This window comes from Pinus tabuliformis, chromosome 3_1 (assembly GCF_031772625.1).
Source record: "Pinus tabuliformis cultivar Carrire ecotype Pingquan chromosome 3_1, CPIR1, whole genome shotgun sequence".
NCBI lineage: Eukaryota > Viridiplantae > Streptophyta > Pinopsida > Pinales > Pinaceae > Pinus > Pinus tabuliformis.
The window spans coordinates 854,742,025-854,886,203 of NC_142301.1; the positions used below are offsets into that span (position 1 = coordinate 854,742,025).

The window sequence follows — 144,179 nt, forward strand, 5'->3', positions numbered from 1 at the left end:
CTATTACAGCAACTAGAATTAATTCTTCTAAATGTTAATTAATTTAACAATTTATTTTCTATGACAAATATCGAATAAATCACATTGCAATCTTCACAAATAAAACTGCGAAGAATAATAGCATTTGGAACTGAGAAATATGCTACCACACACACACAAAATTGACACACTTATTTTTGAACAAAAGTCCCCGAAAAAACCCAACTTTGGAAAATTGGTGCAACAGGTGAGGGTTTTAATTATTAAGCAGCAGTGAAATAATCTGAGTACAATCTAGATGCCAAATATTGGCTATCCTGTAGAGAAATTACTGGAAAAAATTATCTGAGGGAAATTACCCTCACTCCAAGCAATCAAGACACTTTCTGAGGTCTAAAAGGCTAGCCGCTCAACTTCGCTTGTGCAGGCTCTGCGTCAACCTGATGTTACCTACCACATGTTCTGCTTGAATCCACTACCATTCTAGCCATTTTGCCTGCTGTTGACTAGGAAAATGCTTCTCTGGAACTCTGGGACCCTTTACCGGCCTTTGGTACTAAAGAAGTATTTTCCTCAGCAGAATTGAATTTCCCTTTGAGGGTCTGCGCTGCCTCTACGCAACCTCCTGGAGCAATTTCGACCTCTTAGAAAAGTACTTACCGGATCTGGAAAAATCCTCCTCCGGCTTCACTATCCCTACCTCTCTTTATCTCTACTTTCCTTCTGAAGCTCGAACTCTTCCGGCAACATCTTCTCTCTGGAAAAATCAAACTCTACATGGAAATCAATTTGTGTGTGTGTTCTCCACCTATCCATCGACTTCTTATTATAATCTTTTGTTAGACCTCCAACGGCCAAGATCATATCGGAGTTGATCTGTGTGAGTTTCTAGATGATTCACATCTTATCTCAATTAATTCTAACTAATTAACCCCTTTTCCTAAGTTTAGAGTTAGGAAATATTTAAAAATAAGCTAATAATATAATTGAGACACTACTAGGTGGAATTTCCAGAAACGATTTTTGGGTTATGGAGAATTCATGTGTTTTAGCCTTTCCACAAAGTTTTGAGACTAGAACACCTTCGATGCTACAAAAACTAACACTCCATCTTAGCGAAGAAGGTGTTCTAGTGTTGCACCACTGCTGCTACAACACCCTGTCTTTGTATCACTTCTTTGTCACGTTGTTGATGTCTGACCACTACACGCCAACCACTACACAACTCTGATGTTGCATCTGTGTTGCTATTGATACTGCCATACTGCTTCCAACTTTGCATCTACACTGCAACGCCCTCTCATCTATTGTTGTTGTAACTGCAAAGCATCCTAAATACTGAATCAATTGTGTTTGTGTTGCATCTGTCTCCTAAGCATCTGACTACTACTAGCCTTTTTGCTGTCCACTGGGGAATTTGTGCTACTGCTAACTCTGCACTGAGCCACCTGCTCTGTCGTCAACACTGCACTGCGCTCCTTAGCACCTGACTGCAACTAGTCTACAACTGTCACTCTGGAATCTGACTCCATTAACTGACATTGATCCATCCTACTACTCAATATTGTGGGCCCCTGTAGCAAGGTAATGATCCATGAGGACACCTCAATGGAATCTTCCTCCAACCTGGAGGACAACTTGTCTATCTCTACGGACGTTGCCGCCTGGTCCTGCTTCTTCTGCTTGTCCTTCTTCCCGAGAGGACACTAAGTACTGGAGTGACCAAACTCACCACATCTAAAGCACTTGACCTTTGACAGGTCCTTCTTCTTCGCTTTCCCCCTACCGCTAACTAGGACCCTTAGATGCTAGGGCCATATTTTCCTCTTCCTTCTCACCCTTCACACCCTTGTTGTTGTTGTTGTTGATGGTACTCTTTACTAGAGCCCGCCTCAACTCCCCTGCTGTAGATCAGATCACTTCATGTCCCATTTAGGCAACATGTCTCTACCCAAGATACTTTGTTCAAACACCTGCCAGTCATCTGAGACACTATTAAGTGCCAACCATATAAGCTCTGTGGTTTGGGGTGTCTCCACAGCTACTATAAGTTGATCTCGGACTTCCTGAATCTTGATGAGGAAGCCATCTATGCTTTTGCCCTTTTGCATCCTGATGCTCCTCAGCTTCTCTTGGAGAAACATCTTCCATTGCTCGGAAGAACTCTAAAATAGCTTGGAGAGAGCATCCCACATCTCTTTGGCCATACCCTTGCCTGCCACATGTGAGGCTAAATGATCTCAGACTCCATCCAAAATCATCGCTTCGCCTTCGCCATTTCTTTTTTGTACTGCTTAAGCTGATCTGGACCCTGGGGAACTGTTATCACATTTTCCACATAGGATTTTAGGTCATATTCATCCAGAGGGAAGGACATCCTAGCCTTCCAAATGACATAGTTGGAGGCTCCCTCCAACCTATCCGGATCTCTAAGCCTCGTTGTGGCCATCTCTAAATTTGGTCGAAAATCTCCCTCTTTCCCTTTGCTCGGTTGTTGTATCTACTACACGCACTCCCTTCTGGAGTGAGGAATTATGCGCACAGCTCCTACCAATCTGCAACAAGAAAATTGGATTTCTACAACTCAAAATCCCCTGAGAGAAATTCCCTCAGTGTGTGCTATTTCTCTTCCTCCCGGCATTGATTTTGCTTCTGCAAACTGCTGCAAAACCCTCTGCACCCAAACAAGGAATCTCCTTAGCGAAATTTAAAAAGAAAAAGAAGAGAGAGTAAGATAGAAGAAAAAAAAAAAAAACTGAGTTGCTACTACCCTCTGCCTATCGGAATCACTCAACTAGCAAGCCGAACTTTTCTTCAAACCTACACTGAAAAATCGAACTTCCCCAAGCAATTCAATCTGCCTGGCCTAGGCTCTGCGCAACCCCAAAAAAATCGTCCTGCTACTCCCTTTGAACCGTGAATTCCTCTGTCTTTGCTTATGAGCTTCCTCGTCTGAACAATCACGCTTTGATACCATGTGAAATATCCAAGTCTGAAATCCTATTTCAGCAACTGGAATTAATTCTTCTAATTGTTAATTAATTTAACAATTTATTTGCTACGACAAATATCGAATAAATCACACTACAGCCTTCAAAAATAAAATTGCAGACAATAATAGCGTTGAAAACTGAGAAATATGATAGCACACACACACAAAATTGACACGCTAATTTTTGGAAAAAAAGTCCTCGGAAAAACCCAACTTGGAAAAATCGATGCAGCAACTGAGTGTTTTATATTATTATACAACAGCGAAATAATCTGAGTACAATCTGGATGCTGAATATTGGTTGTCATGCAGAGAAATACTGGAAAAAATAATCTCAGGGAAATTACCCTCACTCCGAGCAATCCTGACACTCTCTGAGCTCTAAAAAGCTAGCCGTCCAACTTGGCCTGTGCAGGCTCTGCGTCAACTTGATGTTGTCTGCCACATGTGCTACTTGAATCGACTACCAGTCTAGCCGTCCTGCCTAATGCTGACTAGGAAAACGCTTCTCCAGCACTTTGGGACCCCTTTTTGGCCTCCGGAACAGAAGACGTATTCTCCTCAACAAAACTTGAACTGCCCTTTGACGGTCTGCGCTGCCTCTATGCAACCTCTTGGAGAAATTTTGGCATCTCTACAAAGTACTCTCCAAATCTAGAAAAGTCTTCCTCTGGCTTCATTGTCCCTGCCCCTCTCTGTCTCTGCTTCCTTTCTAAAGCTCAAACTCTTATGGCAATAGTTTCTCTGGAAAAATCGAACTCTCCAAGGAAATCGATCTTTGTGTGTGTATTCTCCATCTACCCATCAACTTTTTATAATATTATGTTGGACCTCCAACGACCAATATTAAAACTTAATCAAGGGCCAAGATCATATCAGAGTCTATCCATGTGAGTTTCTAGATGATTCACACCTTATCTCAATCAATTCTCATTAATTAACCCCTTTTCCTAAGTTTAGACTTAGGAAATATTTTAAAATAGGCTACTAATCTAATTGAGACAATTCTAGGTGGAATTTCCAGAAACAATTTATGTCTGTGTGTTCTCCATCTACACATCGAATTCTTCTTATAATCTTATGTTGGACCTCCAACGGCTAATATTAAAACTTAATCAAGGGCCAAGATCATATCGGAGTCGATCCATGTGAGTTTCTAGATGATTCGCACCTTATCTCAATTAATTCTACTTGATTAACCCCTTTTAATATTTAAAAATAGGCTAATAATCTAATTGAGACACTTCTAGGTGGAATTTCCAAGAAAATAAATAAAAATTATGGGTTATGGAGAATTCATGTGTTTTATCCTCTCCACAAAGTTTCGAGACCTGAACACCTCCATGCTACAAAAACCAACAATAAAAACACTTCATTTATTCCTGATGATAATTGCAGCATCCACTTGAAACATCAGGCATTTCATACGCATTCCACAGTTTTTCTAGAAGCAACAATATTGAATTAATTATGATTCTTATCAACAATTTCTCATATCTTAGGGTGTCTCTTAGCAAAAAACCATTCCTTACATTACACAACAAAATGAAGAAGCAAAACAAATGAATAGGGCTATCATGGAGATGGCTCATTACATGCTTAACTCCAAGAAATGAAGCTTCCATTCTAAGGAGATGCAATTGTTGCACAACCCATATCACCAATAAAACACCTACTTGTGCCATCAGAGGTATCACTGCCTATGAGAAATGGTATAGCAATAAATCTAAAGACAAGGTGCATAATCAAATCTCTTGTGGATATCAAAGCAAGATGAAAATTAAGTGTCCAAGAAGTAATGGCATAGGTGAATATATTAGCAATGCTTACCAATCATTTCTCATATCTCATGGCATCTCTTGGCAAAGGACCATTCTCTACAGTCCACAACAAAATGGAGTAGCAAAAGAAATGAATATGGTTGGAGATGACTCGTTGCATGCTTAACTCCAAGAAAATGAAGCTATCATTCTAGGGATATGCGATACAAATCCTATGATCAATAGAACACCAACCTGTGTTATCAAAGGTATGAGTAATTATGAAAAATTGTATGGCACTAAAACCTTCTCTTCCATATTTTAGAATATTTGGATCTAATGCATGGACCCATGTTCATAATGAAAATTACCCCACCCCACGCCACCCCGGCGGCCCGCCGGCTCGCAGGGTGGCGGGCGATTCCCTAAGTACAATAGCATCTCCAAACCCCTGCTACAATCTAGTTGGCTATAGTGACCTTTATCAAGGATACCACCATTATGATCCCACCATTAGCAAGGTGGTTGAATATAAAGAGGTTATTTTGGATGACTCGAGGTTTGCCAAGATCACATGCATTAGTTCTTTTAGAAAACTCTTTAGATGGATCTAAACATGCTTCCATGGATCATTCCTCCTCTCATCACCATGTAGGTCCGCTTCTAGATTATTCATGACATGTTTTAATGGTCCCTCTTCCTTGACAATATGATGGTGGTTCTCTCTCTACTTATACAACTCTCTTAAGTACTCTTCCTATAGTATCTAGGCAAACTCCTTTTGATGACTCACCTAGTGTTCCTATTACAAATGTCTTCACTTCTTCAAGATACTCTTATGTGTGGCTCATCCAATTATCATGTTGCCATTTGCAATGCTTCTATTAGTGACTCATCCAACCCTCACATTGCATATGACATTTCACCCACACATAATGCTCCTAATAATTCAACTCTATTATTTATTGATTAATATACCTTGCATGATTCTCCTACACAGGTTACTATTCCTTTGGATAGGTCAAGGTCTATTACCTAAGTGGGTTGTCTCCGCACTTGTTGATACAACAAAGTTTTTCTCTTCCACCTCAAACCCTTCTTGCTCTTGTTGATGAATTCATAATTAATCTCATGCAGTTGAGTTTTTTGTTGTCCCATTTGACCACTATCAATAGGAATCTTCTCCACCATGGGACATTACTCAGTTTTCTAATGTCGTTAATGAACTACAACATATTCCACCCTAAATCTCTCTAGAGATTCATCTCAATTATTGATGATCTTTATGGCTTTATGAAGGAGTGATATGGAGTTCAAAGGGGGTGATCTATCCATCTATCTAACATTAAGAGAGGTGAGTAAATATTATAATCTTGTATTCTAATGACTTCTATATATGTCCCCCTGTTCAACTCGGGTGGTGGTTTGAAACTTTCAATTATTGATGTAATATGTGCATGTGGCTATGGCTCATTCATATGTCTCATTATATACTTGTAATTATGGCTAGAGACACATTTTATTTCATTTATTGTATATTAAGTTTGTTGTTAAGGCCAAGCTAGTCAAATTTGACATGTAGGCCCAATAACCAACTTGCAGTGTGTGCCCTTGTTATGTTGGCCACTAGGCCTATAACCGCTCTTAGGCAAATGCCTTACTTGAGTTGTGTATAAATATAGAACTTAAGCTCCCATTTGTATCATCTTATTTTTGAGATCTTCTTGATCTATTATACAAAGTGTGACAAGCCTAAGGGCACTTATATTTGGCAATTTTTTCTCTTGGGCATGCTTGTCCATTTCTATTTTCCACACAAGTGTGCATGGGTTTTGCACTCTCTGGTGTACTCATGAGGACAATATTTCAAAATTTGGATGAAATTTGTTTCAATTTATTCTCTTGTTGACCCTTGTGAATCTCAAGATAGAAAGGTGGACTTCTTTGGCTATAGACAACAACACAAAGTCATGGATAAGGGTTCTCAATAAAGTGCTTAATATCAGCTTAGAATATCAACTCAAAATCAATGGATAAAGATCTAGGTAAAGTGCCTTAACGCAAGTCCAATAGTAGGAAAAATAAAAGACTCTCCTTATAATAAATCACTAATACCAAGACAAACAAGGTAGACTACTTCATCGTAGATATAGCATGCTAGATACCTCTAATCATAGACAAATCCTCAAGACATGACAAGCGGAGAAAGAACACAAAAATCATAGGATAATGCTAAGTCATAGGACATGTCCCTCAGGGTCTTATGTCCCGTATTTCACGTTTGGGACACGAAACGTGTCGAAAACGTTTTGTCTCGTGTCCTCCAATTGAGACACATGTTTTAGACATGGTGAAAACATGCCCTAACGTTTTTGGCAGTTAGGACACATGTCCCACAAAAAGTGACATTTATAACTCGTGACATGGTTTACTTTTGGGTTTTTTTTGTCATTGTTCACAGTCGAAGTCGAGTTTGCTCGCCGCCGAAATCAAATTTTCTATGCATTGTGAGGAATTTCGTTGTATTTGAGCGCAATGTTCACAACATCACACTAAGAGCGCAGTTCACAACTTCACATTGAGAGTGCAATGCACAACTTCTAAATTTCTAGTTTTATTTTATCAATCATGATATTTCTAGATTTCTAGTTAGTAGTTCCTTATGTGCTTGAACAATTGTTAATAACACGAACAATGAACATTGAACTGTGAACATCATTTTAACAAACTCACTAGTAAATTACTCAATAGTAAATAGTAAATAGATATATTCGTGATTCATATATGTAGATGTTCTAATTTCTAAAAAATATGGATCAGGAACTATATTTCAGTATTTATATATATATATATATATATATATATATATCCCTCGTGCCCTGTTTCCGGGCTCGTTGTGTCTCGTGTTGAATACTCGTATTTATGTGTCCTTCGTGTCTCGTGTCCTCGTGTCATGTGACTAAGGGGCTATTTTTTTTTAGTATTTGATTGTTTTGGTGGCATCGGACAAGTGTTCTAGTCTCGATTTGTGTCTTAAGAGGCTTAGGAACATGAGATCTCCAAAATGCAGAAAATATTTTGCAAGATAAGCTTCTGAAACGCCTTAATTAAATTAATTAGCCATCATTTATATATTTCCTAAGTATAACTTAGGAAAAGTGGTTAATTAAAGTGAATTAATTAAGGACTCAACTTATGCTCTAGAGGCTTCTAGAAAATCACACGGATCAAGTTTGAGATGATCTTATTCGTTGATGAGAATTTAATCATGGTTGTTGGTGCTCTAGTGAGAGATTATAAGACCAAGTCGATGGGATGGAGATAGACACAAGAGGTGAGCGAGTTACCTTGGCAGATCAAACTATACAGTTGTCGTGATTCAGCAAGGAAGAGAGTTTGAGCCAAAAGGAGAGCATCAGTGATTGAGGGAGCAACAAAGGAGAATTCTCGAAAGTTTCCCGATAGTTTTCTAGTGTCGGAGAGGCAGGAAAAGGGAGGCCGAAATTATTCTGCAGAGAGGTCGAGCAACCAGAAACCCCAGCGCAAGTTGCTGGAGAGAGGTCGTTTCAATTTCCGGAGGCCGAGAAAGTCATGTAGAAGGAAAAGCGAATTTTTCCAGAAGCAGCGGAAGGCAGGACAACTAACCAGGAGCCAGCTAGAAGGCAGTGTGAATTGTTTCCTGGACAACAACGTGCAATTACAAAAGGCAGTGGGAGCACGCTAGTGGGAGGCCAGTTAAATTGCAGAGGGAGAAAATTATCTCCCAGATCTTTGGTCAGATATTTGTCGGAGGATTGCCAGCGAGGCATCTAAATTATTGTACTCTCCATTTTTGCTGCATAATAATAAAATAAACCCTCATCTGTTGCACCAGTTTTCCCTTCGGGGTTTTTCCAGGGACTTTTTAGTCCAAAAATATTGGTGTCAATTTTTATGTGTGTGCATCTACTTCTCAATCCCTGATCTTATTTGCTGCAATGTATTTTATGGTGAAGATTGTAGTTGTGAGTTATTCGTTAATTGTTGTAAACAATTAAACTGCTAACAGTTAGGAGAATAATATCCAGTAATTGCAATCAAGGAATTTTCACAATGTTCCATTGTTCCCTCTCATTATCACCATTGAAAGGCTTCAAACAAGATAGCTCAAAACTTGAAAATCACATACATACATATCTAGGTAAATTGTTTGGTCATGCAAGCCTCCTTAAGCTCAAGTTGTAAAGCTTCACGAAATTTTTTGTGTTTACTATGAGTACTAGTCACAAAGGCATGGATGCCTTTTAAAAGTGTGGTCCAACCTTCTTCAACCAACTCATCCAACCTAACTTGCAGGTCAATCCAAGTCCAAAATACGTTGATATAATGTGAAAATCCTTTGATTATGTTCATTGATTCAAGGGTTAACAAGGGCCTGAACTCAATTTCTGGTAGAACCTAATGAAATATAGAATTTTGGACTTGGAAGTGTCAATGTACATATTTCTTAAACATTTGGTCAACAACCTACACATTATGCTAAACTTTTAAGCCAAACAATTGTCTAGAAGTTTGATTCAACCAAAAGTCACTATTTAAAGGGAATTTCATTAGCTTAAAAAATAGTTTTGAGTGCCTCACAATGGGATTATATGAATTTTGTATATTTTACAACTAGCTAACCTATATTTAGCATTAAAAGGAAATAACTGCATATTTTCAAATTCAATTGATCTGGAGTCAAACACTAAAACACTTGAAGTAAAGCATCTTGCATTGCAACTTCCTTCAATTTTCTTAGTTTGGTGATTAAACTCAAACCCATGCATGGTTGTGAAAATATTGATTATATTACATGACAATTATATTTATGCACACACTATCTAATACCATCGCTATGGATTTGTTATACACAAACTATCATGACCTATAGGTGAAATGCCCTAGGGCTGATACTGATCTAGAAAGCAATGTGGAGGGGGAAAACCTAGCAAGATCCAATCTAGTTACATATGCTACTTCACTAGTAGAAATGAATTATGATAGCTACCATAAAAGGCTCATATTTCACTTTCGTCATCAAAAGGAAGAGTGAAGAAATAGGAAGTACTAAAGATAGTCATTATGTACACATAGCCTTTTCGTGGGGAAAAGACTCATCTCAACTTACTTCTTGAATGGGAGTAATGTCGAAGAAAGCACAAAAGTGTTTGATAGATGGATATGCAATAACCATGGGGAGATTTACAAGTTGGTAATATGACATTTCCTAGTAATGTAGGATTGCCACTATGCAAGCAATGCTTTGACTTGATAGCCACAAGTCCACAAGAACAATGTATAATGTATTACGGGAGAAAGAAAAACAACCCAAACAAATATTAACCATTAAGTATGTTTTATGTATTGTTTGGACAAAATACTTCTCTAACAATAGTTGTTATTGTGATTCTTAATGTATTGACAATTGCCCTAAGAGAAATGTTTCATGGGAAAGCATTAAATTCGAAGGGTTCCTACGCAATGTTGGCAATGCCAATGCCAAACTCCTAGATGAATTGCAATTCAAGAACGATTTTGGATTCACCCAAACCAAATGTCAATTTCTTTGGATACGTCTTGCATTCAAAGTTCCACTTAAAGCACAATGAGAGGTGATGATCCAATCAGTTAAAAAGATGATATAAAAGGCTTGAACACAAGCAAGGTACCTTTATGTAAAGTATACCATCATTGTTTAAACGGATTTTTGCAGCATTTCGTGATTTTTTTACCTTGACAACAATTTTACATTTGCTAGTAATTTTTATCTACAAAATACATTCAAGTTTCAACATAAACCCACACTTACTTAAGCATAACTTCTCAAGTTTAGGCTTGATTGTGATCGAAAAAGACAGTGCTTCCTTTGCCAATTTCACTGAGCAGATTGGAGGCATCAGTTTTCCCGTGGTATACATGTGATATGATAGTCATTTCAGGGTACAAGCTTGCAAAACAAGGATAGAAACAACATGGATAATCACTTCATTAGATCATCAAGCGGAGTGTTATTTTGAGGATTGATTTAGTCTAGTTAAGGGATTGCTTGCAAAGCAAGTGAAGCTATTCTAACCAAAGTCTTGTTTGAAGAAAGGACTATATGATTATTTTCCCATTTCAGAGATTTCTTGAAAAGCATGTAATCTAGTTCTTAGATCAATAAGGGCACCCTGGATAAGTTATATTGATTTTGGTTTTGTGAAGAATTAATTATCTAATGGGATCATTGATATGGAAGACAAAGATAAACAACAATGAAGTGCCATCTTAGAGTGCAACCAACCTACTTTTAGACTCTAGTAACCTAGTTGTATGCTAAATTCAAACTATGGAAGGGCACTCTCATAGGAGTTAATGCTGTGAAACCAACCTACTTTTAGACTCTAGTAACCTAGTTGTATGCTAAATTCAGACTGTGGAAGGGCACTCTCATAGGAGTTAATGCTATTGGGATGAAGCACAACTTTATAAAAAAAGAAAAGCACATCAGACTAGAAGGTGTTTTATGATATTTGTTTCTTGCATAATTTTGTGGTGTTTAGGACGTCTTCATTTGAACAAAGTTAAGGTGCTCCACAAGAGCTTGAACTGGGTGCTGCAAGAGAGCTTTTTTCAGCTGGATTCAAGTGCTGAGAGGGGCCCTTTTCAAGAGGTTATTCTTAGCTTCTCTCTGCAAATCTGTCTTCTTATCATCTTCAATGCCTAAATCAGAGTCTTTATCCAATCTTTATGAAGGTTATTTTCAATCATTTAAAGCAATTCAAGGACAATCTACTAGTTAATAATATGTTGTTCTAATGATCTTCAGATATGGCTATCTTAACGTTGTTTGTGGGTCATATCTTGGGAAGTTTCATGATTAAGTCATCTTCCTCTTCATGAATAATGAGTGATCTTTCCAGATTTGGAAAATGCCATATTTGTGCACAAGTTTGTATTTCGGTCAGCAGGAGACGGACACTTCCTTCAAGACCAATTTACACATCGATCCTCCCAAGATCAATGTGTTGATCTTGCATGTACATGGCATCACTTGATTAATTCTCGGTGCACAGATAGGGTAATGTTCTATGGAGATAATGCTAAGGAAAAACGCCTAATGTGAAATTTTTGTCCTTAGTATTCTTGAACCTATTACTAGCATGTTTGAATGTCTTGGATGAGCAATCTATTTTAGATGAGCTGTTTTTGAGCTGTTTTGTGGATTTAGATGTAAGGCATTTTTTTGATGGAGATTATGTATGAGTAAATGAGGATAAGAACATCCACCCAAGCGCCTATCCTTGGACTATTTGGGGATTGCTTTTGTGTTTACCTTGGAGTTCAATGATGTGGTCACTATTTTGGATTTCAATGTTCTTTGTCTGTCTTGACCCTTACGAGATTTTTAATCAGATATTTGCAGATCAATGGTCTTTTGTTCAAGACTTGAAGTTCTTCTATTACAATTTTTTGAGAAAAAAGAAACTTCAAGTCATTAGGGAAAGCCCCCCTCAGATTAGCATGCTCTATTCTGGAAGTGAGAGAGAGTATTGGTGACATACGTACTTTCTCTAACTAATCATTAGATAACTCCTTTCAAAAGATTATTTCTGGTAGTAAAAATAGGTCTTGTAGGCAATTATTCAAATACTTAATGAAAACTATTGACTAGGAAAATGTATGTTGATTGTTACCCGCCAAAATGGGTAAAACCCTATAGGAGAAAAAAAAATTCCTATTCTCTTCACATCCAACTGGCCAACCCTGCAACCCCTAACATACACCACTAGTTGATGATATGCCATTATGTCTCCACCACCTGCACCAGTGATATGCTTCTCACCCTTCCAAGAAGAGCACATGAATGAAAGTGGGCTTCTGATCAAAAGGCACTTTATTCATTTGGCAATCGTGTGCTTATGCTTGTTTGTATTTGGGCATTTGATATGGAGTATGGGGTGAACTGGAAGAAGGAGGTGTTTTGACCATGATCTTCTTCCCTCACCTTAAATGGGAGGTGAATGTTCGATCCTAGTCCAATGGGACCTACCCTAATGTCCCAATCGGTATAGGAGGGACACTACTTGGGAATCCTTGATTGAGATAGCATAGTTCCATCTATCCCTACTCCATACTTACCACCTTCCATCATACATTATAAGCCCTTGTCTCACCACCATTCTTCAGGTTCAACTATCCATTGGTTCTCTAGGATTTGGCACCTAAACATCCACATATCTGGAAGGAGGAGGTGTTTTGACCATGATCTTCTTCCCTCACCTTAAGTGGGAGGTTAATGTTCGATCCTAGTCTAGTGGTACCTCCCCTAATGTCCTAATCGATATAAGAGGGACACTACTTGGGAATCCTTGATTGAGATAGCATAGTTCCATCTATCCCTACTCCATACTTACCACCTTCCATCATACATTATAAGCCCTTATCTCACCTCCATTCTTCGGGTTCAACTAACCATTGGTTCTCTAGGATTTGGCCCGGAGCTTCGCACTGAGAGGTTGATGCAGCTAAAAGAAAAGAGGCATATCATAGCCACAAAATAAAATAAAAGGAATATCAAAATGCAAAGGTTGGTCGAGACATACACATTAGCATGTGGGAAAAATCCTAGCATGAGCTCTATCTCACTCATTATTGCCATCAGCCACTTCTTGAGCACATGTTACTCCATTATGTAATGTTGATTTGGGGTAGCATTGGATGTGCTCTAGCCACGAAATTTGGTGAAGAGATTGGGGCACATGAGATAGATAGAATCAGTGATCGAAGAGCAACTAAGGGGCATTGAGTACAGAGAGACAGAGAGGCAAAGATAGTGCCGGGAGAGCAGCAGAGCAGCCAAAGAGAGTGACGCATGAGTAGCCAGTGCTCACACAGAAGCAGCTAAGTGCTACACAAAGCACCAGAGAGGCCAGCGTAACTGACACAGAGGGTCAGAGAGCTGATGCAAGGCCTACTGGGGCTGACGCAGGCCAAGATAGGCTGACGCAGGCCCAACGCTGGGCTAGGAGAGGCTGACGCAGTTCAGATTGGGCAGATGCTAGGGTTTCTGTGGCAGATTGGTGCTGAGTAGCAGCTGGAAGGATTATCTGGAGTTTCAGCCAGTAGATTTGTCAGAAACTGTGAGGTATTACTGCCAAGGAAATTCTCTGTTGGGTAGACTAGCTTCGGCACCCAGATTGTACTCTGATATTTCTTAATAAGAAAACCCTCAGATCGCTGCATCGGTTTTCCCACGTTGGGTTTTTCCAGGGACATTAGTCCAAAAATAATGGTGCCATATCGTGTGTTTGTTTCTGTTTCTTTTAGTTGCTGATCTGTAATATGTTGAGCATGCACTAGTGTTTATTTTCAGTATTTACATTGTAAATAACTTGTTAAGGAAAATAACAAGTAGGTAGGAATAAATCAGATAAAGTGCATGGAGGGTTTCTAACTAAGTAAAATTAGAAACTTCAACATGGTATCAGAGGGTGATTGCAGATCACAGGAGGACTAAAGGACATCAGCCGAGCGGAGCAATAGCAACAGAAAACAGTTGTCCCGAGGTGACAGAAGTTGTTTCGAGCAACACAGTAGTTGGGGAGTGTGACGCAGAGCCAGCCAAGGCTCACGCAGGGCCACGCAGAGGCAGCCAGGAGCTGCACAGAGCCTCAGAGAGGCTAGCGCTGCTGACGTAGGGCATCCCAAGGCTGACACAGACCCATCCGGGGTGACGCAGGGCCAGCGTGAGGTAGAGAGGGGTTGCGCAGTCCACAGAGAGGTAGTTGTTGGGGTCTAGAAGGCTGCAAGAATATTGCAGAGTGGAGTTCGTAAGGTACTGTAGCCAGAAGAGTACCTGATAGAGCAGGGCCAGAGGAGTTGTTGCCGAGGGTTTCTAGCCGAGGAACCCGGATCAGCAATGCAGTTGGACAAGACGATCAGAGTAGGGGGCATCTCCACAAGCGGCAAAAGGATTTCCAAGAGGGAAATCAGGACTCAGAGGGAGTCCAAAAGAGAACTTCCAAACAAGAAGTAGAGACTCACAGGAGTCGATCAGAGAACTTCCAAGAGGGAAGTAAAGGAGCATCATGGCACTACACGGGGTAAGAGACCAAGATAGACTGGACGGAGCATCGAAGTTCGCAATCTGGAAGGCCAGAATCTTATCCGTGCTTGACAGGAATCGTGTCAAGAACTTCGCCTTGAAGGTAATAATTGTCCCAGTTGACCCCAGTGAAAATGACAAGTATGAGGAATCGATGGCGAGGGCCAAGAGCATCATCCTTGACGGGGTCAAGGATCATGTAGTATCACACATAGCCGAGAAAGAAACGGCATTTGAGATGTGGGAGGCTCTCAAGAAGCTGTACCAGCATACTTCTGTGCAAAGAAGGATGCTACTTGAGAATTAGATGAGGTCGTATCAGATGAAGAAGGGACAATCGGTTAACACCTTCCTCGGAGGATTGAATGAGATCAGAGACCAGTTGATTGCTATAGGGGCAACACCGGATCAGGAGCTTATGGTGAGGACAACCCTGAATGCTATCTCAGAAGATTGGGAAGTATTTTTCCAGAGTATCCTAGGCAGAGGGACTCTCTTGCCTTGGGACAAGATGTGGGCAACTCTTCACCAGGAAGAGATTAGACGGCAGTCGAAGACGGGTAGCAGCAGCAAGGGGATCAAAGTCAAGCAGGTGGAGGAAGATGTGGCCTAGCATCTGAGGGAAAGCAGGAGAAGCGCAAAAAGAAATATCTCTCCAAGATCTAGTGCTTCTACTATGGGGCGCTGGGTAATTATGCGACCCAATGTCCAAGGAAGAAGAGTAAGGGAGAGTCTTCTGAGACTAAGGCAGCACCAGCACGGGCGGAGAAAGAATTTTGATAGAAGATGACTGTGCCATGAGTGCACATGCACCACTTGAGTGCATACGTACTTTCTCTAACTAATCATCAGGCTACACTGTCTACCCAAGACCATAGTCAATGATAGGGATAGCAGATTTATGGGAGGATTTTAGCAGGAGTTATTTTGATTGGTGGGCACAAAACTCAACCATAAGTACGAGCTACCACCCATAGACGGATGGACAAACAGAGATAGTAAATAAATGGCTTGAGGGGTGCTTATGGAATTATGTATCAAGACAGCAAAGATTGTGGGTGAAGTGGCTACATTTGGAATTGCTACAACACTTCATACCACATGTCGATTGAGATGTCACCATTTAGAGCATTGTATGGCTATGATGCATTATCCTTTGCTAACATGGTGTTCAGTGATAGTCAGGCCCCAAGGCTAGAGATTGGGTCTAGGAGTGTCAAGATATCATTAACGAACTCAAGGGCAACCTTTGCACAACTCAAAACCAACAGAAGCTATATGAAGATCGTCACCAAATAGAGAGGAGATTCAAGGTGGGAGACACAATTTACTTGCACTTGCAGCCATATAGGCAATATTCCCTCAAGCAGAAGGGCGCAGAGAAGATTAAGATGTGGTTTTATGGACCTTACCGGATTATCAGGAGAGTAGGAGAAGTGGCCTATGAGTTGGAGCTTCCAGAAGGAAGCAAGATACACAATGTATTCCATGTGTCTTGCTTGAAGAAGGAAGTTGGACAGCAAATTGTTACTTCATCCGAGCTACCTCCCTTGGATGAGGAGGGACATTTGGTATTGATTCCTGAGGAGATTATGGAGGTAAGAGAGAGAAGGTTGAGGAGCAAAATAATCAAAGAATATCTTATATGGTGGAAAGATTTGCCTTCAGAAGATGCTACATGGGAGGGAGAACAGATATTGCAGCGTCCTAGACTCAAATTGCTTGAGGACAAGCAATTTTGGGAGGGGAGGACTGTAATGTCCCCTATTTTTTAAGCTAGGAGCCATTGTTTCCACTTGCCTAATTGTCTCCTTTAGGCTAGCGAGAAGGAAAATTATCTAGGAGACCCAAAGAAATTTACCCAATTTTGATATTATTAAATAAAAAGGGTAAATTGTGATTAATAATAAGGGGCAAAAAGTATTTTTATTAGAAGGGGGCAAAAAGTCACTTAGGAGAAAAAGTGACTTCTTCAATAAAATAATATTAAAAGGAGTTCTAGAAGCTTGGAGAAAACTCAATGAAAAATTTTAAAAGGAGGGTGGAGCTCATTTTCTAATCATTCTATCTTTTGATTTGTCATTTCTATTGAAGAAAAGCTCAAGCGAGTTTCAAATTGAGGGTTTCAAGCGAGATCCTCACTAGTTTCGATGAATCTCATTGCCACCCTAGCTAGCCCCTATCCAATTTTGATGGACTCACTCTGCCACCCTAGTTGGAAATTTTATGTTGGGTTTATTGCTAATCATTTTTGTAAAGGTTCGGAAGAATTTATTTTTGCAAAAGGATGAAATTCAAGTGATCAAGTTGCACCAAGAAGGCAAAATTTCCCTTCCAGAAGCCAGGTCAAATTTGCGTAGTTTTTGTGCCATGTTCTAAACCCCATGAATCAAATTGCTGGTCGAAGGGCGCCAAGCTAGATTTCTTTCCTTGTACCAAAACGCCCAGATCATTGATTTTATTTCCAAATTTTTCTTGCCAAGAAAGAAGATGATTTCCTTCAGCAATTGTGGTCAAGAATTACCAGTGGAGAGGGTTGAATTATTTATAAAGACAATACTGAATTCTTCACAAGATTTTGGCAAGTCAAATTCTCAAAGGCCAAGTTGTTTATTTTTGTTTCATTTGCTCAGATTGGAGGTTGAATTGTTTGTGCATTTCAAGAAATTATTTGTGCCAAGTGAAGAGCTTGAATTCTCTAGTATTGTGGCTGAGTTTACCAATGAAAAAGGGGGCCAAATTTGTCATTATCTGGGAGGGCCAAATTATTCTTATTTCTCCAATAGAAGGGACCCGAGTGTAAACGTATTATTCCAAGGAAAGGACAAATTTTCCTTGCATCTTCAGGGGTTTCACATCAGCACTGAGCAAAGGTCGAATTCCTTTATTCAAGGATTGATTTTTATCTCCATAGGCAGTGAAAGAGAAGGCCGAATTCCCTCTTGTTGAAGGGCCAATCTCTTGGGGATTTAAGAACTCATATTGGCTAGAATTTGTTGTTGTTCCTCCAACATATCAGTCATTCCAGGAAAAGATTTAGCAGAGGTCGATTTCCTGAAATTACCAATCATTCTCTTGGTATATCAGTGTTGTAGCAAATTCTTTGTGGGAGGCTGAATTTATTGTACAAGTTTGAGTTATTCTGGGATGTGTTTAAGCTTGGTTCCAGGGAATTCTGGGAGTTTTCCCTCTTACCAGCTAGAGGGAATTCCAGGTTCTACATTGTAATCATTGAAAATCAAACTCAATAAAGTTCAGATTTGCCTAAGGTTTTTTTTGGTTGATGTTATTTCTCTTATTATGCTCATGAAATGTTTGACGAAAGTCTAAGTCATCTTTGCAGAAAATGTTTTCCACAATTTGCATGCTACTTGTTTGTAGGAAGGTGTCAAAGAGAAAGTTCAATATTGTGAAAAAATTTGCTTGAATTTTTGCTTGGGTATATTACATGCTCTCTTGTCAACCACCTTCTGAGGCCCTCTCGGCTCTCAAGGGGTTTAATGACTCGGCTTTCTCCTTCACAAGATGCTCTCTTGTCATCTACCATCCGTAGGCCCTCTTAGCCCTTAAAGATTTGAGGCCTACTCAACGTTCTCCTACAAGATGCTCTCTTGTCAAGCCAGGAGAATGAATTACTCACCCTTGTACTTGTATTTTTCCAAATGGTGCAATACCATGGGTTTAAACTTTATACCATGGGTCATCAAAATACCATGGGCCATTTTTAGGCCTTGAATGACATTTTTGGGTGGTTAAAACATTCCAACTTAAGTGTTAGACCCTAAGAAGCTATTCTACACTCAAAAACCTTTCCATCATTGTAAGAATTGTGTCAATTGAAGTTCATAGGCAAAAGTTATGCCTCCTGAAAGTTGACCTATTGATGATTCAAGAGGATCCCATGTTAACCCCTATTACTCATGCAAAAAGGGATAGCCATGTGGAGACCTAGAAGGAGCTTCTAAAAGAGTCAAATATGTAAATTTAGTTCAGAGTTGAAGGAGTCAAATTTGACCCCTAGATGTTATAATCAAGCCACTAAGAGGAAAAGGGGTTCCATTTATTTTGATTGTATCGCGTTCCACAGTAGAACAAAACAATGGGGAGTAAAAATGCGAGAAGTTAGAACATAAAAAAGATAATTAGTGCTTTTGTAGTGGCCTGATTATCCATAGGTCTAAGGTGACTCCATAGAGAGTGCCTTCCCCTTTGTACTTGCCTTATTTCCACTCTATAAAAGAAAGATCAGAGCAGTCTCACTTGTGGGTGTTGTGTGATTATATTTTATTTTTCTCTATTTTATGTATTTTTATCTATTACATGCATAACCTGAAAATAATAATTAATAAATCTGGAATCTAAGTTCCATTAATTTTTATCAGATCTTTTGTGACAAACCATCCAGTGGAATATCCATGGCAGTTTACAGATCAAAATGGATTCCTTTTGAATCATTTTATGATAATGGTGCATATATCAAGCCTCATGAAGAAGACCAAGGAAATGTGTCAAGCATGGAAGAAAATTATTATGATTTTTCAATTGATATGCCAAACGCAAATAATAAAATTGTTGTCAAGAAAGACATAGAAGATGCCACTCAAGATACTTTGTGCCCATAATTTGAAGAAGACAGCAATGCCAACCACATAGATGAAGCCACCAGTGAGGTGACCGAGACTTGAGTAGAAAGGAATTTGAAATTTTTCTACAGCCAAATTTTAGGTCATGTATCGCAAATTTTTAAGGAAATCCCCTTTATGACAGTTATGATCATGGGTAAATAAAAGAGGAGCAATCCATTTTGCTGATAACAATGATCCTTTTCCATATCTTGAAGAAAATGTCCCAGATGTTAATCTACATAGTGGTAATGCAATTTTTGCAAAGGAAAGCATTGAAGAAGAAGAAATTCAAATTGTGGTATGTGAAGAAGATGAAGCATGTAGCATTACTCATGCTATCCCTGAAGAACATCTGTATGGAGGATATTCTAGGGAGAATTCTGAAAGAATTCAAGAAGATTTTTCAGATTTGGAAGGACAGGTTTTTGTTTCAAATTGTAGGGATGCCCTATATGTGGAGGAAAGTGATCTGCACAGCTATATGTCTAGCAGAGAAAAGATAAATGATGAGGTTTCCAGTAGAAAAGAGGACCTAGATATGGATGTGCACGAAGAATATTGCAACATAGAGCGGAGTGTGATTTTGAAAGTTTTGGACAATGATATCCTTGCTGCCCCAGATTGCAATGATAAAGGAATTGATGGAAAAAAGCAATTTTTTGAACTATCACCAAGCAATTTGGATGAATTCATTTTATCCAATTCAAGAAGAGGCCTCTTCTTCGTCTCATTCCATAATGACCCTGATTTTGATGAGGGAAGGGATACACTTGGTTTTATTTTAGAATATGATAATACTTTAGCTGTTCAGGATGATGACAAGGACAAGTTTTTGGAAATGCCTTGTGATAACACCTATGTTCGTGCTGAAAGGATACAAATTGATGACTATGTTTTCCTGGGTAATGAGGCCACTAGTAAAAGGTGCATATCAGATCAGCCTCTTGATGATGAGCTGAACTCCATCTTTAAATTTTGTGATGGTGACCTTGAGATTGAATTGCTCCATGAACCTGAGCCTGAATCTGATAGGAAGGATACAGAACTTGTTGTTAATAACTGTGGTACAGATGATGATATTCCTGAGTCCAAATGGATTGGTGCTATTGCACAATTTTTTAGTTTTCCATATGTTGTCCACCCTCTACCAAATGAGATCTGCATTCAGCGGACTAATATAGTTAATTTTCAGGCTCGAATGCAGGCAATAACCAAGCTAGCATGCATATTGATAGTTGAGCATGAAGGCAAACCAGCTCTATTGTTTGCTCTACCTCGGAAACATGGACAACTAAATTCTATCGATATGGTCGTAAAGGATATTTTTAAAATTTTGACAAGATCATTAATAGATGTGTCAATCAGCTAATGAGCTATCGGAACTTTGAAGACAAACCTTGCTTATAGGAAATTTAGAAGAGGCACAAAAGGAGAGGTTGATGATGTTTTACAGAAGAAGAAAAAATGAAAATACAATAAGGATCCCATGTTAATTATCTGTTTTACAAGAACATCCTAGAGAGCTTATCCTTTCTCAAGTGTTCCCAAGAAGAACACTAGTCCCCATATTGGAGCCAAATGTTACCCACAATCTTACTGGGAGACCATGAGGATGTCGCAGGGATATTTTGTAGATATAAGGCATTCATTATGACACCAGCTGGGGATTGGAGCTGAATAGGATAATAGTACAACAAGGAAGGTAACTATATTAAAAAATGTTGTAATTATTAATGACGGAGGTGCTATGGCTGCTCAAATTCGTGGTAAACAGAGATGATGAAAATGCGTATATACTGGATGTTTGAAGGACCTGGGCTCATATATTTGAGTAACCAAAAGTTTACTTTGAAAACAGATAAATGTGGATGATTTCCTTGACAATTGCACCTATCAAACAGTCCTGTAGCACGCCTCCTTTATATAAGCAACAGTTTTAGGGGTCAAAGCATGATATAGGGGTCAAATTTAGAACTAAAGGAAGATTCAAGAAGGCCCAAACCAGAGAAATCTGGCAGATTAATACAGCAAAGTTCAAATGGTGGCCTGAATATTCCTGAGGATTACACACTCATAGCAGGTGCTTTCGTTGAACTAGGGCATGGAATGTAGCACATGGTTCAAGGAATGATTGTGATTAGATATCAGTCAGTGAATGGTACTATGATAGTCTGGTATCTCTCAATTATAAACATGAATGAACAAAAACAAAGGATTCGGCTTTTTCTCACTAACTAGTAAGAACAAGAGGTACAGATCTGCAAAGGAGGGCATTCACCATGACAAATTTTTTAAAGAAATGAATGCTACATATTTTGAAATCCTGTAGCAAAAGCCAGCACAGTAGATATGTGAGCTTGGTCCCTTATAAAATTGATTTTATAACAGAAAACGTAGTTATCAGATGTTATAAAACTCCAGAGTTGTTGTACAATGTATAGTAATAAAGCCCAGGACTGTTGCATTATCGTTCAATTTTCATGAAAGACAAACCATGAAAATTGCAGAAGGGTGCAGCCTAGTTATTGAGGAAGTATCCAGCAAGTTTTATTGAAGAACAATGAAAAAATCAATGGATACTTGTACATATATGTAAGGTAAAAGTCTGGACAGGGCCGACATATGTTTATTTTGAAGAAACTGGGCCGATTTTTAAAGGTAAAAGAAAATGCATTCAAACAATATTGGAGAGGACCGACTCACACTGGAATTAAAATTAATTCATATTTGAAGTTAATTCAATATTGAAATATGAAGTACAGGGCCGACTGGCATTTCGGTCAAAGACAGAAATACAAGTCTAGGGCTGACTTTTAGCAAGGGGGCTCATTTAGAAATGGTTTTTTGAGTTATATTTTGGAAAATGCTACATTGAAGGTTCAGTTGTCCACATTGTGTGATGAAAACCAGCCCTCTGGGAGTTTGTAAAGGCCCGACAATGCATTATGAAGCCCTTATTTGTCATCACCTTGGGGATGTTTTTGATCTTGAGAACCTCATTGCCCATATTTGAAGATGGTCTTGCTGACTTTTTTTTTGGAAGAGAAGGAGATGTTGAAGGGCCTTTGAAAGCCAGATGTGGTACCAGAAACCTCTAATTTGTGAAGTTAGATCACCTTTGAGGGCTTCTACCCCTTAGAACTTGTAAAGTGGCATAAATGGCCCTTAATTTGTGTAATTTAGATTAATTCATGGCAAAGAGGGCTTTTTTCCTCTCCTTAGGCTAGATTAGGGGCTTGTAACCTTAAATATTACAATTTTAATATAAGAGAAGTTGAGCACCTCCTCTATAAATAGAGGTGCACTTCCTCTCATTTTCTCATCATTGGATTTGAGGAGAAATCCCTTAGCAAGTTTAAAATTTCTGAAATTTTCTCTTAATTCTTAATTGTGGCTATGGAGGAATAAGTAGGACAACTTTTTGGAGGATTTTGTTGACGTCGATAGTTACCTCTTCTTAATGGGTATTGGTAGACCTTCATGAAAAGGCCTTGTTGATGTGCTATTCAATGTGAGTTATCTTCTTTCAATCTTGTTTATTGTTTATGGATAAGGGTTATTAAATATTCACTATGGTTTTGCTAGTATTTTTATCTCTTTATTTTCCTTGGTTATCTTGAGGTGACCAAGTTAAGCTCCCTCCCTTATTTATCCTTGAAAATTGTAATGCAACTAGCCCAAGCCAATAGGATACACAATTTAGTCTAAGGCTAAATATACTCCAAGCCTTTTTGAATCTCTCATCAAGCTCTTTTGAGATTACCTAATCTAAGCTCGCTCCCCTAGCCCATCCTTGAAGATTGAAGGACACTAAGGTTGGAAGTTTAAGTGACACAGGTTAGTCTCCCTTGGTTCCTTGCACCCACATCCATCTCCCTTCTCTCCCCAATTGTGTTACTCCTTGACTCCATATGCTTCTAAAAACATATTGGCAGCCAAGGCACTGATTTTCTATCCTCCATCACCCGTTTTCTTTTGTAAGTCATATAAACTATTTTGTTAGGGCTTCTCTCTCCTAGTGATTCCTTGGTTGTGTGTGTAGGGGGCTCTTGACTCAGTTTGATCGATCCATTAAATCCCTATGATCTACTACAAAGAAACCCCCTTGAGCCAAAGGAGAGTTGGCAAGAAGCAAGAGGGTTGGTGAAGTAATAGTGACCCCCTCTTGAGTGCATAGGGTTTCGCACTTGAGATTTTTGGACTTTATCCCAACAAGTGCAAGATTTTATTGTAACAAGTCTCTTAGGGAAAAAAAAGATAAAAAGAAATTTTAGAATTGTATTGTAAAACAACAAGAATGGAAGTAAGTGCTCATAAAAATCCATTGTTATTTAATAATTTGAATGAAGAGCGAAAAAGACAGTTCCCTCACACTTCATCATTATCCATCCAAAGCATTGATGGTGGATTACAATAATTAGGATTTTGTCTTAAACCTAATGATTATAGGGTGAAGGATTAAAATTGGCTTTATGAAATAATAGAAGTGCAAGTGACTAATCACTGCTACATGTGGTTATCCAAAGGAGCAAACTTAATAAAGTTGGTATTGAAGGGGATCACAATGTATTAGCATTCATTAGCTTACATTCTGAAATGAATGTTGGGATAAGGAAGAAATGTTTTAGTTTTTTGTGGATAGGGAAAACGGGAAATGAAGGAATCCCTAGGGTGAAATGGAAGAACTAGAAAAAAGCTAAAAATGAGGTTTGGCTTAAAAAATATTCAGTTGTTTGGACAATCCATAACAAGAAAAAGCTTATGGAGAATATTTGAGGGAGAAATATTATAGTGGGGAGGATTACTGGGGAAAGTAATGATTGAAAAATGTATAGTTCCTTAAACAATAGAGGAATAAATAAGAAGTGAAGAAAAAACTATGCATGTAGATCAGTGATTTGAAGGACCTTAGTCAAGGCCTTTCCTTTGATAAACAGATGGCTAGTTTGGAAGGTGTACAGGGGTCATAGAACAAAGATAGGTGAAGATCCTCAGATAAAGAATATTGGAAATTGTAAGCTATCTAAAAATTTTATATATGAACTGGCAAATATGAAAATCCTTCAGTTAGGAGAGGCAGTAAATCTTGAGACAACAGTATGGAATCAAGGGTAGCGATCAATGACCAAATTGGGGTTTCATGAAGAGAAAGCAAAGGAATGGACGTGATATATTTAATCTAAAAAATACGGCTATCAAATTATGTACAATGTAAGCTGAAATTATATGATCTAAAAATAAATCCATAACAAAATTAGGTAATGAGGCCATCATGAAAGAAAAAGAAGAAGAAGAAAAGCCACAGCGTATGTAAGCTGCATGGAAACTTAATTATCTATTAAAATCTAGAACTTCTTATGGTTGACCTTACCCAATAAGGTTCTTTCCTAGGATAATTATAAAAGGAGGACATGACAGGTTCTAAGATGATGTATTTTGTGTAAAAAGAATGATGATTCCATATATTATCGCTTGTGCATTGCCCATATTCAAAAGAATTCCAAGGGGAGGGTTTCAAATTGTCTAATGGCACAAGGAACAGTAGGGTTGAGGATAGTTTATTAAGAAACCACAAATCTTACCTTGTATAGTTGTGTGGGAAATTTGGCTGGGCCAAAAAGGAAATGATATTTAAAAATAAAGAAATTCTACCAATTCAAATCTGCAAGAGGTTAAATGTGTTTGTGGAGATATTTCTCAATCTTTCAAGACAAAGATTTAAAGAAATTTAAAGATTTCATAGATAGATAAATTAAAGGCTTAGAGTTACTTTGAAGGAGGATGCCAAGGAGCTCCAAGTAAATATAGAGCAGGAGGTACATATTCTTAAGGGGCAATCACATGATTAGCTTTAGAGCAGTAGTAGGTTTGGTTGATTCAAAATAAATAGAGTTGAAGCATATGTTCTTTGGTTGATTCAAAATTGCCATGGATAGAGGCCTAAACTTTTTGAAAGTAAATTAGGGATTCAAAACTCTTTGTAGACTAGACAAATGAAATTTTAAGATGAGAAATTTAATTCTAGCTTACAATGGATATAATTATAATTAAGGAAATCAGAACTCAATTATTTTTCTCTCTTTCTCATATGTTTATAGGGAGTTCAATGGTAAAGTTAATATGCTATCAAAAAAAGTCTATGAATATAAGATAACAAGCAGAAAATTACAAGGAAAAAAAACATATCTTTCCAATTTATTAAGGAGAAAATAACAGAGAAGTGTTCTGGAAAAACTTGTGAATGTCTTTCTTCTCTAAATATAAAATATTTTAAAAAATAAAAAACAAAAATGTATTAAATTTTACTTTTAAAATATTGAAATGATATCTCCTTAGATTTAAATGTAAATTAGTTTTGTAAATCATATAAACTAAGATAATCATAAACATAAATTCAATTTAAACCTAAATTGCCACATTTCACAAGCAGTGGACACTTTGAAAATATCATATTACCATTTATAAAGACGTATTTTTGTCCCATTAACCTTTTCAGTTTATTAAATGTAACCTTGGCCAATAATGTTGAGGTAGGCACCTAGAGAGATCTCTCATTGAAGAGCTGAAGAGTGGCCGGCGGGGGTGCCGCAGTGGGCTGGCTATCTCCCTACCGCATGGGAATCCGTCGGAAGACCTTGGCCTGTTCACCGCTTCATGATCGAAATCAATTGCATGGGTTTTTAATTTTGAAATGTCTGTATCCAACAGGCATCTCGATTCAGCCCACGTATTTGATGGGTATCGGAGTTTTGGGGGGATTCTTACACTGCTGTTTACGCTTAGGATGCCAATCGATGCCACTGCAGCAGTAGTTTTAGCCTTCAAGAAGGACACATAATATTATGATAGAGGGAAACTTAAAGGACGACGCGCTGAGCTCCATCAGAGTAATGTAAAAAGTAGAAAGAAAGCTATGGGGAAAGGATGTGAAATCATCATGTAATGCTCTCTCCTAGTGGCAGTGGTGCCTCTAAATGCCAATGAATCCGAATTCGATGTGACAGTGACATTAATGGCAAAGTGCAGTAGACATGAGTAATTGTAGGCATTAAATGCCCGTCAAATTTGGTAGGTCCCTTATACTACCCCAGGACCCCTACTGGATGACAGTAGGGCTTAAGGCTTGGTAGGTATCCGTGCACGGAAACCTTACACCCAATGTTGGGTAGGTTTTCTTGTTCTAATTAGGTTGCCGAGATAAGCTTGTTGACAGCGAAATGGCGAGAGAGGGCGTTTAATACGGGGCAGTCAAATCGCCAGAATCCGCCGAGAGTGCTTGCAGCGATTTGATAACCCCGTATCCCATGCTGGCGACGAAAGATATTTCAGACAGCTGGCCACGTTCTTGGCACAGAAATCGGCTTCCCAAGCACGTCAGTGACATACGCCTTTTACACACCGATTCTCCCACGGTATCTAAGTTTCTAACACAATAAAATTTACCATAGACGGTATTCGAACAAAAGACCAACGATTGAGCCCGGTTTCGTTTCAATTTGGAAAATCTCCAAACATTTGCAGGTTAAAAGGCAGATATAAACTATAAAATTGAACCATTAATGAGATGCAACAGTGAGTCAGAAATACATACCAAACAAGCATACACAAACAATAAAAAAAAATAGAACGATTGATGAGCTGTTATGTTTTGATAAAACAAAAATTAGAAGATAGACAATCGTGCGTTCCATAAAATCGTATAATTAGAATCATCAAATTTAAACAGAACAATTTTAGTTTTCTCTCCTATTTCCGTAGTTTACAGGTCAATTTAGTTTTTCTGTACTGCAATAAATTAGTTTTTTTTTTTTTCAGAAGGAAAAAATCGGCATGTTATATATTGAGTATAATATATTGATCATGTTACATTTTGAGAACCATGTTCTTGGAAAAATATATGGATGAAAGATCCGAGTGAGCGCACATGAAGTTGCGACTGATACTTAACAGAATGAGTGCCTGATAGAGAGAAAGACGGAGCATGAGACGACATGGGAGTATAAGTGGAAGAGAGCAGTTGCTGTGCATAAAGCAAATGAGTCGGCCCGTTATCAAAGAGAGATAGAGCGTCTGCAGCAGCAGATCAATGGAAAAACATGAGAAGAACAAGCATGTAACAGCCATATAGATATATGCAGAAACCTGAGCGCCAAGGCGCATGGATATGAAGCATCTTCAGTCAGCCTGAGGGGGCATGGATCAAAAAGATATAGAGCATCTGCAGCAGCAGATCAATGGAAAAACATGAGAATAACAAGCATGTAACAGCCGAATAGATATATGCAGAAACCTGAGCGCCAAGGCGCATGGATATGAAGCATCTTCAGTCAGCCTGAGGGGGCATGGATCCCATGATAAGAGGCAGAATAGAGAGCAATGGCAGGCAGGAGGCCTGAAAAATGCGTCGATTCCGCCACGTCCAAATATTCCAGTAGTTAGCAATGTACTTATAAAATATTTTTGAATGTAATGAAAAAAAAAAAAACTATATTATATCTCACAAAACATAGTATATTTAGATATGATTTACAAACCACCGTCTGGACGATACACTTAAGAATAATGAGAGTTTAATGCCGCTCAATTCCTAAAATAACGGAGATAATAATTTCTGCGAGCAGAGGAGGAATAGCTGGATGGACAACAGTAGAACTCTATAGAAACCATCCATTAAGCAAACGACATACCTGTAAAAAGGTCCCGAAGCATAATTTCTTAATTGCTCTTTGCGGTCTGTACATCCATGAAATGAAAGAAGTTCAGCCCTCCCACAGCAACTTGTGTAGCGGATTCATGAATCCCTCGTGTAGGTTTCGATTCTCTTCTTCGTACGCCTTTTTCCTCCTATTTCTGCTGCCATTGTTTATACGTTCAAATAAATTAATGAGCAATACCGCATGTAATTTGAGTTTAATGACGATTATTGGCTTAAAATAACAAATATAATAATGTTGTATCAAGATATTTTCCATGTAGCTGAGGAAATTGAGTGTAATGGCCATTAATTCCCAATAGTAACTGAAATAATAAGGTTTTATTCAGATTACTTGTGCGTACATGGGAATATCCGACAACACAGAGAAAAAAAAATAACAAATGACAGTTAAGCGGAAACAGGATGGACAACAACATAATTTTATGGTAACCCGGATTTATGATGGAGAACAAATCTACGACCATCTATTAACCTAAGAAGCAAATCCTACCTGTAGGAGGTCGAAGCATAATTCCTTAATTCCTCTCTGCTGTCTGTGCATCCTTGAAATGAAAGATTCATCAAACCCTCCCGCAGTAAATTGTGCAGCCGATTCATCAAACCCTTTTCAGCAAGGAAATTTATAATTTCATAGATTTCCCTTCTCTTCTCTTCCTCATCATAAACAATAACATATTCACAAATAAACAGTGATATCGTCGTACACAATGACATATTCACAAATAAACAGATATACAAGACAGGGACGTAACTGAACATCAACAAACAAGCAATTGCAAGGACAATTCATCCACACATATAACAGAGCAAAAACGCAAACACGGCAACATAAATATACACACCAACACCAAAACACACGAACAGACTGACAAGAAAGAGAGAATTATGTCGATGGGCAGGCAAAGGCAATATTTATAAAACTGCGGACATGCTTTTATGCTTTTCTTGCTTTAAAGCAACGGTCCATTTTCTGGGTGGATTTGTGAATGAAATTAGGAAATATTTTACCCTACTCCAGTTAGTGGTCAGTTCTGATCATTGTCAGAAAAAGATTCCATTCCATTCCAGTTACTCCTCCAAGTCGTAATCAACCGTTATATTTGATTGGTGGTGAAGATCCACCCCTGCACTTCCACAAGTGGTATAGTTTTCGGGAAATCCACTGCTGTAAAGGATAGATAGATCTCACAACTAGGGTGGTGAGGGAATTGGACGGAAGAGAGGATAATCTTTTGGAGGGTTGCGTTGCGTAGCTCTTAAATAGTTAATAAGTTGGTGAGCAACCGTGGAAGTATAGTTAATAGTTATGAAGTGGTACATATATAGGTCTAACATAATTTTAATTTTATTAATTTTATAGTTAACAGTTATGAAGTGGTATATATACGTCTAACCTAATTATAATTTTATTAATTTTATTGTCAATTCAAGGTAAACAAAGTTATTATTTAAAGTTAAGAAACTACTTATTAATGGTAGAAGATATGATTGAATTTCATAATAGCCAATATAAGTCACACATATTATAGTGTAATGAATGATATAGCCTTTGCATGAAGTCGCAACAAGGTTGATAAGACCTATACGTGCCAACATTTTGTTCCACGCATATCATAGTGTAATGAATGGCATAGCCCTTGCATGAAGTCACAATAAGGTCCATAAGACCCACAAGTGCCAATATTGTGTTCCACTTCTAGTCTTCCTCTTCTTGTGATTGTTCATGCTCAAAGGAAGGATAATTCCTCTCCCACATGAAAGGAGGGATAATTCCTCTCCCACATGAGAAGTCAGATCTACCATCATCTTGCTTCTTACGGTAGATTAAGGTCATCACTCAATCAAATTTTGGCTACTTGATAGCAGTTCCTCTCCCTCTTTGTGGCTTATTAGTGCTCCTCTTATCAATTATGGTGCAATTGGATATTCAAAGACTTTCCTTCATTCAAACATCTCCAAAAGCCAATATTTCTCATCTTTGGAATTAGTCTTAAAGTATTTTTTCAGTGTTCTTTTTCTTTGTGTCACAAGATGCCTCGGGATTTTTTGTTTAAGCCACCCAATTCATCAAAGTCTCTCTTTGTCAATTAGATTCTCTATCCATCGAAACAGAATTCATGGACTTCCAAGAGCTTTGTGAGACAAGGCATTCTCTCCATCATCATTAGGTCGCCATCAAGCACTTGAAATTCTCTTCAATCTCATTTGAATGATTCTAGGGAGCATGACCCCAAGTAGTCAATTCGATATCAAATCCAAGATTTGGAAGTTGAGTTTACAAGGATCAGTAAAGGAAGATTAAAAACTTGAGTAATCTTCAGCCACGAACTCTACAATGCTCCCTCAATCCCATTTGCAATTATCACTCACACAAGTTGGCAACCAACACTAGCCAATCTCAGGGTTCCTAGTGTCAAGAGGAGATTCAATTATGCTTCTCTGACTTCAAAAGCCTTAGTCCCTTCCACATACATATTCATATATGCTATACTCTATTTAGTTCATATCATCTTCAATAGTTTTTCTCCTTTTGACATATGTAAAACACATTATTATTGTTTACATTTTAATTATATTTTCAAGATAACTTTTAAGACCAAATAATTTATTTTGCATGAATGCAATCTCTAACTCTAATAAAAAGCTTTATAATTTTTGTCACTCATTAAGGACAATCATATTGATGTGTCAGTGAATATTTTTAACTAATACAAATTTTCATATACAAATCAATTAATAACTTTTAAAATTTATATTATTATTAAAAAATTAGCTTAAATGTATAACAATAAATTTTTAAAAATTAAGATATAATAATTATGTTATTTATTTAGTGAAGGGTTTGTCGAGAAGCTGGGAGTGTTTATTGTGAGGCTTCACGAGAAAAAGACCAAATACATCAACATCAACGAGATGAAGAAGCAATTTATCTCATAGGGTAACTTTAGCCTCGTAAACTTTAAAATAATTTTCTTTTTTCTTTCTTTCATACTCTTGTATTCAATACTCTACTCCCAAAATTAACTACAAATCCTAAACCATGAACCATATTTTTAAGTTAAATATTAAATAATAAAAAAACAACATTACAATCATTTATTTGTATGATAAATATTAAAAAAAAACAACATTACAATGATTTAGCACTTGCTCCAAATCCTAAACCATAGTTTAAATTTTAGATTCTTACAAAAACAACATTGAAATGATTTAGCATCGTCAATAATGGTAAGGAGTTGAAATAGGTTTAAAATTAGACACACGGGGAGAGTTGGAGTTACTTTTGTAATTACAATAACTTCACCTTTGCCACCCATCTATGTAACATTAATACTTATCATTCACGTTAATATACCACTAATATAAAATGATATTAAAAACATTTTATTTTATTCTTAAACACTCATATAAACATTTTATTTTATTCTTAAATACTTGTGTTGTAATTTATTTCAATGTGTAATTATAAATATCATTTTAACTTTGTAACCCATCTATGTGACACTAATACTTATCATTCACGTTAATATAGCATTAATATAAAATGATATTAAAAACATTTTATTTTTATTCTTAAACACTCGTGTAAACATTTTATTTTAGGCTTGAATACTCGTGTTGAAATTTATTTTAATGTGTATTTATAAATATCATTTTATTTATATTAATGTAGGTATATTAATGTTGATTTCTTTTTTCTTTTTTTCTTTCTTTTTCTTTTTTTTTTTTTCTTTTTTTTTTTTCGCTGGCTGCGAGAGCGTGACCTAGCCGACTCCCGCTCCTGGTTCTCCCTCAACGCTCGAGGCCGCAGGCCGTCTCGGCCCTCTGGCAGCTCCGGAGGGCAGCGTTTCTCAATCCTCGGGTTGTTGGGTGCCCCTTCGCGTGCCCTTGTGGTTGTTGCGCCCCTGCGCTCAGCCCTGAGGCGCCCTTAACATGGAATCCACCGGGGGCTCCTCCAATCCGCCTTCTGAGGTGTGCAATGATCGATGCTGGTCCGAAGAGAGCCCCATCGGCGATTCAGCAGAAGTTCATCAAGAAGATGGAAAAGATCCCTTCAGTGGCCCTTCCTGAAGAAGAAACGTGCAAGGCAGCTTTGAATCTGGCAGAGAGAGGCCTCATTGGCCAGTTCACAGGCCTCTAGCCTTCTCCTAAATTAGTAGAAGACTGGACTCAAAGAAACTGGAACCCACTGATCAAAGAGGGCGTCAAAAGCTACTTTGTAGGAAAAGGATTCTTTGTCTTTATGTTCGAAAGCTCGGAAGACAGAAGCTTAATATTCAGGAATGGCCCATACTTCATGGGACCGCAGGGATTGTATTTGAATAAATGGTCCCCAGACTTTGACCCTTCCCAGGATGTCCCTTCTGTTGTTCCGGTCTGGGTGAGACTCCCCCATCTGCCTCTCCACTGCTGGAACCAAAAATCCCTTGAGAACATCGGAAATGCGCTGGGTAAATACATAGACAAAGCCGCAAGAAAAGATCAGTACTCATGTGCTCGCATATGCGTTGAAGTTGACCTAGAGGAGGGGTTACCGGAAGCAATCAAGCTCACAGTAGCCGGATGGACGCACATCCAGGAACTGGACTACGAACAACTACCCTTCAAATGTAGACACTGTCATGAGCACGGACACTTCGCCAAGCACTGCAAGAAAAGGGTCGAAGAGCAACCAGACAAACAAAATGGGGAACAATGGACTCTAGTTCAGAAAACAACACACCCAAAAAAAGGTGCCGGCAAAGGAAACACAACAGGGATTCCAAGCAGTTCTAAGCCCATCCAGGAAGATGAAGCAAACGCAAAAGGGACAACAAGCACTCAGACCAACCCTACAGCTACAGAGCAGGAAAATCTGGGGCAGGTAGAAAGCACCCCACCAAGCAAAGAAGGAGAGAAAGCAAAGCAGACCGAAGTCACCCAAGGCAGCCCATCCAATCCCTCTTATGCAGAAGTTACAAGGAAAAAAGCAACAGAAAGCTCAGGATCATCGGAGGATGAAACCTATGAGCGCCCCTCTAAAAGAGTTGGAAGGAAATCCCACAAAGAAATGAGAGAAGAAGAGGCCGAAAGACTCAAAACCCAAGGAAGTCAGGCCACAATAGAAATGTCCATCGGACAAAATACTAGACCGAGACCTTCCAAGGGAGGTCCCATCCCTCCTCTCAGTAAATAATGAAGCTCGTCTCTTGGAATTGCAGAGGATTGGGGAACCCCTCTAAACTAGAAGCAGTCAAAGACCTATTAAAAACAGAACCCTCAGACATCCTCATGCTCCAAGAGACCAAGATTGAAGGGCAAGCCCTTCTAGATATCAGTAAGTCAAAGTGGAATAAAAATACAGGTAAGGCAGTCAGCGCCAGGGGCACTTCTGGAGGACTGGCTACTCTTTGGTCAGAGTGCACCTTCCAGCTTCACAACTTTAAAGAAACTCAGCACTGGATCTTCACAGAACTCATGCATAAAGCTAGTAAGTTGAACATTTCCCTCTTCAATCTGTATGTTCCTGTAAACTACTCTGAAAAAAGAGAATGTTGGAATTCGCTTTCACTTTTTCTTGAGCAGCACTCCCCAAGTAACATTATCATAGCGGGAGACCTTAACATAGTATTGAAACCAAAAGAGAAGAAGGGTGGCTCCTGCACCAGAGACTCCATGTTGGCCTTTGTGGAGGAGCTCTCCCAGAGCTGGGACCTCTTAGACTTCAATCCAGTCCGTGGGCTTTACACTTGGTCTAATAATCGTGTTGGGTCGGATCACATCTCTGCTCGTCTGGACAGGTTCCTGGTTCAAAGCACCATTATGATGAATAAAAAGATCATCATCACAAAAATTCTGCCTAAATTGACCTCAGATCACAAGCCAATTCAACTCCTTCTAGAAGATGAGGAAGATCTGGGGCCCATTCCTTTTCGCTTCAGCCCTCTTTGGATCGAGAAAGCGGGCTTCATGGAAACTGTTAAAGCTGCTTGGGATAAATCCTTCTCAGGCTCCTCCAGCTATATCTGGGAACAGAAGTTGAAGGCCACAAAACAAGCGTTGAAGGAATGGATAAAAAAGCCAGACCCCACTCCAACCAACCAAAGAAAAGAGGTAGTTCAGATGTTGCACTCCTTGCAAACAGAAATGGAAAAAAAAGACATTACAGAAGAGCTCTTGGACAAGGAAGTAAAAGCCCAATGATCCACTTATCAATCCTTCCAGGCTGAAGAAGAATACTGGATGTTAAAATCCAGAAGTCTTTGGTTAAAGGCTGGTGATCGGAACACCTCTTTTTTCCATAGACAATACAGAGCCAGACTGTCCCGAAATCATATAGCTGAAATCAAAACTATGGAGGGCCAAGTCTGCAAAGGCTTCAACAAGGTTAAAGACGCTGTTGAAACTCATTTCAGGAATGTATACAACGATGGAATCCAAGGTAACGCTGAGGAAACTGCTGACTTCCTCTCTAATATCCCTCTTCTCGTTAACCCTGAAGATAATATAGCGCTTTGCAGACCCATTTCTGAGGAGGAAATTATCAACGTAATTTGGTCCATGGAAGCTGACAAGGCCCCTGGGCCTGATGGATTTACAATCCATTTTTACAAATCCTGCTGGGAAGTTATCAAAGCTGATCTATTTAAAATGATAAGAGGTTTCATGAAAAAAGCTAAGATAGGAGGAGGAACCAACTCCACCTATCTAGCTCTAATCCCTAAAGAAACCAACCCTGAATCTTTTGCAAGATTTAGACCTATTTCGTTGTGTAATGCATCTTATAAAATTATAGCCAAACTCTTAGCTAACCGAATCAAGCCCCTGCTCAAAAGATTGATCTCTAGTTCTCAAGGCGGATTTGTGGAAGGCAGGTACATCATGGATAATGTTATTCAAGTACAGGAGACCATCCACACAAGCAAACAGTGAGGGGAGAAAGGTATGTTGATTAAACTTGATATGGCAAACGCATTTGATAGAGTTAACCGTTTGTTCCTTTGCAAAGTTCTGCTCTCTTTTGGTTTCTCACAGCAATTTGTTCAGCTCATAAAAGCATGTATCGATTCCCCGTGGATAGCTCCCCTTATCAATGGCCACCCATCTAACTTCTTCCAAGCTCGGAGAGGCATTCGGCAGGGATGCCCTCTCTCTCCCTTTCTGTACATCCTCATGGCGGATTCCCTCAGTAGAAAACTATCAGTTGAAAGAATTGTTGGCTCCCTCCCAGGTCTCAAACCTTCCAACGGATCAGCCCCCCTGAACCACTCTCTCTTTGCGGATGACTCCCTGCTCCTTGGAGGAGCTTCCTCCAGAATTGTGAAAGCCTTTGACTCTGTTCTGAGAAGTTATTGCAGGGTATCTGGCGCACTTGTTAATGAGAGAAAAAGTGAAATCTTCAGTTGGAACACTGATCAACAAGAGATCAATTACATTTCTAAGATCTTGGGGTTCAAAGGACATGCTCAATGGGATAGGATCAGGTATCTTGGTCTCCCTATAACCTCAGGAGTGAATAAGAGGTCCCTCTGGAATGATATCATCAGCAAAATCAGCTAAAATCGCAACATGGGGAGGCCACTGGTTAACAAAAGGTGGCAAAACCATCCTAATCAAATCTTAGTTGTCAGCTTTTCCCATCTATCAAGCAACTTTCCTCTTGGCTCCCAAAAATGTAATGGACCAGATCTCTACACTTCTCAGGGACTTCTTATGGCAAGGAGGGAAAGGCAACGAGAAAAAAATGCATTTAGTTAACTGGGACTTGGTCAAGAGGCCGATTGCTGAGGTCGGACTGCAAATTTGTGACCCCTCCCTAGTTAATTCTGCGTTAGGAAGCAAGCTTCTGTGGAAAATGATTCACGACCCCACTCATCCTGTCAGCGTCAATCTTCAGTCAAAATACGCAGATAATGCTGCCCTCAGGAATATGCAATTCGACAACTCTGTATCTTACACGCAGGTCTGGAGGCTCTGCTGCAAAAGTAGTAAATTTTTCAAAAAACACTTGTACAGAATCCCTGGGAATGGCAAGCGCACGCATTTGTGGAAAGATCGCATAATGGGGTGCAATCCTCTGGCAGAAAACGAAGAAATTGCTGAGCTTAGAGACTGGTTAGAAAGAGCAAGTATAAACAACATTTACGATTTGTCAAACTGGGACAGTCGTGGTGATTGGGTAGGCTGGGATCTACACGGCGTCCCTGCGCGTCTAAGCGACCAACAGAACCTGCTTGAGGAACTGCTTGAAGAAGCCGCGCCGGTCAACAGATACATGAGGGACAGTTGGGGCTGGGGCCTGACAGGAACTTACACTGCAGCTGAGGGATATAGAGCTCTACAGGGCTATAAGAACAGTAATCACCCACCCTCCTTTTGGAAACAGGTTTGGGAGCCGCTAGCCCTTCCAAAAGTTAATTTTTTCTTCTGGACTTTGGCTCACAATAAACTCTTAACGGGAGACAACCTTGTAAAAAGGAAGATCGAAGGGCCTCATAGATGCGTGCTTTGTAGAAGTAATCTAGAAACTGCCCAACACCTTTTTCTGGATTGTCTCTTCGCCAAAGAGGTGTGGGGACTTATACTTCAAGATTTTCAGATCTCCCTCCCTTCTCAGATCTCTGTCCCGGACCTCTTTGCTTCATGGAGTGCCTGCTACCCTCATCGCATCCCTCATAAGTCTTTCTGGCGCAAAGTATGGACAACGCTCCCCAAATTTGTTTACTGGAAACTTTGGCTGGCATTTAATCAGCAGATTTTCAAAGATATACAACATTCTCCGATTCAAGTTGTTGTAAAAGCTAAGTCTCTGCTCTTGGAAGTGGCCCAGCAGCAGTACCACAAAGAAGACCCTCTACTCGCGCCAGAAGAAAAGAGGTGGCAGGCCCTAGAGCCACATCCCCGAAAGTACCTTTTGCCCCCTCAGAAAGCCAATCCAGACTGGCGAAAAAGAAAGCCAAATGACATCTTCCAAAACTGGTGGAGGGCCCAAAAAACAACTACTATATCCTTCGATGGGGCGTCCAAAGGGAACCCCGGAGCAGCAGGTGTTGTGGGGTCATCTACTCCACGGATGGGTCTTCTAGAGATACATTTGCATGGGGCCTGGGCCTGAAAACGAACAATCAAGCTAAGATCCTTGGGCTGCTCAAAGCCTGTCTTATTGTCAGAGAGAAAGGTGCTAAAGATCTCCAAGTCTTCGGAGATTCAGAAATTTTAATAAAAAATTTAATCAAGGGGGAACTCTTCAACAACGTAGGTCTTAACAAACTTTTGGGCAGATTGAAGAGAGTCTTACAAGACTTCGACTCACACAAGTTCTATCATATCCTAAGAACCTCCAACAGTGAAGCAGATCGGATGGCGAAAATTGGATGCACTCTCATGAAAGGGAGTCTAATTGTAAACGGGGAAAGATCCTTCCAAAAGCTGTGAAATTGTTGTATCTCAAAGGCAGTAAAAAAGGATAACATCCATGTAATAGGGGTCGCTACGGCAAAGACCCATTTTTCTTTTTGCAATATATAAAAACCACAACCGTTGCAGTTAAAAAAAAATGTAGATTTATTTTAATTTTAGATTTATTGAGGTTTGAGAGAGATCAAACATTTTTTATAGTGAAAAGAGATTTGATCTTTCTGGGTGCTTAGTAGATCCACAATTAAGATTTAGTTTGATTTCCTCTTTTAAATATGCTACATTCAATATGTCAATACTATTTTTATTATTATTTTACATTCAACATGTCAATATTATGGGCCATTTTTATTTTTATTTTTATTTTATTTTGACAGAGTTAAAATGCTTACATTACATTAATCTTTTTATTTAATTTTATTTTTAAAATTTAATTTAATTTTTATTTTTATGTAATTTGACTTAGTCGAAATGTTAAACATTGCATTACAACATCTCTACCATATTGGGTTAGAGAGTGTCTCAAGTGTGGATTACAAGATAATATTTAGAAATCTTATGCTAAGATTGGACCAAAGCCAAAACAATTCTCTTGGTTGAGAGGTAAGAGATCACTGAGTACTAAGATAAACAAAATCATCATATAAGAACTGAAAAGTTGGCCTAACCAGCTGTGGAAATATACTATAGGAGCAAAATACTAGTAAAGCATAATCATGACATAAACTAGGTAGAAGAATCAGAGTGCAAAAGAATGAAAGTTTGTGGTTGCAACCTAGATGTGTTCTTTGTTGTCTCCAGGAGTGTCTCAAGTCGAAGGTGGGATGCCAATATGCTCTTCAATGTGCTCCATCCGTCAGTCCATGACCTTCATATGACAATGTAGATGTTCAAGGGAATGGAGGATATCTAGTCAATGCTCGTGTCAGTTCAATAAGGTTATGCCCAAGAGGAACTTCATGTGCCAATAAAGATCAATTGTGTGCATATACTAATTAAATCATCCACGAGTGTGCCCAGTTTTTGGGACCCAATTTTCCATCTCAGTAAGAACCTTTGTGTCTGAGTTAGAATATCTTTGACCACGGCATTTGGGACATAAGCTATTATATGAAAGTATAAGATGTAAACTCTGAAATCCTTGATAGCCTTTACAAGGGCATAAGCTTGTTTTTCCATGATTTGATATTTGAGTGGTGCATCTCTAAGTGCTCTGCTGAAGAAAGCAATGGGTTTCTCACATCCTTGATCATCCTTTTGTAATAGGACAGGAGCAATAGCATGCTCAGATGCAAAGGAAAAGATTATGAAGTCTCTGTCAAACTTTGGGCTTCTGAGGACCGGTGTTTTAGTTAAAGTTGTTTTGATATCTTCAAAGGCTTGTTTAGCTTCTACTGTCCATTTGACTTTGGAATCTTTCTTCATCATGTTATTCAACAGTCTTATTAATTCAGCCAAGTTGGGTATGAATCTTCTTAGGAAATTGATCATCCTAGAAAAGCTTGCAATTCTTTGATATTTCTTGGGTGAGGCACTTGGAGGATAGCTTGTATTCTATCAGGGTCAATTCTTATGCCATCTTTTGAAATTATGCGACCTAAGAGTTTGCCCTGTTCTAGGCCAAACAATGATTTCCTTGGGTTCAATGATATGCCATATTTTCTGCAAATTAGGAACACTTGTCTAAGATGTTCTAAATGTTCTTGATCTGATTTGGAAAAAGCAGTGAGGTCATCAAGATATATGACTAAAAAATCATGAATCTCTTTTGCAAAGGCTATGTCCATTGCTCTTTGGAATGTGGCCCCTGCATTTTTAAGTCCAAAAGGAATTTTCACATATTTGAAGGTTCCCCAAGGTGTTGTAAAGGTAATTTTATCTTGATCATCTGGGTGAACTAAGATCCGATTAAATCTTGAGAATCCATCTAACAGTGAGATCCTAGAAGCTCCCACTACTCTTTGTAGAATGTGATCCATTTTGGGTAAGGGGTAGCGGTCTTTTAAAGAGACTTTATTCAGGTTTCTTAAGTCAACACACAGCCTTATCTCTCCAGTCTTCTTCCTAGTGGGCACTAGATTTGAAATCCATTCTGAAAATCTGATGGGTGCAATTATTCCAGCTTGGTACATTCTTTTGACCTCTTTCTCAATGAGAGGAAGGAGGACTGGATTAACCCTTCTAAGTTTTTGTTTAAAAGGATTTTGATTTTCTTTTAAAGGTATTGTGTGTTGGATGACAGAAGTATCATAGGACTTGAGGTCCTCATAGCTCCATGCAAAGACATCTTGAAACTCTTTAAACAATTCAATGTACTTCAGTTTTTGGTTGGGAGGCAAGGCTTTGGACAATTTTATCATTTTAGGGTCATCTGCAGTTCCTATATTACAGTCCTCAATTTCCGCATTTAAAGGTTGCATTTTTGGCTTTCTTGGTATATCATTTGAATCAAATATATCTTCCAAAGGAGTCAAGCCTGTGGGCAGAAAATTATCTTTCAACTCAATTACTTCAGATTCTCCCTCAGCAATTTCATCAAGGTCCATTTGTTTCAGCTGTTGTAAATTTTTGCTGGTAAAGATTGTTGGATGCAAAATGTGATTTGTTGTTTCAGCTGATATATTTTTCTCAATTTTGTCTATTTGTTGTTGGTCACAAAGGGTGCTTGTGTCTATGTTTGTACTTGAGAATTCCTCTTTCAAGGTCAAGAAATTATTGATTTGTGTATCATTTTCAAACACTTACCAATTTTTTACATTATTTGGAACAACAGGTCTGTGTTTAATCTCAGCAGTAAAGTGGTGATTAGGCTCAAATGGCAGCTTGCAGGTGCTGGCAAAAGTTGCCAAACTATGAGCATGTAGATTGTGGTTTCTCGGAATTTTAGTGAGCTGAAATTCTAAGAAGGTGTTAAGTATTTCAATTGTTGCCCCTCTGTAAGCTCTCAGCCTAAGATCATTTGTAACAAAGTTTCCCTTCATCTGTTGGATAATCAAATCTGAGTCTCCTAGAATTGAAATCTTAGTCGCCCCTAGACTTCTAATCAGTTTGAGTCCCAACAAAAGGGCTTCATATTCGGCCATATTGTTTGTACATCTAAAATTCAGCCTATATGCATGTCCTTCAGCATGGTCATTTTGCATATTGTGTATCCAAATCCCTGCCCCTGCTCCTAGTTTATTCACTGACCCATCAAACTCTAAGTACCATAAGATTTCTTGATTGTAACTAGCCTTAGGAGTTTTGGAAACTGTCTTAATGGGCAGATTTGGATTTTGTAACTGATATGGTATGTCTTGTTTGTTTGTTGCATCAATTATTTCAACAATTTTTTGATCTTGAGCAGTAGATTCTTCATTTATGCTTCTTGCTTGTGCCAATTCTAGCAACTTGCCATCAGTTTTGGGGCACATCTCAACGTTGTATAAGATAAACAAATCCATATCTGAATGCATGGAGTAAATGGGAAAGTTTTGGGGCTTTTCTTGACTGCTAACCACGTACTTCATCAATGTTTCCCGGTACAATCTCTTTGGCTGGCCAAAGACTGAAATGGTGGCATATGACATATCTAGCTCCAAAGATCCTTGGAGTTTTGCACCCCTAGATCTGGACAAAAGCATTTCATACTTTGGTGGGATATCAGCTACCACCACATCCATTAAAATAGTATTGGCAGGGTATTGTACTAGAGATACACACAAATCTTTGATTAGGCCTAGACACCTGACCTGGCTGGAATCGAATGAGAACAAGTCCTTGTATGGCCTTGTGATATCTAGGTCCAATCTTTCCATCACAGACTTAGGCATTAGATTATGGGAAGCTCCCGAATCAAACATTGCATTATGCAACACTTTTTCATGAACGTTTAAGCTAACATAGAATGGAGGGACTCCTCCATCTACTGTTTTACCATTTACCTCAGGACCAAAAATCAATTCTGGTTGGTCATCTAAAACATTGACTGCATCTCTATTCTCTGATATTTGAAGTGACCTGCTGATTTGTTCTTTGTAGACCTTATATTTAGCCAATTCGAACAGTGGAATGGCTATTTTTAACTTGCCAATTTCTGTTTCTAGGTTGAAAGGTTTTTCCATTTGAATCTTTGTATTCCGGGCAGCAAGGTTTTCCTTTTCTGCTGTGTTTTCAGTGGTTTTTTCTTCATCATGAGTGTTGTTGTGACCTAAATCTGCTTTGAAATTGTTTTCAGGAAAGCTGTTTATATTTTCTTTTGGAGGAAAGGAGGTGGATGGGTGATTTTTTGAGGACTGTCAGTCTGTTATGTCCTCAACCGTGGGTTCTTTTAGGTTGAGGTCTGTTTTAGGAGGCAGTTCTGTGAGGACAATTTTATTTTTTGCTTTCTTAGGCTGCTTAGTATCTTTCATCTTGCTAGGTTCAGGCACATTTACCGTTCTGCTTCTCAATTTGTATTGTTTATGTACTTCATAGACAGCTGCGTCATATCCTTCTCTGAAATCAAATGATTCTCCCGATTTGGTTTGAAATTTATTGAAATTATGAGCCTCTTGGTCATCTTGTGTTAAGAAGATTTGTTGTTCACTGTTTAGACCCATTAGGTTGATTTGAGTATCCTCTGTTGGTTCACTAGAGGTTGAAGCTTCGGCATAATTTTCTTGAAATGGAGGTCTGATATTCTGGTCAGGGCCAGCCTTCCCGGTGTTAGGATTTTGATTTTTTCTAAAGTTTGGATTTCTAGTGGTGTTGCTTGGTTGACCTTCCCAAGAGGATTTTCTTTCAATGGTTTCTACTCTATCACCTAATCTATCCATTCCTTTGATGATTGCATCAAGTTTTTGCTCAAATGCAGAAGGCTCTTCTTTGAAGGTAGTCCTTCTTTCAACTCTAGCTCGAGCTCTTTTAGAGATCAGATTTGCCTCTACACTAACAGCTATGCTCTGCATGTATTCTAAGCTGGCAGGAGCTCTTTCCCTTAGCTGATATGCCATATCAGAGTCAAATCCATCAGGGAATTTGATCAAGGCTAATTCTGGTGGAGGTCTAAGGTTTTGAGAAATGGCATTGTACACATTGTTGAGTCTAGCACAATAGTCTTGGACAGTTTCTTGTGGGCCTCTTTTTAAACTCTCATATTCGGACAAGATATGCAATGGGTCCTTCTTCTTTTCCCATCTGTTCAAAAAGGTTTGGTACAGGGCATCCGGATCAGCAATTGTGTTTGCAGCAAGTGCCCTAAACCAGGTCCTTACATCACCGGTTAAACTTTGAACAAAAATTTTCATCCTGACATCGTTGTCATCAATTTCATAGTTCTCAAAGTAGTCCATCATTTTCTTAGTGTGTTGTTGGGCTGTGTAGGAGCCAGTACCATCAAAGTATGTGATTTTACTCTGATAATCCTGAGGCATAGCCCCTGGATTTGCAGGCAGCTGCAGAGGAGCATAACGGTTTGCCATATTTACAGGTATGAATGGGACAGCTGGAAGCACAGGGATAACAACTGAGATAAACGGAGTGGATGGAGGAGTGGAAGAGGTGCTTTGAAGTGATGATGGTGAACTGGAAGAAGCTGCAGCAACAGTGGGAAGGACTGCTGCCTTTCCAGGAGGAGATTGGGTAAGGTTTTGCTGAAGTATACCAAGATTTAAATCAGCAGAATTTTCTAAACTTTCTTGTCTTTTAAGGCTTTTAGAGATCAAATTAGGGTTTTCCAAAATAGCTGGAGGATTGGGATCTGGGTTTGATCTAGTGTACCGAGTTTTCTTCTTTGGAGCCAGCTTCTAAATGTGTTTTTGGTATTTTATAGAGATATTTAAAGGATGATGCTTTTGACAATATTTCTCTAGGAAAGTATGAATTATGAAGGTCTTGAATTTTCCTAAAGATTTTTTGAAAATAGCAGGAAACTGATTGAATTTTTGAGACAGCTGTATAAATCCTAATGCTAGGCTGGAGATTGACTGAAGCAGCTTTTATTTACTCCTGTAAATGCATAGCAAAAACAGTTTCAAAGGCTACCTGGCTAACTTCAGGCTCCATCTGTAGCTTTAAAAAATAGACAACAGTAACAAACACAGTCATTCAGTTCCCCAGTGGAGTCGCCAATGATGTTATCACTCAGGTTGTTCCCCAGGAAAATTCTAAGGAGGGAATACGGCCGAGGTAACCACTAACCAGTCTTTTAGCTGCAGATTCTAGCCAATCTGCAACCAGAGAGGGCTCTCTCTTTGTGATTTAGCTTTGTTTTGCTATATGTTAGGCTAGTTATGAAGTGCAAGTATTTGTTTGATGTTTGGAAGGTGACATTCAATAGAACAGGGCTGCAAAATAAGAGAAGTTCAGACCATTGGGTTAATGGAGTCAGTGAAAATGAATTTCTGGGTATGGTTTCTTAGGCAAAAGGAGGAACTACAGAGCAAGATAATTAAACATAGAACAATTTTCAAGCTGGAATGAGATGAAATGAAGTCAGGGAATGAAAGGCAATTAAGAATCTTTCATTATGCTAACAGAGGGAAAATGAATAAATATTACCAAGGAGCAGTTAAGAATTCCTTAATTATATTTAGAGTGTGAGAACCAGGGAGACAGGAGCAGTCAAGAATTCCTGCCTATGCTAGTCCTGAAGAAAACATAAAAATTGACAGGAATTGAACACAGAGTACAGTCAAGTAAATTCTGGGTTATTTTTTTTCTGCAATTAGAACATGATATATAGATGATATATAAACACAGGAACAGTAAAACAAAGGTTAAAAGACTTATTGATCCATGAGGTAACACGAGAATTCTGCAACATATTCTTTTGCCATTAATTCCACAACCAGCAAGTTCATCAGCAAAGCATTCCAGCAGTCTTTATTCTGAAGAGTTCTCAAAATTTACAACGCAGGTCCAGAATGATATTCACCAACCAACAACAACACATACTTTGAGGAGGTCTGTATAAAAAGAGTTACAAAATATCTCATAGAGAAAATATCAAGCATTAACTTCATCCATCTACTTCTTCAAAGGCAGTAAATGACATTGAAAACAGAGCGCAATGAATGCAGGAGTAACTTGCGTTGTGCTGGCTGCCTTAGGTGGTCTGATATATTTGACTTTTTGACTCAACCAGTTGGCTGGTAGCTGTCTCTTTATTCCGTGTTCCTGCATTGCTGTCCCGGCCCTTCCATCTGTGCCCAATTTCTCTTTAATGCGTTTTGGCATGCACTCCTTGCTCGCTGTTTTCATTTTTATGATATGTGGCACGCGCATTAAATTTGATTAAATGCAGACAATCAAAAAAGAATTAGCGCCAACACTACCTTGGTAAAACCTCCAACATGCTCTGCCACCATTGGTCTGTTGGCAACTGGTGTCTTTGTAGTTTTATTAATGTTTCATCAGCTTCAGTATACCTGTAGTAATTGGGTTGGACTTCAAAAAGATGTGGCATCTCATGTTCAATGTAGAAAAAATTTTCCAATTTGTCATATAAGCTCTGTCCAGAGGGAGGTACTGTGTCTTCTGAAATGCTTGATGATGTTGTAATTTGATTGGTAACATAGGTATTTACCCTGTGAGCATATTGTTCATGTGTCAACAGTCTTTGATTGCTGGTCAATAAGTTGGGTAACCCTTTGCTCTACAAGACTGTGAACTTCTCTGTAAAGGCATTTATTTCTGTCTGCATTTCTTGGCACTTTCTTTCCAGATTTTGTACAAAATTCCTCATGGTCAGCACCTTTTTCACTGTCAAAATGGTGCCTGTTCTGTCCTTGATATTCAGAGCTGCTAGTTGTTCCCTGGTATGAGTGTTCAAAAAATGAATTAGTCTATTGGCCTGTTCGGGCTTGTTTGCTAATAATGCTCTGGCCTTTTGAATCTCAGTTTGAGCTATTTCTATCAATTCAATTTGTTCATAGATAGTCTGTATTGATCTCCATTGATCAGTGATGGACTGGCCAATTTTGGTCCACAAAATTGTTTTGATTTCTGTCAGAGTTTTATGAAGAGTAAGGTCTTTCTCCAAGGATTTTACCTTACTTTCCAAGGCCTTTACCTCTCTTGTTTTCTCAGCCACAGTCATTTTTTATTTATCATAATTCACCTCTAACTTGGCTAGTTTTTCTTTAGCTTCCTTTAGCTCTGCCATTTGGAGTTCTAAGGCCTTTATTTCCTTCATCATGTCTTCCATGCTCAGGCGGGTATCTGGTACTGTTGTTGCTGAAGCTGAGGTACCTGCTGTTGATGCTAGGACAGCAGGAGGGACTGCTACTGTAGTTGTAGGAGGAGCTGTTGTGCTTATTGGAGCTGTGTCTCATGGCTGGGAGGTCGATACTCCCTGCTTTCCTTGTAGTGCTTCCTCCAATGCCTTCTCTGTTTCTGCTAATCTCTCATTCATCCTCATCAGTAAACCCATCACGTCCTCCTCTTCTTTTTGCTGTGCAACCTCTGTGGTTTGAGGGTGCATTGTAATGGGCAGCTTCAATTGCTTTCTGAGGGCTGTAATATCTTCTTCTTTCTTCTTTATTAATGCCTGGATACCCTTGGGATCCTTGGGATCATGTCCCAGCTCAATAATAATTTCCTCCAAAGATTTGATCCTGTTATCCTTGGCTAATGAGGAGGCCTTCTCCAACTCTAATTGGGCAGAGGTATTGTGCAATGAATTCTGCAATTTGTGGGCTAATAATGCTTTGTCTGCCAGGGTGGAGTACACCATTTCTCCGGTTTGTTTATGTAATTCAATTTGGTCCATTGGATGGATGTCTTTAGAGAGAACTTCCAGATTGGTCCTGATATAATCAGCAGCTGACTGAGGCTGCTGCATTGTGGGCCTGAAGTGACTAAGGGTCATTTTCCCTTCTTGAATATCATAGGCTGCCATTAGCCTTTGTTGATTTGTGGGGGTTGTTCTCAGCAACTGATTATAAAGTTGGATCCTTATTGGGTCATTTCTAGCCTTTATTTCAGTAAAGGCTTTCTTGATATCCGAGCTTTGCTTGCTCTGTTGTTTTCTCGGTGGCCTGGTGGATGTGACCTCCTCACTAGCTCTTGCTGATATGAGCTAGTTGATGTTTCCAAAATTGGAGGGATCTGCTGTTCAGTTCTTTCCTCACCTCTTAGGCTGCCTGTTGACTCGCCCAAGAATTCCTCTTCAGAGTAAGGATTTAACCTTTTCCTCTTTTCCCCTTGCTATTCCGCTGATCCACTTAAAGGTGTGTCTTCCTGTCTTTCTCTTTTCTTGGCTCTTTCCTCATTGAGAGGGGCTTGTAACACTGGGACTTCAGGTACCTTTGTCTGTGTTGAAGGACCTTGCCCTTGGCTTTGTTCCTTTGATGTATCTGGCTGATCTACCATTGTTTCCTGTTCCCCACCTATTACCTCCTTGCCTTTAGCTGATGTTGTGCTAGCCTTTTGTAATGGTTGTTGAGAAGTCCCGGAAAAAGATATGTCACCTCCTATGTGCTGGGGCAACTTGAAGGATACTTGCCCAAAAGAGTCCAGGTCAAGCGTTTTTTCAAGCCCTTTCATTGCTTTTTCTAATTTCTCTTCTTCAGTAATCTCTTCAACTAATGTGCCTTCTACCCATTCTTGTTGATTAGCATATTGTTCAATTTCAGGGATTTTGTGGTGAACATATCCTGTAAGCTTGTTTTTGACTCTTCTAAAACTTATGAAATGTTTAGGGTCATATGGTGACCAATGAAAACTTTGTTTCAGCATAAGTTGATCCCTCAAAATCTTATCTGCTTCTTCCCAGGCTTCTTCCCTTTTATTGAAGATAAAAGGGCCCAATTGATTTCTTATCTTGAGCTGTGCCTTTTTCCTAGCACCATAGAAATGAGTCAAATCTGAACTACTAAATTGCCGGAAGTATTCCAGGGCAAAGAGTCTCATAGGGACATACTTTGGCAGCTTGTAGGGGGATAATTCACAGCCATAAATCCTGATCACTATGTGATTTTGGTAAAAATACCAGTCACCAATACTGTAGTCCTTTGAGAGATGTAGAATTTTCTGCATTTCAGCAGAGAGTCTGGCAGGAGGAGTTATCAATAATAGAGAAGTAGCTGGATATATGAACAGGTCAACAAACTCACAATATGTATAAGGGGAGTTATGGACTTAATGAAATACCGAGGTCCAGAAAATTACAGATCTCCTTTCTCCTTTGAGGTACAATATTCTAAGAGAAATTTGGAAACTATCAGGTTGATAGTACAGCAGCAAATGATATATGTAGGATGTGTATTTGAACACTCTTTCTCTGTCCAAGTTCATGAATTTCTCATGGATTTTATTAGCTATGAAGGAAGCATAATCATACTTGACAGCAGGGGGTTTTCTGGGAGTAAATATGGACATCAACACTAAGATAGTTTCATCAATATGCTCACTGGTTTTGAAACCCAAGATATATGAAATCATATCAGTAATGAATACACCAGCTTCATTGAACCAGACTTGGTTAAAAGGAGGTGGCTGCCTGGGCTGGCGGTCTGGTTTCATGAATAATTGAGCTATTCTGGCTATCTCTGAACTGGGCAGTTTGGCACCTTGTTCAAGTAAGAATCCCATGGTGAGAGGAGCCAGAGGCTGAGTTGGCTTAAAGTTCAGCATCTCATTTATGGATTGAGGAGTAATATGGAAGAGGACAGTCCCAGATGGAGCCATAACTGCTCTTTGTGTGGGGTCATAATTTGCACAGCATAAATGGATAAAATCAGGCAACACATTTACTGAAGGAAGGTAGTAGATAGGCATGTTGGACTCCCAAATTCCAAAGACATCAGTATTGCTTCTGTAGCTATTCCTAATTTCACAAAAGGCTTGAAGATGAGGCTTCTCTCCAATCATATCAGTAATTTGGAAATCTCTGTCAGCAAGGGGCATCCATTCCAATTCCTTATGTGGTGCATTTAGGGGGGCAACATTCAAGGCCATTGGAGCCTCCATGCTTCAACTGTCTGTGTTTTAGTTGGAATGTGGGTCTATGCAGCAATAGAAAACAAAATACTGGCTCTGAGGTTTTTCTTAGGAAATTGCAGACTGAGTTTTAATTAGAAATCGCCTCACTGGGTAAAACTCATAGAAAAAACAAAGTTTGCAGAGTTTAGTAGGACAACTGGATAAAACAGTGGTAATGGTGCTCCTTTTGCAGGTGTTTTGACAAATTTGACTCAATATTTGGGTGTTTTTTGGAGATTTTGCAGAGGAAAGTTAAAAACAGGTGGCTTGGAAAGAAGACTTTGGTAAATTCCTGTTTTTATCAGCTCACTGTGTTTCTAGCTGGGGTTATAGACTGAATTTGTTGGATTTATTGGTTCTTCGAGTGGAATGCAGAGAAAATAAGCTTAAATTCAGCTCGACGGGCGAATTTGCAGAGGGAAAGACAGTTCACAGGATTTCTTTGGAAAAAATGGGTAAAATGGTGACTATAGTGCAGAGGTGCAGTGGTAGCACTGTGATTTTAACTCGAATGCTGGTTATCCGGAGGATTTTTACAGAAAAATTTGGAAAAACAGGGTTTATGAGCGAATTACGGGTAAATACCTGTTCTATGGACGCCTGGTGCAAAATGTAGGTACAAGACTGAGCTGAGGGGCCGAGCTTGCGGAGTGAATTCCCCTAGGTGGCAGACTGGAGCTTTGGTGGCAAATTCGTCGTAATTTGCATGCACAGGTTCCGCAAATCAACGAATAGAAATAAATGAAAACAACCACTTTCACGGGCTTTTAACAAAATTTGGGCTTTTTCGAGCTTTTTGGTGCTTTTTGTGATGACGTCATCATGACGTAAATTTGTCATGTAGTGGGGCATGGAAGGTGACGTGTCGGATGATGTGGCGGACACGACAGATGAAATAGTGACAGGGTGGCAGCTGACGTGGTTAACGACGTCAGCAGTGGAAAACGAGAGCGGTTTATGGTTTTTATTGCACCGCTTTATGTACCCTGGAGATTTTGGCCCAAACGGACGCGATAAACTGTGGGAGCGACACGCGTCCCACAGTACGACGGGAAAACTGCTTTTTATCGTGCAATATTTGTCGGACATCAAAGGGGTTCCGATATGGATGAGAGCCGTCCGATCTGTGGGATCGGATCCGACGGTGGATGGGACACTGAGTTGATAGGGAGATACGGCGCGGGTCCCGCCCGATTTATTTATTGTTTTATATGTGTTACAGGGTATGACAATGTATTGCAACTTTAGGTTAGTGGGTGCGGTTATTCAATCAACCAGATGTTAATTAAATTCTGGGGTTTATATGAGCAAGGAGGGGTTATTATAAGGTTCCAGGTGAACCAATAATCCCCGAAACATTATGGTATATGGCTATATTGAGCCGGGGGTGGGAATATTATAAAGTTTGGGGCTTTTGTAATATTTTATGTATAATAGGGGCGGGGAAAACTTTAAATAGGAGCTATATAATAGAGTTAGGGTGTTAGTATGGTTTTGTAGATAGAAAACGCTAAGTTTATAAGGTAATAACTTAGGTTTTTAGGGAAATGGAAGTGAAATGAAACGATTATTTTTACACAAGAAATGTGGCTTGTTTTGGCTAAGTAAACACAAAGTTCCACTTAGTATTTCTTATAAAATGAAATGAACTAGGACCATTGAGCGGATCTCACCGTCCTTGAGGGGATGCTAGTAAGTGTTGTTGGGGAAATGAGAGGGGAAATTAGTCATGCTCCACCTGAACTGTAACCACCTTGCTATGGTATTTGTGATACTCATGAGATGGATCATTTTCAACAAGACAAAACTAATCACCAACCTGCTTCTGCAACATCAAACTACTTACCCAACCTAATTCAACTAACATTTTTTCTTCTTTTTCCAGGGTGCATTTGAACTAGCAAACCCTTTCTCTTTTGTTTTTCTTTTGACTGCCCTCCTATCTAAGTCTGCCCTTATCTCTTCCAGGGGCTCAGATTTAGCTATTGAGCACCCTTTGCTTCTCTACCTACCTACTGATCTGCCAAGCTTGAACTGTTGGAACAGATCTTTATTCTCTAATGCTAAAATAGGAAATTTAAACATGTACTGGCCAAGATTGAGCTGTTGGGCCATCCATGAAGTGTGACAGAAGTCACTGATTGCATATTCTGAACTTATTTGCAAAAATAGGATAGTAGTGGCATTTTGACTAGCCACTTTCTTGGTCCTTTCTTTGGGGTTCATTTTCTTTGTCTTCTTGACCAATTTATTCTTTTTTCCCTTTGATTTTCCTTTTAGGGCATACCCTCTTTACATTTTTTAAATTTTTTGATCTTTTTGGAGAATATGGAACCTTTGCAGCATGGAAAGGATGATCATATTTGGCATTTCCACAGTCAATCATGAAATATGACACCTATTGGTATAGGAACCTAACAAAGGGTAGAGAGGAAGGCTGGAGAGAAGCCTAGATTGCCTGTGAGCATCTGTGACGATTGTACTGAGAGCTGGCTATCTGTGAGAGCTAAGGCTTTGTATAATTCCTATGTATTTCCACCTTGTATGATAATACAGATAGTGGGGTTTTTAGCTGAGGCTTTCCCTAAAGTATTTTCATGTGTATTGTGTGATTGATTCTTATTCTTCTAGCTATATTGTTCAGCTCGATATTTAAGCTTCCACAAATTGATAGTAGAAGTAGGTTATAGTACTCTGCTTTGATTTATATTGCATTATCGAGTTAACCTACATCAGATTTTCTGCATGGTATCAGAGATGGATTTGTAGAAATTTTCTACACAGTAACAGAGCTGTGAACAGTATGCTCAGAAGAGAATTTGAAGTTTGTAGTTCAGGGTTGCAACTGGAAATCGAATTCATATCCTACTTCAAGGTTGACCAATGGCGTTCTATGGCTTGAGACTCGAGTATGCCTTGGAAGGTAGCTCGAATTACATAGCATGGAAAGATAGAATGGAGGTTGTATTAGAAGACAATGGCTTGAAGGAATTCATTGATCAAGAAATCCCAAAGCCAACTTCAACTAATGCAAACAGTTGGCTAAGTGGAAGAAGTGTGTGGCGAAGGCGAGACGGATCATCCTTGAGGGAGTTCGAGACCATGTTGTCTCGAGTCTCCATGGGAAGGATACTCCATTTTCAATGTGGAAGACATTGAAGGACCTCTACCAGAATAGTAGCAACTAGAGGAAATTGGCGCTCAAGGATAAGCTTCGAAGAATCAAGATGGAGAAGGGCGATACTATTTCCACATATCTGAACAAGCTCACCACCTGCATTGATGAGCTTGGCAGTGTGGGAATAACTACTGCCAATGATGATATGGTGAGCCTTGCTCTCCTTGGCCTTCCAAAGAGTTGGAATAGCTACCAGAACTCTATGAATGGAAGGGAGAAACTACCGAATTGGGAATGACTGTGGTCGGATCTTATGCAGGAGGAGATAAGGACGAGCACACGAGATGGTTCTTCATCCAAGAATGATGATGAAAAAAATCTGGCCTTCACAAGTAAGGCAAGGAAAGGGAAGGGGAAGGCTTCCCATTCCAAATCGAATTCTTCTCATGGAGGGAAGAAGGGTGACATGTCTAAAGTGAGATTCTTTAATTGTCACGAGATGGAACATTATGCGACTAATTTCCCATTGAAGAAGTCCAAGAAGGGATCCTTGGTAGGATAGGAAGGTGAGGCATTAGCCTTTCATGTCGAAATGGAATTTACCCCCATCGCATGCATGGTATCATCGATGATGGGTTGTGTCTAGTATCTTGACAGTGGAGCCTCATTCCACATGACTGGTGATAAAAGCTTATTCAGTGCCTTGGAGGAGAAAGACCTCAAGATGCGCATAGAGATGGGTTACGACGGAAGGTATAGTGTTTCATGAGTGGGCACGGTTGCTTTTTAGAGGGAGCTTGAAGCTCCTATCTTCTTGACAGATGTGAAGTATGTGCCTGGATTGAAGAAGAACTTGGTATCGGTCGCGATGTTGGAGGAAAAAGGCTATGATGTTGTCTTTAGTAAAGGAAAGGCATTCCTAAGACACATAGCCACGGGTCAGACCAAGAGGATAGTGATTCAGTTGAAGAATCTCTATAAAATAGAGGTAGATGATTGTGCAGCATTGAGTACGAAAGCAGAATTGGTGCAAAGCCAAGACATTGGCGAGTTGTGGCATAGGGGTTTGGGCCATTTGCATCATGGGGCTTTGAAAATAATGCAGTAGATATCTATAGGACTTCCCAAAGTTAAACTTGAGCAAGTTGACGCATGAAAAGGTTGTACCTTGGGAAAGTACACCAGGTCTTCCTTTCATGATCGAGATAGTTGAGCAGAGGTTATCTTAGAGCGAGTTCATACTGACGTGTGTGGACCATTCTCAATGACATCCACAATGAAGAAAAGGTATTATGTGATTTTCATTTATGATTATTCTTGTAAATGCTGGATTTATTTCATGCAGAAGAAGGACCAAACTTTCACAAAGTTTTGTGAGTTCAAAGCTTTGGTCGAGAAAGAGTCAGGGAAGAAGATCAAGGCCTTGAGAAGCAACAACAGTGGAGAATATGTCTCTTAAGAGTTTAAGGACTTCTGTGTAGCGAAAGGAATTATCGAGAGTTGACGACACCTCATAACCCACAACAGAATGGGGTGGCCAAGAGGAAGAACAAAACTATTGTAGGGGCAGCATGGGTAATGTTGCATGACCAAGGCCTAGCACTTCACTTGTGGGTTGAGGCATGCAACGCAACGGCCTATTTGCACAATAGAAGCTCGCATCGCATACTTAGGATGAATACACCAGTGGAATATTTCTCCGGTAAGAGACTAGATGTGGGTCACTTTAGGATTTTTGGCTCATTGGTATATTGTCGTGGGACAAAGGATGCACAGAAGAATCTTGAGCTAATAGTAGAGTTGGGGATACTTGTGGGGTAGACTAATACACCTCACAACTATCAAGTGTACTTGCCTACCAGTGGGAGGACAGTGGTTCGCAGAGATCTCAAGATTGATGAGCAGAAGGCCATGCGAGATTCCCTTGAGAGGGAGCTCCAACTACAGGCTGTGGAGGAACTGTTGGTTCCTAAGGAGGAGGAGCCTCAAACTGATGCGAAGCAGCCGCATGCAGAGGTTCCAAGAGTGGATATATCCACTCAAGCAGATTCTTCCATAGATGTACAGAAGCACACAAGAGAAGCTGACAGATTGTTGGAGGATGCGAAAGAGAATGTGGGAGCACCATCTTCTCAGCGCAGGCAGAGGAGGTCACCTGAGTGGTACACTAGATGCATGGCCCTTGCTGGGGAATGTGTTGAGACCAAGCCATATTCCTTTGAGGAAGCAGTGCAGCAACCGATTTGGGTTGATGCTATGGTGGAGGAGTATGACTCCATAGTTCGTAACAGTGTTTGGAACGTGATTTTGAGACCGGAGAACAAGTCAGTTGTGAGTTCCCGTTGGCTTTACAAGGTAAAGCAAGCCACTGATGGTAGTGTGGAGAAGCATAAGGCAAGATTTATTGCCCGTGGATTTTCACATATCGAGGAGGATTAGTTGCTGTAGTATATTTTGACAGAGGAGCAAGATGCTGACATTTTGACAAAGGCATTGTCAAAGTGTAAATTCGAGTTCCATAGAGATAGGATCGGGGTGGAAGATAATCCCTTTCTTGTTGAGAGGGAGTGTTGAAATATGGAAACAAGAATATTCTAATTTAATTTGTCCTTGAATTAAATTGTGAATTAAAATCGAATTTAGTCTTAACAGCTACTTGGAAATAATTAATTAATTCACTTTGAATTAATTAGTTGAAGAAATTCAAGTTAGAAGTATTTCTGAAGTCATGCAAGAGTTATCCCTTAAATTAAGGAGATAAGATTGAGTTATATTTGAGTTGGAATTAGTTAACTCAATTTACTGAGTTAAGTCCAGTTAAATTAGTTCCAAACTGTTTGAGCAACTAATAGAGAGTTAATAGTTAGTTGATGCATGCATGCACTCAACTAGTGTACTCCAGTTAACTGAAGATTCCCTCATCAGAAACTCATGCATGTCTATTCTGAGAAATACCCAGTTGAGATTAAAGTCAAGGACAATGTACTATCAATTGCGTGTGTTTTCTTTAAAAAACAACTCATGCATGCGGTCAAGGAATCATTCCTTGAGGATTGTGCAGTTCTGACAGTGTGTGAGATCAGGAGATCATACACTTGGTAAATGAGTTTTCCACTTGGTTGAAGGCAGATCATCCCAGAGGAACAACGCAAGGAAATAGGAGCTTGGAGGGTAGAGAGGAAGGCTGGAGAGAAGCCTAGATTACCTGTGAGCATCTGTGAGGATTGTACTGAGGGCTGGCTAGCTGTGAGAGCTAAGGTTTTGTATAATTCCTATGTATTTCCACCTTGTATGATAATACAGATAGTGGGGTTTTTAGCTGAGGCTTTCCCTAAAGAATTTTCATGTGTATTGTGCGATTGATTCTTCTTCTTTTGGTTATATTGTTCAACTCGATCTTTAAGCTTCTGCAAATTGATAGTAGAAGTAAGTTATAGTATTATGCTTTGATTTATATTGCATTATCGGGTTAACCTACATCAAATTTTCTATGGCACCTGTGTAGTTAGCATAACACACTGGAAGAGGATTAAATAAAATAAACCCTCCTAGCCGTAAATTTCATTTTTACCATCTACAATGTTGGAGAACTCTAAAGCACCAGTGCCACTCTTGCCTCATGCAAGCGCCCTGATGTCGATGCTTCTCTTTCTCACCATCCTTCTGTACCGTGCTCACTGCCTCACTTTCCAAAATTTTCAAACCATTCTAAAATTTGTTTTTCTCCATTACAATGACCAAATGTCTAGGTAATGTCTATATTTCTCTCTAATTTAATCTTTTAGCGGATTAGAATTGCAAATTAGGTTAAATTTTCCATTGCTTTGGAAAAAAAAATCTCACAGCACGTGTGTTCGATATATTCGGCTCGTACGTGCACCCTATATATTTACAAGGTGCACCGCATTTTTGTGTGTGAACATAATGCACTGCGATTTTCATGGTGGTTTCGTAAATAAAAACGCACCGGGAATACGATAAATTGTACGTCAGTGCATTAATCTCGGTGCATTTATTTTTACCAAACGCATTGCAAAAATAATATTTAAAAATATAGTTATAACTCGGTGTGTTCAATAACCTGAATGTTTTGTGTCGGTGGAAAAACGTTATATTGTGCATCGGTGCACAAGTGTGACACACCACTATGAAAAATTAAATTTGTGTAGCAACAACAGTGCGTCATACTTTTGTGCACACCATCATCAGTGCGGTTATGTTTGGAAGCCCACTAGAAACGGTGCATGACTGTGTTTTGAGTGCACCGATGATTTTTTTGTTTGTTTTTAATTAAAATTTATGTTTCCATATTTATAAATACATGTTTCATTTAATAAAAAATATATATATTTTATGTATGAGGCTGATGTATTTTATATGTCAATCATGTAGTAGAGATGTCAAAATTGGGAGCACAAGCAAGGGTTGGACCCATACAATATGGTATGAACATGGGAGGCTAGAGAGAGGGAGAGGGATTTATAGCCTCCCCCTATTATTGTAGCTACCTGAGCACTCTTAAGGAGTGTATGCCTCCTCAAGTACTATGAGGAGGCTACATCCCTAAAGGTGCACTCTATCTTATTGGAAAATCTGATCTGCCGATGGAGTGCCCAGGAGCAAACTTTCCATGTTAGTCATGGGGCATGGTATAGGCCCACTTAAGAGAACATATACTTTATCACTGCTGATCTGAACTTAAATAGTAATGCTACAACTTACAGATATAATCATAAACACAGAGATGCAACAAAAAAACACTTCATTTCATTAATAGGAAAATATTGAACTATGCTTACAAACATAATGGAAATAAGATAGCTTGGGCGATGGTAGCTTATCTCTGAGAAGAGATGTGGTGGCTACATCCCTTTGAACTATGTTACAATGAGGCTCAAGGGCCTATTTATTATTCAAAAGCATGAGAAAAGCCTAAACAACCAAAACCCTAACCCCAGGAGATGTAACACCAAGGGTTTGTGGGCCACGTTGGGGTTTGTTGGGCAGCCAACTTCCAAGGGTCGTAACTTGGTCGTATTATCTTCATTTGGCAAGCATGATACCTTGTTGGAAAGGTCTCATCGAGTACTGCAGGTTTCACTGAAGGCCCTTGCTTATGGCTATGGGTCTGTCGCAAACCCCCAAAAAACACCATTTAGGGGGTCAAAATTGCTTCGAAAGTTCAAGACCCGAAAAACTGCAAAAAATAGTAATGCTGAAATGAACAAGGAAATAGATGAAACTAGCTGGGGGGTCTAGGTGGAATAAGCGGGTGGCCACCAATATCCACCTGGATCACTGGCCTATCCAAGAGAGGGGAGGATTTTCCCCAGTTCCCTGATGTCTCCCATAGAGTTGCAGTGGAGAGTCAACTTACCTACACTCAGAGATATGTTGGGCCTTATGTAGTTCATCCAACAAATTTTTAGGTCCGTGGTGGACAACTATGTATTTATTATTTTGTTGCACATGAGGTTAGGTGCCTCTCTTTATTAGTCACCGCTATTGCACACTCTAGTAGTTATGGGTAGTGCATTAGTTGACCTCTTTTGTATTATGTTGATTCTTTGATTCAGGAGCCACATTGTATCAGATGGATTGCCATTTTTTATGAAGTTTTGCATGGCTTTAGATAGATGCCATGCATTGAGATGGTGGAGGGCGACCTTCCCATTTGTTTAAGAGATTTTTTGTTTATCTTTTTTATAGGTTTCTAGAGACGAGGCCTACATTTGATGATCGAACTCCTAGGCTGATCACTAAGGTCTAGATGCACATGTGGGGGCAGATGATGCCTAAGAGGGGTCTGCAAGAGTATTCAACTAAGATTTCTACCGAGGCACTGACGCTACTGGCTAGTGAGGATGACCATGCGTTTTTCGCGTTGATGTTTCCTTAGGTGGGGATTAATTGGAGATAATGTCCCAACATCCTCTTCAAAACGACTGAACCTCTAGATGATAGAACTAATATTAGTGTTGTTTTAAAATTAATTTAGTTTCATGTTATTGTTTTAATTAATTATAATAAAAATTATTCTAGCATGTTCTTTAACTTGTTTTATTAATGTTTTAATGAAATTGTCTAATTATTGTTGTGTACTATATATTTTGTATACATCGACACATTCGATGGGGACATGCCTCCTCCCCCACCTGATGGAGGAGATGAGGAGATGAGCAAGGGTGCCCAAGAGTTTGAGGCATATCCTCGGGGGGGTGGGCATCCAGGGCCATAGGGATGGTCTACAATTTTGGATGGAATAATGCAACAGATTGGCCAAAGTTTTGATTGACGTGGAAGTCTGTGCTACGAGGGCTCAAGATATCAGTACGAATCCTAGGCTCATGGATTTGTACAAGGACTGTTCACGTGAGATGATGTCTCTTATGCATCATATCATCAGAGATAGTAGGGTACTATCACCGATGAGGTATGCAAGGCATGTAGTGCCAGATACACCAGATGAGGGTGGTGATGATGATGATGAGGGTGATGTTTATGATCATGATGATGAGGGTGGTGATCATGATGCTTCTGGTAGTACCACCCCATCGGATCATGGTTGTTAGGGTGGTGGTTATCTTTCTGGTAATACACATCCTCATTAGTCACCTAATTTTGAGATGCTAGAGCTAGAGGATGTGCCTTATGTTTATCCTGACTGAGCAAATAATCCACCTCCTCCTCTACCTCAGAGTCCAATAGACTGCGTTGAGACAATAGTTGACCAACCATCATCTTCTACTGCATACTAGCTACCTCCTCTTGATCCACCTCAGTCGAGTTAAACAAACGTTGAGGGAGTAGTTGACCATCCATCATCTTCTACGAAAGACCATGCTGACACTACTACATCTGTTGTATCAAAAAATATTTGATTCCACTTATTTGACTTTATGTAGTTATTTGACTTGTATATATATATATATATAGCATTATTTTTGTTAATGTTTTTTGTACTTAATTTATATGTTACAATTGATGTGTATATTCTTAGCTCATGTTAGATATGTTCATTTAATGTGCTTGTAGATAGATGTGTATGTGATAACAGTTATTTGACATGAGATTTATATTAATTTGAGGATGTGTGTAGTGATGATATAAGATTACAATGTTTGTGTTTTGTTAGATGTGATCACGATGATGATCTTCTGTTAGATTATTAGATTTGTGTGCTAGCTAATGACATTTATATGTGCTATAGGTGTAGATAATTAGATGATGGTAGTGAATTCGAATGTGTATCTTAGATGATGTTTATGTTTGTTAGATGGTTATCATCATGATGTTTATTTTTGTGAAATAATATTTATTATCGATTATGTATTGATGAACTTATATCAAACTTTTATATATGAAATCGCATGCAAAAAGACTTACTTTAAAAAAAATGCAAAAATATTTTTATAAATTACAAAGTTTAGTATGGTTGAAACTATGATTGTAAAATTATGGTAAATATTTTTCTATTGCTTAGATAGTTCATTAATATTCAATCTAAATTAATAAGTAAAATATTCCAATACTCACAAGCAAAAAATAATTAAAGGTAAAATAATTTAGTTAGTTCTTAATAAGACGAAAATGTGTAACTCATTCAATTTTTTAATATAAAATATTATTCAAAAACACAATTTAACTAATTCAATATTGGTTTATATAATTCAATCTATGTTTAAATTTTAAAAAATTAAGTCATAATTTTTATAACCAGCCTAGATCCATTTTAACTCTAGATCTACCAAGAGTAGAGAATGATCAAATCTCTTGAGATGCAAATATCTTTTAGAGTGAAAAGAGATTTAATCCCTCTAAGTGCTTGGTAAATCCAGAGTTAAGATGGATCTAAGCTGGTATAATATATATGTAATTGACATTGAAATATTTTATTTATAATTCATGTTTTCCACATTAAAATGTTAAAATATGCCCCTTCATATTCTTTTCGTGTATGTACGCATTTAATTATTTTAATTATTATTATTTTATAAAGTATTACATATCAAATCCATATTAAACATTGAAAAAATTACAAATACCCCTCATACATTGAATTATAAAGTAACTATTAATGGAATAAGAATTCTCACAATCTTTTTCACTATAGTGAAAATATAAGAAAATTTTCAATTTAAATTTATTTTTCTCTAATATAAAGTATCTATAAATTTATGTTATTTAATATGGATATTGAAATATTTTACTTATGGTTGACAGTAAAATGATTTTTGTTACAAGTGTATTTTTTTTTTAAATATCACATGTAAATGGAAAGTAGAATAAATTGCACATCGTGTAATATCAATAATAATATTTCTTGTCATGTGTAAAAATTACGTTTCTTCCTTGCAGTAAATTATCTCTATATAAAGTTATATATGATAAAGGTGTAAATTGAAGTATTGTAATTATGGCCAACGTTAATTTATTTTGTTATTACTATTTTTAATTTGTTAATTTAAGTTCTTATTTTACGTTACATGACAACATCTCTCCCATATTGAGTTGTAGAACGCCTCTTGGTGTAATTAATTTAGGTTTAATATAACATAAAAAAAAATATATTCTTATAAATTTTAATATATTAGTAAAGTTAAGAGATTTTCAAGCAATTTAAATTTAATATTTATAGCAACTCTTACCAATTTAAATTAGAAATTTCTCTCTCTAAAGATGAGGACTAAGAAATGTAAAATAAAGCTTGTGAAATTACTTCTAGTTGGAGATTTGCTCTATTGGAAGTTCTCTCTTAAAGAGACAAGAAAACTTTCTTCTAGTAATAAAGATATAACCTTTTGGTGCTATATTGATTATTTATTTGCTATTGTAGTGGTTTAAATTTAACTATTTTTAATAATAAATATGAGTTAAATAATACTATATTAGATTTAAACTTTTGACAAATAATATATTTGATTATTTCTTAAAGGACAACTCAAAAAATATTATTTTTTCCACATACATATCACGAGATAGTCACTAAAATTCATGTTTTCACATTTCTCCTAGTTAATATTACATGATGTTCACAATTATAAAGACATGCTTACTTTAAATAATTTAGTTATAAACACATAAAAATATATACTTATTTTACATAATCTAAATAGGAAATAAAAATACATCACCAAGTCAATTTGAAAGTAAAACAAATGCCTCTAAATTCACCATCGCAAAAGCGATGCGCTGGATATGTTCTGCAAGCACGAGGGCTATTATATCTACCAAACACACCATAAAAATAATATTTAAAAATATAACTATATCTTGATGCATTCAATAATGTGAACATTTCATACTGGTGCAAAGGATATACATGTGCACCGATGCGTAACTATGACACACCTCTATGAAAATTTAAATTTGTGAACCAATAGTGGTGGGTCATACGTATGTGTGCGCCAATGTCAGTGCGTTGTTTTTTATAGCGCACCATAGACGTTGCATGACTGTGTTTTTGGCGTACTGATGTCAATGCAGTTGTTTTTAATAACGCACTGGAGACGGTGCATGACTTTATTTTTGGCGCACCGATAATTTATTTTTTATTTTTTTATTTTATTTATTTATTTTTAAATTGAAAGTTATGTTTCCATATTAATAAATAAATTTTTCATTTAATAAAAATAATTTCTATGTTATGTGTGAGGCTGATGTATTTTATGTGTCAATCATGTAGCAAAGACGTAAGCAAAGGGAGCAACAACAGGGGCAAGAGAAAATGGCAGACCCATACAATATGGTCCAACCATGGGAGGCCAAAGAGAAGTAAAACACCTAATTGTTGTCCTACAATACGAACTTCAACTGTCTTACCTCAATCTCAGAGGTCCCTGCTACAAACTTCCATGGTGCCATGCATTTCAGAAATGGAAATGTGAAAGTTTTATATTTTCTTTAACGTTTCCGATTTAAATGGTAAAATAAGAGTGAAATTATAAGGAAGTGGTATGGAGAAAAGATATCAGAATAGGGTTTCATGGGTCTTATTAGTCAGACACCAAACACTATGAAAACTTGCAGGCATGCCTTTCATGCCACAAATGTCTCTTATTGATTTTGAACTAAACAAGAAGAAAAAACATGTGAACTGATTAATAAAGCAATAAGTATCTAAATATAGACTAAATCTTTAATTTCATTTCTAAATTCACTATTTTGTTCTCATTTTCCTATTTGAGAAGGGTTGTGACCTTGAATCCTTATTATCATAGATATTGTACACAATTGGAAATACTTAGTTTTAAGTTTAAAAATGTTTCCACTGCAAAAAAATGAGTAGAAACATTTGTGAATCTTACCAATTATAATAAAAATCGCCAACAAGACGAAGAAAAATAATATAATTAGCGAAATAAAGAAATAACACAAGCACATATCACTCTCCATTGGCATCACCCTGAATATCTTCCTTGCTTAGCATGATAGCACTGTTGTTTTCAAAAATACAATTTTATCTAAGGTCATGTCTTAATACGAACCACCAATCCCTATCCAACACATTTGGGTAAAAAAATGTTTGCTTGCAGTGTTTTTGGAAAACTTAAGGCTCCCTAGCTTCATGCCACATCTTTCTAGAGTTGATAGATATCAGCCCACTATCACAACCTTCCTTTACATTATTCTGATCAAAAGTGTCCCACTACTTGCACCTAAAAATAACACATTGGAACGAAGAGAAGTCCACTTGAATGATCTCTTGTATCTTTCCAACATAACCTAATTTCCCTTGAATTAGGTTTTGATCATGGTGTCTAGCATGACTAGATTTGTTGAACTTGATTTCCACTCCATAATATTGTGTCATGCATCCATCATCAACATCCTCTATGTGAAAATGATGTCCATATATGGGAACAAATGCACCTATAAAAAAATGAAAAAACCACATTGTCATGTGTCTAATGACATGAACATAATTAAAAATATAAAACACATATAGATGTTACTGTTGGGTTGTGTTATATTCTTTCCCCCTATCTGGGGGGTTTGAGGGGGGCAGGTAGCCCCCCTCTACGAGGTTCGGGGCAGCACCCCGGCAATTTTTTTTTGGGACCCTATATTAGGTTGGGTGGACCTACCTATGGTTTTTAGTCCATGGTTTTGGACGTGATGGTTTTCAGTCCATGGTATTGGATGCTTCAGTATGTATAAATATGTATTGTAACATTGAAAGGAATATAATGAAAAATGAAGCTGGTAGTCTCGGTTTTGGGATCCAAGGGAAAATCTATGTGTATATGTGTTTTATGTGTTATGCTCTCTCATTGTTTATTTTCAGTGTTTTAGAATACGTATGCAGGTAATTTATGTATGGGGTTCAGACCTACATTTGGTATCAGAGCTATTTTGGCTTCAAGGGGATGCCTTTATTACCGAGGGGTTTCGCTCGGGCCTGTGGTAGACCCTGTTTAGTGGGAGATTTGCGAGATCGATTCTGGTGGTGAAAGAAGATGGCAAGCAGTGGAAAGATAGAGATCGATAAATTTAATGGTCAAAGTTTTGAGTTATGAAACTCAAGATGGAGGATTTGTTGGTGGATAAAGATCAGTGGATCGTGGTAGATCCAGGTACTAAACCAATGGGAGTATCCGATGAAGAATGGAAGAAGTTGGATTCGAAGGCAAAGAGCACAATATGATTGTGTGTCTCAGATTCAGTATTGCTGAATGTATCAGGGGAAGCTACGACGAAGGCTTTGTGGGACAAGTTAGGGACTTTGTACCAATCTAAGTCTCTGGTGAATAAACTATTCCTATGGAAAAAGATGTATAACCTGAGGATGAAAGATGGAGACTCGGTGACAGAGCATCTAAACGCATTTAGTACTGTGGTAAGTCAGTTATTATCTGTTCATATTAAAATTTCAGATGAAGATAAGTGCATCAGTTTTTTATGTTTTCTACCAGATTCGTGGGATAGTCTGGTTATTGCAATAGGTAGCAATGCAACTGCCTTACAGTTTGATGAAATAGTCTTATCCTTGCTGATGGAGGAGATGAGACGGAAAAATATGGAGAGCCAGAATGGTGATGACTTGTATTTACGAGGATGGTCCCAGAACAGAAACAAAAATAAGTCATTGAGTGGGAGATCTAAATCTCCAGGAAAACCTGTAAAGGTGGTGTTCTAGAAATACGGAAAGGAAGGGCACTACAAAAGGGACTGTAAATCTAAAGTTCTTGACAAAGGTAAGGGATCTGACGATGCTTCTTCTGTAGAGGCAGAAACCACCTCAGATGAAGGGGGGATGTGTACTTGGCTTCTTCAAGTACACATGTAGATGATGAGGCATGGTTGATTGACTCAGGTGCATCCTTTCAATTCACTCCCCATAGAGAGTGGTTCTGCGAGTATGATAAATACGATGGTGATGATGTCTTCTTAGGGGATGATAGGAAGGCTAGAATTGTTGGTCGCGGAAAAGTAAAGTTGAAGTTGCAAGGTGGAAGGGTTAGAACACTTCCGGTTTTTCTGCATATTCATGCATTAGCCAGAAATTTGAGTTCTGTAAGAAAGCTGGATGATGCAGGTGTAAAAACAGTGTTCGAAAAGGATACCTGCAAGATGGTTCGAGGATTACCGGTATTGATGCGGGGAGTTCGGACTGGAACTTTGTACAAGATGCAAGGTAGCACTATTTTTGATGGGTGCAACAGTTCTGTGATTCCTGAAAGTGGAGCAGAAAATCTAGTGGTCTCTGGAGAGAAGACCATACTGTGGCATCAAAGGCTTGAACATATTGGAGAGAAGGGCCTTCGAATACTTCATGGTAAAGGTATGGTAGAAGGTATGAGTAATAGCTCTCTGGATTTTTATTTTTGTAAAAATTGTGTATATGGGAAGCAGAATCGGGTGAGTTTCCCCTCTGGTGGCGAGAGGGAGAAACAAATATTAGAGCTTGTGCACAGTGATGTGTTTGGACTTGTCAAGGTTCCATCACTGGGTAAGTCTATGTACTATGTATCATTTATAGATGACTTCTCAAGGAATATATGGATATATTTCCTTAAGAAGAAATATGATGTCTTTGACAGGTTTAAAGAATTTAAGGCTCTGGTGGAAAACCAGATAGAGAAGAAGATAAAGGTGTTGAGGACAGATAATGGTAAAGAGTTTTGTAGTAAGGAATTTGAATAATTCTGTAAGAAGTGTGGTATAGCACGACAAAAGACTACTCCATATACACCTCAGAAAAATGGAGTTACAGAAAGAATGAACAAGACGTTGATGGAAAGGGCAAGAAGCATTCTTAGTGGTGCTAGGTTTGGACAAGAATTCTGGGCAAAGGCGGTGGAGACAACATGTTACCTGGTCAACAGATCACCTTCATTAGCGTTGGAGGATAAGACTCCACAAGAGGTATGGACTAGTAAGAAACCCTCTCTTTCACATCTGAGGGTATTTGGATGTGATGCATATGTACATGTTCCAAAGGAGAAACGAACCAAGTTGGATAATAAATCTAAAAAGTGCATTTTTATTGGGTATAAGGATGGTTTAAAGGGTTATAAGCTTTGGATCCCAGCAACAAGGAAGGTTGTGTACATCCGAGATGTGGTGTTTAGAGAGGTGAAAGATGTTATTAAACATGAATTCCAACCAAAGGAACCTGAGAAGATAGAGTTTGAGCTAAAGGAGGAAGAATCATACTCTATAGCAGAGGAGGAATCAGAAGATGAAGAGCCACAAACTCTGGGTGTAAGAAGATCAGTTCGAGAAAGAAGGCAGCCAGAAAGGTATAGTCCATTTGCTTTCTATTCAAATTTTGCTTTATCTTTCACTGATGATGATCCCAGAACTGTGAAGGAAGCAGTAGATTCAAAGGATGGAAAACTCTAGAAAGAGGCCATGGTCGATGAAATGGCATCTTTGCACAAAAATGAGGCTTGGGATCTGGAAAAGTTGCCAACTGGAAGGAAACCCATTGGCAGCAAATGGGTGTTCAAGAAGAAGACAAGTGCAGAAGGAAAGGTGGAGAAATACAAAGCTCGGTTGGTGGCAAAAGGTTATTCCCAGGTGCTGGGAATTGATTTTGGTGATATTTTTTCTCCTGTTGCTAAGGTAACTTCTATTAGATTACTTTTATCTGTTGTTGTTGCTTTCGATTTTAAGGTAGAACAGATGGATGTGAAGACAACATTTCTTCACGGGGATCTGGAAGAGGAGATATACATGAAGCAACCTGAAGGCTTTGCGTTGAAGGGTAAGAAAGAACTGGTATGCAAGTTAGAGAAGTCTCTGTATGGGTTAAAATAGTCACCAAGGATGTGGTATCAGAAATTTGATACATTTATATGGGGACTTCGCTTCACCAGAAGCAAAGCAGATCACTGTGTGTATTTTAAATTAATTGGTGACTGTGTTATTTATTTGGTCTTGTATGTGGATGATATGTTGATGGTTGGAAATGACAAAGAAATTATCCAGGATTTGAAGACCCAATTGTCCTCCAAATTCGACATGAAAGATCTTGGTGCTGCAAACTATATTTTGGACATGGAAATTAAAAGGGATCGAGAAAAGAGGAAGCTCTGGTTAAACCAGAGGAAGTATGTCAAGGAATTACTGCAGGGGTTTAATATGCAGGATAGTAAACTGGTGAATGTTCCTATTCCTGTAGGTGTAAAGTTGTCTGTTGAATAGTGTCCCAAGACACAAGAAGAGGAAGAGGATATGTCCCGTTTTCCACATGCAAGTGCAGTCGGTAGCCTAATGTATGTAATGGTTTGTACTGGACCAGACATTACACATGTAGTGGGAGTATTGAGCAGGTTTCTGTCAAAACCAGGGAAGGAGCATTGGATAGTAGTGAAGCGGGTTTTCAGGTATTTGCGTGGCACTAGTGATTATGGTTTGTGCTACCAAGGAAGACCAGGATTGGACAGAGTCTTGGATATTCATGGCTTTGTTGATGCAGACTGGGCTGGAGATTTGGATCAGAGAAGATCTACAAGTGGATATGTGTTTAACCTATTTGGAGGTGCAATTAGTTGGATGAGTAAGAAATAATCTGTAGTGGCACTTTCAACTACTGAGGCAGAATACATAGCAGCCACTCATGCAAGCAAGGAGACAGTTTGGTTGTAGAGATTGTGTTCAAGTATGGGGTTAGTACAGGGATCTATAAGGATAGACTGTGACAGCCAAAGTGTAATTTTCTTGGCAAAGAACCCCGCTTATCATTCAAAGACAAACCACATTGATGTTCAGTATCACTTTGTAAGGGATATGATAGAAGACAAAAAGGTGTTGTTGGTAAAGGTGGAAACTTTGAAGAATACTACAGATGCATTGACAAAATCTGTGAGCTCTGAGAAGTTCTCCTGGTGTAGAGAAATAATGGGCGTTTCAGGGCTAGAAAAATGACTAAGCTCTCCTATGGCTCCCTGTGGAAAGAAAATAACAGGTGGGAGAATGTTGGGTTGTGTTATATTCTTTCCACGACTAACCCACATAGTGAACCGGGGGGTTGGAGGGGGGGTGGGTAGCCCCCCTCTAGGGGGTCCAGGGCAATGCCTCGGGAAAATCTTTTTTGGACCCTATATTAGGTTGGGTGGACCTACCTATGGTTTTTGATCCATGGTTTTGGATGCGATGGTTTTCGGTCCATGGTATTGGATGCTTTGGCATGTATAAATATGTATTGTAACATTGAAAGGAATATAATGAAAAATCAAGCTCGTAGTCCCGGTTTTGGGATCTAGGGGAAAATATCTGTGTATATGTGTTTTATGTGTTATGCTCTCGCATTGTTTATTTTCTACGTTTTAAAATTCGTATGCAGGTAATTTCTGTATAGGGTTCAAACCTACAGTTACAATTCAAAGGTGCAGTATGAAGTTAGAATTGTATGGAAATATGTTATAATTACCGAGTCATTGCACCCAATCCCTATGTTTAGTGCATCCAGTTCCGGACGCCGGTAACGATCATATGCACCGTATTTCTCTCTGACTTGATCAACAACCCAACTGTTAGGGCATGTCATTGACATATTTTCTTTTAAATGATCAAGATAAGGAACACTTCTACCATTCAACCATTTGAATTCTTTCCTATCACTGTCCCATTTCCTCCTCTTCTCTTCATACAATGCGACCCACAATTGTGTCGCTTCCATATTTGTTGATGGCTTCAATTTCTCAATTCGCTGACGAAATGAAACCAACACACACACACACACACACACACATATATATATATGAGATCAAAATATGCATTAATATGAAGTGCAGCGTGAATAGTTACTATGTAGTAATTTGACAAATGATAAGTCTGCACTTACTCTTTATCATGTGTCTCTTTCCATTCATTTTGAGAAGCTCCACTTCTTTTCTGTCTTCATCCCTTTTTTTGTCCCAAATCATCACACCTAGTGTATTGTCGATCTGTTTGATGTACTCACTGGCATAATAGAAGGACTCATACGATATATACCCCTCTGCCATAGACCCCTCGGGTTTTTCTCTTTGATGAACAAAACCTTTCAATTTCCTCATGGAACTCTCTAAGAAGAACATCCAACGACAAGAAATGACCCCAACTAATTCATCCTCATCTATTAAGTGAATTAGAAGATGAACCTGCAAGTCCATGAAACTTGTCGGCAACTCCTTCTCAAACAACAATCTTATTTATCTCTTAACGCCACCATGGAATGCTAGCCATATGAATCTCCTTTGATGTGATCCAACTTAAAAATGCAGATAATTTAGATATGGCACGTCGTAGGTCTTGGGGGAATTCATGGTTCATACACCAAAGCACGAGTAGATGTGTTACACTAAAATTTGTCACCATGACTATTTGCAGTCAGTATGGCTCCATCAACAACCATACTGTCCTCCTTGGCAAGTCTTATAACTCTGCTCCTCATGTCAAACTCCAAAAAAGAGAGAAAGCCTTTAAAAGTCAATATAACTCTGGTTACGCAGTTTCTCTTACTCTTACCTGCGTGTACGCACCTCAAGTACATAATACCTACGTACTTGTACGCTCTGTCTGTAAAGGGGTGGGTGCGTACTCCTGTAAAGGTCAAAAGGCGCAAGTTTTACTTCAAAAAACTTACTTGTGGTCGATTCTAGAGCATTCTAGAAGATGGTTTGACGTGGATTGAGCGCCTCCAGATGGTTCATGCATCCCAATGAAAGAGGAACTTATCCCATGAAGAGGGGGGCTATCCCTTTGAAAGAGGGGCTTATCCCATTGATGGTGGACCTGATTAACTTCCTCCAAAGCATTATAAATACAGGCATTGGGCTAGAGGGAGGGGAGGTTGAAAGCTGAACATTCCTAAGGGTAGATGTTGCTGAAATTAGGACTCCCTTATAGAGCTTGAGAGGAGAGATTCCAATCCTTTCTTAGCTTCATTTGGAAGTGGGTGAGCTGATCAAAGTAAAGGAGAACTCTTGCTGGACCCTAGGAGGGACCTGCACAACACCAAGGCACTGGTTGTAATGGTTTCTTTTGTTTCCAATTAATGCAATTAAGTTCATTTTTCTCAACAAGTTGTTATATATAATTTGTTTCATAAACTCCTTGGTCTTTATGATGAATATGTTTTATTATATGAGTTATTCAGGTGCTATGTAATCGTTTGCTTGTTAGTGAATGCAGGCTTCAAGGAGAAGGAGCTCATCTGGATCGAAGAGGCTTGGCTGCTGCAAACAAGCGTTGGACTAGAGGTAAGCCTTAAACACCTGGTTGCTTTTATTTTAAATGCATATTTAGGGAAAGATAGTGCTTGATTGTTTTGTTTGTCACTAGAAAAGCCTTGTTTTCTAGGGAGGTCGGTTTTGTCCGCAAAATTGACTCTTTCCGCATGACAAAATGGCGACCATACTGGGGAATCCATGGATTTGATTGATTTCTCTTTTGATTGATACTTTGATTTGAGAAACGTTGATTTGTTTCTGTTTTTGACTTGATGATTGTGGGATTGGGTGAATTTAGTTAATTTTGAGTTAGTTTTTATTTTTCATAGTTTTGGGAGAGGTACGCACCCTCTGAGTTAAGCACAGTGCGTACCTGTACGCACTTTTGCTTTGTGCACAGAGCATGACCGCACCTGTGTAAACAGGCTGCCTGCGTACCCTGTCAAAATTTTGAGAAATTTTAAATTTTCTTCTTTTTATCAGTTTAGAATTTGTTTATAGGTTTTTAGCCACTGCCCAGACCTGCATGTGACTTGTCAGAAACTTTCCTTGGTTAATTTCATTGGCATTCCTGCTTTAAGCTTTTATCAATTGGGTGTTTTGAGTCTCTTTTTTGAGAAATTCTTAATTTGATTTCCTTTGGTCATTACTTGGAGGTTTGTCTCAGTCTTTTCACAATTTTGCATCTTTTTGCTTTTGTTTTTGCAAAAAAATTTCCCCCTCATTCGCCCGGGGGGGGGCTAAATTGTGTATGAGTGTTAATCGCCTTTGAGTGTTTTTATTTTTTGATCTTTGGAACTCTCACCCAATTTTCTCGACTTGCACTTGATTGGTTCTTAGATTACATTAGAATCGTCTTGTGTTTGAGAATTCTCTTGCATAGATCACATTTGCATAATTAGAATTCTCATTTTCAGAATATGAATGAAAAATGTGCATAGATTACATTTGCATACTTTTCAAGTGAATTGTGCATAGATTACAATTGCATAGTTTATATTCTGAAAAGTCAATTGTAGATTTAGATCAGTTTTCTTTGATTTGAATTTACACAAAAATAAAAAATAAAAAACTATTTTGAAATTGATTTGCATTAGTTTTTCTTGATGAAATTAGTGCATTAGAGAATTTGTTATATTTTCTCTTACTGATCAATTTTTGCATTGTTGGAAGTAAATGGAAACTCTCTCCTTACTTTAGTTAGGATTCATCGAATTGAAAGGATTACATTATCATATTCGATTGCATTCAGTTTTGAGTCGGGTCATAACACCATTGGTTTCGTATCCATTTACCCCTTTGAGTAATAACAGCCTAAATAACACAGCGCTTAATTAAAATTCATCTAGTAATTTTTACATTTCTAGGGCTCTGATACACCAACATAGCTTAGGCTAGTGTCTTGGAGTAGGAGAGTAATTAACTCTCCAAGACAGTAAAAACAAACAAGTAGCTGTATCTTGTGGTAGGAAGAAATCCAATTGTTGCATTTATGCTCTGGGAAAGCTCCTCTTAAAGGAGAAGCACGAGATCGTGTCCGAACCAGTGTGGGAATCAATCCTTCCTCATTGGTAACGACGCCAGATATTCACGTATTAAAAACGATAAACCTCGGATTAACCATTGTCGAGGAGCCTGGGGTCACTTATTGGTAAACCTTGGATTATGTCAAGGAGCCTTCAAGGGGATTGAGCTTGCTACTCTGCCCTTGTGTGCGTATCGGATCGTAGACTGTTCCCCCAGGTATATTTGTTTCAGTTGGTAAACTTAGTGACCATATTCTTTAGGTTTCTTCCTAAGGTGACAGTGGTGGGAAGATCCCACTGTACCTGGAGCAGACGTCGGCTAGACTCACTTGGATTTTCTGGGGGGTTCTCTTCACTCGAGACGGTTTAGTGGAGAAACTTGTGCCAGTCTATTCATTAAGCAGGTTGTCGGGGTAACTGTTCCAACCGCTATTTCTGTATTGAATTCTGCGACGTTGGATTTCATCACCAACTAGTGTTTTCGGTACGGAAAGTTACTGTTTGTGTGTGGTTTGACTCCTAGATTTGATAGTGCGTGTTAATTTGGTTGTTTTTACTTTTAGAGACCATAGGTGTGAATTGTGAATTTTAATTGTTAGGTGTGAATTGTGAATTGTTAATTTTAGTTTTAAATTGTTAATAAAATTCACTGAAGTTGAATATAATGGCAACTGTTCCAGAATTTACCAACCTAGGAACCCCTCTTAACGAGGATCCTAGTACTTTTCCTTTCTTTGGAAATCTTGGTCCTCCTTATATGGCTACTTTGTCATTACCTGGATTTACAATAGGTTTACCGATATGGTTATTTTCAACTTCGTTGGCCCCAAATACTCCAATTGTTCCACCTCAACCGAATGCTTCACCTCAACAGATTTCACCATCTCAACATCAACAACCTTCTGTTGACCCTTTACCTTCTTCGCCTAATTTTTCTTCCTCCATTTCTTCCACTTCGCTTGGTAAAAGCCTTGACGCTAGTAACCAGGTGGCTAAGAAGAAGAAGAAAGGGCAGAAGAAGAAGAAGAAGAAGAAGCAAGATAAGAAAGAAGTCAACCAACCAACCACGACTGTAAGTGTTAGTTGTGTTGAGGAAAACTCCGACATGCATCGTAAACCCAAATACCCTTGCAGGCTTTGTAAGGGTGACCACTTCCTTATCAATTGTCTTGGTATTCCAAAGGTCTTGGAAGTATGGTCAGAAAAATCTCATCAACTTTCCATTGATCCATCAACCAGTGATAGTCAGGTTCCTGGGAAAAAGGGTAAAGTTAGGTTTCCTTGTAAGTTATGCAAAGGGAGTCATCAAACTCACATTTGCCCTCACATGGATGAAGCCTCAAAATTGTTGGAAAACCTTACTGTTCCACAGCAAGAATTTCCAACTGGTTACCGTAAACTTTCTCCCAACCTACCGTCAACTGACGGAGTGATTGATCTAATTTCAAGTACAGTCAATCACACTCTTCCATTGGAGAGTGAAACTCATGTCACTCAGGTTGATGATCCATTAGTTAATCAAGTGGTAGATTCAATTTCACATTCGATCGATCCCACTTTCCCTTTAGAGAGTGAATTTCTTACCGCTCAGGTTCTTCTTGTTACATCAGATTCTTCTGTGCCGGGGGGCATTTCACCTATTTCTACAGAACCCCCTCCAAGTACTGAGGTCTTTTCCTTTGATTGGAATAGACTGACAGAACCTCGTCTTCCTTCCTCCATCCCTTTCCAAATCATTGTCAAGGTTGGTGGTAGGGACATACGCCGCACACAGGTAGATGAAGGTGCTTCTGTTAGTATTTTATCCTCAACTGCTTGGAAAGCTTTGGGTTCCCCTCAGCTTGTGCCTATTACGCAGAATCTGAAAGCTTTTAACAAAACCATTAGTGAACCTTTAGGGATCCTTCCTAAGTTTTCTATTACCTTGGAAGGTAAAACTGTCTGTATTGATCTTATGGTAGTTCAAGGTCCCTTGGATTTCAATTTACTCCTTGGGCAAGACTATGTGTATGCAATGAAAGCTGTCGTATCGACACTCTTTCGCGCGATGTCTTTCCCTCACAATGGAAATATTGTGACTGTAGACCACCTTTCGTTCCCTAGTCTTGTTTCAACTACCAATAATATGACACCCCTAAATGTTCCTGATTCTAAAGTGGTACCTACCCCGCCACGGGTTAATTATGTGGCAACTGGTCCCATGTTTTCAGTTACCGATGTAAGTAAGCCTCTCACTGTTTGCTCATCTTCCTTTGATTTAGATCCGGTAATTGACATGGAAAACTCTATGGGATTACTTGAACGCGATGTTATTATCCCTTTTGAGTCCCTTGACATGTGTTCCTTCCAGAGAACTATTCTTCCTTCTGATGAAGACCTCTTGGAAGCCATGATCAAGGTGTGTCCATTGACATGTCTCTCTTCCAGTTGGAAGCCATGATCAATGAAAGCGAGGATAGTTTTTTCCTGTATCAACCTCGTTAAAAAATGAAACAGGCTAGTATGAGGATAGTTCTTTTCCTGTGTCAACCTCATTAAAAAATTAATCAGTGAGTATGAGGACAGTTCTTTTCCTGTGTCAACCTCGTTAAAAAATGAATCAGTTGCGCGAGGATAGTTTTTTCCTGTATCAACCTCGTTAAAAAATGAAATAGGCTGTCGCGAGGATAGTTCCTTTTCCTGTGCCAACCTCGTTAAAAAATGAAATAGGTGTCTGCGAGGATAGTTTTGTTCCTGTGTCAATCTCGTTAAAAAATGAAACAGGGTGCTGCGAGGATAGTTTTTCCTGTATCAACCTCGTTAAAAATGAAACAGGCTGTCATGAGGATAGTTCTTTTCCTGTGTCAACCTCGTTAAAAAATGAATCAGTTGTTTTGAGGATAGTTCTTTTCCTGTGTCAACCTCACTAAAAAATGAAACAACTCCCACAAGGCTTTCCAAGATCTTGAAAGTAAAGCTTCATTCCATCCACCTCATTGAATGCAATGAAGCTTGGGGGGCATGTACCTCGTTTTGCGTCATTATGCTGGGGGCATGTGAACTTATAACAAGCATAGTTTTTCGTTTCAAGCTTGCGTAAACATGAAACCGAATCCGAGCATAGTTCTTTTCCTGTGTCAAGCTCATTTAAAAATGAAACAAATCCTCCTCTAATTGAGTCGAGAGTTTGACTAGATCTCATAAATGTTAAGTTGTATATTTAGGTTAGTTATTTCAGTTTTTGCATAATTTTCTTACAGTTTTAGGTCGAGTCTTTCAATGATCTCGTAACTCAACCTTCATTTCATCCAACTGGTTGAATGAAATGAAGCTGGGGGGCATGCGCTCTAGCAGTTATGCTTAGGGGGCATCAAGCACAGTTTCAAGCTTGTGCAAAAATGAAACTACTTTGAAGCATAGTTTTTCTCTGTTTCAAGCTTTTGTAAAAATGAAACCTATCTCGAGTCAATTTCAGTTATTTTCAAGACTCGTTAAACTCATGAAAATCCCGAGATTATTTTGCTATCTTTCATTCTCGTAAAACAAATGAAAATGCCGAGTTATTTCCGTCTTTTCCTGCTCGTAAATTAAATTGAAAGTCGGCCATATGAGTACATTTTTATCATTTTTTCGAACTCATTAAAACTTACGAAAAAGTGAAAACCATGAGTACATTTTTGTCATTTTTTCGAACTCGTTAAAACTTACGAAAAAATGAAACCTTGGAGTTCTCTTTTAAGCCCTTTTCTGACTCCTAAAATGTGAAAAGATTGCCGAGTTTTCTTTTTAGCTCGTTAAAACGGAATTAAAAAGACGGTCCTCTTACAGCCCTTTTCTGACCGTAAAAACATGAAAAGATTGCCGGATTTTTGTCGTTTCAAATTCGATATTGGAAATAAAACGACGTGTCCTTGATCGCTTTCTACTTTTCAGATCAGAGACACTAATCATGAAAGTACTCCTTGGTCATAAAGATCAAGCGGTTCTCTCAAGTATTATTTTATACTTTTTCGGGCTTGGGAGACACAAATTTACGAAAAAGGTCAACCCTGGAGTCTTCTTAAGTTTTTCAGACTCTCTAAAATTGAAAAACGCCGAGTTTCTCCTATACTGGACTCGTTAAAATTTCACAGTAAAGGACCTGTTTGATTACAAACGGGAACGGACCACTCCTTCTTAGGGTTCGAATCTAAACTAAGTTGGACTCATCCGAAGGATGAGCTTATAATCAAGCAAATGTTATCCTCCTCAAGATTGTAAAAAATAAAGAGGTACTTGCCAGAAATGGTGGGGGAAAAGAGAGAAAAATGAGCCTATTTGTTATCCTTTGTCTCAGAAAAACCTTATCACCACTCTTGAACACGACACTTTTCATTCACCTGGGTTGGGAAATCCTTTGCCTAACAGTGGATCAAACCACATTGAAAGTCTTCAGCCGGTTTCTGGGTATTAACTTTGGGTCAATTGTCACCAAGCCATCTGTTGTGTTGTTATGTGTTCAAGAGGTCACTGCAAATAAACCATTCATCTGCAAAATACCTGTCATCCATCTTGACCATCCCTGAGTCAGTCCTTACAGCTACATTTCTTCAACTTGATCTATGATTTCGTGTTGTGGGCTTGCCCGCAATGGATCGCTTTCTATCGACATCAGCACATTATCTAGAAAGATGATCTAGGAATCGTCAGTACCTTGAAATCTGCATGCCTCAATGGCAAGTTTTTTGCCTTTGACGACAATTTACATCATTGACTTTCGATCGAAGGATTCCGTGACATGTTCGACACCAACACATCTATTCACATCTCATGGATTGTACTGGGTACTTTGAGAACCATTGACATCACTGGTGGTCTCTCTCACACTTGTTAACAGTTTACATCATTGACTGGTAATCAAGTGGTTTCTACCATGTTCGACATCAACTCATTTATTCGCATGGATAGAACCGTACTATTTCGGGAAGTAGAAATGAAGACCATGGATCTAGTTTCCGCCATCCAGGCTGCGAGGAGTTTTGTATTCATTATATAGTAGACTAATTATAAACAGATGGCTACATCCATACTGTGTCTACATGAGTCTATGATTATGATGTACTGCGAAATCATTCCTATATCAGAGCAGTAGTTAGTTTGTTAGTTAAAGTTTTTGATCTGAGTATGGGAATGCCTACCTCAGCGATGATATGATCTCATATATGTATTTTGTGTTGAATATTTGCAGGTTCCAACTGGGCTCTCCACAAGATAATCCTCGAAATGGTAAAGTGCTTCACCCTTCCTAGATGATATGAAACCCTAATCTACTACATACCTCGCACTTTAGGGGGCAATCTGTTACACTAAAATTTGTCACCATGACTATTTGCAGTCAGTATGGCTCCATCAACAACCATACTGTCCTCCTTGGCAAGTCTTATACCTCTGCTCCTCATGTCAAACTCCAAAAAAGAGAGAAAGCCTTTAAAAGTCAATATAACTCTGGTTACGCAGTTTCTCTTACTCTTACCTGCGTGTATGCACCTCAAGTACATAATACCTGCGTACTTGTACGCTCTGTCTGTAAAGGGGTGGGTGCGTACTCCTGTAAAGGTTAAAAGGCGCAAGTTTTACTTCAAAAAACTTACTTGTGGTTGATTCTAGAGCATTCTAGAAGATGGTTTGACGTGGATTGAGCGCCTCCAGATGGTTCATGCATCCCAATGAAAGAGGAACTTATCCCATGAAGAGGGGAGCTATCCCTTTGAAAGAGGGGCTTATCCCATTGATGGTGGACCTGATTAACTTCCTCCAAAGCATTATAAATACAGGCATTGGGCCAGAGGGAGGGGAGGTTGAAAGCTGAACATTCCTAAGGGTAGATGCTGCTGAAATTAGGACTCCCTTATAGAGCTTGAGAGGAGAGATTCCAATCCTTTCTTAGCTTCATTTGGAAGTGGGTGAGCTGATCAAAGTAAAGGAGAACTCTTGCTGGACCCTGGGAGGGACTTGCACAACACCAAGGCACTGGTTGTAATGGTTTCTTTTGTTTCCAATTAATGCAATTAAGTTCATTTTTCTCAACAAGTTGTTATATATAATTTGTTTCATAAACTCCTTGGTCTTTATGATGAATATGTTTTATTGTATGAGTTATTCAGGTGCTATGTAATCGTTTGCTTGTTAGTGAATGCAGGCTTCAAGGAGAAGGAGCTCATCTGGATCGAAGAGGCTTGGCTGCTGCAAACAAGCGTTGGACTAGAGGTAAGCCTTAAACACCTGGTTGCTTTTATTTTAAATGCATATTTAGGGAAAGATAGTGCTTGATTGTTTTGTTTGTCACTAGAAAAGCCTTGTTTTCTAGGGAGGTCAGTTTTGTCCGCAAAATTGACTCTTTCCGCATGACAAGATGATAATGGCACTGCACAGTAAATGGTACATTACAAAAAATTAATTATAAAATATCCCATTACATAAAAATAAACAAATAATAAAATCATGTTTTTGACATAAGTACTCTTAGAAGGTTCAAATGGTCATGCAATTTCAACCTCGAAAAATGGTCTTCCACAGTGAAACAACGTCATAGTGAAGACCCATATAAAGAAGGCACCCTCGCAGTCATTATAACTTCCTTTTCCAAAGAAAGATAATCTTTCTTTAAAATCCATGGGATACCACCTTATTTGAAATACCAAGAGAACCCACCTCTCCTCTAGTTTCTTGTATTGGCTAATGTTTATTTTTAGTCTTTGAAGAAATAAGATCTCTCCTAACAGCCAATGTGTCACTTTCTTTCGATGGAATGTGCCTCCATAAAAAATATGAAACATTTTAAAATATATGCATGGGATCTAGAAAGTAGTCAATATTAAGATGCTCCCAATATGGAAGCTCATAAAAGACATATTTACTTTTCATCCCAATGGGAAATTTCTCAACATAGGTGTCAAATAATTCTGGATCATCGAACATAGGCTGCCCATTTGAATCAAACATTTATGAAAACTCCTTCTTCTTCTTTCTCTCATAGGCTCTAATCCATTCAGCTAGTGTCATTATTATAGGCCTTTGGGTTCTCTCTGGTTTACCATTGAAAGATGATGTTGCTCTTCTGTAAGGGTGTTCATATAACCCTAACAAGATATCAACAATAACAATCCAATCATAGTACTATACATCTAAGTTTCAACAATATGATTTTAGAATTTACATGTCTGACTCTACTAGGGTTTGTTGCAAACCCTAGATTTTATCATCAAAGCTAAATCATATCAATAATAAAACAAAATATCATCATGCCCTAGAATATCAATCTCTAATATGGTTTTGTTACAAACCCTAGATTTCTAAAACATGAATACCAACAATTAGGTTAGCTTACCAGTATTTCATCCCTAGGCTTTCATTCCTTATATCAATTTCTTAGATGCAAACATTAATTTCCAAAATTAGATAACAATTTTGACCAGGCTAGGGTTTCGATCACGTAGATGAATAAACACCCAAGTTTCCATTCCTAGGATCTTACTATAACTATTACAAGGGTTTTCTTCATAAACCATAATTCACCATACCTTAAAAATCTATGGTTTCAATATATAACCTAGAAATTAACAAGAAACGCTAAGGTACTAGGGTTTTTACTTCATTATCTGTACTATATTTTATTAATAACCCCTAAGTAAACTAGGGTTTCATTATCAACATTGGCATAACCTTAGCATCAAGAGGAAGGGTTTTATAATGACCCCTAAGGGTTAAGGTTTCACAATAATGACAAGATACAGTATAATGAGGGTAGATTAAATCTAATGATTACTCACCCTAACAAGAATCTTAAAACCTTAGACATAAATATGTTAGTAATATAAATCAAATTTCAAAAGAAGAATGCTCATACCCTTTGCAACAAAATTTTAAGACATACCTTAAGTTGTTCTTTAACAAACCTTGTAGCATATCAATTCTTGAAGAGATTCTTTTGCAACAAAACTTCTTTCATGATTTAAGTCTTTCCTTTGAAGTCTCCTCCACAACCTTTGTGTACTCTACAAGATTTTCCTACCAAGGAAAATATAAAGAAAAAGGTTATTAGTATATAATACAAACAAATATCGATGTGAGGAGGAAATCAAACATGAAAGATGAAACAAAGAACAATATACATATCTTTTGGTAAAATGGTGAAGGATCCCTCTTAATCTATTTTTTAGAGGGATACCTACAACTTATCAAAACACCTTCAAGAAATTTTAACAAGACATATTAATCTATGGATCCTTAAAATCAAAACATAAAACATTACAAAACTTAGAATAGTGGATTTAGAAGGATATGTGAGAGAAGCCTTAATAGTATAAGTCTTTGACTTCAAATTCTTCAATCTTGTTCATCGTAGGTGGAGTTTCATCCACAACATTTACATGTTCTCTTTCTCTCTTCTTATTTCTTGGATTTTCAAGACATTGCATTACAAGGAAAATACCTTCTAATGGAAGTCTTTGCAGAAGCCCCTATAAAAATAGCCCAAAAAATGTCTGTAGCGGAGGTGGGCAGACAAATTTTTTAGCAGATGTTTTTTGGATGGTGTCTCTACAATATACAAATGCACCAATGCTTTACTATCCATACAAGCACCAGTGTTGCATATAACATGGTGTGCAGTAGAAAAAATATTTTTATAAAATAAAAAAATACGGTGCGTTAATAACACCATGCACTGGTGCTTGAATAATCGATGGAACTGGTGCCATTGATATACTAAAACTTATCGGTGCATACCACTAAGTAGCAACGCTATAGTTTTTAAATTTCAGAAAAATATGGTGTTATTTTCCAACAATGCACCAGTGTGGTAAAGGTACTAAAACACCCTAGGGCATCTACGAAAGAGTACTATTAGGTGCTTTTTAATTTTTAAAAATAGAGAGGTGCTATAATTCGACGAAGCACTAGTGCAGTACCTGCATTAGAGCACCCCAGGGCTGCCTAAGAAAATCACCGCAATATAATTTTTGATTTAAGAAAACACAGTGCTCGTCGATCTATTACACACATGTGTAGTTAGTGTAACACACCAAAAGAGGGTTAAATGAAAAAAATCTCATGGCCGTAAACTTAATTTTTATCATCTACAATGTTGGAGAGAACTGAAGCACCAGTTCCACTCTTGCCTCATGCAAGCGCCTGATGTCAGTGCTTCTCTTGCTCACCGTCCTTCCGTACCGTGCTCACTGCCTAACTTTCCAATTTTTTCAAACCGTGCTAAAATTTGTTTTTCTCCATTACAATGACCAAATGTCTAGGTAATGCCTATGTTTCTCTCTAATTTATTTTTTAGTGGAATATAATTTCAAATTAAGTTAAAATTTCCATTGTTAAAAAAAAAAATTCTCGCTGCGTGGTGTATTTGATATATTCGGCTTGCACCGACAATGGTGCACCTTGTATATTTACAATGTGCACCGCATTTCAGTGTGTGAACACAATGCACCATGATTTTTGTGGTGCATTTCGTAAATAAAATTGCACTGGGAATACTATAAATTGTACGTCGGTGCATTACTCCTGGTGCGTTTATTTTTACCAAACGCACCACAAAAATAATATTTAAAAATATAGTTATAAATCATTGTTCAATAACCTGAATGTTCTGTGCCAGAGAAAAAAGGTTATACTTGCGCATTGGAGCACAAATGTGACACATCGCTATGAAAATTTAAATTTATGTACCAACAATGATATGTCATACTTATGTGTGCACCGTCGTCAGTGAGGTTATGTTTAGAAGCACATCGAAGATGGAGCATGACTATGTTTTGAGTGCACCGATGATTTTTTATTTTTCTATATTAATTAAAACTTACGTTTCCATATTTATAAATACATGTTTCATTTAATAAAAAAATTGTATTTTATGTATGAGGCTGATGTATTTTATATGTCAATCATGTAGTAGAGACGTCAGCAGAGGGAGCAGCAGCAGGAGTAAGAGAAATAGGCAGACCCATACAATATGGTATGAACATGGGAGGCCAGAGAGAGGGAGAGGGATTTATACCCTCGCCCTATTATTGTAGCGACCTAAGCGCTCTTAAGGAATGTAGGCCTCCTCAAGTACTATGAGGAGGCTACATCCCTAAAGGTACACTCTATCTTATTGGCACATCTGATCCACCAATGGAGTGCCCAGGAGCAGGATTTCCATGTCAGTCCTAGGGCATGGTATAGGCCCACTGAGGAGGACATATACTTTATCATTGGCCTATTCAGAATAGGGGAGGATTTTCCCCAGTTCCCTGATGTCCCCCTTGGCGTTGCAATAGAGATTAAACTTACCTAGACTTAGAGGTATGCCAGGCCTCATGCGGTCTATCCAACAAATTTTCAAGTCCATGGTGGACAACTATGGATTTCTTATTTTGTCACACAGGAGGTTAGGTGCCTCTCTTTCTTAATCACCATTATTGAAAACTCTAGTAGTGATGGGCAATACATTAGTTTCCCTCTTTTGTATTATGTTGATTCTTTGATTCAGGAGCCACATTGTATGAGATGGTCTACCATTTTTTTGAAGCAGTTTTACATGGCTTTAGATAAATGTTGTGAATTGAGACTGGGGAGGGTGACCTTCCCATTCGCTTCAAATATTTTTTGTTTATTTTTTGAGAGGTTTCCATAGACAAGGCGTACATTTGACCGTCGACTTCATAAGATTATCACTAAGGTCTGGATGTGAATTTGGGGGCAGATGATGCCCAAGAGGGGCCTGCCAAAGTATTCGACTAGGATTTCTACCAAGGCACTAGCACTACTGGCCAGTGAGGATGATCATGCGTTTGTCGCGTTGACGTTTATTTATGCGAAGATTAATTGGAGACAGTGTCCCAACATCCTTTTCACAATGACTGAGCCTTTAGATGATAGAGGTAATATTAGTGTTTTCTTTAAATTAATCTAGTTTCACTTTATTGTTTTAATTAATTATAATAAAATTTATTCTAGCATGTTCTTTAACTTGTTTTATTAAATGTTTAATGAAATTGTCTAATTATTGTTTGTAATATATATTTTGTATACATCGACACATTCAATGGGGACATGCCTCCTCCCCCACTAGATGGAGGAGATGAGGAGATGAGCGAGGGTGCAGAAGAGGGTGAGGCACATCCTCATGGGGGCAAGGTCGTCCGAGGCCATAAGGTTGGTCTGCAATTTTGGATGGACTACTGCGACAGATTAGCCAAAGTTTTGAATGACTTGGAACTCTGCCCTATGAGGGCTTGAGATATCAGTACAAATCCAGGGTCTGTTCATGTGAGATGATGTCTCTTATGTAGCATATCATTAGAGCTAGTAGGGTACTGGCACTGATGAGGGATGCAAGGCATGCAGTGGTAGATACATCAGATGAGGGTGGTGATGATGATGATGAGGGTGATGATCATGATCATGATGATGAGGGTGGTGATGATGATGATGAGGGTGATGATCATGATCATGATGATGAGGGTTGTGATCATGATGCTTCTGGTAGTACCACCCCATCGGATCATGGTTGTCAAGGTGGTGGTGATCCTTCTGGTAGTACACCTCTTCAGTAGTTACCTGATGTTGAGATGCCATAGCTAGACGATGTGCCTTATGTTTATTCAGACAGAGTAGAGCATCCACCTCCTCCTCCATCTTAAAGTCTGGTAGACTGCGCTGAGATAGTAGTTGACCATCCATAGTCTTCTATTGTAGACTAGCCACCTCCTCTTGATCCACCTTAGCTGAGTTCGATAAACGTTGAGGGAGTAGCTTACCATCCATCAGCTTCTACTGCAGACCATGCTGACACTACTGCATATGTTATATCGACGGATATGTGGTTGCACTTATTTGACTTGATGTAGTTATTTGACTTGTTTGTATATATATATATATATATATATATATATATATATATATATATCAAACTTTTTGTTCATGTTTATGTACTTAATTTATAAGTTGGTGTTGATATATATATTGTTAGGTCATGTTAGACATGTTCATTTAATGTGCTTGTAGATATATGTGTATGTGATAGTTGTTATTTGACACGAGATTATATTAATTTGAGGATGTGTGTGGTGATGATGTAAGATTACAATGTTTGTATTTTGTTAGATGTGATCACAATGATGATCTCCTGTTAGGTTATTAGATTTTTGTATTAGTTATGACATTTATATGTGTTATAGGTGTATATAATTAGAGGATGGTAGTGAATTCGAATGTGTATCTTAGATAAAGTTTATGTTTGTTAGATGGTTATCATCATGATGTTTATTTTTATAAAATAATATTTATTATGGATTATGTACTGGTGAACTTATATCAAAATCTTATAAATGAAATTGCATGCAAAACAACTTACTTTAAAAAAAATGCAAAGATATTTTTATAAAATTAGAAAGTTTAGTATGGTTGAACTATGATTGTAAAATTATGATAAGTATTTTTCTATTGCTTTGGTAGTTCATTAATATTCAATCTAAATTAATTAGTAAAATATTGCAATACTGACAAGGAAAAAATAATTAAAGGTAAAATAATTTTGTTAGTTCTTAATAAAACGAAAATGTGTAACTTATTCAATTGTTAATATAAAATATTATTAATAAAATATTATTCAAAAATACAATTTAACTAATTCAATATTGGTTTATAAAATTCAATCTATGGTTAAATTTTAAAAACTCAAGTCAGAACTTTTTATAACCAACGTAGATCCATCTTAACTCTAGATCTACCAAGGGTAAAGAGAGTTCAAATCTATTGAGAGAGATCAAATCTCTTGAGATGCAAACATATTTTAGAGTGAAAAGAGATTTATTCCCTCTAGGTGCTTGGTAGAGATTTGAGTTAAGATGGATATATGTTGGTATAATATATATGTAATTGACATTGAAATATTTTATTTATAATTCACATTCTCGGCACTAAAATGTTAAAATATGCGGCCTCACATTTTTTTTCATGTATGTATACATTTAATTATTTTTATTATTAATATTTTATTGAGCCGAGAGACTCATTGAGCCAAGAGGTTCATTCTACAACCCAGTTTGATATGTAACTCTTTTAGGTCATCAAAGTTGAAATTTTTCTCATATTGACCCAAATATAAAATTTAAAAAATTTACAAATAAAAAAAATTAACTATACAAAATATTTAAATAATGTTCGTTCATAAAAAAATTGCACTTTAATAAATTAGATCCCTCTCGTCTCATGTTAGATCGTTATTTAAGATGGATATATGATGGTAAAATATTACATATCAAATCCATATTAAACATTAAAAAAATTACAAATATCCCTCATACATTGAATTATAATGCAACTATTAATGGAATAAGAATTCTCTCAATCTTTCTCACTTAAATGAAAATATAAGAAAATTTTTAATTTAAATTTACTTTTCTCTATATAAAGTATCTATAAAATTATGTTATTTAATATGGACATTGAAATATTTTATTTATAGTTGACAATAAAATGATTTTTATTATATTTTTTAAATATCACATGTAAATGGAAAGTAGAATCAATTACACATGTAATATCAATAATATTATTTATTGTTATGTGAAAAGGGTACATTTCTTTCTGTTACTTTATATCTCTATATAAAGTTATATAAGATTAAGGTGTAAATTGAAGTATTGTAATTATGACCGACATTAATTTCTTTTGTTATTATTATTTTAATTTAAATTATTATTTTACGATTTTTAAATGTAATATTACATGACAACATCTCTCCCATACTGAGTTATAGAGTGCTTCTTGGTGCAATTAATTTAGATTTAATATAAATTAAAAAATTTATATTTTTATAAATTTTAATATATTACTAAAGTTATTAAATTTTCAAGCAATTTTAATTTAATATTTATAGCAACTCAACCAATTTAAATTCGAAATTTCTCTCCCTAAAGATGAGGATCAAGAAATGTAAAGTAAGGCTTGTGAAATTACTTGGGGATTTGCTCTATTGGAAGTTCTCCTTTAAAGAGGCAAGTGAACTTTTTTCTAGTAATAAATATATAACCTTTTGGTGCTATATTGGTTCTTTATTTGCTATTGTACTGGTTTAAATTTTACTATTTTTAATAATAAATATGATTTAAATAATAATAAAAAATGATACTATATTAGATTTAAACTTTTGACAAATAATATATTTGGTTATTTCTTAATGAACAACTAAAAAATATTATGTTTTCCACATACTTATCACGAGATAGTCACTAAAATTAATTTTTTTCACATTTCTCCTAGCTAACATTACATCAAATTCACAATTATAAAAACATGTCCACTTTAAATAATTTAATTATAAATACATAAAAATAGATAATTATTTTACATAATCTAAATAGGAAACAAAAATACACTATCAAGTCAATTTAAAAATAAAATAAATACCTCTGAATCACCATCACAAAAGCGTACGCTTAATATGATTTGCATGCACAAAATAAGAAACAAAAATACATTACCAAGTATTTGAAAATAAAACAAATACATCTAAATCACCATCACAAAAGCTTGCGCTTTTGCATGCACCAGAGCTATTATATTTATCTAACACACCATAAAAATAATATTTAAAAGCATAGCTATATCTTGGTGTCTTCGCTAATGTGAAAGTTTTGTACTAGTGCGCAAAGGATATACATGCGCATTGGTGCGCAAAGGATTCAACAACTCAATCCACTGGTGACGCTACTGCTATGTACTTGATGGCACTCTATGAAGAAGGTCTTAATTCGAATTTGTCGCTTCAATTGTAAAAGCCTGAGCTTGTGGAACTCCTTCATACTCTCTACCTTGCACAACCAATGACACGGGAAGAATCAAGATACAACGCTCGCTCCATAGGTTTAATATCTTGCTTGGATCTCCCAACAAGTTGCCTAGGGATTGCTCCCATTCCTCACCATTTCATTCACAAGTCGAACAAGAAGTTTTATGTACAACGTAGCTCTTTAAGCATTGGAAATGGTCTTCCGATGCAATCCAAATTAGGGATTTCCTTATTATGGTTGTGAAGAGAGAGCACGTGGGAACCATGCATGTTATATAGATTTTATTTATTTATTTATTAATTATTATTATTATTTTTTTTTTTTTTTAATTTGGAGTTATAAAAATTTTGTTTTTTCTTTATTCTTTTATAAATTTGATAATTAATATAATTTAAATGTAAAAAAAAAGATTTATTATTTGTTGGATTGCATGATCCATTATAGCAATATATGATAGTCATAAGAAGCTTCATGATCCATCTAATAATTATTGATAATTATGTTGATAGGTTTGTCTACTATGGAATAGATCTTATATAATTTTAATTTAATTATCAATAATTATTAAATGGACGGTATGGGTTAACTTCCATGGAATATTTTAAAATATTCTTAATATTATAAGGAAATCAAAGGTTAAGATTTATCTTCCAAGTAGTTATGCTATTTCTTTCCCTTTTAATTGAATTGATTAATTAAAAAAATGGGATATGAACATGTGTCATATGAATATATGAATATGAGTTATGTTTCTTATGGACATATAATATTCCTAAACCATGTTATTATAACATAACCTATTTATAGTTTAATAATATCCATGGTAAAATGGAGTGAAACTCTATGGTTAAGTACTTTGTTACATGCTTTTTCTAAATGTATATATATTAAACTAATATTAATTCCTTTTATAATTAGTAATAATAAACTTTTAATATATATTGTTTTGCAATGTAAGATGTATTATGAGGTAATTTTTAATGCTTATTTATAGTTCATCAATCATTTAATTTAAGTGTATTCTAACTAATAGAAGAAATGAACTTTTTCACTGGAATCCAAGTGATTATTATTTTTTCTCATTTAAAATACATTTTTGAATGCATAAAGGATTCAGTGCCTTAAAAATCCCCAAGGCACTCTATCTATGTAGATTACACTACTTAAACTTGAAAATTTTAAAAAATCTACTGGATTTTGGTTAAAATTAACTAGAAACAAACATAAGCCATTTTATCTTTTAGTTAGACAATGTGTTTAATTTATATAATTGTGTAGTCAAATTAAAATTCTAAAAGCCTTATTCCAAAATAAACATGTCTATCAACATAATAATTAATATTTATTATAAATAAATAAATGAATACTAAATTATATTGATTTCAAAAAAATATTAAATTAAAACGTATGTATAGTAATTAATATTAGTTATAAATAAATTAATAATAAATCATATTAATTTTAAAAAGTATTATTGAATCAAAATGTACATATATTCACAACTCAATTAGAGTGCACAGAAGACAAGTTCTTGATCAGGATCTAGGGTTTCAACATGAAACGTGCCATGGCAGTGTCAGTAGGGGGTCCAGGAGCCCCCTCCTTCAATGAAGTTCTCGCTGGTAGGGGAAAGGAGAAGGAATCATCCTCCTTCACCAAACTCACCTCATTCAACGCCTTCAAAAAGCAACCTACCAGTAACTTGGGAGAGGGAGGGGCTAGAAAAATCAGACTCTCAGCCAACAAACAAGTCGGTTAGTTCCAACAAGAAGAATAAAACTCAAGCTTAGGGAACCAATCCTTGCAAACTGAAGACTAAGAAAATTCTAACGCTTGAAATAGACAACCTAGATGCAGCGACGTACATAGAATACATGCAAGGACATGTAATCATATGTAAATTTATGGGCTTTTGTCCTATAGAGAAGGCTTTACATTGGTGGATCCAAGCAAAATGGAAGTTGAACGGAGAGATTAGGCTCCAAATTCGATCAAAAGGGTCCTTCATGGTGATCATTGACCTGCTTGAGGACAAGGACCACATCTTTGAGGGCGACCCCTACTTCTTCAACTATTCAAGCCTCTACATGAGATATTGGAAAGAGAACTTCATGTCAGAGAAGGAGGACTTCACAAGAGTCCTATTTTGGATTAGGCTTTACTCCTTGCCCACAGACTATTGGCCTCCATTTGTCCTCAAGGGGATTAGGGACATGCTGGGTGAGTATATCAAAATTTTATATGGCACTCGTGTTGGGCGCTATATCTCCTACACCTAGATATGTGTTTATCTAGATGTTTTAGGGGCTCTTCCTTAATCCATTAAACTGGTATTCATAGAAAAAACCTGGATATAAAACATATATTATGAACATATACCCTTCATATGCTGCAAATTCTATGAGCATGGCCATATTTTCAGGGACTTTCTTAAAAATGTCACTCAAGTTGCCCACTCTCAAGCTCAACAGAAAATAGATGAGAAAGGCTTCACGAAGGTCATCTCCCAGAACAAAAACAACAGAAAGTCACAAAGTAAAACAGTTCCATCAGGTCAAGCCAACAGGAACCGGTTTGAAACTCTAAGTGAAGAAAAGGAAGAACATGGACAAGACGACACTGAAACTAAAGTTAATGCAAGAGAGCATACACCCACCCCTCCGATGAACCAATATAAGGAACCAAGTGATGGGCCTCCAAATTGGACACAAATTAAGGCCCATCTAACCTTTTTTATGCACATGAAGGCCATATTAAACCTCTCCTTATACACTTAATAATGTGTTTTTAGCTTTAATATGTTCTTAGGAAGGTTTAGAGGTAATTGCATATTATGTGCATAATATTATTTATTTTTGCAAAATATTAACAGAATATGGGGTAAATTTTGAACGAGATAATATAGGGACTTGCTCCCTACTATAGGATGGACCAAGATTAGATAATAAATGAACTGAATATCATGAAATTATTGACAAATTACAGGGCTCCAGTGATTGAGAAAACCTAGGAATGTGCTCCCTAACATTTAATGCAAATTCGTAGTGTTGAGAACCAGATTCACTATTTGAGGCATTTTGGAGGGGAAAGCTTCCTCCTTTCAAGGATAATTCTTCCTCATCACTTTGTATAAGTACCAATTCGAATTAGCCTCTAGGGGCATGCATTTCTTAGTCTTATTGTGGAGAAAACTTGTTATCTAGTAACTCCACTTTTATTTCTCACAAGGATGTACTTGGATTGATTCAAATAATGAAGTCTTGGGTCATTTTTAGCTTCTAAAGCTTGGTTTCCATAATAGGACTCTAAGTATCCTTAGGCTTGGCCATCCCAGGAGCCTTAGATCCCTCTTGTACAATTTCTTTATTTCCTTTGAATGTCTTTTTCACTTGCATCTTTTATTTTTGCATTTACTGTTCATGCTTCTTTTGTTGTAGGTTACATTGGTTAAATGATTGAAGTGAGTTATTTTGCAGGTTATTTACATAGTCACAAGCATGATGCATCCTTAGAAAAACTTTGAAAAATTCATCTTCATCATTGAGCTACTTGGATTTGTTTACTTGTTCACAAATCTAGAATTTCTAAAAGTCCCTTGTAGCAAAATAGTAGTAATTTTCTGCTATTTTTTTGAACATGTTAATGAGCTTCATTTGAGTTTATTCCACTTGTATTGGGTCATAAAAAATTCAAGTTAATAAAAAAATTTACCGCATAGCATTTTCACTTGATTAGGCTAGGCATTTTGTAGGTTAACTAGCTCACTAGTTCTTGAATTTCCAGTTTTTAGAGGAGTAATTTTCTGCTATTTTTTAGCACGCATTAAGATGGCTATTTTGGAGTGATTCCACTTGGAATTGAGTCCAAAGACATCCTACTTAATAAAAAATTTATTTCCATCCCAGTTTAATGTAGCACCTCATGTAGCACTCCTGTAGTACATGTAAACTTAACCAGATTTGCTCCAAAAGCTTGGCTTTAGTCCCTTAGGTTTGGATAATGACCTCTAAGCTTTGAGCCATGATTGAGTAAGACCAAAAGACCTCTTAAGATTTTCCTCTTCTCCATTGCAATTCGCCTTGACAATTTGGATTAGTGGACAGACTCGTGACTTGAAGAGCATAATCATGATTTTCATGATTACTTAATGAAGCACCTTGTGAACTCTATTGACAAAATCTATCTTGAATGCAGTGATTGAAGAACGATTTAATTTTTTTTCATACATATTAAGTTCTGGTTTCCATTTCCAACATTGTTATTTCTATTGCATAGACTATGCTTCCTTTTGATGTACCATTTACACTGTGCAAATAGGTTAATGTTTACATTTCTAATTAACATTTACATTCATGCAAAGTAGAGTAGTATTTCCTCTATGTAAAAGTAACTAGGATTTCCTCTCTACAAAAGTAATTAGGTTTCCTTTTTGCAAGTAATATTTCCATTTTTGCAATTTGTTTAGGCTTGGATTTCATGACATTCACTTCATTGCATCAAATCAATGAAAGAAAGACATATTCCATGTTGCACATATGGTTCCGACACCTCTTAAGTTTGTACGAACCCCAGGCTGATAATTTAAGCTGGTAGCCTTGGGAGTTGCATCATTCTTGTTGCAATGCTGTGGATCATCACCAAGATCCTTGGTCTACCCAACCAAACCCAAATATGAAGAAATTGAAATGGAGCTTGAAGCCAACAATGAATCAACGAAAGAAGAGGTGATTGAAGAAGTACCAGGGGACATGGATTTCAGCAAAATTGTGGAAGTCTAGGACAAGCGAGGATTGGATGTTGGTCCACAAGAATACCTGCAAAAAATAGAAGAGGCCTACCTTTACTAAGAGGAGTTAAAAGAAGCAACAACTAAGAAATAATTCAGATCACTCTCCAAGATTTGCATCAAGTCTCACATCCAAGTAGAGTAGTATAATCCAAAAGAAGCAGGTCGGAAGCGTGGGAGAAAGACCACCTGAAAAATTCTATAGGAGTTGGGATAAAGGTTGATTAATGAAGGAAAGTTATGGGCTCTAATCTTAACTCAAAAACCTTCCCAATTAAGATAATTTCTTGGAATATTAGAGGTATGAATGGACCATCAAAGAGGAGTCTCCTAAAAAAAGGATTATGGAAAGAAAACTTGAAATCATTTTCATCCAAGAAGAAAAAGTGGGGCTGGATGCAATCCCTTCCCTCCAAAATCAATACTAGAAGGGTTACGATAACAATGCCACTACAGCTAGAGGCACAACTGTTGGCCAATTCATTCTCTTGAATAAAAGCATGTTGGCTCTAAAAACCTCCTCTGCAACCCCAAACATCCTATTAGCAACCTTCCAAATAATCGTTACTATGAAAACCCTATGCGTTTCAAATGTCTACGGGCCTCAGAGTGTCGAAGAGAGAATCAACATGCTCAACACTCTAGAAAGGATCCAAGAATCCCTACCAAGCACTCAAAGGATTATGGGAGGTGAATTCAACATGATTCTTAACTTATCAAAAAAGAAAGGAGGCCTAAGGAGACTAGACAAGGACACAGAGGCCTTCAAAGCAACCATAAACCAAATGGAAATGTTTAACGTAGAGACTTAGAATCATATCTACACCTGGAACAACAAAAGAGGGCGAGAAAGACAAATTACCTCCTGCCTGGAACAATTCCTTATCTCATAATCCATCCTCCTAAGCACCCAATAAATAAAATGGAAAATCCTCCCTTGGCAGGATTAGACCACTAGTCGATAACACTTGAAGTACACCTCTCAACTGCTCTCAGAGACAAGCCTTTTAGGTTTGAAGCTTTTTGGTTGGATCACCCTAAATTTCAGACAAAAATGGAGTGGTGGCATGAGGATCTACCCCTTCAAGGATCCTTGATGTACTGATTTCAACAAAATTGAAGTACATTGAAGAATCACATTAGGAAGTTGAACAAGAATGCCTTTGGGGATATCCTGAAAGAGAAAAAATCCCTAGATATACAGATGGAAGAGCTCAAACAACATATCATCCTCAACGACACCTCATATTAGGTAAGGCAAATAGAACATGACCTACAACAACAACGGGAAACCAAAGACAATCCAGAGGAGAAACTATGGTAACAAAAATCAAGGGTGCAATGGCTAAAATGTGGGGAGAGGAACACTAAATTCTTACATAAGTCCATGATCCAACACAAAATGGATAACAAGATCCTCTCTCTCAAGGTAAGGGAATGCTCAATACTACACTCTCACGAGGATATTTCAGCTAAACCTAAATCCTATTTTAGAAATATCCCCACTAAACCAGTTTTAGACAAAGGACCAACAATCAAGCAAATTATTCAGAACATCCAAACTATTCTGACAAATGACCACAACTATGTGTTGCTTAAAGAAATATATGAGTAGGAGGTGGAAGAGGCTATAATGTCAATGCCCTTAGGGAAAGATCCAGGTCCAAATGTTTTTACCATGAAATTATTTAAAGCCTGTTGGCCCGTAGTAAAATAGGAAGTACACGCCCTTGTGGAAGATTCGAGGTGAGCAAAGACAACTATGAAAGTTTTCAATGCTACTTTACTGACTTTGATCCCAAAGGCAGAAGGAGTAGACACCCCTAATAGGTATCGACCCATTGATCTTTGTAGTGTCATTTATAAGATTATTACAAAAATCATTGCTAATAGACTGAAATGCTCCTCCCTCTCCTCACGAGCAGTCAATCAGGTTATGTGTGGGGCAACCAGATCTTTGATAGTATAATCCTATCTCATGAAACCAGCGACTCCCTTGAAACCTCCAATCAACCTGGAATGTTGATGCAGTTGGACATGTCTAAGACCTTTTACAATATTAACTGGCAGTACATGAGGGAGGTTCTTAAAGCCTTTGGTTTCCATCAATATTGGATTAATTGGATCGTGGCCCTCACCTCTATAGCCTTCTTCTCCATCCTCATAAATTACATCCTTTCCCAACCCTTCTCCCCCTCCTGAATTAGACAAGGTGACCCCCTATCCCCTTTCCTATTTATCCTCATGGCTAAGGGCTTAGGGAGGACCATATCTTCTGCCCTGGACAGTAACCAGTTGACAGGTCTGAAACTTCATGACTCTGGTTTAGTATCCACCCATCAGAAGTTCGTGGATGACACTCTTTTAATGGGTGTTCCCACAATTGTGGAAGTTAAGTCCTTCAAAATAATCCTAAACCTCTTCTAAGAAGCCTCAGGCAGTACTATCAACCTTCAGAAATCCAAAATAATATTTTTCAACACCTCGCCCTCCAACCAAAGGAACATTACCCAAGTCCTTGGATTTCAAAATTGTCCCCTCCTATCCGTGTATCTGGGGGTGCCTCTCACAGACCGAGCTCTTAGGTGATCCACTTGGGAAGGGCTCCTCTCCAAGTTTCAAAAGAATATTAGTAACTAGACCTTTCAATCCCTCAACCTAGTAGGCAGATTGGTTCTAGTTAAATCAGTCTTTCAGGCCATGCCCCTTTATCTATTCTCTGCTCTGGTTTCTCCTAAGACAATCCTCAATAACATTCACAACATCCAAAGGAATTTCCCATGGTGTGGCTTTGAGAAGAAAAGAAAATGGGCCTTGGTAAGTTGGGACAAACTCTACAAATCAAAGTCGGTAGGAGGCTTGAGTCTCTAGGAACCTGAAACAATGGGCCATGCCATGGCAGTGAAAAATTGGTGGAAATGGCTAGACTCATCCTCAACCCCATGGGAAAAACTATGGAAAGAAAAATATGCTCCTAACCAACATCAAGAGGACCTAATATGTCTAGATGAAAATGTCACAGGATTGGCCATATGGAGCCATACATGTTTACAAGTGGCTCATCCAACAACATAGCTTTTGGGAAGTGTGAAATGTCCAGTGATCTCTATTCTGAGAGGATGCTAGGAAACAATTCCCAAAACTCAACATAGGTGTCTATGCTCCCTTACAAGAGACTAAGCAGTAGAAAGGAAGAACCTTGGTTTCAGATTACTGGAAACAAAACCCTCCAGAAGGAAAATGGATATCATGGATTGACATACATGAATGGCTTCCCCTCCCCAACAACTTTGACTGGGATCACTTTTGGAATCGTCTCTAGGACCGCCAAATCCCCACAGATGAGGATGAGGACAAGCTTCGATGGGGCATATACTCAGGGGGAGTCGTCATTCTCAAGGAAGTTTGCAGTTACCTGGCTAACCATAATCATCTAGAAAAACATCCAAGATGGAATTCCCTATGGAGTAAAAAGTAGTGGCCAAAAATTACCCTATTCATATGGCTTATCTTCCATGGCAAGGTTCTTACTTGGGACAATCTATTAAAACAAATTTTTGTGGGGACTTCTAGGTGCTACCTATGTGAAAGCCAGGAAGAAACCCTTAATCACCTCCTAAACAGTTGCATAATTGCTTTTGCAATTTGGGACTAGGGAGCTGAAGTTTTTAGAACCACATATAGGAACAAGGAATCTATTTAGAGCACCCTCGAAGATTGAAGAGAAAACACATCCTCTCACGCCACTGTCAATAGAGTGGGTGCTACTATAGGGAGTTAAATGTTGGATAATTTGGAAAGAAAGAAACACTCAAATTTTTAAAATTTTGCAGGTCCCTGGGGAAGTTCTGCTTACCAGGATCAAGAAGGTCCTTCATAAATTTGTTGTTATCACCAAGCTTCCTCCTTAGTAAGGCCCACGTCATTCCTTTGACCTTTGCATTTTGTAGCTCCTCGAGCTTGACAACATTCCCCTATTGGGCTCGAAGTACCCTTCCTTCCACCCCGATTCCCCTAAGCAATGGTCTCTTCCTCCCTTCAATTTCTACAAATTGAACATGTCAATATCTTACTGCACAATCAGTTCCATACTATGATGCGATTGATCCACACCTCCTGTGGAAATCCTGGGAAAGCATGATTTAGTGGTGTGTTCAGGGATCATCTCGGTGACATTCGGTGGGTTTACTATGGCAAGCTAGGAATTAACACTAATAACACGATGAAAATTCAAGCACTAGAGCAAGGACTTGAGCATGCTAAAGCCTATAATTTTACTCTGCTAATTGTGGAAGGGGATTCTTAGGTAGCTACTCTGACTACCCGCAAACTTCAGAATGACTCCCCAGTCTAAAAGTCAATGCCAACTGGAGGCTATCAAAAACCTTGTAGTGCATACGTGGTCACATCTCTTAGCTAGGTGAGACACACTTTCAAGTAATGAAACACAAAGCTAATTCCCTGGCGGACAAGTTGGCTAATGAAGGGACAGATGGCAATAATCAGTTGAATTCTTATGCATGGCAACGCCTTCCTTTGGGCATTCTTCGTCATCCCTACAAAGAATTAAGTCGAAAGGATAAGGAAGGTACATAGTCACGTGATTGGGCAAACCCACCCTCCAACCCTTAGAATGCTCCATGATCGACCTATACAAGAACTTTGGAGATGGTGAGACAATCTCCCCTTCACACACACATCTCCTCTGACCATTCCTAATGCACCTTAGATTATTGTCTCTATGGATTTGTGGAGCATCCACCCCCCTCATCTATTCATCAACAATATGTACCTGCAAAATTCAATAGTCGATATCGCCATTCATGTGTGGTATCATCGTATTGATGTTTTCACTATGACCATCGTCCTTTTATACGCCATGCAACATGGCTCCTCCCACCACCCTATTTCGTCATGCACTTTCCGGTATACTCTAAGCTCCAAGCTGCTCTCTTTCATGTGGCCAGTCTCCTCAACAGGTTATCCCACCCGCCCCCTTGCGGCTCCTCCCTACCAGACTCTTGACTCCCTAGACTTCCCTTTCATGGCTCGCACCCCCCTTTCCACTTGAGGCTCCTCCTCTTTTCGCAGGAAAAGAGGCTGAAACCTAGACCGATGGAGATAGATGAACGTTTTCCCTAGGACCTCTGCAAAGATTGGTACCCATCAGGAAGCCCTCACCTTTCATGCATTAATCTCGCGTGAAATCAAAGAAGAAATAAAACAGATGGAGGACCGCGTTATGAAGATTCTTCCGCACACCAACACAGAGCAAGTCGAGGCAGAATTCAATTGGATCCCAGACCTTGGCTTCACCAAGGCCTGGGAAACCCTGTACACTTGAACAATTAAGCTTAAGTGGAACCTTAAGAGCATTTTGGGCATGGCTATGCAATCTAACACGTAGAGTTGGAAGGTGTTGAAAGAGAAAATAAACCAGAAGGATGACAAGTTTATAGTCTATGTGGAATCAGTCCACCATTGAAATTTCATCACAAAAGACTCACCCGTGTCCGAATGGTTCAAGACCAACTGTAGCAAGAAGTGGAATGGTGACGAAATTTCCCTCCCGAGCTTGGGCAAGCAACACTAGGAAGGTCCTCAAGCAAGTGGGTCGTTGGCTGAGCCCATCCTGGTTGGCGATGACTAACCCCTTTTACTGCCTCATGAATAATTTTTGGGTCTTAATTTTTGCTTTCGCAGCCCAACATGAGCTCCTATCTCTTGGGCTCGGTTAAAGGTTGCATTTTTTCCATAAGTCTTTTGGTTGCAATTCGGGCAACTCCCATGTAGAGTGTTTTTCTCCCATGAAGAGTGTTTTTCCCCCAAGCTTGTAATTATGTCAATTACTCAGTATTGCATAACTCACAAAACAAATTAGTACAGTACCTCTTGAACAATAAACTTCTGCAAGTGGTCGGGCTTTTAGTTTGACCAACCACTGATTTGTGAGGATGTATGTTTTTCTATTTAAAAAGTAATATAATCAAGCTTTACAAAAAAAAGTGTACATATATTTAAATAATTACGATTAGTATCTTTTGGATTGATTTTATCCATAAAAATACAAAATATAGTACAAGAAATATATTAACAATATACTTTCATCAAATATTTTACATTTCATCATTATAGTTAGTATTCAAATATATAAGAATTTTAGAAAATTTATAATTGCTTTTATTTAGATTTAGTAGATTTTCAAATTAATTGAGTTAGTTAGAATGTTAATAATTTATTCGATAAATGTAAAAATATAATTTAATTGGTTAGAGTGTTGATAATTAGTATTAAATATATAAGAATTTTAGAAAATTTATAATTGCTTTTATTTACATTTAGTAGATTTTCAAATTAATTGAGTTAGTTAGAATGTTAATAATTTATTGGATAAATGTAAAAATATAATTTAATTGGTTAGAGTGTTGATAATTTATTTAATAAAATTTCTCTTTGTGTTTAGTTTATTTTGAAAAAAATTAAATATTTTTAAATTATTTATATAATTTTTAATTAAAATAAGAAAATTATTATTTTAAATTATTAAGTTTATATAATCCCATAAGATTATTACGGAAAATTTATCATTTATCTAAATATATTATAGATATTAAAATACTAAATTCATTTCTTAAATGAAATAAATAAAAAAGCCTTCTTATCAAACCACAAATCTACATGTTGTTTACAATTAAGAAAACGTGATACTTATGATTGTCAAATAACGATAATATGAAATTGCAATCTTAATTTATATAAGCGGAGTTGAAGCGTTCTAAATTTTATTTTTTAAAATTCAATTAATTTTATTTTGAATTTATAAAAATATATTAGAACTGTAAATTTTAATTATATAATTTAAGAATCTTATATATTATTTAAATTTAAGTATGCAAAATAATAATCTTATTAAAAATTATATTAGCACATTCCAATTCTAAAGACAAAAACATAAAATACTCTATTACAAAATAAAATATACCATTCATACATATTGTTTTGTTAACTTATAAATGAAACCAAATCCAATACAATGTTAGAAAATCAATCCAATCAACCTAAACAAAACCGTGAACGATGTTAGAACATCGACCCAAGCAAAACGAAAAAAATTACGAAGTGAATAAAGGGTCAAGGGCTGGAAAAAACGATGGACTGCGTTTAAAATGGTGCTGTTTCCAGAGAGGATTAGGATGATTCAACATCAAACACTTTCATGGGAAAGCAGAGTTCGTTTTCTTCAATCACTGCAGGGGAACGCTCTTCAGGACAACTGTTTCGACGGTGAGGCCTGGCCCGAATCCAAACAGAACTCCCACATCCAAACCTTCTCCGGTTGTTGAACACCCATTCTGCCGAGACGACTTCCTCATCTCGTCCAAGATGAAGTGCACGCACGCGCTAGACATGTTTCCATAATCGCTTAGTACTTGCCTGGTTGCTCTCAGTTTCTTGGGATCCAGATTCAGCTTTGCCTCCACCTGGTCCAGAATGGCAGGGCCTCCGGGATGGGCGATCCAGAACAACTGGTTCCAGTCGGAGATTCCAAACTGCTGGAAGGCCTCCACCAGACTCTTTTCTATGTTCTTGGAAATGAGCCCCGGAACGTCTTTGAGAAGGTGGAAGGTGAGGCCGACCTCTCTCAGGTGCCCGTCGATGGCTCCGTCACTGTCGGGAAGAATGGTCTGTGCAGTCCACATCAGCTCGAAACAGGGCTTCTCCACTTGAGGGACGGGATCGGCTCCAACGATGAGCGCAGCCGCGCCGTCGCCGAAGAGAGCTTGGCCGACCATACTGTCGAGGTGAGTGTCGGAGGGGCCACGGAAGGTAACAGCCGTGATTTCACTGCAGACGACCAGAACCCGAGCTCCCCGATTATTCTCAGCGAGATCTTTAGCGACGCGGAGAACGGTGCCTCCGGCGAAGCAGCCCTGTTGGTACATCATGACTCTCTTAACGCTGGGGCGGAGGCCAAGAAGCTTTGTTAGCTGATAGTCAGCTCCGGGCATGTCGACTCCACTGGTAGTGCAGAAAACGACATGCGTAATCTTGGACTTAGGCTGCCCCCATTCCTTGATGGCCTTGGCAGCCGCTTCTTTTCCAAGCCTGGGCACCTCTACCACAACCATGTCCTGCCGTGCGTCCAGCGATGGCGCCATGTACTCGCACACATTGGGATTCTCCTTGAGAATCTCCTCCGTCAAGTACATATATCTCTTGTTTATTGCAGACTTGTCACCTGCAACACACGCCCGATCAGATACATATTGCAGCCTGATCATCATACAAATATTATCCCATAAACAAATTTTCAGATCATTTAATATTACAAGCATGAAATTAGAGGTGGAAATTCTTACACATTCTTCTGAATTTCTCCTTGAGCTCTGTCATATGCTCGCTGTTGGTAATTTTGAAGTAGTAATCGGGATAACTGCTCTGGTCAACCGCATTGGGGGGAGTTGCAGTGCCGATAGCGAGGATGGTGGCAGGGCCATCTGCCCTCTGAGCCTTCCTGAACGCTTCTAAATCCAAACCCAAATTCTAAGACATGCTTGCTTTCTCTATTGGTGCTGAGCTGCTCTAACAATTATGAAGATCTTGATGTTGTGATGCAGTAGCAGGCGTGCTTTGCTTCCTTCAAGGATGAATCCTGCAGGAAGTGAGTAGTAAGTTATAGCGCGATGTCCAGCGACTTGCGAAGAGGAGAAGTGGTTAGATTGGAAGCACGTGGCCCCAAAGTCCCTCTCGAAGAATGTATTCGTCGCGGTCTCTCGACCAGAGGCGCAAGAAGGTAAGATGGGCACAAGTGTCGGTGTGCGAATGCAGGTGAGTAGTGGTTAGAATGTAAGGCACGTGCCTCCAGACTCCATGGTCCAAGACTGACGCGTCGCTGCCCGCCGACCATAGGGAGAGAAAAGAAGACATGGTCAGTGTTGGTTAGAGAAGGCAAGGTGAGTAGTTGCAAGTTTCGGTGTCTTTATTAAGTACGAAGATCCAGATAACTGAAATTTTAATAACAGGACTTTCAAAGTTTTGGGATATGTGTTCTACATTATTAGATGGAAAATAATAAATATATTAAAATATAACATTAAATGAAAATTGAAAAATATGTTAAAATATATATACATATTTTTAATTTTTATGGGGATATTTTTAATATATAAATATGGGTAACTTCTTTTTTGGTGTGTTATTATTATAATTCCTATCTATATATAGTAATTTATTAAATAAATAAAATAATTATTTCGTAATAAAAAAATAAGATCGCATTTATTTTAAGTGAAATACTAACGAATTCATATGAAATGCTAACAAAATTCATATGAATAAAAAAGATAAACATAACCACATTTATTTTATGATATATTTCATACATTTAAAAAAAACATAATTATAATAATGTTATTTTAAGTTATGATTATTGTTGTTAATTAAAAAAATTAATATATGAATTATGTGAAAAGATATATAGTAAGATTTTTAATTATGGAGATTTATGTCAATTTATCATGGGTTTTTAACCTATAAATAGTTTTAGGAAAAAAAGGTTTATAATATTATGGGCTAATACCATGGTTTATTAATACCGCGTGCTTAAAAAACCACAACTCATGTTCATTTGACATTTTTTAAAATTAATCAGCTCAATTAAAAGAACAAAAAGTACATGATTATCTTGAATATAAATCTCAACCTTTTGTTTGTGAATATAACTAGCAATTGTCCCAAAAGGTACAAAAAGAGGCCGATAGGATTATTAAATTAGAATTGTTAAATTTCTCTAAAAGAGATGTTGGTCCAAGTGCGCCAAAATCATGGAATGTAATAATTATAAGAATTTACATCTCTTTTTAGTGTAAAATTACCTTAATTTAAAAAAACAGATAAAGTCAACACGTTCACAACCTCTGGCTTTCTAGCATGAAGAGCATTTCAACAAATTTTAAGAATTAAATAAGGTGAGACTGAATAATCTGAACAATGCCATGAAATGGAATGGAATGCAAATGAAGGCTCAGCTGAAATCCATTGACAATGGACAATGAACTGGACTGCAATGCAATGTAATGAATAACAAGAATCGAGTGGGAGCGCTGGGCTTCCCTACTGTTTTGTTTTGTTCCCTACTTTCCACCACTCATACAACTGTGAAATTAAATTAGAAAAAATCAAGCTCTAATAATAACAACAGGGATGCATGCAACCCAGCCTGTAAATGGAAACAATATCGGGTAATAATAGAAAGCTTCCCTTAACTTAAAAAATCTTCGAGTTTTATCCATTTGTAAATGTGCATACAAAGTTGGCTTTTGACAGCGTCATGCTTAGAAATCAATCATCCCTATATGCTTAGAAATCAATGATCCCTGTAATGTGTAACAACTGTCTGTAAACTTGGCAATCGTATTACAGCTAATAAAAGTTTGATGGGCAACAACAAACCTCGAACCCCAGACGTATGAGCTGGTAATATTGAGCAATTATTTCGCTGCCCCTACAGGGTACAAGGTCATGACTTTAATTCAAATATGTTTTGTCCAAGGGAAACATCCAAATATGGCAAAAAAGAGGGCATACAAATGACATATGTAAAGGAATGATTCAGAACATTTTGTACCCAAGAAACAAATATAGAACATCAAAATAACAACAAGAAACATATAACATTTGATTGAGAATCTAGAATGCAAAATGTAACATGCATAACCAAACAATCTACTTACTTGGCCAATGAAAAAACCTTCTCTACATCCTCTTTGTTGCAAAGATCTCCCTGCAATCATAAGCAAAGTTCAATTTGATTATTCCTGTCATTATAAGTACCAATTTTCTATCATTACACCCTAACCAGAATTTAATATATATTCAAATACATAAGTGATTCTTCTTAAAAATAAATACAACTAATTTACAGACATTTCACAAAACTTACACACAGTTCAATCTGCAGAATTCAAGCATCATGACTTTTTGTTGAAATCAATGCAATCCAAAGGAGGTGAAAGGTACAACTAGTTAAAATAATCTATATAAAAAGTGAATCTTCCTAGAAACCACAGCAAGAAAAGCCTTAAGAATTTATGAATAAGGATATATTTTAAGAAAATACGAAAGATAAGTCACATCATCTAAGGACTTGCGCTTTGTCACTGTGCTTACCAAGTTGTTTTGTTGAAGTTAAAAATTTGTCAAAGTCCAAAGCCTCCAACTGAAATTATAGTGTTTTATAGGAATTCATTTTTTTAAACATGACTTCTTTGGGTTATTTAAAAGTAAATTAAAGTAAAATTAAAAAGTGATATCTTCAACTGTCATACATTCTTTTCAATGCTCCCAATACATTCTCCCTTGTTTTTGCTGCTAAAGCGACTGTAGTCTGTGTGCCTAAACACCAATCGGAGCTGAAAAAGAATACAATATGTGCCTTTGCCTGAAGCAATGCAGTCTATGCCTGTGCCTGAAACACAAGCCACTGCCGAAAACCTGGAGACTGAAATAATTCTCCATGGATGTGCTTAAACCTGAATCAACCTGTCTGAACACTGATCTGAGGGGCATACCAAGTTGAAACGATTGATTTCTTAGCTCAACCATGAATAATTATGTATATTAATGTTATATTAATGTATTCATATTCAGGTTCTCTCTCTCTCTCTCTCTCTATATATATATATATAAGTTAGGACACTATAAATTAACATAATAATGGAAACATAGGTGAAACCAGTGTTGAACAAATAACAGGTGTAAGGAAAGTAATTTATTTTGCACCAACTCTGTTGAACCTTGAATACGGTCAGGTCAAGGCCATTGCATCCATGGGTGGTCATGTCTCTGCAGTAGTAGGAAGATAGGGCTTACCTACCACCAGAAATCCATTCATCATTAAGGAACATCGAATACTGTCTGGCCAAGGCATTACATTTGTGGCTGCCCTGCCTCTATATTTTCAGCAGGGAGGGAGAGCTTGCCTGCCACCAAAAAATCTATTTAAAGAGCCATGAAATTAGATGTTTGTTCAACCAAACATAATTTCACCTAAGCTTATATCATTATGGAACTGTCTGGATGCCACAACCCATTATGATTTTAAGGGAAAATATTGCAATATCAATTGGAAAAGGGATTATTACATTTCTATTTGCTTGATTTATCAATGCGGGAGCATACTAAAATGAGGTACAGCATGACGAATATCTATCTACCTGAATCTTAAAACATCTAATGTCTCTTCAATTGAGGATAACTATACAAAAGCTACAATGTCATACTTACTCCTGTGCACCTTTCAAAGATCACTAATGGTATAATTAGTACTCAAAACAATCTGCCTAGTATGGTGTGCAGAAAATATTTCGGAATACAAAGAATATCATTTCATGACATTAATGAAATTAGTGAACAAACTTTGCTCCTATAGTTTTGCCAGCCTATTAGAAACCCTTAGATCCTTATTCAAATTCAGAAGAACAGTTGGAAAAGGAGACTAAACCACCGCATTCTTTTCAGAGAGATCTACCAATTCACAAATTTAGCTTCTAGTCCGTGCAGCCTTCCAGAAATTTTATTAAACAGTTCATGTACATCCCATTCAGAAATGTTATCAAACATTAGACATACATCCTATTCAGAGAGTTTATCGAACAGTTCCCCTACATCCCAGGTTTTCCAAACAATTCTTATGCATCCTAGGTTTTCAAATAGATCCCATGCATATCAATTCCATCAAATTGAACGCGGGTGGGTACCCTGATACTATAATTTAACAACCCTATCCACCAATACAAGAATGCCGGAAAGATGTTCTGGACCATTTGAAACCAACCAACAAAAAATATAAACGAATGACAAAACATCAACAGTTAATTGAAAATACATGCGAAATGAAACTCTCAAGCTAAGCGATATTTTGGCACAGGATGAAATTGCATACCAGAAAAAAGTGAAGATTTTGGCGGAAGCACTGATCAACTAAATCCCTCACTCTGTGCACTTCTTCTTCAACAGAGTTATCTAAATTGTCAATGATATAAACCTCGTAGCCATCCTCGAGGAGCTGCAGGGCGATGTGGCTTCTGATGAAACCAACGCCTCCAGTCACCAGAACGCACTTGTTGAAGCCTTCCTCTGGTTGCCCTTGTGACCCCATCACCAATTTTGGTTTTGGTTTCTGCAATAGTGAAATTCTCCGAATGCTTCGATTGATATTCCTCCAATTATGATGAGTTTGTATTTATAGAGAGAAAATGGGGACAATTCTGCTAAAAACGGAACGTGGTAGGAGATGATGATGAAGCCCAGTAGGAGAGCGGAATCGAATGTGGGAGTATGGTGTTTAAAGGAGGCTTTGACAGAGGGCGAGCTTGTTCACGGCGCTGCAGTAGCCTCTGTTTGTAACATGTTCCTATAGTTCCATAATAGGAAATGATAGTGCGGAAAGGCATGGGATTGATGATTTTTCCACAAGAAAAGGGCGGGCTTTCTTGATTTTTGGTATAGAATCCTTTCTGGTGAGCTTTTGTGCTTTCTTGACTTTCCGCGCATTTTTTATTTTCCATTGTTCCCTTTTCTAGTTCAGATCAACTGTTGAAAGTGTCTCACTTGATCAAACGGAGCAGGATAAAAGTGTTGACAAAGAAATTGATGCATAGGAAGGGTGCTTTTTTGATTTTCCGTTGTTTCCTTTTCTAGTTCAGATCAACGGTTGAAAGTGTCTCACTTGATCAAACAGATCAAGATAAAAGTGTTGACAAAGAAGTTGATGCATAGGAAGGCCTATCGGCCTAATTAAGAATGTTTTAAAACATTCTATGGAGGTTAAGTCTTTACTATCCATCGAATAGTTATTGATAATTAAAGTAAAATTCTAGAAGCTCTATTATAATTTAATAAATATATATGATTAGTTAACAATTAGATGATTGTAAATTAGTAATATTAATATGCGTAGTCTAACAAGGCAAAGAAGTTGCCCGAAAAGTTATGGAAATTTTGGTCATATTTAGAGAAAATCCGGCAAGGATTTTTGTAAATCCAAGTTATAATTGTTAAACTTCAAAATTTTAGGTGTCCTAGACGTTTTTGATGGTGCTGAAGCCATTTCCACCATCAAAAACATGATTCAAACACTACCTTTACAAGATTTTTTGAATTTTTTTTGCCTGGATTCCAGCAACTTTTGGTCGTCCGGACAATTCCTCTGCCTCAACTTCATATTAATATATAACAACAATCATAATTATCTAATTTTTAAGTTGTGATTTAACTAAATACCAAATTAGTGTATAAGATTTTCATTTTATTTAAATTTGACTATCTAAATTTGTTGAAAGTATATTTAAATTTAATAGTATAGTCTTTTGTCATAATTTATAGCGCTAATTAAAATTTTTATGTTAAATTTATCTTTATGATAGCATTAATATGTTGATGATATTTCATAATACCACAACCAATAACATAAACAATATACTTCTTTATTACATATATTGTTCCTCAAATTATATAGATTTGGTAATTGATTTATACATTTAATGTTCAATCAATATTGTACTTACACCTTATAATTCAACACCACCAAGTTGATAAATAGCATAACACCTTATTTGTGAGTTAAGTGATTATACAACTATTTGAATGCTTAATTAATTAATGACGATTGACCCACTTATCTTTGTGACTACGAGGGAGCACATAATGTTCTTAAATTAAACCTATACAAGTTGTATGACAATATTTTTCAAACTTTGACTTCATATAGTTTATCTAAATTATATATCCAATTCAAGTAGAGCTATAATTGGATGTAAAGTTTTTTATACAAATTGTACGACAATAATTTCAAACTTTGACTCCATAGCGACCAACCAGCCGTCTCTACAGCCATGGAAGCCTCCAATCAGCGTTGAGGAGATCCACTGGATCCACTGCATGGTCGGCCCGTGTATCTCTCAGATGTGGCTAGCCATGCACGTCTACTCTTAGGCCGAGTCTGATGGTTTTTCCTCTAAGCCTTTCTCCTTTTGGCTTTTCGAAAGAACGCCACCTTTCAGATTGAATCACTGGTCCCGGGAGGTTTAGTCGTCCCCACGGTCATGGAAGCCTCCAATCAACGCTAAGAAGCCCCATAGGAACCACTGCATGGACGGCCTGTGTCCCTTTCAGATGCGACTAGCCATGCACGTCTCCTCTTAGGCCGCACTTGACGTTTCCCCTCTAAGCCTTTCTTCTTCTGGCCTTTCGAATGAATGCCACCTTACAGTTCGATCTTTGCATTTGTCCCGGGTGGTTTTCTATATATTCAATCAGCGAGGGACCGGTGAAAGTTTGACTAGCTCCCATCCCTCCTTTTTTTTTTTTTCATAATCCGCTGCGACGCTGGCTCTGGTTTTTCGCTAGAGGTTTTGCTGCTCTTCACTCGGCAAGTCTCTCTAGGAACAAGACTTTAGAGTTAAGGTAGGATCTTGGTGGTGCATTTTTCAAATATATTGTTGTTGTGTTGATTGTTGGGACTCCGCTACAAGTTAGACACAGAAGTGGCTTGTTTCTCCTACAGGCTGCTACTGTTTCCTGGGCTGGTAACAGCCCCTCCCTCTCTCCGCCTCCTGGCCTGGAATACCAGCTTTCGACCAACTAAAACTGGTTTTTCTTTTTCCCCGGTTTCATCTGTCCAAGGGCTGTTTTAGCTGCCATTAACTCAAGTAAATGATATTGGACAGTTGGCCCCATCATTTACTGCGCCTCTTTTTATCGACGAGCCCTCTGTCAGACATGTAACATCATATCTCTAGCCTCTTTCTACCCAGGTCATATGCACCGAGCTTCAGTCTGATTTTGTTTAGTACTTCTCCCCGATTTGGCATTCAATCCGCCTCGGGGTTTCACCTAGAAGAGGATTTTCCATATCTGGTCCATTAAATCATTCTCATCTGTAGCCTCAGAATGTCTGTTTTTCCTGTCAGATGAGCCTCTTCCCATACCGGAGGATTTAATGACCTGAGCTCTTTGCTCAGATGTCGTTCAATCTCTTACTAAAGTTATGTACCTCCCTGTCTGTATTGCTATCTCCTTAGGATTTCATTCCTACGGTTCTCATTAAAAGTCAGTGGTAGTGACGTATGGAAGCTGAGTCTGACGTATCGGCCACGGAGGCCATGGTACTTGCCGCCATTCTAGCTGAGAAGGACTGGGAGATGGCCACGAAAACAGGTAGCTGGCAGGCTACTTTGGAGGACGTGGTTATCCAGCCAGGAAAACAGGAAGCTGACAAGGATGGGGCCTGGTCTCAAAGTTTTTGCATAAACGAGCCAAATCGATACAACAAAGCTCGGAAGCCCGTCAGAACCATTCCTCCGCCTGATGCACTTAAATTGGATAGTGTCCATCTGACTGATAGAATAGAAAAGCTACAGAAGTTTGCTTTGGTGGGTAAGTGGCATTTCCCAGAAATGGAGGATGCTGCAATGAGGAAGTGGTTGGAAGCGCAGTGGAAACCGCTGATAGGCTATTTTCCCATAGTATCAAAGCTCATGAGGGAGTGGTATAGCTTTCAGTTTCTAAGTGCGGACGACCTTGAAGCTATCCAGAAGCTTCCGTGGGTTTTTGGAAAAAGCTTCCTTGTTCTCCACAGATGGTACATAGGATACAACCCCTTGAATAACACCCCATCAAACAACTTAATTTGGGTAAAGCTCCCAAATCTCCCGCTGGAACTCTGGTCCAGGGAGACATTAATGGAGATAGGCAACTCTATTGGCAGATTTGTCTACGTCGACCCATGGGTTTTGGGGCAGAGAGACAAACGCATTGCATGGATACTTATTGAGAAGGTTTACAGGGGTGGCTTCCCAGATCATATAGAGATCGCCTGGAGGAACCTAAGAATTAATCAAAGGCTTGACTTTTGGGGTATACCTTTCAGGTGCTCCGCCTGTCACAGGACTGGACATTTAATCAACAATTGCCCCCGCCGTCCACATATTAAAAAAAAATCAGGGGCCCATGACAAACTCAGGGCGAATTCCCCTCGGTCCCCGTCTGATGTTCAGCAGACTCCGTCTGCTAGCTGGACTCCGACGGATCTGGAGAATGCACAGATTGGTAAGATCACTATTGACGGATCTACTTCATCTCCCCATCTCTTTTCACAAGCTCGCTCATTATGCATTGATTCAAGATCGGGTCCTTCAAAACTGGAATCTTTTTCATTAGAAGACTTTAGCACCAGGAAAGAGATGCAATCCTTCATTTGCCCCCCTCCTCTGGTCCCTCTCGAAGAAAGTGCAATTCCCTCCCCCCTCCCGATCCCCAAACCGACAAATTTCCAGGTGGGGACTCAGACTATTGTCATCTCTTCACCGTCGCCTATTTCTGAAAAAGGCCTCATCCCCTCTGTCAAGGGTAAAGAACCCATGGTCTCTGCTACGCCTCAAAACTCTCCATCCTCATCTCCCACAAACTTATTCGATTCCGATATTGATCTTCTTCTGAGCAAGAAATCCTTAGAATTGGAGCCCTTAACTATTCACAAGCCTCTGAATCCGTCTCCTCCTATTATAAGTCCAAATTCCGCTAGGAACATTACTGTCAGGAAGAAGAAAAACGGAGGAAGTAGACACTTCCGGGGTCGAGCCTATGACGTGGACAGAGATATTAGGACCCTCTCCCTGGTGGACATTCCCATTCTTGAAGTGCCGGAGAATCAGCCTCTTAGAGCAAGTGCGGCTGACCCCCCAAAAAATGAATTTCATCTTATCTATGAATATCCGAGGTCTGGGAGCAGATCTCAAATTTTTGGCACTTAAAGATCTCTTTCTCTCTGCAAGGCCGAAAATTATACTCATTCAAGAAACAATGCATAGTAAACAAGCTGCCATCTCCTATTTTAGGAAAATGCTTCCTCTGTGGCACATGGCGGCCTCGGACGCTGAGGGTCTCTCCGGAGGTTTGGCGGTTATGTGGGATCCTTCTTGGATCAACGCAAAAGCCTATAAATGCTTTGCTGGAATTCTCATATCGGCACATATCAGAGGATTTTCTAATCCCATCAACATCCTGAATATTTACGCCCCTTATAAAAACAGGTCTGTTTTCTGGGGAAAGTTTTTTGACTCAGAAATTTTTGACATCGATTCATTAGTGATTGCAGGTGATCTTAATGTTACTCTAAGTTCGGAAGAATGCTGGGGGAGATGTAGGAAGAGAGACCCGCTCTCAGACAAAATCAAATATGAATTCCTCCATAAGAATCTTGTTGATGTTGTTCCGTCCAATATGATGCCCACGTGGAGCAACGGACGAATCAAAGAGGCCTATATTGCCAAAAGGATTGATCGCTTTATTGTCCATGCCAGCATTATAGATAAGATGGGAATGCCTCTTTCGACTATTGAAAGTGCTTTCATCTCTGACCACAGGCCTATTTGTCTCAGATGGAGGGAAAAAGGTTACAGGCAGGGGTACCCCTTCAAGTTCAACAGAACCTTCTTAGATGACCCGGCTTTCAATATAGCAGTAACAAAGGCCTGGACGGACCTATCCTCAAACAATTTGGATCCTCCTTTTCTGACTTTCAGGGACAAAATGACTTCTATGAGAAAAATGGTAAAGGCATGGCAAACCAGAAAACGTCAGAAGGACAGATTAGCCCTCATAGAAATTCAAAAGGAGCTGTCTGATATTTCTTCTCTCTTGACGGCCAACTCTCTTCCTTTCAACCTGAAATGTCGTATAAATGAACTCGAAAGGAGAAAACAGAAAATCTTAAAGGAGGAGGAGGCCTCATGGAGGCTGAAGAGTAGGGCGACATGGCTCATGGAAGGTGACAAGAACACCAAGTTCTTTCACAGGTTCGCAAATGCAAGGAGAGAGAGGAACGCTATCTGGAAAATTCGCGATGGTAAGGGGGGTTTCCTCTATTCACAACATGATATTTCAAATGAGGCAGTGAGATATTTCAAAGATCAGTACAAAAGAAGTGAAAACAACAGTTTTCAGGACATCCTGTGGGGTATTGATCTGACCCCCCAAATGTTCGACGATACAAAAAATGATGAACTGTTTCGTCCCATATCTGAGGAGGAACTCTTAGAAGTCTTGAAGGCCTTTAAAAAGGACAAATGCCCTGGGCCTGACGGTTGGACTGTAGAATTCATCTTACATTTCTTTGACATCATGAAAACAGACCTTTTGAGAATGGTGGAAGCCACAAGAATATCGGGCAACATCCATCATATTACTTCCTCTACGCAGATTGCCCTGATTCCAAAGAAATTGGATGCAGACTCCTTCAAAGATTTCCGGCCGATCTCATTATGCAACATTTCTTTCAAAATTATATCAAAAATCATTGCAGAACGGATCAAAGCTTCTTTGGCTGAGTCATTGACAAAAGATCAACATGCTTTCTTAAAGGGCAGAAATATAATTGACGCTGTCGCAATCACACAGGAAAGCTTGTTCTCCATGTTCTCCAACAGATCCGAGGCGGCTATACTGAAGATTGACTTGCAAAGAGCATATGACTGCTTGGAATGGGGTTTCATCCGATGCCTATTAGCAAAGACTGGTCTAAAGTCAAATGTTATTAACTGGATCATGGCATGTATTGAGAATGTTAATTACGCTGTCATCATAAACGGCTTTCCTTCTCCTTTTTTCTCGGCAGAAAGGGGATTGCGCCAGGGCTGCCCTTTAGCGCCATTGATTTTCATCCTGGCGATGAACTCTCTTAGTCTCCATATCAATAAGGCTGTATCAGAGAACCACTACAAACCCCTGAAGATATGCAGGAACAACCATATTTCCCACAATTTATTTGTTGACGACGTTCTAATTTTTGCGATGCTATGCAGGGTTACATGGAGATGCCTTTATGACATTCTATACAGGTTCCAAAGGGCCACGGGTTTACAAATTAATATATCAAAATCTACCCTATATCACAACGATGTCAATATGGAGATGGTGGCATGGATTGCTGATATGTTTGGTGTCGCCACAAAGTCAATCAGGGAGGGTATCAAATATCTGGGATTTCACTTAAAGGCAAAAGGATATTCAAAAGAGGATTGGAAATGGCTTATTGACAAATATTACAAAAAGATTTCCTCCTGGGAATATAAATGCCTAACTCTGGCTGGAAGAATAGTTCTAACTCGTGTTGTTCTTTTACAACTTGCTGTGTATTGGGCACACATCTTCTTCCTCCCGGCAAGCACTATTCAAAAAATGAACAAGATCACTTCAAATTTCATCTGGGGCGGCAATGCAGTTCAAGGTAAATATCATCTCACTTCTCTGGAGCAGATTTCTAGGCCGAAGTCAACAGGAGGATGGGGCTTACTAGATTTAAGAACATTTGGAAAAGCTCTTCTGTGCAAATCCTTGTGGAGAGCCATCTATGGAAATGGCCCTTGGAGTAACACCATAAAAATCAAATATATGAAGGGTAAACATATGGAGCACTGGTTCCGTTTGAAAAGGATTGGTGTAAAAGGCGGTTTTGCTATCTGGCATAGCTTCCGCAAAATTGAACCTTTCTTCTTGAGCAATCTTAAATGGAGCCTCCAAACAGGTAAAAGAATTTTCATTGGAATCGACCCCATTATGAGTGGATGCGTAGACATTTCAATACCTGATAGGATCCTTTCCTTTTTACACGGCAAAGGATACTTCACTTGGGACAAATTGATTGTCGACTGGCAGGGTCCCATTCCCATTTGGAAATCGGCGGATGATATTGGCCTGCCGGTCTCATTGCTTCATTTATGGAATCCATTCAGGAACGCGCTGAGGAACTGTGGTTTCCTCCGGTCCAATTTACAGGATTTTCTAGTATGGCATTTACCAGGTTCCAACAAACAGGTGACTGTCAAGAATATTTACACTGAAATGATGGCTTCCAAACATGCGCTCTCTCATCCACTGTTTCCTATTGTTTTTTGGAAATCAAGGTGCGCTCCCAAGCTCATTTATTTCTCATGGCTGGTTTTTTACAACAAAAACCTGTCCTGGGAGAACTTGCGGAAAAGAAACTGGCATGGCCCGAGCAGATGCCAAATGTGTGAATCGGCAGAGGAATCAAACTTTCATATGTTCTTTCAATGCAACTCCATTCAGCGGATCTGGCAGGAACTGGCTTTTCTATATGGATTTCCCCTTGTTTCACATATTTCTACTCAAGCTGCTTTCGTCTGGTGGGGTAAACAGCGAGAATCATGGAGGCCGATCGTTGTGACTGCTTTATGGTGTGCCTGGAGCTGGCGAAACAACAAAATTTTCAATGATGCAAGGGTGTCTCTTATGGACATTATACAAAACATTTCTTTCCTTCTTGGCTCTGTCCCCAAAGAGAGTCCAAAAATGAAAAAGCCCAACAGGATTGGACTGTCTGATCCTCTCATTAGGCCCCCAATGGCCTTTTTCGACGGAGCAGCCCAACGCAATTCTTGTGGCTGTGGGGTTTTCATAATCATCAGTGAGCATCTACACTACAGACTGGCTTGGAATGCTGGTAATGGGACAAACATCATGGCGGAGACGATGGCCCTTGCGGGCCTGCTCGCTTTCTGCATCTATTTTGACATCCATTCCATCTCCATTTTTGGGGATTCCAAGTTAATGGTAGATCATGTTAATGGTAAATGCTTCATCAGATGCCCTCATCTTGCTGGCTGGTTGGAGAGAGTCATGTTTTTTTGGGACCTCATGGTTGGCAGCTCTATACAGCACATCTACAGGTCTCGGAATCAGGTTGCGGACTGTCTGTCTAAGCAGGGTCTTCTCCTCGGTACAGGTATCTGGTCTCTGGAGGTTTTGGCATATGGGGAGTCTTACTTCATACAGGATTTCTGTATCCCGGGTTTCTGATCATCTCCAATGGTTTCAAATGTTCATGCTTATGGTCCTTCTCCTTTCTGTATCCTTTTTTGATTTCTCTCGAATATGGGTGGTCTTATATGATAGTATCCATCTCTGTTGCATGCTCCTAGCGGGATGCTGAAGATATCTTTGCTAAAGTCATACCTTTCTTATCTGAGATTTTGTTAGTTTTTTGGCACAGAAGTTTCTCCCCTGGTATATGATATATGTAAATACATGATATGTTACTTTCTGTCACTGTTTATACAGGACCAGTATAATATAATCTCGCTTTTTTCTTCCTGAAAAATAATTGATTTAAAGTATAAATCCAATTCGAGTTGAGTTATAATTGGATGTTAAGTTTTAATGTTTGTAGTATATTTGTATTTTCATTATTTTCTAAATAAATCATCAATATTTGTATCTTTCATTGACATTAATAAACAATACCATTTATTTTCTTCAATTTACGTGGATCTGCATAATTGAAAAAATATTATAACTATATATATAAAATAATGAATCAATATTTAAATATTATATATATATATATATATAGATATATATATATATATATAAAGAGTAGTTATTAAAATATTACAAATATATATATATATATATATATATATATATATATATATATATATATATATATATATATATATATAATGACCATTTAAATATATAAGGATATAAATACTTTAATTGGAATATATATATGTGGGTGTGCAAGGGTTGGAATATACATATTTGTGTGTGGGGTGTTGAAGGTGGATAGGGTATAAGGTGACATAAATAATAAACAAGGATTTATGAACTTATCTATTAAGTCCTCTTTGGTCATGGTAATTATATATATCATTTTCTTCTCTAGATTCGATAACTACATTCTAATTAACCCAGTTGAAGTTCTTTATTGTAGAATTTTGCAAGTTTTTCTTGGATAGTTCTAGGAATTGATAATTCCAAGAGTTGGGCAAGTGTTGCAAGCAGTGATGATGATGATGACGAGTTACTTCCTAGTCTTGGAAGTACCTCCCTCATTAAGAGGGAGTGTTGATTTCTGGTAGCTTGGGAGGTACTCCAAGCCCTAGGGTTTGGGGTTTGGAGGTTGGAGCACCACAAAAGAGCTTTGTGGGTTTGGAACCCAAGATGTGGGCTTTGCACCCAAGCATATGGGTGTGAATCCATGAGGACTATTGGACATGTGATAGATGGAGATGATAGAGGACGTCGAGACGAACTAGACACATAAAAAATAATCAAAATTCGAGTTGTTTATGTGGAGAAATTAATTTTAAGGTTAATGAGTGGGTTTGGTCAAAGGTCGACTAGGTGTTTAGAGGCCTTATGACAAGTTGTTAAGCACACATGAGTGGTTTGTTGAAGCCCTTGTATTTGTGTATAAATATAAGGTGACTTGAGATCATTTCCTCACATCCCAAGTGCACAATTCATGAGAAAATCACATTTGAAGTTGGTTGTAGCCCTAAGAGACCAAGCAAGGAGGATGAAGAGCATGTTTTTATGATTTTTTGAGTCTGTTTAGGGTGCAGATCAAGGAAGACTCTAATGAAGGTAGAAGAGGGAAGTTAGAGCACTTCTTGGTGATTATTATGGGGTCGAAATGATCAGATGTAGGGGTTGAGTTTGATAGAGTGATTCTGGGCAGTGTTTGGGTGGTAACATTGCAAAGAGGACAAGCTCAGCCTAGACAGCGACAAGAGGGCCATGACCTCTATCTTGGAGTGTAGAAGGATTAGACTTGTTAGAAAATGAGAAAGGCATACATATTTTCTTATGTTGATAATTACTTGTGATATTCTTGTAGTCTTATTATCTTCTCTTTATGTTCTTATTTTATCTTTGTTTCATTAAACAATCATCAAATCAAAACATGAAGAACAACAACATTAGATTTAGGCAGTCAACTAGGGTTAAATTCCCTCTATAGGGGAAAAATCGGTCAACCTCTTCCACTATTAAATCAAATTGAGATAGACCAAAACCTTAGACCCAAAATACTTTCCTCCTCCACCAAGTCATCCTTCAAAAATGATTCAACAAACTACAGTAGTCTCTTCTTGTCCAACAGATTCAGCCCAACAACAATCCATAATTTTGACCCCTAGCTTCCAAAATTTCCTTCAAAAATGATTCAACAAACTTCTGTAGTCTCTTCTTGTCCAACAGATTCAGCCCAACAACAATCCATAATTTTGACCCCTAGCTTCCAAAATTTTAGCTCTACTGCAGATTTGAAATTTCGGCCTCCTCAGCAACTTCGAAATTTCGCATGTGCGGGAGTAGAGAGAGAAAATTGGACTTCCTTTTGCTTGAAAAAGACTTCCTTCTCCTTCACTAGGGTTTTCTTCCTTTTCCTTGAATTTTGAACCTTTTTTCTTCACCAACAACTGTAGATCGAACTTCTTGTGGATTTTCTCCCAATGAGGTAGAGCAGTTTCCTTTATATAGTGGTTTCTACCTCTCAATTAGGTCGACTTGTCCAGGTTGAGGCCGACTTGGTGGAGGAGGCGTAGAAGACCTAATTAAGGGTATTTTACATATTGAAAGGGAAAAGGAATCTTGACAAAAATGATAGAAGCCTACAATGGAGGCTTTGACCTAAAAATCATTAACCCAAGCTTGAACCCCATGCTTTCATAAGTCAATTTATTCTATAATAAAATTTTGTTTTCTTTCTTTTGACAAATACACTACATCATGACTCAAATATAATTATGAACACTGGCAATAGTTACATTTTTCAAGACTCCCTCTTAACTAGGGAGGTATTCATAATTACATATATACAAAGGTACATGGAAGATCTCAAAATGATATGCTATTATGAAGAGTCACAACAAATGCAGTGCTACAAATTATATCTCTTACCAGGGTACTCTAATCGGGTGGGACTAAGGTGTACTCAAGCTTTAACCACTCTAGGTACCATCAAGATTTTAAGCTCTAACACCAACCCAAGGATCTAGTTGTGTATCCAAGGTCAAAGCTCCATGGCCAACACCACCCTCCCTACTTTGGGATGTAAACATCAACACATAGGTCGACCAGATGTCCTCCCAAGCATCTTGTTGCCACAAGATGCCTTTATCTCTCCTAATCAGATATATATCTACCAATCTGAGCATGCTTCAAACGTTCGACCTTTTCAGAAAGATCCTACACAATAACAAACCCAATCAGTGATAAACCTTCAAATATATATACAAGTAAAAACAAACCTTTGGGGTACTCAATCATTCTAATGCTACATATATCATCAAGAAGTTATCCAAATACAACTTGTCAGAAGCTTTTTTCTTCTTTCATTTCTTCAGTAGCACCGAATATAGCCTCAATACTTCTCAAATATTTTCTTTGCAAATCCAATTGTAGTACTTTCATTCATTCTTCAAGGTATTCATTATGACTATCATGATATGCCCTCCCTCTCAACTGGGAAGATATACCTTTTCTTCTATCCAAGCTCCCTCTCAATTTAATAACTTCCTTCTTTTATAACATTGGAGAAGCTTCAACCTTTCAAGGCTTCATTTTTTCTCATGGCATCAAGGTCATCTTGATCATCATCATTCTTATAGCTTCTTTCATCATGCTCATCATTATTATCATCTTCAATCATGAACATCTTCAACATCTTGAAGATTATGTACCTACAAAACTTTAATAGAAAGTACAACCAAATACAAATATACAGAAGCACGAAGTCAACTATATCAAAATGATGGAAGCATCAAAACATTTAGAATTTAAACATCAAATACCTAATCTTAGTTAGGTTCATAATCAACAAGGGTCACATCATTTTACATACTAGACTTCAACTTCTTGCTTGGGTTCTGTCATAAACCCTAGATTCCATCTTCGAGACACAAAGCCTTAGATATCAACATTAACAATCCAATCATAGTACTACACACCTAAGGTTTCAACAATATGCTTTTAGAATTTACATGTCAAACTCTGCTAGGGTTTGTTGAAAACCCTATATTTTATCATCAAACCTAAATCATATCAATAATAAAAAATAATTTCATCATGCCCTAGAATATTAATCTATAATAGGGTTTTGTTACAAACCCTAAATTTCTAAAGCACGAATATCAACAATTAGGTTAGCATACCAATATTTCATCTATAGAGTCTCATTCCTTATATTAATTCTTTCTATGATGTAAACCCTAGATGCAAACATTAATTTCCAAAATTAGATAGCAATTTTGACCAAGCTAGGGTTTCAATATATAACATATACATTAACAACAAACCCTAAAGGACTAGGGTTTTTACTTCAACATTACTAAAACCCTAAACATAAAAAAAATATGATTTCATTATGTGTTCTAGATTTTATTAATAACAACTAAGTAAACTAGGGTTTCATTATCAACATTGGCATAACCTTAGCATCAAGAGGTAGAGTTTTACAGTGAACCCTAAGGGTTAGGGTTTCAAAAGAATGACAAGGGACAGTATAATGAGGGTAGATTCAATCTAATGATTAATCACCCTAACAAGAATCCTAAAACATTAGACATAAAGATGTCAGTAACATAAAACAAATTTCAAAAGAAGAATGATCATACCTTTTGCAATAAAACTTTTCAGACATACCTTGAGTTGTTATTTAACAAACCTTGTAGGACATCAATTCTTGAAGGGATTCCTTTGCAACATAACTTCTTTCATGATTCAAGTCTTTCCTTTGAAGTCTCCTCCACAACCTTTGTGTACTCTGCAAGCTTTTCGTAGCAAGGAAAATATAAAGAAAAAGTTTATGAGTATATAACACAAACAAATCTCGATGTGAGGAAACCAAATATGAAAGATGAAACAAAGAACAATATACTTATATTTTGGTAAAATGGTGAAGGCTCCCTCTTGATCCAATATTTCTTAGGGATGCCTACAACTTATCAAAACAATTTCAAGAAATTTTAGCAGGACATATTCGATCTATGGATCCTTAAGATCAAAACATAAAACATTACAAAACTTAGAATAATAGATTTAAAAGGATATGTGAGAGAATACTTAATAGTATAAGTCTTTGACATCAGATTATTTAGTCTTGTTCTTCTTAGCTGGAGGTTCATCGACAACATTTTCATGTTCTCCTTCTCTCTTCATATTTATTGGATTTTCTGGACATTGCACTACAAGAAAAAGACCTTCTTGCGTTGGTTTTTGTGGAAGCCCCTATAAAACTAGCCCAAAAACATGTTTGTAGTGAAGGTGGGCGGACGAATGTTTCAACATATGTTTGTTGGATGGTGCGTCTACAATATACAAACGCATCGATACTTTACTATCCATACAAGAACCGATGTTGCATATAACATGGTGCATCGTGGAAAAATTATTTTTATAAAATAAAAAAACACGATGCGCTAAATAACACGACGCACTGGTTCTTGAATAATTGATGGCACCAATTCCCTTTATGTATTAAAACATCCAAGTGCATACCACTGAGTAGAAATGTTATAGTTTTTAAATTTCAGAAAAATGTGGTGTTATTTTCCAACGATGCACTAGTGCAGTAAAACTAAAACACCCCAAGGCATCTACGAAAGAGCACTACTGAGTGATTTTTAATTTTTTAAAATAGAGCGGTGATATATTCTGACGAAGCATTGGTGCAATACCTATATTAGAGTGCCCTAGAGTGTCCTAAGAATTCCTAAGAAAAACACTGTGAAATAATTTTTAATTTAAAAAAAAAACACAATGCTCTTGAATCTATTACACACTAGTGTAGTTAGCGTAACACACTAGAAGAGGGTTAAATAAAAAACCTTCTGGACATAAATTTAGTTTTTACCATCTATAGTGCTGGAGAGCTCTAAAGCACCAGTGTCACTCTTACCTCGTGCAAGCACCCTGATGTCGATGCTTCTATTGCTCACCATCCTTTCGTACCATTCTCACTTCCCGACTTTCCAATTTTTTCACACTATGCTAAAATTTGTTTTTCTCTATTACAATGAACAAATGTGTAGGTAATGTCTATGCTTCTCTCTAATTTAATTTTTTAGAGGATTTGAATTGCAAATAAGGTTAAATTTTCCATTATTTTTGAAAAAAAATAATTCTCATTGTGTGGTGTGTTCGATATATTCAGCTCACACTGATAGCGGTGCACCCTGTATATTTACAGCATGCACCGCATTTTGGTGTGTGAACATAACACAATGTGATTATCGTGGTGTGTTTCGTAAATAAAAATGCACCGAGAATTAGATAAATTGTATGTCGGTGCATTACCCCCAATGCATTTATTTTTACCAAACACACCACAAAAATAATATTTAAAAATAAAGTTCTAACCCGGTGCATTCAATAACCTGAACGTTCTGTGCTGATGCGAAAACGTTATAATTGCACACAGGTGCACAAGTGTGACACACCCCTATGAAAAATTAAATTTGTGTACAACCAATGGTGCGTCATAATTATGTGCACACTGTCGTCAATGCGGTTATGTTTGGAAGCAGGAGATGGTGCATGACTGTGTTTTGAGTGCACCGATTTTTTTTTCTTCTTTTTTTTTTAATTAAAATTATGTTTCCATATTTATAAATACATGTTTCATTTAATAAAAACAAATGCATTTTATGTATAAGGCTAATGTATTTTATATGTGAATCATGTAGCAGAGACGTCAACAGAAGGAGCACGAGTAGTAGGCGAACCCATACAACATGGTAAGAACATGGGAGACTAGAGAGAGGGAGAGGGATTTATACCCTCACTCTATTATTGTAGCTACCCGAGTGCTCTTGAGGAGTGTAGGTTTCCTTAAGTACTATGAGGAGGCTACATCCCTAGAGGAGCACTCTATCTTATTGTTGCATCTGATTCACCAATGGATGCCCAGGAGCAGGCTTTCCATGTCGGTCCTGGGGCGTGGTATAGGCCCACTCAAGAGGACATATACTTTATCACGACCCTATCGAGGAGAGGGATGGATTGTCCCCAATTCCCTGATGTCCCCCATGGGGTTGCAGAGAGAGTCAGCTTGCCTAAACTCAGAGATATGTTGGAGCTCATGCGGTCCTTCCAGCCGATTTTCATGTCTGTGGAAAACAACTATGGATTTCTTCTTTTTCCACATAGGAGGTTAGGTGCCTCTCTTTATTAGTCACCACCATTGCACACTTTGGCAGTGATGGGTAGTGCATTAGTTGCTCTATTTTGTATTATGTTGATTCTTTGATTCGAGAGCCACACTGTATCAGATGATCTACCATTTTTTTGAGGTAGTTTTGCATGGCTTTAGATAGATGTTGTGCGTTGAGACAGGAGAGGGCAACCTTCCCATTCACTTCATATATATTTTGTTTATTTTTTTTAGATGTTTCCAAAGACTAGACCTAAATTTGACCGTTGACCTCCTACATTGATCATTGAAGTCCAGAGGCGCATGTGGGGACAGATAATGCCCAATAGGGGCCTGCCGGAGTATCCGACTATGATTTCTATCGAGGAACTGGTGCTACTAGCCAGTGAGGATGACCATGCATTTGTTGCATTAGCATTCTTGTATGTGGGGATTGGTTAGAAATAGAGCCTCAACATCCTCTTCACAACAACTGAACATCTAGATGATAAAGGTAATATTAGTGTTTTCTTTAAATTAATCTAGTTCCGCTCTATTGTTTTAATTAATTAGAATGAAATTTATTCTAGCATGTTCTTTAATTTGTTTTATTAAATTGTTTAATGAAATTGCCTAATTATTGTTGTGTACTATATAATTTGTATACATCGGCACATTCGATGAGGACATGCCTCCTCCCCCATCGGATGGATGAGATGAGGAGATGGGCGAGGGTGCCCAAGAGGGTGAGGCACATCCTCAGGGGGGCATGGGCGTCCGAGGCCATAAGGTTGGTTTGCAATTTCAGGTGAACTACTGTGACAAATTGGCCTAATTTTTTATTGACGTGGAAGTCGCCCTATGAGGGCTTGAGCTATTAGTACGGATCTTAGGTTTGTGGATCTGTACAGGGATTGTTCGCATGAGATGATGTCTCTTATATGTCATATCATCGGAGCTAGTAGGTTACTGACACCGATGAGGGATGCAAGGCATACAGTGGTAGACACATCAAATAAGGGTGGTGATGATGATGACGAGGGTGATGATCATGATCATGACCATGATGCTTTTGGTAGTACCACCCCATCGAATCATGACTGTCAGGGTGGTGGTGATCTTCTGGTAGTACACCTCCTCGTTAGTCACCTGATGTTGAGATGCTAGAGCTAAAGGATGTGCCTTATGTTTATCCTGACAGAGTAGAGAATCCACCTCCTCCTCCACCTCAAAGTCTGACAGACTGCATTGAGATAATAGTTGACCATCCATCGTCTTCTACTGTAGATCAGCCACCTCCTCTTGATCCACCTCAGCTAAGTTCGACAAACCTTGAGGTAGTAGTTGACCATCCATCGCCTTCTATTGTAGACCAGGCTGAAAATGTTGATTTCTAGTAGCATCGGATGTGCTCTTAGCCTCAAAATTTGCAGGGAGGCTAGGACGCATGTATTCCATAATACCCATAAATTGTTTTGGGAAATTCCATCCGGAGACAATTTTATTAAAATAATTAATTATTTTTAAGGGGTGCCTAATTCTAAACTTAGGAAATTAAAATAATTAGAGGGTATTAATCTAACTGTGGGTGAAACTTCTAGAAGAAGACGAGGATCAAGCCAAAATGATTTGAGCCATTGGTTAGGATCTAATCTGGGTCATTGATTCTCAACAAAAGGATTATAAGAGGAGGCTTGAGGGGCATTTGGAAGACACATCGAGTAGAGATCAGAAGATCGAATTTCTGAAGCACAATAGTTGCCAGGAAGAGAATTCGAAGTGATACTTTGCAGTGAGGGGTAGAGATAGCATCAGGAGAGAAGTTTTTCTTAGGCCATAGAGTACAAGGAAAAGAGGGAAGAACGACGTCCAGAGAGGATGACGCTGGGCCACGTAGAGCTGACGCAGTGGCCGTGTAGAGCCTGAAGGGAGATTGAATCCCTGCTAAGGAAATCGAGTTTCAGAAGCTAAGACTCGAGGTGTGAGACAGGGAGGCTGAGTTGAAGTTTCGAGCAACCAGAGAGTCAAAAGGAAGAGCAACGCAGTCCCCAGTAGAGGTGATGCAGAGACTGTGTGGGGTTGACGCAGTTCTGCGCAGAAGGGACACAGAGGCTCATTTCCAGCGAGACCAGAGCCAGATCTTCTAGTGACAGGGTGAGATCATCTCACTATTTCATTTTGTCTAGTTTCTCTTTGTATCTGATAACTAGTTGGGAATCCAACAAACTGTACTCATAATTACTGCTGCATAATAATAAAACCCTCAGTTGTTGCACCGGTTTTCCCACATTGGGTTTTTCCGAGGACATTTGTCAAAAAATAACTATGTAGATTTGTGTGATGCTTATTTCTCTCCTGTGTTGTATTTAGTTTCTGCAATTTTATTTTGGTGTAGGCTACATTGTATGTATTTCATTATTTGTTGTAGAAAACTGCAAGTAACTTGTTCAATTAATTTAACAAGTAGGTGAAATATAATCAGTTTGTTTCAGTAGGAATCGGGTAACCGATTTTGCACATGGTATCAGAGCATAGATTGTGAGCAAAATAGCTTAGAAGAAGAAAGGAAGAGGATTTCAAAATTATTGTAGAGGCAGCGCAGTCCTTGGGCTAGAAGGTCAAAGTTTTTGAGGATAAATTGATTTCTATGAGAGAGTTGACAGAGAAATTCGATCTCCAGATCGAAGCTTTCCATAGGGAGAAGGGAGCAACATTTTTTTCCTTGCACAACAGATCTTCAACTAGGACGCAGACATTTTGCATTAGTTGCTGGCAGAATAGCGTCAGTGGGAGAGAGAGAGAGAGAGACTTGAGGGAATTTCTTCCTTAGAGAATTCCTAGCCAAGGAATTTGAATTCTCATTTTTGAGCAACAACAAGGGGTATCAGATCTACTGACTCCGACAGGGAGTGCGTAGGCTAGCCCAGTAGCAACTCAGAGGAGGGAGGAGGTCATTCAAAATTTTCGATTGGTAGAGATGGCAGCGAGTAGATTGAGAGATTAGGTTTGGTTGGATGGTGCATCCAGCTATGTGATCTAGAAGGCGAGGATGTCATGCCTTCTAGATGAACATTTTCTCAAGATCTACGTCGACAGTGTGGTAGCTGAGCCCGCGGATCCAGATCCACTTAAAAAGTACAAGGGAGAGATGGTGAAGGCCAAGCGAATTATCCTCGACGGAGTGAAGGATCATGTAGTATGTCACATCTAAGGAAAACACACTGCTAAGGAGATGTGGGATTCCTTGTCCATGCTATATCAAGGATCTTCTGAGCAACGAAAGATGTACTTGGAGCAGAAGATGAGATCCACATATATGCAAAAGGGGGAATGCATTGATCAGTTCCTTGCAAAGTTTCAGGAGACTCGTGACGAGTTGGTAGTTGTGGGGTCAACACCTCAACCTAACTAGATGGTGAGGATGGCTCTAAATTTAAGATAGATAGAATAATTATATATATAGAGGTCAATGTATATAGATAGATTAGTTATGGGATAAGACCAAAATCTACAAAAATAGCATGAAAAACAACTGCTTTGAGATTGAGATGCATTGAGATCCAGCTCTCTTCCCTGTTGGGGAACTGATCCTTCCCCTTTTCCTGTTCAAATCCAATCCTTCTGCCACCTTCTGACAATTTCCCAACATGGAATAAGGATGGTACAGTGCTGGTTCATGATCATCCTAGATTAAAGAAAGGCCATTAGACTGTACAAGCATGTTCATTCTCTCATCCACTAATGCTCTAGTTGTAGCACGCCTTTCAACAGTAGTGGGATTTATGATCTCTTCCTCTTCTTCTTGTTCCTCCTGTTTTACAGGCAGAGGCATAAATGCCCAACTCTTGCAGCTTGGTAGGGGATTCTCTCCATTGCTCTTATGGAAAAGTTTTCTCCACCTTTTCTTCTCAATTCAATTCTCAGATTCATTCAAACTCTGCTCCATGTTGTGGCCTGCAAACTGATTTTGAGAGAAACGATCTCCATGTTAGGGCTTGACCTCTAGGTCCCCATGATCTTGTCTATGCATGTCCATCAATGGAGTCATTTTCACTGGAGAGTAATTTGGCTTCACGCTCTTTGTAGGAAGCTTGGAGGCCAAATCTGCAACCTTGGCTCTTGTGCCTTCAAGGCATGCTAATGTCGATGCTTATGATGCCAATGTCTGTTGTGCTTTCTCTAATATGGTCTACAAATATTTACCTGCACCTATATTCTCCACGACAAGTGCCTTTGAACCTACATTGACATTTACAAGAGATAGATTCCATTCAGTCATCAGGTAACTGAAACAGGGGAGGGATATTATGTTCATCGATTTGCATAATTTCAGAAAATAATTGTCATACCTCTAACTGGTCATGGAATCTTCTCTAAACTTCTATCTGAACTTCTATCTACATTGCTCTGTAAACATAATGATAATCAGAAAATCAGTTCAAAACCAAAGGGCTTATTTGAGTTTCTAGCCAAGTTTTCTTCTGCAGATTTTTTATTACTTACTCCTCATTATTTGGTGTGATGCTGCTATCCTAGGCCATCCTGATTAGGAAGTTTCCACCATCAAAACTTCCTCCTGAAAAAAATTGCAATAATAAGCAGAAATCTCCTAGAATGTGAAGGGTGGGAGTGGGGTTGAGGGTGGAAGGTGTCATCTTAGGTAGGGTCATGGTGCCACTATAGGGAATGGCTTGTAGAATTGGGCTTCTCCATTCCCTAGTGGGGTGGAAGCATTCTCTATGGGGCCCTGATCCATGAAGGTTTTTAGATGCTTGACCAAGGACCAAGGAGGAACCAAGGGAAGGAAGTGAGGTTTCTGACCACTAAAGTGAGATAGATAGCTTCAGACAAGTCCTTACAAATGTCCCAGTGAGCTTGTATAAATGCAGGGTAATATAATTTTCTATGTAGAGGTACTTCAAAAGGTTATTTATTGGAGGGTGAAAGGTGAGGGTAGGAGGTAAAATTCTTTAATTTGAGGATGGGGATGGGATGAAGCTGTCTTATTTGAGCAAATGGATAGGTGAAGTTGTGTAACTTTCAACAATGATAAATGGAAGCATCTTGTGACTACCATAAATTTTTTCAATGATTTTAAATTTTAAATTTAGAAATCTACTAACCATCATTACTTCTATCGACACTGACTTCTCTGTGGCGTTGCTTACCAAGTCTATATTTCTGCAATAATCAATCAACACATGAGACAATGTCAGGTTGCTAAAATAGGTTGGTCGTTCTCAGTGTTTGAAATATTATTATACCATTGAAGCAAGATTACGTAAATAATTCTCAGGACCAATGAATAAAGATTCCCATATAATTCTCAGGAATTAATCTTGTCATTGCAACACCCAAGAGTGAAAGAAAAACTTGAAAACTTTTACAACAGGAACCTCAATTTAGAATTCAAAGCTCCTCATTTAGAATTCCAAGCTTCTCAAGGTTCAAGAGCTTCTAGAGGCAACTTGATATTAGACTTCATTTCCCAATGTTCCTTGTGCAGTCCTGTAACAACATTATTTTCCTGAAATCTTTACCATTAATATATGGACATAAACAATATCACAAATTATAGTAGGAAACAATTGGAGATTAGAGTTCCTTCCCAAGCCTAGGTGAAAAATCATGTCAAAATTCAAGCACATCCATGGCTTTGAAGTATGTTTGAAAGTTCCTAGTATATAACCAAAAAAAAATGTAATGCCCTTAAACTTCAGAACTAACACTGGCAATGGTTACCCTATTGAATTGAATTTTAATAAATTCAATACTAAAATGGTAAAACCATTAGTGTATTTTATTGACAGTAAAGTTTATCACAAAATAAAGGTTTATTTTACTTGAGAAAGAATAATATATTGCAGTTAAGCATGAAAAAATGTGTGTATCCATAATTTAAATTAATGGAATTGACTCTGAAAAACCAATACATTTATCATAATAGGAATCCATGTGTACAGGTGTACTTTCCACAATGATTGTGAAATCGATGTAAACCAAGAAAGAAGACTCAATGACCAAACTATGTTCTACTCCGAAAATGTTGACCCATCTCAAAAGAATGGTGAGTAAGAATGTATCCCACTACTACATCTTAATTTAAAATTCTAAAACTCGCTAGCCAGGCTTAAAAATTTTGAACTATAGATCCTATACCAGAGCCAAAGGGAGACAAAATGTTTTTCTTCTCCTCGCAAGCTATATAACCAAAGAAAAATGGTAAACCCAGTAGCCTAATCAAAAGCCTTCTCCAAATCATCCACTTCACTGGAAGAGTACTTATTTTATTCTCTTGAGAGGATGAAACTTCAGTGGAACCCATAGATGTTAGAGGCTTGGAAGATGGTTGGGATACATTAGTTGACGAAGTCTCTCCTGCATTATATATCTCAAGAGCTCCATATGGATTTCTTCTTGTCAAAATAGGATTTCTATGGAATTGCCAAACTGGCCTCGATACTTGAACACTTGACCAATCCTCCATCCACACACTTTTGCTCATTTTTAAATTTTTTTCCATGCATTAGCCTTCATTGTTGTCCCATTTTTGTTGCCCAAGAATTGCACTTGGGTAATCCACCATTATGAGGAACTACACTAGCACCTCGATATACAAAATCATGATCCACATGTCTAAGAGCAGTTGCAACCCTCACAAGATCTATAAATACGGATAATGCATTCTTGTCATTCATCTATACAAGTTCACACTCACCTCCATATCTCAAAATCAGAGAACTCACTTTTGCTTCTCTTGGTAAACAAAACAATGCAAGGACGAGCCTGGGATACATATCTATAACTAAATTGAAATGTGGAGCTTACAACATCCCTATGGTAGGAAGTGACCCTTTGGGCATTATTCTATGTACGGGGGTCTTGACTTCTGTGTAGCATGTATGACCAGAAAGCATTTTGGTTCCCATCCAGCTGAAAATATTGAGAGGTTCCATCTTTCTGCAAGATGTCTCAACATATCCTTTTGTCCTTTGGCATAGGACCAAAAACATGCACATGAATGCTGCTTGAGCTGGCTTTTGCTTTCCCCAAAACCAAAGTATCTAAACCTTTCCTCAACAGTTGAAACCCATTATGGTTCTCTCCTGATCAAATCAGCCAGAAATTATGAAATCTATTCATTCACCCCTAGCAGATCAACTGTTGTGCAAATGCCAAAAGTGTATGCCAGAATCTTCTTCTTCTCCAACTTTAGACATTATTCATCACATGCAAGCTTTATTTGGCCTAGAGGCACTCTATTTGAATTCCACTGTATCGACTGAACAGGAGCAGGCAATTTGTGAAGAACAGAGGCATCAAAGACAACATCAACTCTGGTATTGTTGCCTCCAGCATCAAACGGACATGAAAAATTAATACTCACTAGAAATTCACATCTAGTATTAGGCCATGGAAGAGATTGGTGACATAAAGTAGTACAAGTATGCCTGCAATCTCTTCGTGGAGCTCCAAAAGGTTGCCCACATGAGATTCTACCTACTAATGATGAATTTTCCTTGGAAACTAAGTCACATGGAGGTAGATGGAATGTCCTAGTACACGCATGCATTCCACATTGCCATGGTTTCCCACGGAGCTTATTACATCTAATTTCCAGAGAACCACATGGCACATTTTTCATAGCTACATGAACCCCCACACATTCTTTTGCAATAGGAATAGTACAAGGAGGGCAATCCTTGAAATGGCAATCTTGAGTCGCAAGATGACCACATGTCTAAGGAATGGAGCAAGGATATGAGCACGAAGGAATGGGTGTTCCACAAGGGACTGGAGGAGGAATTGAGGTCTTCACACATGCACAAGAAAGATCAGTGAAAATAGTTTCAAGGCAGGGTGGACAGTGGCCACTATGGCAAAGTTCTTGGCAAAAATGCTACCCACATTGCAACTTTTTCCCACAGGGAATTTTACATAAATGTGGATCCTAATCACCTGAATGAGTAATTGAACCCCCTCGATTGCAAGAGGGCAACATATTTCACTGCATCTATGTCTACCACAATTTTTCTTTGGTCCACAATGCTTTTCACATGTGAATTCATCATTCTCCTCCACGAATACGATGGTCTTCCAGCAAGGGATCGTCTTAGATGATGATCCACATCGAAATTTTTTATTAACATAAACCAAACAAGGAGGATATTTCCCCTGGTGACATGTATTTATACACAAATGTTTTCCACGGGGAAGAAGCTTCTCACATACCTCTGAGCAAGTTGGTATGTTATCCATACAACTCTTCCTCTGAATTTGCAGTTGAGTTTTACCACAAGGGCAATATTTGACCTTCCTAGGTGATAGTTCACACTCTCCACATTCTCCAGGATGACATATCTTGTTGCACTTATGATTCTGAGAGGAGATCATTTTCATGCATGGGTTCTTACATGCAAAGACACCAATTTTCATCAAGTACATAATACTGATAAATTGGTAGAGAGCCACTATTGCTTGATGATACTGGCTGGCCAATTTACCATGACCACCATGGGCTACACCTAATGTCTCGATAATATTCTGGACATCCACTTTGACACCATTAATGCCAACACTTGCTAGATATGAGTGGAGATCGTCATAAAATTGAAACGCAATTTTGGGATGGACTAAGCCCAATCCATTTAATTTTATGCATTCTAATGTCTCGTTTGGTTGGTGATGAAGAATCCCATGAGGCTCAATAGAGAATGACAATTTTGAATTATAATGCGCCATTCCAGAAACATCAAGCTTCACTCCTCCCTAGTAACCAGTGATAGCATGCCAAAAATAAATGTACCTGGAATAATACAAATTTAATATAAATTCATAACAAAGTAGCATGCCAAATCAACTATGGAGGTAAGTAGTCTGCATATACAAATGATAGTTTAAATATATCGACTAGTCACTAAACAAAGAATGTAGCTTATGAATTCATGAGGCAAGTGCTAGAATGCAGGGTTTGCAGCATATAGATAAATAAGGAGTATAATTGAGTAATTCCTAATGGACAACTAAGGTAGCTTACTTTAAATTGTGGGTCTTATTTTCTTTTGTAACAATGTGTCTGAGGCCCAAAGAAGTATCCTCTTGTCTCTCACCAGTCTTACCATATTTTTGAAACTTATAATTCTCTTTTATATGTGTTAGTCGATTTGCAAAACCGAATTATGAGCCCATAGAATGTTTAGAGTTCCACTAGAAAATTGAGAATCAAAATGAAATTATCTTCAGATTATAAGAACTTTGAGAATAAAAAAGAAATTATCTTCATATTGCTAGAAGATTGAGAATCAAAAGGAAATTATCTTCAGATTTCAAAGAGAGATGAATCACTGTCTTAAATGTCATATTTGAAGAAAAAAGAAGGCCAAACCTACTTTGATGTATTTCCAACTGGAGGATGCTTTGCATTAGGGTCCATTTTAACATATTTCTAGCCATCCTCAAGAAGCAGAAAATTTGGAGGGGTGCCCACTTTCTCTACACTGTTAAAGAAATACAAAAAAATCACAAACATTTGGAACTATACCCTTAGGATAAGGTCACAGTGTAACTACATCTCGACAAGAGTTGATATACGATTATAGAACATAAAAGGGGGGCGGGAAAAATAATATACATTTCTAAACCTTGTTTTACACCCTCAACTCTGACATCTGTGTAAAATGCGTCCCATGTACACCACCCAAACCAATTGACTATATCAGGTAGTTGCAAGAAAAATATTCAAATCATAAGACTACAGAGAACCAATGAGAACTTATAATGACTTGGTAAAACAATACACAGATATGTGTCATTCTCAATTAAAATTCAAGGCGAGCTAAATTTTTTAGCACACAGAACAAATTCAGACACCATCGGAAAGAACCAAGCTTTAGTTCCATGAGAAATTATTGTCTTTCTTTCATGATGGGCAAAGGTTTTAGAATGCCTCTCAACAACCCTACTCTATCAATAATTGATGTTAATCATATAACATTGATTCTGAAATATGAGAAGTTCCAAAAGAGAGGAAATTAAAAAAGAAATGTTTTAGAATGCCTCTCAACAACCCTGCGCTATCAATAATTGATGTTAATCATATAACAAGGATAACGAAATCTGAAAAGTTCCAAAAGAGATGAAATTAAATAAGAAAGTTGAAGCATGGAAAGGTTCTCAATTGTTCTCACTTTACTGCACTAGTAATCGCTTCATATGGATCTATTCCAGCACGAAAAAAACTTTAATAAACTCCTTGAGTTGTCTCAACAACAGAATCTCCTGGAATGCCAAATACGAAGTAAATTCAAGAGAATCAAAATGCCTATTTTACTCCAAGGAATTGACAAATTGAGTTATATTAAGTATTTTATACCATTCATAATCCCTGCAATTCTTAACGCTTTATAGACATATTTCAAGCTCATTGTTTTCATTTCCTTGCAAAACTACTCTAAAATATCCTTTTAACAGTGGCAAGAAAACAATATAGGTTTTTGGCTCTCCAATGCCATCACCCACACCAGTGCTTAGAGGTGAACCTTCACTACCGTCAACTAGCAAAAATTGAGTCTCAAATGGGACATCTCTCCCATAGTAGCCCATCCTCTATGTTATCCACCAAAATTTGAAGCAGAACAAAGACGTAAAACAAATGCCTCTACAAAAATACATATAAAATCATCCATCATAACCCGTAGAAAATAATTGTGATCAGAATAACCAAAAAAGTCCCCAAAAAGTGCACTTCTTGCAACGATCAAAATGCATTGTAAACGTCATGTACATTGAAGTTGACATTCTCTAAATACAAGACACTGGTAATAAGGATTTCATACACTAAGTATGCACTTTTAATAAATTAATGAAACCCAGTCTTGATAATAAAGAAAACATCCAAATTGAAGACAAAATATCCTAGTATAGTAGTCTCCTACATGAGATTTTATTGCATCATTAAGCATCTAATCTTCAGTATGTCCTTCAAAATTCTCATAAATTATTAAAACTGAGTCCTCATCAAAACATATCAAAAGTTCAAAACCAAAAAACAAGAGATCCAAATATCATTCTGGTGTTTATTATCATACATGAACATTTAGTTTCTTCAAAAATTAATGAGACCCACTCTTGACCAAATCATGTTGCAACTAAAAACACATAAAATGATAGATTCCAATACCCAACATTCTACTACTTTAGGTTTTACATAAGTAGATAATGTAAACTATCAGACTACTGGAAAAAATAACAGTCAAGATAACCTTCAAATTAGGCTTTTGAATACAAGATCAAGTTCCCGAAAAAAGTGTAAAACACAAAAGCAAATTCAGCTAGGCTTCTGAATACAAGATCAAATACTCCCAAAACAAAGGTGTAAAAGCACAAAGGAAAATGCAGTTATGCTTCTGAATACAAGATCATGTTCCCCCAAAAAGGTTTAAAACACAAAAGCAAATGCAACATTCTGTTGCTTAAGATTGTACAGAACCTAAATACATTTTGTTGTAACAGAAACAACTAGTAAAATGAATCAGATCGTTACCCCAGAGAAAGCAACATCTAAAAAGTTAACAACACAAACAACCTTCAAATTAAGCTTGATTTCAAACCCCTAATCTTTAGAAACAACAATCTTCCATGAACAATTTCGTTGCATGGAATAACCGTTCTACGAATTAGAGAATCTAATTTTCTAGTCCCAATAAAACACCAACTATAGCCTACAAAACTGCAAATTACACTACTGAAAAGAAGATAAAACTCCCACCCCAAAAAAACCCATAAAAACTGCAAAACAATATATTTCAGTAGCCTCAACAGGAAAAATGCATTAAAAACATCCTAGAAAATAGGCTACTCAAAAGAAGATCAAGCTCCCTTGAAAACGAAATGAAAAGTGGCATGAATCACTAAGACATTTATGGGCACAAACAACCAATAAAAAACTTACAATAACAATTATAAAAAAAATTGTAAGGAGAAACTCAATCAAAATCAGTGCCCATGATAAAATCAATAATACTCAAACCAAAAAGTAAAACAACGTGACGACTATCTCACTTAGAAGATAATCAAACTATTGTAGCGGCTACATCCACCCTCCAAAATTTTGCCTTTGCTTCATTTTGGAACCTCCCTACCAACCATCCTCAGTAGCATGTCTTGCCTTGTCAAGTACACAAGCTTCAGTGATTTTCTAGTAGACTGCCACCCTGTGCATGATGGCTTGTTGCACCCCCCTCACAGGTTGTTTCTCCAGACTTGGTCCAGTTGTAGGCTTAGCATCTCCCTCAAGAAATTGCGTAATTATGGAGGGGAACCAACGTTCCCTCCAGAAATTGTGCAATTATGTATGGCAGCCTGCTGGGCTCCAGAATTGCGCAAATCTGCCTGTCAAGCTTCACTAAGAAAATTGCGCAATTCTAGGCAGTAGTCAGCTGCTCAGCCCAAAAATTGCGCAATTCTGGGTAGTAGTCAGCTGCTCAACCCAGAAATTGCGCAATTCTGGGCAGTAGTCACTGCTCAGTCCAGAAATTGCATAATCCTTCTGGGAAATCAGCCCACCTCCCTCCTAGAAATGCACAAATTTTCCCCCCAGCTGAGCAGGTTGTTGCATGTGCCATTAAGTTGATCGGTTCCACCCGAGACCGAGAAAACTTGACTTGCATGCATGGGCTACTTTTTCCTGGAATAACAAAAAAGCAACAATGCAAAAAGCATCCCTAGATTTTAGGGAGCTATGTTTAGCAGCTGAAGGTTACATGCAAAGATCGTTTTAGAATCTTTCCTCCAAGTGTCGCCTTTTCCTAGATTTGTGGCATGCGCATCATGAGCCTGAAACTTATTTATTCGATGCTTCAGATCTCATTTCTTCACATTGATATTGGAGCTCTGAAATCCCACAACACATCCAAGAGTCTTCGACACATACAACTTAGCTATTTCGGGTAAGTCGTCTTAATTTCTCTTTTGCAGCATTTCTGTCGCTTTTTGTGTTTTGGCTTGTGTAAGTGTTGTTTGCTTGATTTCTATGAATGCTTGTTGTCATTTACATGCATACTAACTTGTACTAGCACCATTTCAATTTTTGTTAGCATCTCACTGTTGTTGCAAGCATGAAACTATTTTGCACGAATAGTCACTGATTTGGCGACTCGCTTCACCCACATACATGTTTCATTTTCTGAATCTTTTATTCACTATTTGCATGCACGATCATTCACTCCTGCTTACACTCAGTATCGCCATGCATTCACATTCACATTTGCTTTTAGTTTCCCGTCAGCGAGTCTGGGCAGCGTTGGCCCGGACTTTGCCTCACCAAGACAACATTGCGCAATCTTGAGAGGGAAGGCTCTGTCCTCCTCTCAAAAAATGTGCATTTCTGCCCAATAATTGTCCTCCAGTCTTACATTGCGCAATTATGCGGGACAGTGACTGTTGGCCCAAAAAATTGCACAATGCAGTCACTGGGCCTGCAACCATTGCTAGCTGAAATTGTGCATTGCGTAGTTCCAGCAGCTAGCAGGCCAGCCTGGATTGGGCATGCGCAATTCCAACAGCCAACGAACCTCCCCAGACAGCCCATACTGCCTTTTGCGCAGTTCTAGAAGCCAGTCTCCGAACTCCCAAGAAAAATTGTGCAATCCTTGCCAGTCAATCCCCAGGTATGTTGCATGTCGTTCCTCAATTTGCTTTGGTTTTAGCTGACATATTTCTTTCCATGCATGTCGCTTTGTCTCCAGATCTAGCAGGTGTTCGTCCGCCTCTTAGCAGTTCAGGATCAATGGCCTCCAAGAGAGCAGGATCAAAGGACATTAACGGAAGTGAAACTGGAGCAGCAGTTGAGCGAGTGTCTACAAGTCTGTCGATCTATGAAGACACCAAGTTGATTGTAGACAAGGACATCAAGTTGAAATGGCAAGAGGTCAATGATGCATTTGTAGGCACATTTGGGGAAGACCTCGAAGACCGCCAAGTCTATGTGAACAACCACAAGTTCGCTTACGCCAGATTGCATGTAGGTATCACGAGCTCCCGTGCGCGGACATGATACATTGGATCTTCTCGCACAATGATCCCGAGACGATGACATTGAGTAGTGTCAGCAGGACAAAGATTGCTACCTTCAAAGCACAGGATTATGATGAGACGTCTCAGATGTCGAAGCATGTGATCACCATGGAGACACCTTTCAGCTTACCCAGCAGCAATGCCAACTCCAAAGATATCTTGAATTACTGGGTAAAGGAGCCGGCTAAATTCAGGATGACACCCAACTAGGTCTACAAGACGAAGATACTGCAGAAGGCGTATCAATACTTGGTCATATTTGCATGTCGTCTGTATGGCAAAGAAATCACGGAAACCTTCCCAAAGAGTTGGGTGATCACGTTGGACCAACTGACCAGGGAAGGCAAAGCATGCAACTGGTCCGACTTGTTGGCTCACCAATTGAAGGACCAGGTAACAAAGGCTCAACAGCTGCCCAAAGGTATGCAAGCAGGAATCTACATGTCCGCCTACATCTTGGATGCAATCTGTTCCCGTCAAGAGTTCCCGGGCTTGAAGTGGGCATGGACATTGGCGGAGATCTCTGTGAACACTTATTGTAAGATGTTGTCCGAATGCAGCTTCAGAGGAGTTATCACACAACTGTCTGATCATTTTGTCACCCAAGTTTACAAGATGATATTCGAACAGGATCCACCCTGCATGTCGAAGGCAGCGATGGAGGCACTGATCGACATAGCTAATTGGTATGCCTCACTGTATAGCGCCTTCATACGGATGTACAGCGTGGAAAGCATCTACATGTTCTACCGAAGTTTTCCCTAGACAAACTCGTTATGCAAGAAGTAGCATATCACATCTTGGCAGGGTTATCAGCTAGGCTGCACCGGAAGAAGAAGGCACCTTGGCCCGCTTTTCTGTTGCGTATCAGGTTTTTACGAGATTCGAACATTCAAGCATGCAGATGTCTAAGCAAAATAAATGAAGAAATATACATTCGACACCAAAAGTTACAATCCATATGACCCGCATTGTCTTGTGAAAGACCACTGCACGAGAGTACAACTTAACTGGATCCACGGGGCATGTCATTGGGCGGAGGAAGACCCATGGAGATATTATTACAACTCCTCTAGACTCAATGAATCGGTCAGCCTCGTTTTGGAATGGATAGCGAAACAACATGAAGCAGCATCCCGGAGAGCACCAGAAGCAGTAGCAGCAAAGGTAACCATACTAGTGCGTGACAAGGAACTTGCAGCATGGAGGAGGAGCAAAGCTGCAAGTTCCAAGAAGACCCACTTGTGCAAAATGCAGCTTTGGAAATCAATGCAAAGAGGCAACAACGCGACAAGAGAAATGTGCAAAGGCAGAGAGAGAAACAGAGAATGGAGGAAACAGAGAAGGAGTTACATGAGTTGAAGGAGCAACTTTGGAAGGAACAGGAGTTGCGCAGACAGGAGAAGGAAGCGCCGCAGGAACAGGTACAATAGGGGACACAACTTGTGCAGACAGATGAAACTGTGCTTGTATAGATAGTAGACTCATTAGAATAGTTGGCATCAGGCAGACAAGGTGAACCATCGCATGAGCAGGACTTCGCTCAGGAGATAGAGCAAGCACTTGAATAGATGGATATGTATATGGAGCAACAGGAGTCAGAGCAAGACATCGACCTCATGCCCCACCACCAAGAGGTTGACCCACCAGCTTCACTGTGTCCAGAAGAGGAGCAAGTCCCAAGATACCAAGGAGACACTAAAATCCTTGGAGACAATCTGGAGGAGGAGATGCACAACATCTCATTCGACGAGTCTCAACATAGAGTTGTGCAATCTCGTAGAGTGTCGACTCTGGATGATCATACATCTCCTGCACAGTTTGAGGAACGAGTGATCATTTATGATGTGTGCAAACATCCAGAAGCATTGGTCGATGCTACCAGAGCATATGCCAAAGCCACTAGCTCGAGTGTTCACTTCTTGTTAGCTGAGAACGAGCGAATGGCTAAAGAGCTACAGACGGCCAAGCAGGGAGGAGAATTGGTTACAGCATCCGCTCGAGCAGAAATGAAGAAGGCAATACTGGATGAAGTATTGTCCCTTGACACAGTCATGCGGGCGTTGTATTCCAAGTTTGGTACCGTGCATAAGGCAGTCGTCCATCTCAACGGATGGCAACAGCGATGTGCTAGAAGAGCACGTATCCTGTCGAACATGCATGTTGTTGTTGATTACATGCAAACATGGACGATGAGATACAAGGGAGCCCCACTTCACTTGCCTAAGATGATGAAACCCAAAGCATTCGAGCTAAAGGCACACATCGAAGTCAGATCTGAAACTATGAAGATATATCGTAGCTCATCACTAGTCTACAGGCTTCCCATGCACGTGTATTCAAGAGTATGGATATTGTTGTGCACGCACATGCAATCCCATCTACTAGGACACTCAACTAGGTGAAGACAAAGGAACACGTCTAACTAGAGCTTGACTCATACTTTGACGAGTTGATGCGCATAGCCACCAGCCCAAACTTGTCAATCAGTGCAGACACCATGCACAAGTATGTTGTTGGTTCAATTGCACTCAAGACAAGGATGCACATTCTATCAGACGAGTTTGACAGAGGAGGCCGAGCAGTGTACCTAGATGCTATGGAGGCAAGAGTTCGTTTCCAGAAATATGTCACCTTATAGTACACGGACAACATCACGGACTACTGAGCTTGGCATCAGTTTTGGTACTATCGACCACCGTGAGGATGTCAAAGAGTTGGTCTTCCAACAGTTATCTGAGTCATAGTGATGCCTTGCATGGCTTGCTCAATCCATTTTGTCTCACATGGGTACATGTGCATTGTAATGTAACGTCTTGACAAGTATAATTTCAAGTGTCGATAGTTGGATGTAAAAATCATAGAGTAAATGAAGAGTCATGAGGGTAGATGAACCGTCATAAAGGGGAATCTCAAGGGCCACCCCACCCTTTGCTATATATAGTCTCTCATAACTCATTGTATAAGCTTTTGGTTAGCCAAGCTTCCGATAAGACTATCTTAGAGAGAGCTTGGACAGTATTCCAACGAGCCTTGGGTTCTCCACTATGCAGAGCTAGTATATCTCTTTGGAGTAGGCAGTTGTGGTTGTAACGTTCCGTTGTCGGAACTAGTGTTTGGACATGGATGTATTGTATGACTGGAACTTACACTTCTTAATATAACAGAGCCAACACATTTCATGCATATGTTGTATTGTATTTTAGCTATCTTGAGTACTCTAAATGATATATGTATTTGTTTGCTTATGCATGCACGTGTAGCTATTTTTGTATATGTATGTATGAATCTTTCTAAAATGTGTTGTTGGTTTAACCATCACTTTGGATTGCTAGCTTATTTTCCTTCCATGTTGTGATGCATCTTTGCTCGTGTGTTCCATTCTTAATTCCGTGCTATCACAAGTTTCCAAGGGGCACCCTCACCTCACCCTCCATGTGTTAGAACCACTCATGCACCTTCCTTGACTTACTGCATATGTCACACCTTTGCCACCAACAGGGACATCTTACTTGCCTCTATGCAAAACCGCAGTCAAGGCATTACCGTACGACCCACTGCTGGGACTCCTACACCAAACGATCTGAGGTCTAATTGGGATTTCTTACCAGGGAGATCCCCTGCCATGTTGGCGGGTCCAAAACCGTCAACACAAACCTTCAACATTTATGCACACAAACAACCAATCAAAAACTTGTAATAACAATTATAAAAAGATTGCGAGGAGAAGCTCCATAAAAATCAAAAACCTTGATAAAATCAATAAACAAAGAAACCTCAAACTAAAAAGAAAAACAACTTGATGACTATCACAATCAACAGATAATCAAACCTTCACCCACCTCTCACAAGAAAAACAAAGCGAAAAAGAAAATGGAACAAGAAAATAGAACCAAGAAAAGCATTAGAATTCTGAATGGACATCAAATAGACAATATTTCTTTAATTGTTGGGGATTTCCCATTCTCATTAGTCACAACAAAAAATTGTTGCATGCAGAGGCAAGCATTACCAAGGATGTTTGATCATTGTAGATTCCTTATGAGGAGGTGAGAGCAAACCAACCAACACATAGTGAAAATATGAGTGCTTGATTCACATATACCTATTAGAATTTCAATTTTCACCTACCCAATTCTCACAACTACCAAGAATTACCAATAATAAACTTTAAGAAAGTTATAAAGAATAATAAACCACAGGAATGACAATAAAAACAGGCACAAATTATATTTAAACCCTTGCGAATAAGGTTGTATCAAAATGAAAACTCAAAAACTAAAATGAATAAGATAAAAGACATAAAAGCTAATATGCACTCTCTTCACGATAGGCAAAGGCAGCACCAGACCTACCTGAACAACTTCCAAAATCCTTTTGATCAAGAAGATTCAAAGAGTGCCTTACCTCCATCATTCAGGCTATAATCATTGAAAATTCATAAGTGATCAATATGAACTGTTTTCCAGGGTGATAATGTGGATCCTAATAAACATTGGATAGGATTTGAACCATGATCTGTCTGCCTACTCGAAATCAAAAACCAGTCCACAACCCTCCCCCAATATTACCTCCCAAATCACAAAAGACAAAGAAAGAAAGCATTATGCTCATTGGCATTGAAAACAAACCCAACTTCAAAAGGTTGACCACCCCACAAGCCGATTAGAAACACAGACAAAACATACAGTATCAAATTCACAAAAATAGAGGGAATCCCAACCCAAAATAAAATAAAAATATCATACCATTGCTGAGAAATGTATATCAAACCCAAAAAATAAATACACATACATATTAAAATAAAAAATGCCAAATCCTGAAGGCAAGATTTGCAAAACTCACTCGAGCTGCCCAATAGGAAAAATATGATGACTCTTGCTCTAATCCGACGTGGCTCCCAAAAATGCACCGTTAACCATTCCCACCCCTGATGTAGGGGTCAAGGTGATATTCCCATGAATGTTGGACAAAACACATTGCCCCAACACCATCAACTTCCCATCCATGATAGAAATACCAGGAGTCACAGTCATTTTCACACCTCTTAGAGTTCTCTCTGCATGTAAATTTATATGTTTTTGTGAGATATAACAATGAAATTCTCATGCAATTATAGGCACCCCTTCAACGAAGTATTAGGTGCAAATTGTATAAAAAATACACCCCCTTCCTACTGAAGGAATTTTATCGCTGAGAAGACCTGCAGAGAATAACACAACAATCCAAATGAATTTGATTGAATATAGGGGTGAGGTTTATACAGATTTCTTGTATGGTCTCCTCGGCGTTGCTTTACTATGATATATTGTCTATAAACCAAAGTCTCTTGCTTGAAAACAAGTCACAACCTGTGTAAAACTCACAAATGCGCTTCTTTTCTCTGATATATTGTCTATAAACCAAAGTCCCTTAACTATCATAGTTACAGTAATAGCTTGCATATAAGATCCTGGATAACTCGTTACCATTACTTCTGTATTACTAATATTATGGAGATCATACCTTATACGATAACATGTACGTTAATTAGGTGATTATCATTGTCCAATATTATAGAGCTTGGGGTTATATTGGTAATGATAAGGTCAATAAGCTTACAGCTAGTTATGGAATTACAATACCTTTCATATTAGTGGGGAGGTTTTCACGTGAGAAGGGTCCTTACGAGCGTTCAAGCGTTCAAGCAGACAGGCACACAAGTAGTGGGTGGAAATAGTTTCTGCTTGGGATAAATAAAATAAACACTGCTCACTTAGGGGTAATACTTTACTATCCAGCTTTCATGCCTGTGGAGCAAAAAAGGGTGAACCAACCAATCTTTTCGAAGCCAACTTGAAATTGATCAAAGCCAGCTAGAATCTATTTCAGTGGCTTCTAAACAACACATCCATACTTACCCGATGCAGATGGATCTACTCATACCGACTATGGTCCTGCTACGTATGCATTTGTCTCCCGTTACGACTCAGTTCCTGTTACGTATCAATACCTTTCCTTCCTTTTTGCTGATGGCCTCTATTTTCTTCCTTTAGAGAGGTTGTGAGGAGACCTGCCTTATCTTTCACCATCCTTTAATGGAAGCAACCCACTTTCCTTCCTTTGCTTCTATGCATTATTGATGGAAGCTAGCTTGAAATGGTGGAGAAAGAGGTTTATTAGAAGAATTCTGGTCGGTAGCTGTGTACTCTATCCGGGAAGGTACTCCCCAGGGTAAGAATCGGGACATATAAATGGCCAAAATAAGGTCCCTAGTCGTTCAAAGTAGTGCTCCACCCTTCTAGCTGGTTCAAGGCCTACCCTTATCAGTTTCTTTAGAGTCCATAGTATGTCCCAGGGTAAGAATCAGGACATATAAATGGCAAAAATAGGGCTCCTGGCCGTTCAAAGTAGTGCTCTACCCTTCTAGCTGGTTCAGGACCTGACTTTCTCAGTTTCTCCATAGTTTGTCTAGGAAGGGAATCTACCCCCTCATATTTGGTCATCGTTCTCTGACCGGTCTCTCGGAAGAAGTCGTTGTTTTCCTGTGTTTACTGCTTGGAAGAAGTCGTTGCTTTCTTGTGTTTACTGCATGTGTAAGTTCCTTGTGTTTGAGGGAAGAGAATTCAAGAGATTTTGTTCTTTCTGGAAAACGAGTCACGACATACACAAATGGACACTGAGTCTCTTGCTTGAAAACCAGTCACGACTTGCACCAATGAGACTGTATAATTTAGGCAGGAGAATCCTCGAATTCAACCCTACCCTTGATTTGCAAACTAGTAAAATGGGGAAATTGGAACCAAATCCAACCTCCATCCCACAAAATCGGGCGATTGCAAGCAAATCCAACCTTTCAAATCGGGCGAATGGGGCTTTCCATTGTTTATGCGCTTTTTTTGGGGGCTAAAATATAATAAATATTTTTTTTTAAATAAATTTTGGGCTAACTATAGAAAATAGGTGTAATATAAAAAATTCGCCCCTCCAAAGTATAAAACCTCTTAAATTTCGCCCTTGGGCTAAGATTTGCCCCTAGAATTTTCTATGATCCTGGGCAGAGAAAGATTGTCGGATTGGGAGGGAATGTTAGCCATTTTTTAGTAGGAATAGATGAGGAGAGACTTAGTCAAGTGAAAACTTGACAGTAGTAGTGGGACGAAACCCAAGCAGGAGGATGAGAATGCAGCCCTCGCATTTAAGGGGCAGCTGGAGCAGCGGAAGAAGAAGAAATATATTTCGAAGATGAAGTGCTTTCGATGTGGTGAACTTGGTCACTACGCTACATAATGTCCTCTCAAGAAGAAGGACAAGGACGAGAAGCATGATCTAAAAGCTACATTCGCATGGATCGAGGAGGAGTTTTCCTTATCGCCAAGAGGTGGGGTGATATATAACTGTAGTTCGAAAGAACTACAGATGGGCAAGATCTTTGAGGAGTCCAACTCTTGGATCAATATCTTGCTATGGGAGCCCAAATCAGTAGTAGTAGGATGGACCAATTTTAGTTGGTGCAGAGGAGTGTGGGGTGACAATTGCAGTGGCTAGAAGTGCCAGAGACTGAGAAGCACAGAGGTACTCTAGTTGGCAGTAGTGCAGTTGACACAGAGCAGAGGTCAGCAACAGCACAAAAGCTTCAGAGGGTCAGTGTAGAGACTAGCAGCAGTCAGAACTCCAACAACAAATGCATCATGTTGAACACCTGTTTAATAATTTTGGATTCTTTTTTGTTGTTGATGTAGTAGCAACAAAAATTGGAGAAGATTGCAGTGCAGATACATTGTTGGCAGTGGGAGTGCCAACAGCAGTATGAAAGCATAATTTGAGAGGGAGTTGCAGTACATATGCAAAATTTGTGCAGTAGTTGGTGGGCAGCGATGTCAGACATCAACAACGCAGAGGGAGATGTTATAGAGCAGGGTGATGTTTCAGCAGGTTGCATTATTAGAGCACATTTCTCACTAAGAGGGAGCGTTGATTTCTGGTACCATCGAATGTGCTCTTAGCCTCAAAATTTACAAGGAGGCTAGTACACATGTACTCCACAATATCCTTAAATCGTTTTTGGGAAATTCCACCAAGAGACAGTTTTATTAAAATAATTAATTATTTTAATGGGTGCCTAAATCTAAACTTAGGAAATTAAAATAATTAAAGGGTATTATTCTAACTGGGGGTGAAACTTCTAGAAGAAGACGAGGATCAAGCCAAAATGATCTCAGCCATTGATTATGATTTAATCTGGGTCATTCGTTCTCAACAAAAGTATTATAAGAGGAGGCTTTAGGGGCATTTGGAAGACACATCGAGTAGAGATAAGAAGATCAAATTTATGAAGCACAACGGTTGTTGGGAAGAGAATTCGAAGTGATCTTTTGCAGTGAGAGGCAGAGATAGTACTCGGAGGTAATTTTTTCCTGGGACAGAGAGTACAAGGCAGAGAAGGTAGAATGACATCCATAGAGGCTGATGTTGGGCCATGTAGAGCTGACGCAGTGGCAGCACAAAGCTTGAAGCGAGATCGAATTCTCGCTGAGGAAATCAAGTTTCAGAAGCCAAGAGCAAGGGTGTGAGATCGGGAGGCTGAGAGCTAAAGTTTCCAACAGTAGAGGGTGAGAAGGAAGAGCAGTGCATTCCCCAACAGAGGTGACACAGAGACTGTGTGGGGTTGACGCAATTCTACACGAAGGCTAACACAGAAGGGATGCGGAGGCTCATTTTCAGTGAGATCAAACCCTGATATTCCAATGACAAGGTGAGATCATCTCACTATTTTGTTTTGTCCAGTTTCTCTTTGTATCGGATAGCCAGTTGGGCATCCAACAAATTTTCCTCAAAATTACTACTGCATAATAATAAAATTCTTAGCTGCTACACTGATTTTCCCACACTGGGTTTTTCCAGGGACATTTGTAAAAAAATAATTGTGTAGATGTGTGTGATGTTCTTTTCTCTGCTATGTTGTATTTAGTTTCCGTAGTTTTATTTTGGTGTAGGCTACAATGTATGTATTTCAGTATTTTCCGTAGAAAACTGCAAGTAACTTGTTCAATTAATTTAACAAGTAGGTGAAATATAATCAGTTTGCTGCAGTAGGAATCGGGGAAATGAATTTTCACAAAAACTACTACATCTATTGTATCGACAGAGATTTGATTGCACTTATTTGACTTGTTATATATATATATATATATATTATATTATATATATATATATTATATATATATATATATATATATGTGTGCATTTTTTTTGTTGCGTTTATGTATTTAATTTATATGTTGATGTTGATGTGTATATTGTTATGTCATGTTAGATATGTTCAATTAATGTACTTGTAGATATATGTGTATGTGATAGCAATTATTTGACACTAGATTTATATTAATTTGAGGATGTGTGGGGTGATGATGTTAGATTACAATGTTTGTGTTTTGTTAGATGTGATCACAATCATGATCTATGGTTAAATTATTAGATTTGTGTGCTAGCTAATGATGTTTATATGTGCTATAGGTGTATAATTAGATGATGGTAGTGAATTCAAATGTGTATCTTAGATGTTGTTATGTTTGTTAGAAGGTTATCATCATAATGTTATTTTTAAGAAATAATATTTATTATAGATTATGTATTGGTAAACTTATATCAAACTTGTATATATGAAATTACATGCAAAACGACTTACTTTAAAAAGATGCAAATATATTTTTATAAATTACAAAGTTTAATATGGTTGAAACTATGATTGTAAAATTATGATAAATATTTTTTCTATTGCTTAAATAGTTCGTTGATATTTGATCTAAATTAATTAGTAAAATATTTCAATACTCACAAGGAAGAAATAATTAAAGGTAAAATAATTTAGTTAGTTCTTAATAAAACAAAAATGTGTAACTCATTCAATTTTTAATATAAAATATTATTAATAATAAATTATTCAAAAATACAATTTAACTAATTTAATATTGGTTTATAAAATTCAATCTATGGTTAAATTTTAAAAACTTAAGTCATCTTTTTTATAACCAACCTATATCCATCTTAACTCTAGATCTACCAAGCCCAGAGAGGGATCAAATATCTTGAGATGCAAACATCTTTTAGAGTGAAAAGAGATTTAATCCCTCTAGGTGTTTGGTAGATCCAGAGTTAAGATGGATCTAGGTTGGTATAATATATATGTAACTAACATTGAAATATTTTATTTATAATTCACCTTCTCCACATTAAAATATTAAATTATGTCCCCTCATATTTTTTTCCTCTATGTATACATTAAATTATTTTTATTATTAATATTTTATAAAATATTACATATCAAATCCATATTAAACGTTGAAAAATTCCAATTATCTCTCATACATTGAATTAGAAAGCAACTATTAATGGAATAAGAATTCTCTCAATCTTTCTCACTAAAGTGAAAATATAAGAAATTTTTCAATTTAAATTACTTTATTTTTCTCTATATAAAATATCTATAAAATTGTGTTATTTAATTTGGACATTGAAAATTTTACTTTAGGAAACATACTTGGGTAAGATCCACCCAATTTTACTTATGGTTCACAATAACATATTTTTGCTATATATATATATATATATATATATATATATGGGATATAGAATGAATTACACATCATGTAATATCAATAATATTATTTCTTGTCATGTGAAAAAATTACATTTCTTCCTTGTAGTA

The 144,179-nt window shown here is 38.1% G+C and overlaps 1 protein-coding gene across 1 annotated transcript; it reads right to left on the minus strand.

The window, feature by feature from the left end:
• Nucleotides 1-97,399: 97,399 nt before the first annotated feature.
• Nucleotides 97,400-98,959, minus strand: LOC149190251 (chalcone synthase 7). Its single transcript, XM_089412085.1, has 2 exons — nucleotides 98,781-98,959; nucleotides 97,400-98,659 (listed from the first exon to the last, which is right to left on the minus strand). Exons 1-2 carry the CDS (start codon nucleotides 98,812-98,814, stop codon nucleotides 97,665-97,667), a joined length of 1,029 nt encoding a protein of 342 aa, XP_089268211.1. The 5' UTR covers nucleotides 98,815-98,959; the 3' UTR covers nucleotides 97,400-97,664.
• Nucleotides 98,960-144,179: the final 45,220 nt, after the last annotated feature.

Bases quoted from the DNA above. Each gene is read 5' to 3' on its own strand.
- LOC149190251 (XM_089412085.1), bottom strand. From the start codon at position 98,814: ATGACAGAGCTCAAGGAGAAATTCAGAAGAATGT. The intron at 98,660-98,780 runs GTAAGAATTTCC...CGTGTGTTGCAG, and splicing joins GGAGAAATTCAGAAGAATGT to GTGACAAGTCTGCAATAAAC.